The 144,179-nt window shown below is 35.3% G+C and overlaps 1 long non-coding RNA gene across 2 annotated transcripts; it reads left to right on the plus strand.

Annotated features, from left to right (window-relative positions):
* Window positions 1-43,135: 43,135 nt before the first annotated feature.
* LOC122450903 lies at window positions 43,136-110,772 on the plus strand. Of its 2 annotated transcripts, none has more exons than XR_006272271.1 (3): window positions 43,136-43,512; window positions 53,930-54,076; window positions 54,985-63,212. It is a non-coding gene; the product is annotated as an uncharacterized LOC122450903 (long non-coding RNA). The 2 variants fall into 2 exon arrangements; XR_006272270.1 differs by lacking the exon at window positions 54,985-63,212 and adding an exon at window positions 110,121-110,772 and having other exon boundaries at window positions 43,165-43,512.
* The last annotated feature ends 33,407 nt before the right edge of the window (window positions 110,773-144,179 follow it).

A 144,179-nucleotide genomic window follows, 5' to 3' on the forward strand; every position in this document is an offset into this window, starting at 1 on the left:
ATGTAAGTATACTAATATTCAGTGAACTGTATATTCAATATAGGTCAATTTGTGATATGCAAATTATATCTTAATAGAAGGGACATAAGCCCCCTCCGCCCCAAAAAAGTTACACTCTAAAAAAGGCATTAGCACTTCAGCAACTGTGAAGAACTGTTGATCTAGAAAAAGAATTCCAAAAAGACTAGTACTTGAATGTAGTTTGCTCTAACTTAAGCTTTCTCCTTGATTCATGCTTGATCATATTCTCAGCTGGAAATGGTGACATTGAAATTATAGATGAACACCTTGAAGCTATTGAGTAGAGATTGAATCTCAAAGGTTTTAAGGTGAAATTCAATATTTAATATGAAAAGTTAACTACCTGATGTTATTAGAAAGCAAAAATAAACTATTTTTAAGTTATCGCACTTTTTCTCTTTTATGTCAGTGAAAAGAAAACTTTGAAAACTTTTGTTGTCCTCAGCATCAATATTATGGTTGTATTTTCTTATCTGTTGTCTGCAGAGAGCTCAAAATATAAGGATAAATAGATGTGCTGATACCAAATGACACTGTACAAGGATTGCATTCCACTACTTAGTTTGTGAAAACTTATATCCTAGTTTGCCCAGGGAGGTAAGTTAGTATAAACTTAGGGAACTGCTGAATAGATGATGGAATGAACTAGTGGCTAATACAGCAGATGGTGCTGTGAAGGTAGCTGAAATAATGTTTTGAAATACCTTTAATTTCTCAAACCAGGTGTCCCATGAATATAAGGTACTAGATCTGATTGTATAGTAATTTGACTCTATAGTGAGAAAATTGCTCACCAAAATGGGGTGAATTATCTCTTCCCCAAATACGAAGGCTCCAGTTCAATAATGTACTGGAAGTGATTATTTACCAAACGTCATTCTGATCCTTTGAAGTTAATCCAATTCACATGGTTAAAATGTGTATATCTAGTGACTCTTTACATTGGCTAATACCATTTTTTTAATGTTTAACCTTATATTTAAAATATTTGTGTCAGTGGGTTTGTGTAGCTGCTGTTTTACAACCACTGGACATATGCATATTAAAAATTTAAAATGTCAATAATTAGGTAGATTTTTTCTTAATAATTTTGAAATGAAGTCGTGCATGAGACAGTAAAAGTTAGCAATTGCTGAATTGACAGAAATTTTAAAAAAAGCATAGAAAATGAGAAAAAGTCTTCCATAGAAAATATCTGCTTACTTGTTCCTCTATAAAATTTGCTAGTTGCAAGTGTCAATTGTGTTAATGGAGAGAGCAATTTGAAGTTGTAATCAAGATTAAGCCTCCATAAGACTCTTCATTTTTCTTTTCCATTTGATGACAATTTTCTGTAATTAATATCAGTCCTTTTTCACATCACAACTGCCTTCATATTACAAGCAGAACATTGTGCTGTGGCTTTAGGTAAGGGGTAAATTAAGAACAGATGAATTCTTAATAGCAGTCTTCTCTCACAAAATGTTCAAGATTATAAAACAATGTAAGGAAATAATTATTGAGGATGTGACACTGTATAAGAGAAAATTCATCTTAAAAATGTTTGGTGATTTTTCTTAAATTCCATTATCTTTAGTTCATCCGCACCTATGTATTTACATGGGCATGCCAAAGGATCTAGAAAATGCAATATATAGGAATTATGTACGTGTCAATTTACACATGTATATGTATTTATTTAAATATTAGAAATAATATTAAAATAGACAGTGTATATCAATTGAATTTTAATCTCTTAGATAAGGTTATTAGTCATGCACATGTAAAATTACATCTAGTTTGTATAAGTACAATGAACTCAGAAAATTTTGAGTTTTTTGTTTTTGTGCTTATAGAAAATAAAAGGATGAAAACTTATACATTAAATTATTGCTAATGGTCATGTCCCATCAGACTGTAGGGCAAAAAATCATGTTCATGCATATTGATTTTTTTCCTTTTACTCATTAGCAGCTTATTTTTTATTTCTGTATAATATACATATTTCTCTGTTGTTTTTAAAGTAAATAGATACATTTAAAATAAAACTGCTGTGAAAATTCATATGTGGGTAACTTAGCTTTGACAACTTTTAGAGACACAAAAGAATAAATATGTGAATTTTAAATTAGATAATTCTTTTTATTCTTTTTTCTAAAATCAAATAGCTATTTATTCTAAAGGCTTTGAATGGACCTAAAAAGTTCTTCATTCTGGGAACTGTAAGTCTAGCCTTTAATGCATAAATGGAATTAAAGCATTTATAAATCAACTATAACTAAAATAAAAAAGAATGATACAAAGCGATCAAAGGTATAGTGATGCAAATAATTTTTTTAATTAATTCTAATTAGCCAGAGTATGAATATCCTGTCTCAGTTTTCTTTTAGCAAAATGGGGATATTAACCCTTATCACTGACACAGTCAATAACAGATACATTTACAGAAAAGTTAAAACTTGGGGTAATAATGCTGCACTTCAAAAGTACCTCCTGGAACAGAGTAATGAAATACATAATGGAATGATGTTCTTCCTGGAAAATTCAGTATTTCTTATTGTGGTAATACAAAATAAACATGTTTTTCAAGAAAGAAAGAAAGAAAGAAAAACTTAAAAAAGCCTTCCTATTAAAAATAAACTCTCTCCGCTCATACAGACAGTAACTTTCCAGCTCTCACACTTAAAATTTAATAATCCCTAAAATATGATTTTTATTATGTTCATTAAATAAGAATAATCAACATAAGGACAAAGGTATGACTTATTTATTTCATCATAGTTCCCAAATAAATTTTTCCTTGCATAGTAACAAATGTTTAGAAAATTAATATTCGCATGAGCAGAGTAAATCTTTTACTAACTGAAGTTATACAACCCTTTTGGAAGTGACAATGCTGAATCGTTATCTAAAACTATGCTTTTTTTTTTTAATTGTTTTTTGTTGTCATCTGATCTTGAGCAAAACTTGCAAGACTATATTTTAAATTTTTGTCTTACCAACATTATGAAAACCCTGCCAAGCTTTTTGTTTAAAGTATAAAGTGATTCTAAGTTTTGGGTTTTGAGAATTCCTGAGTGGCCACGAGAGGAAAAAAATTCTGAAAGTTTTAGGCTTGTAAAAAGTTGAAAATTATGTGGTACTTATATTTAGAGCAGACTCAGTTGAGCAGTTTCAGGTTACTGAATGAGCTTAGTAAAATAACAAAATATTGCTACTACAGAAATAAGTTACTCTGTCACTAGGGATTGCCAGAAGAATCTACTTACATTTGAAAAAATATCAAAGAAATGAAACTCAGAATTGAAGCAAAAACTGGTCCAAAAAAAAAAAAATTGCTCCATGAAAAAGGTGAGAGGAAATAATTTAACTTTGCTTTGCTTTTTTAGTTATAAGTACATATATAAAATATTTATATAAAGTTTATAAAAGATCTTTTTCAGTTCAAATGAAGCCTGTTTTAGGCGGTGAAAACCATAGTGTGGAATGAGCTAAATATTGGAACTGAATTCCAACGGATTTTTTTCTATTTAAGTGGTATTTACTAAGATTTTTTTAAAGCATCAAGCATACTATTATTATATGCAAAGCTTCATTGAATAAATGTTAAATCTTCTGTGTAAATCAAGTATGAATAAAATGCTTATACATTCAGTTATACATTGTGTGTGTGTGTGTTCAGTCATGTCTGACTCTTTGCGGGTTACTCTTTGTAACCCGCAGGCTCCTCCATCCATAGAAGTTTCCAGGCGAGAATACTGAAGTGGGTTGCCATTGCCTCCTCCGGGGGATTTTCCCAACCCACGAATTGAAGCAGTGTCTTCTGCATTGGTAGGTGGATTCTTAACCACTAGAGCCACCTGGGAAACCCCAGTTATACATTACCTTTTAAACATAATTTCAAAGACCAATATTTAAATTTTAAGCCTTTACATTTAGGGTTCTGATATAGAATCAAAAATCACAAAGGTCACATGCCCAACTTATTAATTTCTCAATTTTTTTTACTCTAAGTGCATTTCCGGTGACCATAAGCTTTATTACAGAGTAAATGCTGTTGAAGCTGTTACAGTTTGTATACTGATATACTCATGTTTCATGAAAGAAATATTTACATGTTTATGTTTACCTACTTATAGACAAAGATTTCTGAGTTAGGAGCAAGCAATTTCAAAGGAAATTGGAGTTGATAAAGGTGACTGATCTATCATTCACATCCATATGTGCATATTTTGTCTTATGTCTCCTTCAAGATAACACATTGATATTTGTACTGCTTTGTAACCATATTTACAATAATCATTTAGAGATTATTTCCATGTTTAACTGGTTTTAATATTCATAATTAGTTATTTTATAAGACAGATTTCCCTTATGAGCTCTTTACATTTCTTGCTATCTCAATTGAGTAAATGTATTAGTTTGTTAGGACTCCTAGAGCAAAGTAACACATGCTGGGTGTTTTAAACAACAGAAATATATTGCCTTCCATTTCTGGAGGCTAGGAGTTTGAGATGAAGATGTTGACAGGGTTGGTTCCTTTTGAGATTGATGAAGGATGTGTTGTACATTTCTCTCCCACCTGGCAATCTAGTGTTCCTGGGTTCCTGCTGCATTATTCCAATCTCTGCCCTCATCTTCACATGATATTCTTCGCATGAGTGTGTATATGTGTGTGTATCCAAATTCCCCTTTTTATAAAGACACCAGTCATATTGTACTAGGGCCTGCATCACTCCAGTGTGACCTCATCTTAATTAACTGCATCAGTAATTGTCACATTACCAAATGAGGTCACATTTGGAGGCACTGTGTTTACGTCTTCAAAACATGAATTTTGAAGGTGACACAAATCATATTCACATAACAGTTAGTATATTTTTAATAAAAAGTACTATTGGTGGAGTAACATGAGTAATATGGTTTCTAGTCCTTTCATAACTGAGAATGTTTTTTAGTTCCTTTTGTACACAAACAATATTTTTGCTAACTATAAAATTTTTTAATCATTTTTTGGACAAAAGAAATTGGAGAATACACCCCAAGACCAGGTTTTGAAACAAGATTGATTGTATTTTCTTTGTGAACAATTTTTATTTTTGACCACCATATATTTGAAGGCATTTTTTTCTTTATCACAGATATTGCAAATGTACTTGCAATACAGTAAACTAATTTAATTTTCAAAATCTGATAGTATTAGTTAAAATGTGGGTTTTGCCACTGAAAAATATGACAATAGTTCACAAGAGCTTGACTCATAAAAATTTATTTCTTATTTAATTCTCTTTCTTTAAAAGATCCTCTATGTTCAAGGCTTTCCTCCGTGAAGTCATCAGGGTCCCAGGTTTGTTCTACCTTGATGTCGCTGCTGTTGCTGCTAAGTCGCTTCAGTCGTGCCCGACTCTGTGAGACCCCATAGACGGCAGCCTACCAGGCTCCACCATCCCTGGGATTTTCCAGGCAAGAATACTGGACTGGGTTGCCATTTCCTTCAGCCACCCTCAATATCTAGCTTTCATCTTCTGTTCTGAAATGCTTATTCCAATTGCCGTTAACTTATCCCCACTCCAACTACAGAAGGAAGAAATACAAAGACACGGTTACTTGTGTTAAGGGCACTGACTAGAAATTGTACACATAGCTTTTGCTCCTATGCTATGGAACAGAAATTAGACACATAACCACACTCAATTTCAGACAATCTGGAGAAATGTAGTATTTCCATGGGGAGCCAAGTGCTCAAATAAAAATTCTATTAATGTAGAAGAAAACAATATATAAAGGGACAGATAGTAGGCACTGCTATAATTTACACTTTCCTTCTCTTAAATATCCATTTGTAAATATCTTTTCATGCATTTGAATATACTTGCCTTTTTTTTTCCCCAGAGAATAACACTCAATATTTCATCCACTCCAGAGTTCCATCCAGTTACTGTGTCCTACTTAAATTCTAGGATCTCTGGAAAATGTGTATTCTTAATTGTTAGGTCTGAATCTGCCTTATCATAGCCCAGCATCTTCTAAACTAAAAGACATGTTATCTATCTCCTTCTAATCACCCCCCATAACCAATATGGAATATAATAAGAACATATCAACAACAGATCTTACAATGACTGTAGCAAAGGGATGTTGGCTACTCCAGGTCACCCAGGGATGCTGCCCCATTGCAAAGGGTGATGGTTTCCATGTTAAGGAAGCAGACATGCATGTTGGTCTTGCAGTCTACCCCCAGCCAGAGCTTCAAGGAGTTGTTAACTGTGATCCCCTCCAACACTTCATCAGGCTCTGTCTGCCACATGCAGATTCTGGCTGATCCATCATGGCATCCTCTGCATTGGAGTGAATAGAATTCTTCTCAGTGTGATGGTTTCTGGAGAGAAGCTCCTCAATCACATTTTGATAGTCTTCCAGTGTTATTCTCTGAGTCATACACATGGAAAAGAAATTTTAGGGTTTTTTTTTTCTTTTTTTTTGGTGCACCTGCACCTGCTCCTCTACTACTCTAGTGTCCGTGGGTTGGAAGTAAGACATAATGATCAGGAAGTCCTCAACATTGACCTCCTGGGCCAGGTCACTGATCCCCTGCACACTTTCATATGATCAAAGAAGTCAGATGGCTATTTGGATCATATTTTGTCAAGCTCCAATTCTGGGACTTTGTTGAAGTTCTCTTTAGGAATGGGTAAACCATCCCTGTTTCTTAAGTTCAGCTTCTTAAACTCAGCTGTTTAAATCTCCATTGGAACTGTTGAGAAGCCTGTCTAGTCCATTAGCTCCTGCACCTTTTTAGGTGGGAGGTGGGTGGAGCCCATGGTGTTGTTGGCAGGGGCTGTGGGTAATGAATTTCTTGCAGGGTGAGAACTGGCATTGACTCTGCAACACCTGGTTAGGCCTTGGATCTAAGGGTGAGGATGCCAGGGATGTGTATGAGCCACAAGTCAAGTAGCTTAGGCAAAGAAAAAATAGGCATCCAAAGAGGAAAGAAAGGAGTAGAACTGTCACTATTTGCAGATGTTATAATATTTCTATTGAAAATCCTAAATATTCCACCAAAAATCTGTTAGAACTAATAAACAAATTAAGTAAAGTTGTAGGATACAAAGTCAATATAAAAAGCTCTTGTGTTTCTAAACAATAACAAGACTGTCAGAAAGAAATTAATAAAAACAATCTCATTTACAACTGCACCCTCAAAAATAAAATATCTAGAAATATATTTATCCAAAGAAGTGAAAGATCTGCACAATGAAAAATTTAAGATATTGATGAAAGAAATTGATGAATTATTATTGTGGAAATAACCATACTACTCAAAGCACAAAAGACCCCAAAAGTCAAAGCAATCTTGAGAAAGAACAAAGCTAGAGGTATCATATTTCCTGATTTTAAACTCTATTACAAAGCTATAGTAAACAAAACAGCATGGTATTAGCATAAAAACAGACACACAAATTGATGGAAAAGAAAAGAGAGCTTAGAAATAAATTCACTCATATATGTTCAAATAATTTATCACAAATAAGATATTAATACACAAAATACATGAAGAACTCATACAACTTAATGAATGGCACAATAATAGAGAATTCACTTGCCAGTGCAGGTGATGCAGGAGATATGGGTTCCATCCCTGAGTTGAGAAAATCCTCTGGCATAGAAATGGCCTGCTCCAGTATTCTTGCCTGGAAAACGCCATGGGCAGAGGAGCTTGGAGGACTACAATCCATGGGGTCAAAAAGAGTTAGACATAACAGCACACACAAACACACACATCCAAGATGCATAAAGGACTCATAAAACTTAATATCAAAACAAAAACAAATACCAAAAGAAAAAATCTAAAACACCAAAAAGCAATCTGATTAAGAAATGGACAGAGGATCTGAATAAACATGTTTCCAAAGGAGAACTACAGATATATGGCCAATGGTACACAAGAATGTGCTGAATATCACTAATTATTAGGGAAATGCAAATCAAAATCACATTGAGATACACCTCACATCTGCTAAGATGGATATTATCAAAAAGACAGAAATAACAAGTATTGGTGAGAATATGGAGAAAAGGAAACCATTGTGCACTATTTGAGAGAATGTAAATTGGTGTAGCCACTAAGGAAAACAGTATAGAAGTTCTTAAAAAAAATTAAATAGAAATATCCTATAATCCAGCAACTTCACTTCTGGTATTTATGTGAAGGAAACAAAAACACTAATTCAGAAAAATATATGCACCCCAGTATACATTGTAGTATTATTCACAATAGCCAAGAATGAATAAAGAAATTGTAGTATACACACACACACACCACACTCACACATATGTAATTCAGTCATAAAAAAAGAGAAGGAAATCTTGCCTTTTGTGACAACAAGGACAGACCTTAAGGGTATTATTCTAAGTAAATTTAGTCAGAGAAAGACAAATAGCATATGACCTCACTTACGAATGAAATCTGAAACAGATAAGCAAACCAAAATAAAAAACAAAACTGAAATCACAGAGAATATATTGGTGGTTACCAGAGGTGGGGTGTGGGGAGTAAATAAAATGGGTGAAGGTGGTCAAAATGTATAAACTTCCAGTTATAAAATCAATAAGTACTGTGGATATAATGTACAGCATAGTGACTATAGTTAATAACACTCTATTATGTATGTGAAAGTTCCTAAAAGAGTTGTTCTCATCACAAGAAAAATATCTGTAAAATGATGGATTTTAACTATACTTACTGTGGTGATCATTTCTCAACATGCACAAATATCAAATTGGTACGTTATACACTTGAAACTAATATAATATTATACATTTTATTTTATCTGGTAAAATATTATTGTCTTTTACTTGGGAAATGAAGCCCAAGGTCATACAGTTGAAAAACAGATCACACTTCTTCAAACATTTCAGCCGTCAAATATCTATGCTTACTCTAAGCCAGGAAGAGCTAGGTAAATATTTCCTGTCCCATAGTAAGGAAGAAAGTGGCAGAGGTGTAGGAGGTGACACTGTAGTGCCTTAGAGTTTTTTTCTGATACAAATCAGCTTCTCCAGAGAGCTGTCCAACTAGATAACTTTGAACTTTCCTCAGAGGATCTCCTATGGGTGCTCTCCAAATATGGCTGTTTGTGTATAGCCCTGGATGTTCTTCTATACCTGACATTCAGGAAAGCTGAAAAAATCAAAAGATAACAGGGATTCCCTGAGGGTACTGATGATGAGAGCCATTTCTAGAAGAGACCACTGTTATTCTTGACAGCAGCCTTCCTGGGAGCAGTAGAAGGCTTCTAGGAGTCAACACCAGTGAGACTTGAGGCCAGAAATAGAACCGCCATGTTGTAAGTGAGAGTACTATGGTTCTCGTGGTGAGAAGCGCAGACTTTATTTCATCAGTCTTCTCTGTTTCCAAACTTTGTAGGAAGGGGTGTGATACTAAATGCTCAGAAGATAACTTTAATAAATTAGTGTGTTCACATTTAAGTGATTTTTCACTCCATGATGGGGTACACTGGGAGAGGGAACTGGATGAGTAGAAAAATGAAAGTGTCAAAAGAAAACTGGAAAATTAGTTTTATTTATTTTTAAAATTTTATTATTATTATTATTATTTTGGGGTGGTTTTTGCCATACATTCACATAAATCAGCCATGGGTATACATGTGTTCCCCATCCTGACCTCCCTCCCACCTCCCTCCTCAATCCCATCCTTCAGGGTCATCCCAGTGCATCAGCCCTGAGCACCCTGCCTCATGCATCAAACCTGGGCTGGCGAAAATCAGTTTTTCAAAAGAAGCATTCATTTATCTTTGGCTGTGGGTCTTAGTTGCAGCGTGCAGGATCTTCACTGTGTCCCTCGGAGTCTTTGTGGAGCACAAACTCGTTAGTTGCGGCATGTGGGCTACACTTTGGTAGTGGTGGTGCTCGGGCTTCGTTGCTCCATGGCGTGTAGGATCTTTCCCAACCAGAGATCAAACCCGAGTTTCCTGCATTTGAAGGTGGATTCTTAACCACTGGACCACCAAGAATGTCCCTGTTTGTTTTTTTTTTTTTTAATTGTTTCACCCCAACGTGAGGACAGACTAACTACTGTGTCTTCTCCTTTGAAATCAATATATGGCATTGAGCTTCACAATGTTATAATATATCAATGCAATTTATGAAAAGATGATAGAATGCCTTCTTATTTAGGCAAGTCATGTCATTTTATTTACTCATTTCATATGACATTCTTCATGTTTTACCTTATGTGAAAGTGAAAGTGAAGTCGCTCAGTCATGTCTGACTCTTTGCCTCCCCATGGACTGTAGCCTACCAGACTCCTCCGTACATGGAATTTTCAAGGCAAGAGTACTGGAGTGGGTTTCCATTTCCTTCCTTCTCCAGAGGATCTTCCCAACTCAGGGATCCAACCCCGGTCTCCCGCATTGTAGGAGACGCTCTTACCGTCTGAGACGCCAGGGAGGCAGTGTAATAACACTACCTTCCACAGAAACGCAACTAAATATGTTTCGAAGAATACTGGATATGAATTGGGAGGTTAGTCATAGCCATCTGAATCTTAAAGGAGTGTAAAATATTTTTACATTTTATTCATTTATTCATAAACCAGATATTTATTGAGAACTTAGTCTGTATCAGTCATTTAGGTAGATGGTGACCTAAGAAAAAATGCTTATGCCCTCAAAGAGCATATAGTTTATTAGAAAAAAAAAATTTTTAAACAGTTTCAGAATAATAAAATCAAAATTAAAATAAAAATACTGTCCTGTACTAAACAGGTACCTCAATGAGAGAAGATTCAATTCTTTCCTGGAGAGGAAGGACTCAGAAAAATTGTATAGGGATAACACACTACAACATATGACTTAAAATGCCAATTAAAAAAAAATAGTTTAAGTAAGTGGGATTGTTCTTTAAAATATGAGAAATATAAATAAAATAGGTCTATAAATTATTTATGATTTAAAATATCCAAAGTTTCTTCTAAATATTTAGAGAATGTCTAAATAATGGTAGAAGTGAAAGTATTAGTCTCTCAGTCATGTCTGACTCTTTGCAACCCCATGAACTGTAGCCCACCACACTGCTCTGTCCATGGAATTCTCCAAGCAAGAATACTGGAGTGGGTAGCCATTCCCTTCTCCAGGGAATCTTCCTGACCCAGGGATCAAAACTGAGTCTCTTGTATTGCAGGCAGATTCTTTACCATCTGAGCCACCAGGGAAGCCTAAATCATGGTACTAAATTTAACTGAATAAGAAAAATGTGTTCAATTTGAAGGGCTAAAGTGTGCAAGTTTATAAGGTTTAAAATTTTTTAGGCATAAGGGAAAGCTGTTTAATAATGGAGGCAAATGGGCAAAAATTTAGTGATGTTATTCCACTGGCTTCTGATATTCCATCAATTTTGTTAACATATTAGCATTTAGTCCTATGTTGACTCATTTAGTTTTTTCCTTTAATTGTTTAAAATTTTTTCTGTTTAAGTTATTTATAAAATTTTGAGTATGTTAAGTATTATTTTCTGTATTTATCCTGTTTTAATTTTATATAGTTTTTTTTTTTTTTTTGCTATGAAGACTAACATCATAAGCAGGTTTCAGAATTATATTTTCTTAGGTGACTTGGAGGCTTCGATAGTGGCTCAGACAGTAAAGACTCTGCCTACAGTGCAGGAGAACCCTGCAGTGTGGCAGACCCAAGTTCAATCCCTGGATCGGGAAGATCTGGAGGAGGAAATGGCAACCCACTCCAGTATTCTTGCCTGGAGAATCCCATAGACAGAGGAGCCTGGTGGGCTACAGTCCATGGGGTCGCAGAAAGTCAGACAAGACTGAGCAACTTACATTAGGGGGCTTCCCAGGTGGACTAGCACCTGCCGGTGCAGGAGACATAAGCAATGCAGTTTCCATCCCTGTGTCGGGAAGATCCCCTGGAGGGAGACATGGCAATCCACTGCAGTATTCTTCTCTGGGAAATCACATGGGCATAGGAGATAGAAAGGCTAAGATCCATGGAATCTCAAGGAGTCCGATGCAACTGAAGCAACTTAGCATGCACTGGTAACTTGGATTGTGTTCAGTAATACTGATGGTATCTCTGCATTCTGCTTTCTATATTTCAATAGTCAGAAGTTTTATTTAATATCAAAAGTTACACTGGAAATTGATGAATAGATTTTAAATTTCTTTATTTATTAATTTATTTTCTGTTTTATATTTTTGATACTGAAACAGGATACCCTGGTGGCGCAGACAGTAAAAAATATTCCTGCAATACAGAAGACCTGGGTTCGATCCCTGTGCTGGGAATACACCTGGAGAAAGAAATGGCAACCCACTCCAGTATTCTTACCTAGAGAATTCCATGTACAGGGAAGCCTGGCGGGCTGCAGTTCATGGGGTTGCAGAGTACATATGATTAAGGGACTAATACTTTTACTTTCAATAGACAAAACATTCTTAGTAAATTTTAGTGTTATCTGGAAGTGTTATATTCTAAAGTACTACCTTATGTATTAAATTAGGAAGGTTAGTAATGTATATTAATGATATTCAATGGGTTTTAAGTAATAACTTGAATAGATATGTCCCATTTACTTTTAAGATTTCTTTTTTCACATTTGCATATATATGTGTTGCATATGTACTTTTGTGGTGACTCAGTGGTAAAGAATCTGCCTGCAGTGCTGGAGTTTCAGGAAACTTAAGTTTGATCCATGGGTTGGGAAGATCCCCTGGAGGAAGAAAAGGCAACCCAACCAGTATTCTTGCCTTGAAAATACCATGGACAGAGGAACTGGTGGGCTACTGTCCATGGGGTTGCAAAGAGTCAGACAGGACTGAGCACAATACACATGAGGCACATAGATATACAGATATAAATATAGAGAGAGACATAGTGTTGATGGAAAATGAGATCTCTGGAAAAACTTCTTCCTTTTTGTTCTCTTAGTGAGAACATTTGACTCATACACCATTGTTCTGATTCAACCAAACACTTTTCCAGAATTTTATCATATGCATTTATTTCAACAGGTCTCTAATTTGAAAAGTATACTGGAAAAAACAGAGTAAAAAATAAAATTTAGAAATCCTTGATTTAAGACAGAATGTATAATTTTGCAGTCCAATTCCCATTCTAATTCCATATGATGATAGTAAAACATAATTAAGTTTAAAATCATATTCTACACCTCCATTTACCACATTTGGGTAACAGTTGCACTAATTAGTCTGTTGTGTTTACTCTACATTGCCCCAGAACTTCAGGAAATTCTCCCTGGAAGGTCATTTAGAACTGACATGGTGCTAACTTAAAAAAAAAAAAACTATTAAAAATTAATTTTTGTGCCTCATTAATTTTTAGATGCTACAGAAAAACATGTCACTTTTCCCACCACAAAGAACTTGCAATGTGATTAGGGAAATAAGACTGAGAATATCAATAAAAAAGTCAAAACGATTAGGTTCTAATCATTTTCCTTGTTTTACTTGTACTTCTATATTGCAAGAACAAAATACTAATATCAAGTCATATACTACAAGTATTAAATATGCCTGTGAAGAAGTTGTGGAATTTACACTTCGGCTTTGCATTTCCACAGACAGGGCGGTAATGTTCATCAGTGCATAGTTGGTGATACTGTGCCCCTCAGAACTTCATCTGTCCTACAGACAAAACATATGAGACACGAACTGTCTGAGATCATGTTCAAACTTGGACAAGTCATAGACCCAGTGATCATAAAAGCCAGTGCAAGAATTACATACCTTGAGGACCAGTCAGTTGAGAAACCACTCACATAACCAAAAATCAGGAAGAACTTGATATGGTTTCATCACAGTGAAAGGAGGATTGGAAGTCAGAGCCAAAGGGAAAGATTTATAAGTTTGGTTTGTGGAAAAGTTTTCTAAATTTCATCACAAACTGTCCAATTTATCTTCTGGTATTTATGCTAAAAGTAAACAAAGTAAAGGAAGGCCTTGTTATAATTTTTCATAAAAAAGACAGTGAAGAATTTTATAACCTTTGATTATGTAGAAATGCTATAAACCATAAAAATGAGATGGGAAAGGGACAGAGAGTGGAAGATACAATAAACGGTACAGTTTTCTCATATTTTATAATAAGCAATCATTTTATAATCAAGAATCACAAAGAAATGTTAAAAGTATTAATGCAAGATATATATTTATATATTTATATTTATATATATATATTTAAGGACATTAAATAGACACTAAATAAAGTAATATAGTTGAAGTCAAGTAGGGGTATTATAAGCATTTACTCATATCTGGCTCACTTCACCTTCTTGGTACATACAAGGAGTACTGACTCCTTCCTAAGACTTGGTTTATGGCCAAAGGGATATCAGCAGAAATAACTGCTGTCACTTCTGGCTGCTCTGCTGACTTCCTGGTCTTCTGTACTCCCGTCCTCTGCAGAGTGCACATGAAGCATTGTATTGAGAAGTAGGGGTCACAAGATCAAAGCAGTCTAGGATTCTGAGCTATTGGGAGAATAGCTGCTCTGGAGGGCGTTTTTTACATTTGGAGAATAACTGCACTGGAGGGTACCCAGACTGTAGGGTACTTTTTTGCAAGAAATAAACTCTGTTGTGATACGTCACTGAAATGTTGTGTTCTTCTTACTGCAGTATAATCTAGTCTTACCTGATTGACCCAAAATAAGTGGTTGGGACATAGTAAAAGAGGAAAGTATAGATTTAGATAACAAATATACTGTCTAAAGATTTAAATAACTAAGGATGCTGCTAAAAGTAATACCGATAAAGAAAACCTCTGAAAAATGTATAAATTTCCCAAATTATAAGGAAAAAGCTCCATAAACATGCATAAAAGGAAACAAACACTGTTTACATAGTGGGAAAAAATAAATTACATTTTAACCAAACATGTAAATCATTTAAATAAATATAAATGGGCTTAAATTAGCCATTTAAAGAAAAAAGTTTTTATTAGAACCAAGGACAAAACCTAGTAATATGCTGTATACAAAAATACAAAAATTACAAAATAACCCAGAAAAGCCAAATATAAAAAATGTGGATGGAAATGGCAACCCACTCCTGTATTCTTGCCTGAAAAATCCCATGGACAGAGAAGCCTGGAGGGCTATAGTCCATGGGGTCACAGAGTTGGACACGACTGAGCAAATAAACACTTGAATGTAGCCAGCCCAAGAAAATGCAAATAAAAAAAAAAGAACTAAAGTGGGATTAGCAATATTGAATCAGAAACAGAAACACATTTTAATTGCAAACTCTTATTTTTTTCCAATTTCAGTTTAATAAAAATTTAAGACAATTAAATATGCTGACTATAAAATATTATTAATATACACATCATTTTTAAGTTCTGTACTCTAATAATAGAAAATAGTCTTTTAAAAATTGCTATGAACGTCCAAATTTGGTCATATGTAGTGTCAAAAAACACTTCAATAAACTTTGAAAAATCAAATTATTGTATACTATACCCTCTGATTTAAGAGAGCACAAATCTGTAAAAAGTACACTCTTGCATTTAAAAACAATATGTATGTGTGTATACACATTTAAGGGCTTCCCAGGTGAGTAAACAATCTACCTGCAATGCAGGAAACACAAGACTTGTGTTTGATCACTGGGTTTGGAAGATCCCCTGGAGGAAGGGCATGGCAACTCACTCCAGTATTCTGGCCTAGAGAATTCCCATGGACAGAGGAGCCTTGAGGGCTACAGTCCATGGGGTCACAAGGAGTCGGACACAATTGACGCAACTTAACACACATACACATATAAACATATTTTTAACTTTATTAAGATGTATTTTAAAGAGCAAAAATATCAAACCATTTCAAGTGTACAATTCAATTTTTTTATTGGCAGTTTCAGTGATCACCGTAAGTCAATTTTGGAGTGTTTTTACATGTCCCCAAAAGATTCCTCATGCCCATGTATATTTCAACCCTGTTCCCACCCCAATTCCCTCCTCTAGTCCCCGGCATCCACTAACCTACTTTCTGTCTGTGTAAAGTTGCTTCTGTTGGATATTTTATGTAACTAGAACCATATAACATGTTGTGTCTCTTATGTCTAGCTTCTCATACTTAGAATGAGGTATTCTGATATTAATCCATGAGACAGCATGGCCAGGAGTTTCTTCCTTTTTATTGCTGTTATTCTATTGTATGGATATTCCACATTTTATTTATTCATTTATCAATTGATGGACATTTAACTTATTTACATTTTTTAGTCATTGTGAATAATGCTGCTGTGAATACTCATGTGCAAGTTTTTGTGTGGACATGTGTTTTTATATAACCTGGTTATAGACTTAAGTGTGTTAGACTCTACAGTAATTTATAAGAAACTTTCTTTTTTTTTTCATTTATTTTTATTAGTTGGAGGCTAATTACTTTACAATATTGTAGTGGTTTTTGCCATACATTGACATGAATCAGCCATGCATTTACATGTGTTCCCCATCCCGATCCCCCCTCCCACCTTCCTCCCCATCCCATCCTTCTGGGTTTTCCCAGTGCACGAGCCCTGAGCACTTGTCTCATGCATCCAACCTGAGCTGACGATCTGTTTCACACTTGATAATATATATGTTTCAATGCTATTCTCTCAGATCATCCCACTCTAGCCTTCTCCCACAGAGTCCAAAAGTCTGTTCTATACATCTGTGTCTCTTTTTCTGTCCTGCATATAGAGTTATTGTCACCATCTTTTTGAATTCCATATATATGCGTTAGTATACTGTATTGGTCTTTATCTTTCGGCTTACTTCACTTGTATAATGGGCTCCAGTATCATCCATCTCATTAGTACTGATTCAAAAGTATTCTTTTTAATGGCTGAGTAATATTCCATTGTGTGTATGTACCATAGTTTTCTTATCCATTCGTCTGCTTTCAAACTGTTTTCCAAAGTAGCTATACTATCTCATTTTCTCCCATAAATTGTATGAGATTACTCCACATTGTCACCACTATTAGTTATTGTTAGTCTTATTTTGTATAGCTGATCTAGTAGATATGAAATATTTCATGTAGTTTTAATTTATATTTATCTAATTATGAACTTGTACTTATGAACTCTGATGTGTTTTTTTCAAGGCCACCAAACAATTAACTTAATCTTGACACTATCTACCTGGAGATAGCATGAGATTGCACAGGTAAAGGGTTAAGTAATACAAGACTGCCCCCCACCCCACTCAAATGCACAAATTTCAGAGACCAAACACAAGCCCAGTTTGTGGCTTGTGCTTCTGACCAAACAGCTATAGATAGGAGAGTCCCATAACTTTCTGCCAGTGATTTGTCATTCAATTGTGTCACCCTCTTTATGACCCTTTGGACTGTAGCCCACCAGACTCCTCTGTCCATGGGATTTTTAAGGCAAGAATACTGGAGTGGGTTGCCATTTCCTTCTCCAGGGGGACTTCCTAACCCAGAGATCGAATGCATATCTCCTGTGCCTCCTGAATTGCATGTAGGCAAATTCTTTACTCACTCAGTCTTGGGCTTTGTTAATATGCTACAGTAGTTCACAGGATTTAGAGAAACATTTTACATATGATTATCTTATAAAAGTATATAGCTTAGGACTCTGTGGGAAGAGTTTCATTGGAAGCTCTCAAAATCCTGTCCTTTTCAGGTTTATGTGATGGCTTCATTATATCAGTATGGTTGATTAGCAAGACATTCTAGAACTAACATCCAATTAAGACGTCCTTTTCATCAGAGGAGACTGTAATGCAAAAGTAGGAGGTCAAGACATACCTGGAGTAACAGGCGAGTTTGGACTTGGAGTAAAGACTAACAGAGCTTTGCCAAGAGAAAACACTGGTCATAGCAAACACCCTCTTCCAATAACACAAGAGATGACTCTACACATGGACATCACCAGATGTTCAATACCAAAATCAGATTGATTATATTCTTTTCAGCTGAAGAAACAGTCAGCAAAAATAAGATGGGGAGCTGACTGTAGCTCAGATCATGAACTCCTTATTGCGAAATTCAGATTGAAACTGAAAAAAAAGTAGAGAAAATCATTAGACCAGTCAGGTATGATCTAAATCAAATCCCTTATGATTACACAGTGGAAGTGACAAAGAGATTCAAGGGATTAGATCTGATAGGGTACCTGATGAACTATGGACTGAGGTTCATAACATTGTACAGGAGGCAGTGATCAAAACCATCCCCAAGAAATGCAAAAAGGCAAAATAGTTATCTGAGGAGGTGTTACAAATAGCTGAGAAATGAGGAGAAGTGAAAGGCAAAGGAGAAAAAGAAAGATATGTCTATCTGAATGCAGAGTTCCAAAGAAAAGCAAGGAGAGATAAGAAAGTCTTCATAAGTAATCATTGCAAAGAAATAGAGGAAAAAATAGAATGAGAAAGGCTAGAGATCTCTTCTAGAAAATGAGAGATACCAGGGGTATATTTCATGAAAAGATGGGCTCAATAAAGGACATAAACAGTATAGACCTAATAGAAGCAGAAGATATTAGGAAGAGATGGCAAGAATACACAGAAGAATTATACAAAAAAGATCTTAATGACCCATTAATGATGGTGTGAACACTCACCTAGAGCCAGATATCCTAGAATATGGAGTCAAGTGGGCCTTAGGAAGCATCACTACAAACAAAGGTACTGTAGGTGATGGAATGCAGCTGAGCTATTTCAAATCCTAAAAGATGAAGCTAAAAGATGAAAAGTGCTGCACTCATTATGCCAGCAAATTTGGAAAACTCAGCAGTGGCCACAGGACTGGAAAAGATCAATTTTCATTCCGATCACAAAAGTAATGCCAAAGAATCTTCAAACTACTGTATAATTGCACTTATCTCATACACATAAAAAGTAATGCTCGAAATTTTCCAAGCTAGGCTTCAACAGTATGTGAACCGAGAACTCTAGATGTTCAAGCTGGATTTAGAAAAGTCAGAGGAACCATAGCTTAAGTTGCCAGCATCTGCTGGATCATAGAAAAAGCAAGAGAGTTGCAGAAAAACATCGACTTCTGCTTCATTGACTATGCTAAAGCCTTTGAGTGTGTGAATCACAAGAAACTGGGGAAAATTCTTCAAAAGATGGGCATACCAGACCATCTTACCTGCCTTCTAAGAAAACTGTATGCAGGTGAAGAAGCAACAGTCAGAACTGGACATGGAACAAAAGACAGGTTCCCAATTGGGAAAGAAGTACGTCAAGGCTGTATATTGCCAGACTGCTTATTTAACTCACATGCAGAGTATACTATGTGAAATGCTGGGCTGGATGAAATTCAAGTTGGAATCAAGATTGACAGCAGAAATATCAATAACCTCAGATACACAGATGCCGTATCTTCCTTTAGTGAAGAGGAACTAAAGAACCTCTTGATGAAAGTGAAAGAGGAGAGTGAAAAGCTGGCTTAAAACTCAACATTCAAAAAATGAAAATCATGGCTTCTGGTCCCATCACTTCATGGCAAATAGATGGGGAAACAATGGAAACAGTGACAGACTTTATTTTCTTGGGCTCCAAAATCACTGCAGATGGTGATTGCAGCCATGAAATTAAAAGCCACTTGCTTCTTGGAAGAAAAGCTATGACCAACATAGACAGCATATTAAAAAGCAGAGACATTACTTTGTTGACAAAGGTCCATCTGGTCAAAGCTATGGTTTTTCTAGTAGTCATTTATGAATGTGAGAGTTGGACCATAAAGAAAGCCGAGCACAGAAGAAATTGATGCTTTTGAACTGTGGTGTTGAAGAAGACTCTTAGAGTGCATTGGACAGCAAGGAGATCCAACCAGCCCATCCTAAAGGAAATCAGTCCTAAATATTTGTTGGAAGCACTGATGCCCAAACTGAAGCTCCAATACTTAGACTACCTGATGCAAAAAGCTGACTCATTGGAAAAGACTCTGATGCTGGGAAAGATTGAAGGTGGGAGGAGAAGGGGACGACAGAGAATGAGATGGTTGTAATGGCATCACTGACTAGATAGACATGAGTTTAAGCAAGGTCCAGGAGTTGGTGATGGACAGGGAGGCCTGGCATTGTTGCAGTCCATGGGGTCGCAAAGAGTCAGACATGACTGTATGACTGAACTGAACTGATTGATGGTTGATTAAGTCATTGCCCTTGGTGAAGGAACTCGATTTCCACCCTTTTCCCTTCCCCAGAAGTGAGGGACTGGTGGGATGGGACTGAAAGACCAACCAACTAAATACCGAATGGTCTCCCCTGGCAACCAGATCTCACCCTCTGTTACCTAGGGGCTTTGCAAAAGTCACCACGCTAATATAACAGAAGAAGCCCTTAATGCGTTCCTTGCTTATGGAATTCCAAAGGTTTTAGAAGCTCTAGGCCAGGAACTGGAGAAAGACCAAATACGTATTTCTTATTATAAACCACTGGACTACATTATTTGGGTTTCCAAGTGGTGCTAGTGGTGAAGAACCCACCTGCCAATGCAAAATGCTTAAGAAATACGAGATCGATCCCTGGGTCAGGAAGATCCCCTGGAGGAGGGCATGGCAAGCCACTCCAGCATTCTTGCCTGGAGAATCCCATGGACAGACAAGCCAGGCAAGCTATGATCCATAGCATCTCAAAGAGTGGGACATGACTGTTGCGACTTAGCATGCATGCACACTGTCCATTTCTACACTTTGGTAAAATGTCTATTAAAATCTTTTGCTCATTTTTAGGTTTATATATATACATTATATAGCCTTGCATATTATATAGTATGAAAGGTAAGGTATTATGACTATATTACATACTATGTTACATATATGTATATATTATGTATAACAATTATATGTAAATAATGCATAGAAAATAATTAAAATTCTTTTTCTGAATTAATGAAATAAAACTAAAGCTTTTGGGGAAGAAAACTGATGACCTAACATATTTAGTTAATGGAAAGCAAAAAAGTGAAAAACAGGTGAGTTTTCAACTCAACAAATATGAAATTACAAAAATTAACATAAGAAAAACTGAAAAGAAACTGTATATATATATATACAGAAATAAAGGAATTATAATAAATATTAATAAACAAATGACCTATCTTGGGGGAAAATTAAGAAAATATATGTCATTTTCCAAATCAAACAAGGCAAATTGACATCACACACATATATGACATGCCCACTAATAATAGAAATAATCACAGATATAGGGGATGTTAAATAAGTTATGAGAGACTAATTTTCTCCATTCTATGCCTACGCATTTACAAACTTAAATTATGTGTGTATATATATTTGTGTGTGTATCTTTTTTTTATTTTTATTTTTTTTTAGGAAAATTTAAAATGCCACCACCAATCACAGAACAGACAGATAATCTTGAACTGAGTAACATGAACTACAAAACAGATTTGCCAAAGAGATATACTAAAAACAAACAAACAAACAAAAAAACGGACTGTTTCCCAGAGCAGTTCATTAAAAACCAGTTAATTCTAGAGCTATTTAAAATCCTTTGAAACACAAAAAGAGCTTCCAACTCTTTTTTACCAAGGTGGAAAAGTATTAACACAAAACAGTGATTAAAAAACGTAGTCTATCTGCTACATAGTCCCCTACACTTTCAAAAAGATAAAGAAAAATAAAGAGAACTCCAAACTAATCTCACCCATGACACCAATTTACAGAAATATTAAATAAAACCTACCAACTACCCAGAAGCATACTAATTAAGACTGAGACTTATTCCATGTACGTACCTACTCCCTGAACTTGACTCCCTGAACTTGACTGCTCTAGCATCAACATCTGCAACATTACAGCATCTAAACAATAGTTGGTAACATTCGATGCTTTTTCACTTGTGCTCACAGAGTGCCTAATGTCCAAGTAACTCTTAGGTGACTTGAATCATTGTTATTCTTTAGTAAATGACTTCATAGGGAATGATTGATTCTCCATTTCTTCTCTCAAGACTCAGAAATGTCCAAGTGTTCTATTTTCCATTGCATTCTATCCTACATTTCATCTCAGCTTTATTTTGTATTTGTGTGAAGAGGCAGAGGTTTCCCTGGACCAGAATTAATTGTTAGGGCTTTCATTTCTACACTATTTACTTTTGTATGCAACTTATTTAACTAATTAGATATATAGCCTTAAATGCAATATATACATTGATAGTTTTGTGTTCAAAATAAACAAAACACCATGTAATATTTAAATGCAACATTTTTCAAATTTTAAGAAAAAGGCCAATTATTAAGCTAGTACACCTAGAATAGTGATTAACAACTTTCTGCATCTCTCTTTATTCCCCCCTCTCTTATATCAGTCTATTATGTTTATCCATCTGTCTTTCTATAAAGCTATTATCTAACCATTTCCTTGAAATTCCTTAAAGTTCTACTCTCACAGAAGTCCTAAAAAGGCTTTTAGGATAAGCTGTACATTCAGATTCTTTTCTGAGGGCAATAGACATCATCTGATTATCTTACTAATGGAGGTAAATGTCTATCTTGATTGGGAGAAAAATACCACAGCCTTGTATCAAAGTATATCATGGCATAATAAGAAATGAGTATAATGCATGGCTTTTATCTGCATTTTCTCTTCTTACTGAAAGAAGGAATGAGACTAGAATAGGTGCTGCAGAAAGCCATTAAAAATAAGGTTGTTTGCTCTGGGTCTTGCCTGGACTGGCATAAAGACACTGGGATAAGATGGGAGCCAAGGTGTTAGGAAAGCATCTCGTTAAAGATAGGCTGCCCAGAGAGAGCAGAAGGAACACTTCAGCTTGAGAGCAGAGCAGTAGCAAGTCCAGACATACAGGGATTCATACACCTGAAGTCTGGAACAGTCAAACCAGCTTGAGGCCATCTATCGCCATAGTGGTTAGCAGCTGCAGGGGCTGTTTGAACCCTAGATTCCTGGAGAGAGTACAATACCAGAGTGACTACTTCACAGAGCTTCTGACCCTGAGATCCAGTAAGTAAATGTTCATAAAGCAAGGATCAAGAGGTTTGGTTCTCCCTGGGCACTTGGCTCTGAGGGTGAACAGGCATTCATTAGAGAGATAAGGCTCAAGTTTGAGAGATAGGTCTTAAGCATTAGCAAGAGCATATCAGAGGCTTCCTAAAGTAAAATAGCAGGCCACCCACCAGAGTGGAGAAGGCTCGGAGAAGGCACAGCTGTGGCTGTCATAGAAGGATTGGACTAAGGAAAATTTTTATTATAAATGAGACTGTCTCTAAGAAAAGCAAAAAATTTACTGGGTGAGATAGTGTTAAACACTCATCCTTCCTATTAAATATACAATGCAGTTTGCTTTTGACTAAAGATTTGAGTAACATTCTGCTTCTGGTATCTCTAAAGAATAAGTATGCAAATTTAAAATTTTATGTTTTAAAAAATTAAAGAAAAAACTTGAGAGCTAGGAAGGATTGTCAAGATAATATATTCTATCACATACCCACAAAATCCATTTCCAAATGAGAAATGTGACACTCAGGGAGGTTCTCTAACTTGCCTAGAGTCACGAGTGGTAATGAAAGAATTAATAATCATATTGCTGATTCCTAGCACAAACTTAACTTCATTATACAATATAGAATGTAGCTAATAGAAAATAAATTTGCTAAATAAAATTTCTACCTTATTCTACTTTTGAAAACATTAACAAAAACAACTAATGGTTTGCCACTTGCAGGAACACAGGTTTGTTTGTTTTTTTTTTAATAAACAAAAATCCTTATAAATATAACTCATAGGTATTGGCACATTCTATATAGGTGCATAAAAATATATAATGTCACTATACATACACTGGATATATAGAGATATACTATCTAAATATATATCTATCCATCCAGATATACAGACAGATATATATATAGCTTTATATATAAACAAATATATGGAGGTATATATGTATATGTACAGTTTTCACTGAAGATGTAATTTCAACTCGTAATTCCTATCAACTGAAGAGTAGAATGTGTGTTTACTTAGTCACTTCAGTGGGTCTGACTGTGATCCTGTGGACTGTATCCCACAGGCTCCTCTCTCCATGGGATTCTGCAGGCAAGAATACTGGAGTGGGTTGCTGTTCCCTTGTCCAGAGGATGTTCCCAAGCCAGGGATCGAACCTGGATGCCCTATACTGCAGGAAGGTTCTTTATTATCTCAGTCACCAGGGAAGCCCTTTTGTTTGTGTTTTGTCACTAAGTTATGTCCGACTCTTTTGTGACCCCATGGAGTGTAGCCCACCAGGCTTCTCTGTCCATGAGATTACCCAGGCAAGAATACTGGAGTGGGTTTCCTTGCCTTCCTAGAGGGGATCTTATGGACTCAGAGGTCAAACCAACCTCGCTTTATGTTTCCCGCGTTGGCAAGCAAGTTCTCTACCACCAGCACCACCTGGGAAAGGAAGAGAGAAAACGCTGCCTCAGAAGGTGCCGTATTGGCATGTGGATTGTTTTGAGTGAGAGGCAATCAAGATAGAGCAGATTTAAGAAACACTTTTTTGCCTTCACCTTAACTGCCTAACATAATTTAAATAAAGGGTCTGTTCCAGGAAGAAACTATCACCAGAGATAACTATGAAGAGTATGGGTTATATGTGGTAAGCTGGGGGAGCTCAGCAGGGTCTGTTCAAACTCCTCTCTTTGTCCCATTGTCTCTGCTTGGCATGGAAAACACTTGTTTGCCAAACATTTGCTCTTTCCATCTTGCTGTGATTTGTCATCATTTGAGGACCTAGACCCCTACCCTCTCCTTAGTTCAGGATGACATACTTGCTTGTGTGCTCCATATAAGTTTCAATTGCCTGAGTGTCTGAGAACCTCTCATGTCTGTGGGAGGTTCTGGTACACATGAACTTAATTTTGTTTTTCTCCTGTGAATCTGTCTTATGTCAATCTAATTATTAGATGAGTTAAAAAACTATGAAAGTAGAAAAAACTTTTCCTTCCTGACACAACTTAAAAGCTTGAACGTAATACAACAAGCAAACATAGGAAGATTCTGACTGATTGGAAAGAAAATGTGGAGCTGACTAAGGACAATGGGATTTGATGAATGAAAATACAGTGAGGTCCCTGGCTGTCATTTTCACCCTTTAAACAGCCAGGATGAGGCACAGGGGCCTGCAACCTGGAACTATCAAAAGAGGTAGACAAAACCCCTAAGAGAACCCCTAGACCTTCTACTTAGCCAAAGAAGAAGGAAAATGGTACCTTAACAGAGTAGTAAAATTTTTGATGATACCCACTGTACTCTACCTAAATACCAGTGGAAAATTTTTCCTCTCTCCTTTTTTGGTGTTAGGGGAGCTGAGCGCTGAGCCAAAGTTCCACACATTCTCCTCTCATCCATACTGACAATCAGTTCAGTTCAGTTCAGTCACTCAGTCATATCTAACTTTTTGCGACCCCATGAATTGCAGCACGCCAGGCCTCCCTGTCCACCCCCAACTCCCAGAGTTTACCCAAACTCCTGCCCATCGAGTCACTGATGCCATCCAGCCACCTCATCCTCTGTCATCCCCTTCTCCTCCTGCCCCCAATCCCTCCCGGCATCAGGGTCTTTTCCAGTGAGTCAACTCTTTGCATGAGGTGGCCAAAGTATTGGAGTTTCAGCATCAGTCCTTCCAATGAACACCCAGGACTAGATGGCAACAAATGGTGCTCTGATTATCACATCAGATTGTTCTTGTTTGAGCTAAGCAAAGAGCCAAATTTTGACCCTACCAGGCAGCAAAAATGTGGAGTAAAGCAGTGCTCATTGGTGTTATCCAGCACCCTGGACATCTGCACCAGTATCAGTGAAGCTCAGTGGACTGATGAACCTCCACCCTCACTGTTCTCCATCCTGCTGTCAGCAGTGAGGAAGTACCAAACGGTGTGAGGCAGCACTCACTGACATTCTGCTTTTGCTGATAGGATAGTATTGGTGGAAATCATAAAGTGTTGAGTTTCTACCCTTGTCCACCAGTAATAAGGTAGTACAATGCCATGCTCTGCCCTTTCAAGGGTAGTGTCATTAGAGCCCAGTGGGCATCTGAACCTCCACCTCCACCCCTACCTCTGCCACCACTAAACAGGGTGACTGTTCACTAAAACAGACTAAATTGTGAATCCAGACTCTCACAACATATCCTAGAAGTCCAAAATACAATCCAAATTCACACACCAATCCAAGAACCAGAATAATCACAACTTGTATGATGAAAGATAATCTATAGATGCCAATACTGAGATAATTCAGCTATTAGAATTATATGACAAGTATTTGAAAAAAATAATCATCTACTTGCTACAGTCCATAGGGCTGCAAAAGTTGGATATGACTTTTGCATCGTCTACTTGTTTCATGAACAATTATGAACTCTTTTAATAAGTGAAAAAGTAGAAAAAGTCCATGTCAAGATGCATTATGATCAAACTTTTGAAAACTAAAGACAAAGAAAAAATCCTAAATACAGCTAAATAGAAATGATCCATTTCCCATACAGGAACAATGGTTTGAATGACAGCATATTTCTGATCTGAATCTATGGCTTCAAAAGGAAATGCAATTTGTTTTTCAAAAAAAGAAATATCAACTTCAGATTCTATATATTGTAAAAATATTCTTGAAAAATAAATGCACTCTCAGATGAAGGAAAACTAAGAGAATTTGTCATCAGCCTTTTACCTTTTAAGAATGGTTATAAGAAGTTCTCCAAAGAGAAAGGAAAATAATAACTGTAAACTTTCATTTGGATGTCATAGCTGAATCACATATGGATTTAGCAGCTTAACACAGTTCCAATGGTAGTTTTTTCAGTGAGATTAATTTTCTTTATGTATGTTAAGTACTCAGTTTGTTAGTTGTTCACATAATAGATACTAGGCAAATGATTGTAAGCCTTTGCCAAGCACTAAGCTAGGCAGAGGGAACACAGCGCATGTTAAAATTGCCCACGTTAGAATTTTATACATGCAGAGAACATAAAATTTCATGGGAGAAAATGGCATTGGACACACAATGAGACAGTTTTAAAATTTTACAATTATTTAAGAGCCTATGAAAATGTATAAGATCAAGGAGATTGTATGTCAGAGGAGCCTTACTTCATCTAGTGGATTGGGTAGGCAGGGTTTTCTGAGAAGTTGTGATTTAAGATATGTAAAAATGAGGGAGATAACAGGATTACTGTTGATAGGAGCAAGGAAGGGTGCAGGAAGAGCATTCAGAATAAAGGGACGCCAGGCAACAGAAGCTGATGTGGAAAGAAAGGAGTTTGGGGACATTCTAAGAACTAAAACAAAACCAGCATAACTGAGATTTTAGTGTGTAGCATGGGGAAATGAAATTTTTGAGACAGATGGAGCCTGAAAGACACACAGTTCATTTTAAATTTTAAACTATGTGTATGATCAACATGAAGCTGCAGTTTTTTGTTGTTGTTACTATTTGTTTGTTTTTAATTGAGGTACAGTTGCTTTATGATGTTGTGTTAGTTTCTGATGTACAAGGAAGTGAATCAGCTATGTGCATGCATATACACTCTCACTCCTGGACCTCCCTGCCCCCTACATCCCACCCATCTAGGTCATCAAAGAGCACCATGCTAATCTTCCTGTGCTATACAGTAGGTTTCCACTAGCTATCTCTTTGACACATGGCACATGAATCAGTCCCATTCTCTCAATCCAACACCCCCCCCCCACCCTGTGTCTACATGTCCATTCTCTGCATCTGTATCTCTATTCCTGCCCTGAAAATAGATTCCTCAGTACCATTTTTCTAGATTTCCACTAGAGTCTGTCATACAGAGTGAAATAAGTCAGGAAGAGAAAAACAAATATCATATATTATGCAGCAGTGTTTTGAATGCAAAAGCATTATGATCAAGCCATTGGTTCCTGTTAGTGCTTTTCAAAGCCTCTTCTTTCTTTCAGGAAGCACAGGTGGATGACAGGGTGATTCTTAGTTCTTAGTGATTCCCAAGGATAGCAGTTATCATCAGTTTCCTCTCTTTGTGACAGGGGTAGCTACTGACAACAAATATTCCAAGTGACTTCTATCTTCCTTATCAATTTATTGCCCATTTTCTGGAGAATATTTCAACCAATCATTACTTTTTCAACACCTTTACTACACTTCTTTTTCCAGTATGCTTCTAATTTTCTTAGTTAAATGAAATCAATAAAATTATACTTAGAATAAACCTTGACACATAACTGCAAGAAAATACATTAATTTAAGGTAGTACCTATTGTTTGGGCTTCCCAGGTGGAGACAGTGGTAAAGAGACTGCCTGCCAATGCAGGAGACCTACGAGACACAGGGTTCGATCTCTGGGTTGGAAAGATCCCCTTTAGGAGGGCATGGCAATCCACTCTAGTATTCTTGCCTGGAAATCCCCATGGACAGAGCAGCCTGGCAGGCTACAGTCTGTAGGATCACAAAGAGTTGGACATGACTGAAGGGACTTAGCATGCATGCACACAACTATGGTTTACACAATTTTTTTTCAAAGTCCACCTAAGATGTCCTAGCGGAGAAGGCAATGGCACCCCACTCCAGTACCCTTGCCTGGAAAATCCCATGGACGGAGGAGACTGGTAGGCTGCAGTCCATGGGGTCATGAAGAGTCGGACACGACTGAGCGACTTCACTTTAACTTATCACTTTCATGCATTGGAGAAGGAAATGACAACCCACTCCAGTGTTCTTGCCTGGAGAATCCCAGGGACGGAGGAGCCTGGTGGGCTGCCGTCTATGGGGTCGCACAGAGTCGGACACGACTGAAGCGACTTAACAGCAGCAGCAAGATGTCCTAGAGACTTCTCTGGTGACTCAGATGGTAAAAGCGTCTGCCTACAATGCAGGAGACCTGGGTTCAATCCCTGGGTTGGGAAGATCCCCTGGAGAAGGAAATGGCAACCCACTCCAGTATTTTTGCCTGGAAAATTCCATGGACAGAGGAGCCTGGTAGGCTACAGTCCATGGGGTGGCAAAGAGTTGGACAGGACTGAGGGACTTCCCTTCACTAAGAAGTCCTAGGGAAGCAAGCTTGAATAACACCATTTACTGGTTGTAGTTATGTTTCCATCAGCTCCATGCCCACAAAGCCCCGTCTGGAGAGTAAGAGCAGAAATGTATTTGCTTTCTGAGCTCAAATTGATTGTTATGTACTCTAATCTTTTCAAGTGGTTGCAATGGAAATTTCTCTAGTACTATGTTAATTTATTTAAATGCTTAAAGTTTATTTTTATGTATATCTCCTGATGCTACTTCTCCTCACTTAGCAGTAAAAGGCTCAAGAATACTTCTGTAAAATGAGATTTATGTGGAAAATTCTTAAAGAGATGGGAATGCTAGACACCTGACCTTCCTCTGAGAAATCTGTATGCAGGTAAAGAAGCAACAGTTAGAACTGGACATGGAACAACAGATTGGTTCTAAATAGGAAAAGGAGTACCTCAAGGCTGTATATTGTCACCCTGCTGACTTAACTTATATGCAGAGTTCAGTTCAGTTCAGTTCAGCGCTCAGTCATGTCTGACTCTTTGCGACCCCATGATTCACAGCAGGCCAGGCCTCCCTGTCCATCACCAACTCCCAGAGTTTACTCAAACTCATGTCCATCGAGTTGGTGATGCCATCCAGCCATCTCATCCTCTGTCGTCCCCTTCTCCTACTGCCCCCAATCCCTCCCAGCATCAGGGTCTTTTCCAAAGAGTCAACTCTTCGCATGAGGTGGCCAAAGTATTAGAGTTTCAACTTCAGCATCAGTCTTTCCAATGAACAGCCAGGACTTATCTCCTTCAGGGTGGACTGGTTGGATCTCCTTGCTGTCCAAGGGACTCTCAAGAGTCTTCTCCAACACCATAGTTCAAAAGAATCCATTTTCGGCGCTCAGCTTTCTTCACAGTCCAACCATCACATCCATACATGACCACTGGAAAAACCATAGCCTTGACCAGATGGACCTTTGTTGGCAAAGTAATTTCTCTGCTTTTAAATATGCTATCTAGGTTGGTCATAACTTTCCTTCCAAGGAGTAAGCGTCTTTTAATTTCATGGCTGCAATCACCATCTGCAGTGATTTTGGAGCCCAAAAAAATAAAGTCTGACACTGTTTCCACTGTCTCCCCGTCTATTTCCAATGAGGTGATGGGACCAGATACCATGATCTTAGTTTTCTGAATGTTAAGCTTTAAGCCAACTTTTTCACTCTCCTCTTTCACTTTCATCAAGAGGCTTTTTAGTTCCTCTTCACTCTCTGCCATAAGGGTGGTGTCATCTGCATATCCGAGGTTATTGATATTTCTCCCAACGATCTTCATTCCAGCTTGTGCTTCTTCCAGCCCAACGTTTCTCATGATGCACTCTGCATATAAGTTAAATAAGCAGGGTGACAATATACATCCTTGACGTACTCCTTTTCCTATTTGGAACCAGTCTGTTGTTCCATGTCCAGTTCTAACTGTTGTTTCCTGATCTGCATACAGGTTTCTCAAGAGGCAGGTCAGGTGGTCTGGTATTCCCATCTCCTTCAGAATTTTCCACAGTTTGTTGTGATCCACACAGTCGAAGGCTTTGGCGTAGTTAATAAAGCAGAAATAGATGTTTTTCTGGAACTCTCTTGCTTTTTCGGTGATCCAGTGGATATTGGCAATTTGATCCCTGGTTTCTCTGCCTTTTCTAAAACCAGCTTGAACATCTGGAAGTTCTCGGTTCACGTATTGCTGAAGCCTGGCTTGGAGAATTTTGAGCATTACCTTACTAGCGTGTGAGATGAGTGCAATTGTGTGGTAGTTTGAGCATTCTTTGGGATTGCCTTTCTTAGGAATTGGAATGAAAACTGACCTTTTCCAGTCCTGTGGCCACTGCTGAGTTTTCCAAATTTGCTGGCATATTGAGTGAAGCACTTTCACAGCATCATCTTTCAGGATGTGAAATAGCTCAACTGGAATTCCATCACATCCACTAGCTTTGTTCATAGTGATGCTTTCTAAGGGCCACTTGACTTCACATTCCAGGATGTCTGGCTCTAGGTGAGTGATCACACCATTGTGATTATCTGGGTCATGAAGATCTTTTTTGTACAGTTCTCCTATGTATTCTTGCCACCTCTTCTTTATATCTTCTGCTTCTGTTAGGTCCATACCATTTCTGTCCTTTATTGAGCCCATTTTTGCATGAAATGTTCCCTTGGTATCTCTGATTTTCTTGAAGAGATCTCTAGTCTTTCCCATTCTGTTGTTTTCGTCTATTTCTTTGCATCGATCGCTGAGGAGGGCTTTCTTATCTCTCCTGGCTATTCTTTGGAACTCTGCATTCAAATGGGAATATATTTCCTTTTTTCCTTTGCTTTTCCCTTCTCTTCATTTTACAGCTATTTGTAATGCCTCCTCAGACAACCATTTTGCCTTTTTGCATTTCGTTTCCATGGGGATGGTCTTGATCCCTGTCTCCTGTATAATGTCACTAACCTCCGTCCATAGTTCATCAGGCTCTCTGTCTATCAGATCTAGTCCCTTAAATCTATTTCTCACTTCCACTGTATAGTCATAAGGGATTTGATTTAGGTCATATCTGAATGGTCTAGTGGTTATCTCTACTTGCTTCAGTTTAAGTCTGAATTTGGCAATAAGGAGTTCATGATGTGAGCCACAGTCAGCTCCTGGTCTTGTTTTTGCTGACTGTATAGAGCTTCTCCATCTTTGGCTGCAAAGAATATAATCAATCTGATTTCGGTGTTGACCATCTGGTGATGTCCATGTGTAGAGCCTTCACTTGTGTTGTTGGAAGAGGGTGTTTGCTATGACCAGTGTGTTCTATTGGCAAAACTTTATTAGCCTTTGCCCTGCTTCATTCCGTACTCCAAGGCCAAATTTGCCTGTTACTCCAGGTGTTACTTGACCTCCTACTTTTGCATTCCAGTCCCCTGTAATGAAAAGGACATCTTTTTTGGGTGTTTGTTCTAAAAGGTCTTGTAGGTTCATAGAACCATTCAACTTCGGCTTCTTCAGTGTTACTGGTTGGGGCATAGGCTTGGATTATATGCAGAGTACATCATGAGAAATGCTGGGCTGGATGAAGCACAAGCTGGAATCAAGTTGCCGAGAGAAATGTCAATAACCTCAGATATGCAGTTGACACCACCCTTATGGCAGAAAGCGAAGAAGAACTAAAAAGCCTTTTGATGAAAGTGAAAGAGGAGAGTGAAAAAGTTGGCTTAAAACTCAACATTCAGAAAACTAAGATCATGCCATCTGGTCCCATTAGTTCAGTTCAGTTCAGTTCCACAGTCATGTCTGACTCTTGCGACCCCATGAAGGGCAGCACGACAGACCTCCCTGTCCATCACCAACTCCTGCACTTTACCTAAACTCATGTCCATTGAGTCAGTGATGCTGTCCTACCATCTCATCCTCTATTGTCTCCTGCTCCTCCTGCCCTCAATCTTTCCCAGTATCAGGGTCTTTTCAAATGAATCAACTCTTTGCATCAGGTGGCCCAAAATATTGGAGTTTCAGCTTCAACATCAATTGGACATGGCTGAGTGACTGAATTGAACTGAACTGAATTGAAAGAAGACTTCTGCGTGTATCCCATAGTTGTACATGGCAGAGAGGAAAACTCAATAGAAACAATCAAAAAAGTTCATGAACCTCTCTGTGAAACAGCAAGATGTTTATTTTTGCTTGGTTGTAAATAATATTAGTTTATCTCAGAATTCTTCATACAGAAAGTAGGGTAGGTGCATCACTCAAATGTCACCTACCAGCCACAGTTAAAAAGGAGAAGCTAGTTGCTGGCTCCTATTCCTTTGTGGATATTCTGCCCATTTCATACTTTAATCTCATTTCATTGACCCAAATTATTTTCGTTTCAGGATCCCATCACAGCTGTGTTCATATACTTGCATAGAATCTTTTTGCCTCTCTTCCAGCCAATATCATGGCCTCTATGTCTTTATATCTGACTTGACAACCAAATTCTGACCTGATGGTTTTATTTGTCTGTACCATCTGTGGTATAAGAGTGGTATAGGAATCTGCCTGCCAGTGATGGAGATGCAGGAGACGAGTGTTCAGTGCTTGGGTTGGGAAGATCCCCTGGAGGAGGAAATGGCCACCCACTCCAGTACCCTTGTCTGGAAAATTCCATGGACAGAGGAGCCTGGCAGGCTGCAGCCCATGGAGTAGCAAAGAGGTGTACATAACTTGGTAACTGAGAACACACACATATATTCCTTAACCTTTTTCCCTCTAGATTAAATCATGTAGGGTTAACGTTTACTTACCAGAGTTATACTGCCAACTCTGAGAAAAAGCGCCAGACTCTTCCATTTGAAAATAAGCAAAAAATAATAATGGTGCATTTTTCTGTTAAAGATAATTATTTTTTATTGAATTATGACTTATTTCTTAACCTAACATCACAGATTGTTTTTAAAAATTCCATACACTTCCCTTGATATATTTATTTTATATTATAAAAATATATCAAGGAGATACTTAAACACATTATGTTGGGAAAATCTTTCAAAAGATACTGATATAAGAAACTAAGGAGAAAGTCACTTTTCAGAAATGAGAGTAAAAAATAGAGTAATTTTTATACATGGTGGCTCTATATTAATTTTTAAACTCTTTAATTCAAATGCACTTTTAATATAAAAGATCACTCTATGATAACATTAACAGACTTGTTATGTGCCTACAGCATCAGAAATGTACCAGATGTATTATTATTTTTCTTTTTTTTTTTATCTTAACAGCATCTCTATGAAATAAATATTATAGCCTCACTTTAAGGTGAGCAAATTGGGATTCAAAGAGGATTAATGGCTTAATTAAGTTTACATGCTAATAAATAGTGACCCTTTGATGGAAACAAGTCTGATTGGAAACCCTTTTCTAGATTCCAGTTCCATATCATGATATGTTGAATTTGGCTACTTTTAAATTACAATTAAAAAAAAATACCGAGACAGAAATTTCAGTGAGAATCAGTATAGTTCTGATAGTCATATCAGTCAGTTCAGTTCAGTCCCTCAGTCGTGTCCGGCTCTTTGCAACCCCGTGCATGCCAGGCCTCCCTGTCCATCACAAATTCCCGGAGTTTACTCAAACTCATGTCCATCGAGTCGGTGATGCCATCCAACCATTTCATCTTCTGTCGTCCCCTTCTCCTCCTGCCCCCAATCCTTCCCAGCATCAGGGTCTTTTCCAAAGAGTCAACTCTTCACATGAAGTGGCCAAAGTATTGGAGTTTCAGCCTCAGCATCAGCCCTTCCAATGAACACTCAGGACTTATCTCCTTCAGGGTGGACTGGTTGGATCTCCTTGCTGTCCAAGGGACTCTCAAGAGTCTTCTCCAACACCATAGTTCAAAAGAATCCATTTTCGGCGCTCAGCTTTCTTCACAGTCCAACCATCACATCCATACATGACCACTGGAAAAACCATAGCCTTGACCAGATGGACCTTTGTTGGCAAAGTAATTTCTCTGCTTTTTAATATGCTATCTAGGTTGGTCATAACTTTCCTTCCAAGGAGTAAGCATCTTTTAATTTCATGGCTGCAATCACCATCTGCAGTGATTTTGGAGCCCCAAAAATAAAGTCTGACACTGTTTCCGCTGTCTCCCCATCTATTTCCAATGAGGTGATGGGACCAGATACCATGATCTTAGTTTTCTGAATGTTAAGCTTTAAGCCAACTTTTTCACTCTCCTCTTTCACTTTCATCAAGAGGCTTTTTAGTTCCTTTCTACTCTCTGCCATAAGGGTGGTGTCATCTGCATATCTGAGGTTATTGATATTTCTCCCAACGATCTTCATTCCAGCTTGTGCTTCTTCCAGCCCAGCGTTTCTCATGATGCACTCTGCATATAAGTTAAATAAGCAGGGTGACAATATACAGCCTTGACGTACTCCTTTTCCTATTTGGAACCAATCTGTTGTTCCATGTCTCTGTATTTAAATAACAAAGGCCATTTTTTGAAAACACATGAAGACTATCACTTTGTATCTCTAAACAAGACTGGCTAAGAGATTTTTTTTTTCCCTCAATTTTGCTTTTAAAAGACATGTGTTCTTTGTGATAAATATGATCTTCATGGTTATTTCTCAGAATTAGACATTTATTTTCACAAATTCATTGTATGCTTATGAGAGAATATTATAGATTATAAGTCTAACTACAATTACTCACTACCTATTCATTTTCCAGATTTTGGAAACTATGAGTTATTTATTGCATAATTTTTATTACATAAAATTCCAAATTAGTGAATTTATCAGTTTATATAATGCTGTCTCTTTGTGGATATTATCCTCCCTACCTAGTGATTGTGTGTATAGTTAACAGGTCACTATCACATTTGTTGTTGCTGTTGAAGACTTCAGTTCACTCCAACATGTCTTTGTGAGCAACTTCTATGTGCCAAACCAAAGCAAGGGCTGCTGAATGCAAAACAACACAGTTCCTACCCTCAGTAAAGGCCTCATTCTAGTACACTGGCTCAGATGGTAAAGAATTTGCATTCATTGCGGAAGACCTGGGTTCTGTCCTGGGGTTGGGAAGATCCCCTGGAGGAGGGCATGCAACCCATTCCAGTATTCTTGCCTGGAGAATCCCCATGGACAGAGGAGCTTGGAGTGGGTTACAGTCCATGGGGTCACAAAGAGTCAAGCATGACTGAGCGGCTCAGCACAGCTCAGCACACTGTATAAAGTAGCAATTACAGAAGTTCATTTTTGAATTTCAAAAATGATTAGTCAAGCTCCTAATAATGGAACTGGCTAGAATTAGAATTTTCAGATTTTATTACACATTAAGCAGCAGCAATTTTCAGTTAGGGCCCTTTGTAAAATGAGATTTAGAGGAAATACTGACTCTGCTCTGTACTTACAGAGCTCTGTACTTACTCTGTACACTGGGTACTCTCTGCCTACAGCCTAATATCTATTGATTTTAACTTAGAATCTTCGATGTCTTGCAGTCTAGTATTCCACCACATGATTTTTTTACTAACTGCCTATAGACTACTTTATCTGATTCTACTCTGTGAAACACAATGCCAAGTGCTGTCAGGGTCATATCCCCAGTTTTTCAGGACTCTGAATTATTCTGTTATTCTTAAGCATGTTTCTATCTTTACTTATCTTCTGACCAACATCCCAGTTACAATATGGTCAAACTAAATATTAGTAGCTAATGGTGTTATCTAGCTTTTGATAATGATTGTATTTCTGGTTTCAAGGAAATCCTCCACCACACAAATGGGAAAAATCTAGCCCCATTAACAAAACAAGAAACAGAGAGATTTATTTTCTATTCCTTAGTGGAGATTATAGTTACCATTCAAAATAAGCGCATGGCAGAGCTCAAACCACAATGCCAAAATTTTAGAGAGGACTCATTTAGATACATGATTGATACTGATTTGTGATGTATGTTGGAACAATGTTATCACTCTCAATGTAATATTGTGATTATTAAAATATAAACAGTTTAATTAAAAATCATTTTATTAATCAATTAATGGGTATCAGGAAACTGATCTCTCAAGAAAAATAATAGATTGGTATAGTAGAAAGACAAAGGGGTTTGAAGTTTAGTTTCTAAAATGGAGTGATAATACTTTACAAATTTACAATAAGGGCAAAATAAGAAAGTCATATGAAGCACTTTTATAAAATGCTATCATAGTTTTAACTCAGATAACTATCTGGTAATTAACTGTAAAAATAGGACATCAAATTGACTAATATTGGAATGATTCTTATGAGAGGAGAAATATCTCAATTATACAATACAAGTGTGTAGAAGTCCTACTTTCAGATAGCTTCTTGACTCCCTAAGATGTCTAAACAGTAGATATGAAACTACTTCAGGGCTGAGATTATTGGTTTCACTTTTATATTCCTCAGTTTCTACATTTACATTAGCTGTACTAACAAAGAGGCAGGCTTGTTTACTTTTTCTAAGTAGACCTATAGTAATGTTTAGAGAATATAATGGACAGAATATATCTTGTAACATGCACATTAATTTCTCATTTTAACCACGATTTTTAAATGCAATGAAACAACGATGTTTAAGAATGTGAGTAGATCACAGAGGAAGAGAAAGCTGAAATGGCTAATATACTTGACCAATATACTTGTATCTGGGGTCACATGTGGGGGAGAAAGCAGTTCTTACCATTGAAAGCTACAAAAGACCTTGCGGTCACTGCATTTGGATGTAATAGGTAACCAACAGAAACACAAAGTGGAACTTGCTCCGTTAGAACAGCAGATAACACAGCTTGAAAGCGACTTTACAGCTGCCAGGAAACTTTGTAGTTAGAAAGATCAGCTACACCCTTGAGATTGTGAGACATGGGAAGAGGATATCTGTTAAAAAATCACATTGCTATTGATAAGGAGAGGGAACTGGAAATATACTACTTTGTTCATTTTTTCTGAATTATTGAGAAGTATCTATTTTGCCATAAATTTTGTGAATCCACCTTTCTCTTGTTTGTCTCTAAATTCAATATATACCGTAAGTGCTGGTAATAGAAATGCCATCAAGTTTCATTTAGATAGAGATTAAAATGAAATAAAAATGCAGTATTTATTAACTTATGCCTGTAGATGGCTGGAAGATAAATCTGCCAAAACTGTAAGTGTAAATCCTTCCCTATTCGCTTTGTATTTCAGAGGCAAAGCAAACGACACGTTTTTCCTAGTGGGAAAAATGACACGTGTCTGACAGGTGAAATTAACACCATCTATCCAATTCAATTGACTAAGCGCTTATTGTATAGAGAGCTAAATATAGGACTCTGGGCTAGATGCTGACAACATACAGATAGGCAAATAAGGCAAAGTCCTGATCTACAGGGAGCTTATTTCCTGACGGGAGTTCATTGAGTGGGCTACTGTGTGATACACAGGCTACTATTATGTTCATTAAAAAGTATGCAAGTTCACTTTACTAAGTATGCAATTTTTATTATTCATTAAGAGTAGGTTTCCTTTTTTAAAAAATTAGCATGAAAATCAATTATCTGAAATCTAATCAACAGTATGTAATCTCTACATTCCAGAATTTTTCAATTTCTAAATTTTAAACATATATTCATAAAGCATGGATAAATAAGTTCTACTCCCTAGTTCTTTTAAAGTTAGTTTTACTACATAACTTTTATAATGCAGTGTTTTGGGGTTTTTGTTTTTTTAATCTGGATATTTGCACAACCTGCTCAGAATAAAGACATGGAAGAAATGGCCACTGAGAGATCTAGGACTTTGAAATTTCCCACAGAAAACAAACAAAACAATATAATTCTTACATTTGTAACAACTGTTGAAGTGTTTCATTATGCTGAATTATTTAAAGACTATTAGCTATATTAATACCAAATCATTCTTGCATTGAACTTACAATTTAACAGTTGGTTAGGGAAAAGCCATGTAGAATTGAATAGACTAACCCACACGTTTTATTAATAATAACAGAAGTAATGGAACAATGAAATACATATCCATAAGAAGATATCACATGCCATTTACTAAGTTTTGTACACCTGAGAAAATGTTAATATAAATAATTGTTATGTTAAAAATATAGCCAAACATGTCTGCAGGTTTTAAGCTGTCTAATGTAATTCTACATTCTCAGTGAATAATGTTTAACATTTGAACCAAAAACAGTTTGGCACGAATAATTAAAGGCTTAAGTTAAATACATAGACAGTCATTTAAATTTAGATCTGCAATAACATTTACTATTATTCTCCAAGGCTTTGACTGCTTGACAGAAACAAAGTACTCTGGGATTAATTTCAAGAAATGGTGCCAACTGTGCCGCAATTTGCTGTAATTAAGACATGAAAGAACACTAAATATTCAGATTAAAAGAAGCATGATGGAGCATGATAGAAAGTCAAGGTGTGGCAGAGAGCCAAAAAAAAAAAAAAAAGACACAGCCAGGAATACCATATTGATGGATATGAAAACAGCACCAGTAAAGGTTGGTGAATTTTCTTTTAAGGAAGCACATCATTTTAGTCTTAGATTACTTTTTATACCTTTCTTCACTCAAATTTAAAGCTGAGACCTGGTGTGTTAGAAAGATAATAAAATTGAAAGAGAAAGTGACAAACATTGTGTCCTTCTACAGCTAATTAGTTTAAGTGATGTGGAGAAGTCATTAGGAGGGTATCATAATTATCTTTATGGTGAAGGAATTTCCCTGTGTGTTACATTAGTGTAGTTTGCTTTAGAGCTAAATGAAAAAGCCACATAGGTGTTAACTACAAGAGATTAAATACACTTTCTGTGTTCATTAAACTCCCCTTTACAATTAAAGGGAAAGAATTCATTTTGATCTAACAAGTCTCCCTTTTAATTCCCTAAGAATCATGAGAAATATTATTCTTTAGCCTTGGAACATTTATGTATTAACACTTCATTTAGAATAATGGTGGGTGAATCTTCTCCCCAACTGACTTTTTACTTTTTTTTTCTTTTCCTTTTTTGGAAGTCCCTTTAAGGTTTTGATCCTAGAAAAGAAGTGGATACTTGACCCAGTTGCTAATGAGGGGTTGAATAATCTCTAGTATCCTATAGCTCGAAATAGCAGGATGGCAGTGTAAAAGGTCCATCATAAAAGGCAATACGTAAAAAAAAAAAAAAAAAGACTTGGTAAGAAAGTCAGAAGCTGGTCTCCTGCAAGCACATGAAGCCATCAAAGTCAAAGTGGGTGATGGGGAGGCACCTGGACAGTGTGGTCAAGAGACTGAAAGAAAATCCAGAATCTACAAGGAGGGAAGCCTTAGCAAGATCAATCTTCCTCGTCAGAGCAGGTCTGCAGCAGCCACATGGGGACATGCAGAGTCTGCAGAGAGCAGGGCTTTGTGAGAGAAACCAATGTACCCCAAATTGTGAACTTCACCAGAATGGAAATCTGTTCAGCCTGACAAAAGAGAATTTCCTGTTCCAGGTATATGATTAAGGCTCGAAATAGAAAATGTGGATCTTTTCAGGCTTTGAAGATGCTGCGAAGAGTCAGCATCTTTCGGAGAACCATAAAAATAAAACTGAGTTGTTTCCCTATATAGAAATCTTTGCAGAAAATGTATGATGTCTTTTGAATACAGACTTTTTATCTTAGCTTTTCCCCTTGATGTTGCAAAAATCTTCATTTGGGAATATAAAGCTTGTAATAAAGGGTTTATTATATAGTGCTCTGAAGCAGTTCAAATTGATATTCTGTCTAGAATCTTACTATTCTAACAAAAAAAAAAGGTAGTTGAAGAGACATCAAAGAATTTCATAGGCACTAGTATTTACATAACTTAGATAAGATAGAAATAAGATAATTCATTTCATAGCAAAAATAAGTCATTGGTATTACTTGTAATCTATGACACATAATATTCACACAACATTGAATCTCTATAGTTAAAAGTCTGTAAGTTTGCTAGGTTTTTTTTTTTTTCCATATAAATGGATAGTATGAAGCTATGAGAATTATTATTGTTATTATTACCTGTGGGCTGTTGTTTGACTAAAGTTTGTGGTGTAATACTTTTATAAACTAGAATATGAATGAAGTCGTTGGGTACATAATAGAGAGTCATCGTCAGCCCCTTAATTTTTCCTTCTACTATTCACAACGTTTCCAAATACATGTTTCAGGATAAAACCCCCTAGAGGTCTCCTGCAAATTCTTTTTCAATACAACCAGATCATTGCAGATAATTGTATTACACAGTGTATCGATCCAAAATCGTTGTGCACCGGAAACATCTGAAAAAACATGATTATAGCTTTCTGTTTATTGTTCGTACATCATATAAGCAGGCTTTTGTGTGAATCACCTGTAAAAAACGCAAGGTGGAAACATCAGAGAAATTACCTCTTTACAAGAATCTATTGATCACTTTAAATCAAAGAAGTATGTTTGACATAAGATTACCTGCCAGTTTGAACATTAGGTACACTATGTTATAGCCTGGGGCAGTTGTAAGTCTGACAAAGGGATTGTAAATAAAGCATGCAGCTGCGAGTGCCTCTGGCTTGGGATCAACTCCAGCTCAAGTCCAAGGCATAGGTAAACTTAAAATAATTTACCCCTTTTTAACCAGCATATAATGAATTAGAATAGACTCTTAGGAGAACCGTGAGGCATAAATCTCTTAGTCATTTTGAAATGGCAAACTTCATAGAAAATTCACAACATGCACAGTTGATAAAAGGTCTTTTTTGCACATATGCCATAAGTTGACTCTAGTAGTCTAGAAGTCAGTCTATTGGTACAAGTAGGTTCTTCAAATAAGAAACTTCCTGAAACAATGTGATATCTACAATCTTTTGTAGATAGCTTGATTGCTCAAAGTCAGGGTCATCAACCTCTCAATTTCAATATCAGAAAATTCTCCTTAAACTTATCTAAAAAGTTTTGGTGCAGTTTTTTTTTTTTTTGGATAAGAAATACATATATTGTGAAAGGTGAAAAAGCTTATAAAATGAAATATCATACTTTATGGAACTACATATACAATGTTAAAAATCTATCACTATAAAAATATTGATTATTTTCACTTGATGACTTGACTATAGTTTTTTATTGGTCAAGATCAAGGAAAGCTAAAGTGCCTTTATATATACTTTAAGCTTGAAGGATTTTTTTTTAAATTTTGAAATCAAGCTTGTAAGTTTTTTATTGGATTTTTTTCCCTGCATGCTTTAACATATATTGAAATTATTAAACATTTAGCTCATTTGTTCAGAGAGATTTCGATGTATTTGAAATTTAATAAAGATGAGCTCTGGGTGATGCATTCTTCCTTGTTAAATATTTAGCTGTTTGTGTTAGCTCTCTGGTTTCCTGAGGCACAAATTTAAACTGTTAATATAGAGCAGGTTTAAGCTATAAAAATAGTAGATGCCATAATTTCTTCTGGGGCAAACTGGTCATTTTGAATATTTGCAAGAAAACAAAGGAAACATGTGTGTATATATTTATTAAAATATAAGCACACAGTTGTTTATATATAATATATAATCTTAAAAAAATCTATAAATGAGAAATGGAGGATCAAATATTCTTAGATCTAATTTATAAAGGAGACATCATTCAACTTCAAAGATGAGTGATAAATGCAGAATATTTATATGAGTCTCTTCTTTATGAGGTTGACTGTAAAAGATACCTCTGATGTAAGACTGTAATACTGTGGTTTCCAACTTTACTGAAGCTTAAAATAAACACCATTTTTGGACATAAAATGAGAATCATTAAAAGGGAAGATGCTCTTTTTATAAAAATCTGATCTTCTCTATTTCTATTTCTATTTTTATTGATTTGGAGATACTAAAAAGCATTTTTTTTTTTCTTCAGTTGGATTGCAAGACTGAAATTACTAATTTTCGTAAAATATCATGATCTTTAATGCAAATGATTATAAATCCAGTTATATTTAAGAATACTTCTAAAAAGATACTTTTAAAATAATGCAAATAAACAAATCCAAACATATGATTAAAAATAAAATTTAAAACCTGATAACATTTGCAATTGATGATATGTATTTGAGCCAGTTGAAAAGAAAAAAAAAACAAAACAGATAAACATTTTTATAAAGGGGGAATAGTCGAATAAAATATACAGATATATATCTCTAAGAATACAGTCAACAAAGAACAAAGGAAAAATGTCTTTGTCTTAAATCACTTATTTTTTGAGAGCTTGAAGCATACCGCCTGTCTGCTTTGGTCTAATGAAAGAGTGCCATCTATTGGATGACCTTGAAAAAGTGTTTAAATTTCATAAATATTATACATGAAAATAAATCAGTGGAGAGTCATCATTTTGGCATAATTTATAATGTGTCAGTCTTTGTCTATGTGAATATATATACATATACCCAAGGCCTATGCTAAAGAAAGAACAAGAGAACTATACATTAATGTTATTTCATAATACACTTATATTGCAGCAAAATTTTTACAAATTATCTTGGGGAATTGTTGTCTGATGAAGACATTTAAGTTTTTCATTCAAATGCTTTATAAATTCGAGTTTACTGACAAGCATCTTGTATTTCTTCATACATACCTTTGTTTACTTGTGCTTTAAATAAAGGAATCTGAAAATGTGAATACACAAATTTGTATTTGGACAAGAAGGATCTGTTTAAATCTTTCTCAAAGTTGCATTGCATAAAATTTAAACCAAAAACAAAAGAAGAAAAAAAAAAACAGATGAGCTTGGTTTTTTAAAAGGCAATGTTCTTGTTTTATCTTTCAGCCCAAGAACTTGCCAGTCAAGATGAAAAACTTCTTCTAATGGAATCCAGCTTTAAGGCTACTCAAGAGCAGCTAACAGCAAATAGCAGAAACAGTTCGCCAAGAACAGAACAGTAGAAAACCCCAGGCAGAGCCGAAGACAGTGACAGCAGGGCTTATTGCTTCTGAAGAAGAAAAAAATGATTACAAGTGAGTTGTTTTTCAGTCTTTCAGAAAGTTTTACTTTACAAACTGAAATCAAGTCAGTCCTTTTGACTTTAGTTGCTAAATGTTTAATTCTCTCTGTCTTGCAAAAGGTTATGTGTAAATATTCTAGCTTGTTCAATATATTGTTCTTTCCAAAATAGATAAACTTTCAGTCTGCAACATTTCTTAACTGAAATGGCACATGTTGAAAACGGTAACTGTCTTATTCCAGATTCTGAATAATGATGTGGCAGTCAACTTTCTTGTTAACTATCAAGAAATGTTCAAGGTAGGATTCAAGGGAAAGAGTACACTGTGTTTCTGTAGCACCTATCTGCCAATGGCATTCTCATCTTTCTCCTTTCAGAGTCCAAAGGTTACATATGGCTCTTGTTGCTTTTCTTTTTTGTTAAAGTAGCAGCTCTAAGCAAGACACTATTAAATTGGGAGACATTGAGAGTGGAAAATTTTTGATCAGACCATTGAGGCATGTAAGAAACTATGAAGAAAAGTAATAAAGACTTAGGTTGTTCTGAAACATTCATGAAAACTGTCCTTAGTGAAGCATCTAGTATTTAATTTCTGTTTTTATTATCTAAATCTTTATGCAGTTACTTTATATCTCTGCAGTGTTTTCAGATTTTATCATTGGCTATTCAAATAAATATTAGTTTCTTTTTTTATTTTAGTATTCTGATAATTAAGTATTCTATCGTCTGTGTCTTTTTTTCTGTATTCATTCTCTTAGTCTGTTTTCAAAAAACAAATAGAAAGTAGCATAGCCCAGATGAATCTCTCTGTCTCTCTCTTTCTGTTTGTAAAGAATTACACTTTACTCGCTGAACTTGCTTGAATCAAGTAATTGAAGTTAGATAAAGCATCCACACCTGAAGTTTTTTCCCCTGTCACTCACACCTTTGAACAAAGTCCTGCAGCCAGAAGTAAATTTGGCCTGTTTTATTTGATCTTAACTGCTCTTTGGAAGTCAAATTCTAAACTTATACTCCTTAATGCATATCTTGATATACCTAACAAGAGGATTTCAAAATAATGCATATAGTAAACATTTCTTTCTTGATTTGTAGTTTATAGGGCACATAAAATATAAAAACAATTTTTTTTTGAAATTTATGTTTTAATTCAATGATTTAATATTACAAGGCACTAAAACAATTATAAAATCTAGGATAATATTTTGTGTGCTTCTAAATAAAATCAAACCCTATAATAAACACCCTTTGCCATTCATGTACCTTTAGTCAGATGCCAGGACACACACAACAACAAAAAAAGACACATTTAACAAATATTAAAAGGTAGAAATTGGTACCAAGGATTAAAAGCATATTGGGCAAAATTTCTTTGGGAACGCATATAGTAATGTACTATTGTTATAAATATTATGGTGTCTTAAAAAAGCAAAATTATTTTAGGGGAATAATATGCCTAAGATATGTTTATAAAATAAGAAATATATAAAAATGATTGTGAACTAATGTAAAACTAATGATAGTATTTGATGTTAGCATATTGCTCTTAAAATAATGCCAACCTTTTTTCTATAGTTAAACAGTACTATAAAGGCACATTATTCAGTATGTCCACAAAAATATAATTTTTGATCTGAAAACTGACATGCAGTGATCTGCTTTCAATCTTGAATTTTATAAGTAAATAGACAAGACAGTGATTCATCTAGTTAAATAATAATGAAAAATCAAACAAGTTCTATATGTTTGATCTATATTTATCTATTTTATTTTCTAATACAGCTTCATCCTGAAATTAAGTATGATATTCTCTCTTAATATAAAACTGCTGTCAAGGTATACAGATATTATCTAAGAGTATTTAAAATTGTAACCGCATGTTTTCAAATCTAACTATTTGAAATTGTTTTTAGCAATTAAATATCTTAAAAGTCATAAAATTAGAAATATTATTAAGACATAAGAAAATGTTATTAAAGTTTAAAAGGATTGATAAATGATCATAATCAAAACAGTGATGATTTCTTAGGAGGAACACATTTATCTTTCTTTTCAAATATAGCCTCAACATAGATTGTCACAGGATATGAGTACATGTTACATATACGTGTCTATATGTTTTCCATAATACATGGAAAAATACACTATTGTTTAAATGTCAAATAAAAATCAAAACCCTTTGACTTAGCAAACAAAATATTCTGTTTATTAGTTTTGATTTTTTTTTTTTTTCCCCCCACTCAATCGACAGGTGGCATGAATTGATCAAATTTACCAATTGGTTTGGTTTGGGGCCCTGCCAGACACCATTGGGTTTGCCAGTCAGAAGAAAGAAAGACCATGTTAGGTGTCATAAGGCATGAAAGTATTATAGTTAGTTCCCTTAACCTGTCATCCCTTTATCTGAAAAACTCTTTGAATTTTGACTAGCAGATAGAGGAACAAAATGTATGGGGGATAAATTTAAGGTTTTGAGTAGCTTCTAGAGTTTATAATCAACATAGAATCTTTCTGCAGAGAGCAGACAATCTCATGTAGAACAAAACATTCTGGGATTTTTATTTAGAAAAACAGCAACTCATTTTTGAAATTATAACTTTTTTATTTTACAAAAAATAGAAAAAATGGAATACCTCAAACATGATTTTTTAAAATGTGTTGGGATGAGTCATAAAAATAATAACTAGAATGTGTATTTTAAGGGATCTGCTACAATTTGAAATATTTGTCAGTCAGGGTCCTATATGTATCTCTCTAACAGTGATAATGTATTCAAGTGACTGTTTGATAAGTTATCCCAAAGGTATTTCTTTCATTCATTTATGTTGGGAAACATTCAAAATTAACCAGGTTGCTATATCACCTACGTCTATTATTAGAGTAAGTCATTTCTTAACTAAATGTGAAACAGTTAAAAAAGAAATGTGCACAAAACTTGGCAATCAAAAGGAAGATGTTTTTAACATTAAAAGGTGACCCGTAAGTTAGTTTCCATAGAGCTGAATTTTTAAAGAACGCATAGGATTTAGATTTTATTTTTCCCCTTCTCTTTTTGAAATAAATGTAGAGAACACACACCATATACTCAGTATAAGACTGTTACACTTGAAAGATTTGTTCTGAATGTCCAGTGGGAACCTGGAAATCGTAATAATTTGTAGTATCGATTGAGTGAAGCTATGCAGCTGGGGCCTCCGGTGAATAGACAGGAATAGACATTTTATTGATTAACTTTTACAGTCATATTTTCAAGACTCCACTGCAACATAATTTTCACTTCCCAGCTTTGTGTTGCTGCATCATGAAACTTGGATTCTTCTCTCTTAACATTTACCCACTTGAGGAAAAAAGTATGAAAGTATGGACTTGTCTTGCCAGGGTTGTGATCTACAGAGATGCAAAACTTTCTGGAAAAATGATTTATCTCAAGTGCCATTCCACTACAAACGGTAGAAAGGAAGTAACTGGTTGTAACAGTTTTTGGAAATATCATGATGGCAACTATTTAGAATTAAAATTCTTATTTTTCTCCTTCTTTTCATATTCAGGAATCTTAAGTTTCCTACCCTAACTCCATACATGTAACTATCAAAATGAAATATCTTGTGATGGCTTTGCTTTCATTCACATGTACTTTACGTCTCATTTAATGTAAGCCACAGGAAAAAAAAATTATTGTAATAATAGGCTAGAATTTAGTCTAAAATGAAAGCTGTTACATACTAAATCATTTTGGCCAATAATTCCAAAGTATGAATATGTGAATATAGACCTATTGGACATATGTGCTATTTCTCTAGTCCTATGAGAGTTTTTAAAATTATTTGAGTAGAAAAAGATTGTATTTGCACAGGTGAAAATCTTGCACATCTTCTCTATATAGTCATATGTTTATTTACCTCAGGTTCTTCTCTGCTTGCATTTTTGGCCTCTGAAACAAATTGCAGATTTTATACTCTCATTTACATACATGGAAATATTTCACTGCAATTTTATGTAAGAGTTGATGACAGAGATATTTAGACATTAGATTGGATTTTAAAACGGGATTAAAAAAGATGACATCGATTTCTTTTTTTAACTCATATCTGCATTTCTTTTATTTATGACTTTGAAAAATCTAATATAAGTATAAATTGATCCAAAGATAAAATTCAGGAGCCTCATGTGACCACCCAGAGTCATGAAATATAACTAAATTAGACCAAAAATTTAGCACAAGCTTTAATAGTTATGCAAGATAATTCATATTCCTTAATGTTTGTGTCTCACATAGTTAATTTTAGGAATTTTATCTTTATTAAAATTCATGAATAATTAGTATGGAGTTTTGGTTATGAAATTCATAATTTGAATTAAGAGGCATTTTAAGGTTCTAATTTACTTCTATCTCAATCTAAAGAAATGAGTAAAACATCCTATCTTAATAGAGTGTGAAACAAAATTTTTTTCTCATACTGAATATTCCTTTTTTTTTGATATTCAGTAAGCTTATAGATTTTTTCCTATTGATTTTCAGAAATACAAATATTGAGAATTTGCTTTGATTTTTCTTCCAGGGAGTATTAATTTATCCTGTTAAAAGTCTTATAAACACTTTTATGTACAAAATATATATATAGATTGTGTTGGTTGAAGTTTCACAGTTATCACAATGAATATAGCACATTAATGTGTGTCTAGATTTTTCAGTTACTCATATATATATACAAAGCTGTGTTTTTTTCTTCTAATCTTCATTTATAATGCAAAGATATTTGAATAAAATATCTATGGTTAATTCTTTCCTACTTCACATTGAAAGAATGGACAGAATAACATATAAAGAATACAAGTTATTTTATAATATGCATGGATCTTGAAAGACTCTTACCTCTGTAATCAACTAGGTGTTTTAAAATTATTTACCAAAATAAGGAATGCAATTAAGACAGATCTAGTAATAAACATAAAATATGAAAAGTCTGAATTGAGATTGATTTCAGCATAATCCTGTAGAGGAATCCCCACTTATTGATCAATTTTAAAGCCCATGCATAGCACTTAGAAAGATAAAGTAAGCAAGGTCAGATAATCAAAGCATTTAAATAGTAAAAACAGCAACTGCCACTGTAGACTGCTAAAATAAATCCATAATACAAATTGCTTTAGCAAAAAGTGGATGAGCAGCTGATCTTCCTATTGAACTCTGATACTGTTCAGTGACCACACTGGGAAAAGGATTGGGAGAAATGCCTTAAAGATCAATATTGAGTGAGATGTAGCAGGGATTCATTTTGAACATGAAAGCATTACAGGTGTGAGAGTATAGACATCTTCAGGAGAGATGCCATCAAGAGGAGATTGTTTAATACAGTTAAAAAATGCCATCTATGCCTGATGTTCCCAAACCACACTCACAGAAATGCTCTCTTAACTGTTTCAAGAGATTGAATGAAGTTTAAAACAGCTCTCAACTTGAAAGTAGAGTACGTTGACTTTATACTAAAATAGTGGTACAACTACTTACCAAAGACAGTTAATATGTAAACTCATGTCACTAATACATATTTGAGATATCAAATAATTATATGATAGTGGTCTCCTGTCTTGTATAAATGTATATAAATTAATCATAGAATAAGGGAAGGAAGAAATATTTTTTGGAATTTTGTGAAAATGTACTATCGTTGTGAGTTCCTTTTTGAAACTTGCCACAATTTGGGCAGTCTTATTTTTCATGAGTATTTGAATTCTATCAGCTAATTATATTCTTGGCTGTAGAGAACAATTGGAATTTCCAGTATATAGATCTATGACCGACAGAATTAAGTTTAACAAACTTAACTATTCTTTTTATACAATTTGAGTTTAACTTCTACACTTAATGAGACATCTTCATGGCTATAATGAAGTTTCATGGGAAACTAAATATGCACTAGCATAAGTACGCACAGTGTTATTGCATTTTGGAATAAAGTGGTTCTTCAATAATGCAGTTGAATTGCTTCTTACCTTTTCTTCAGGTTCCCATAGGTGTCATCCTTATGTCATTATCTGTTTCCATAGCTTCTGAATTCATCTACATGCTCATTTCATGAATGGTACTGTATCTTGATATGTTAAGTACACCAAAAGGGTTTTCTGTACAGATATGTCTGTGGAATACCATCACAGTCTCCTAATCTGACTATAGTATTTAGAGCCTTAAAATATTATTGACTGATGATTTTGCTTCATTTGCAAAAGCATTGCAATATTGAACTTCTCAAATAAATAATATAAAACATTGAATTATTTTAATCTCTTTTCATCTGGAACAGAGAAGAAAGAATCTAAACAATGACTGGTTACAGACAGAATTTCAACATCAAAATGATTAACATTTACACACTACTGAATATAAAATAATCAAGCAGACCCTACTGTATAGCACAGAGAACTCTACTCAATATTCTATAATAACCTATATGGGAAAAAATCTGAGAAATAATGGACATATGTATATGTATAACTGAATCACACTGTTGTACACCTGAAACTAATAGAACATTGTAAATCAACTATACTCCAATATAAAGTAAAAATTAAATAAAAAAACTAAAAATAAATTCTAACATGAGTCACAAGTATAAATAAATACTGTGATCAAATGTGGGAAAAAATAAGAAAAATGAAATATAAAAATCAGGCTGAGGCTTAAAAGTTGCATAACTTAGGCTTAGTTTTCCTCATTCCTTTCTCGCCATAATGAATGGTTATTTACAACTATTGTAATCTCCATGTTTGCTGTATGAATTGCTGATAGCAGCAATTTTAATGGTAAAATTGTGGAACAATATTCATAGTTGTCAGAAAAAGGTCATTCTATTTGCATTCATTAGGAACCTGGAGGACTGCAGTGTGTGTTTCCTTTGGGATGTTGCAACTATTGATTTATATACAGCTGTAGGAAAAATTAATTAGGATTATATTTCACTTATTACTGCAGGCTGTGTAATAAGAAAGAAAACCATTTTTTGGTTAGAAAGTTGAACTGAAAAACCTAACTGGAATCATTGTTTCTTAAATCACAACTACTTTATCATAAAATTTTTCTTTTATAATCTGGTTAAAGGCTGAGTGCATTTATGGAAATTTAATTAGCACATTGAAAAATGAGTGTTTTAGTATATATCCTATGACAATAATTATAATTCAAATTAAGCCAAAGAGACATTTTCTCCTTGTTAATTGAACCTTTCCTTTCTTTAAGCAAAATCCATGTATACTTGTCTACTGTGAGTTTGCAGGCACTGAGACATTATTGACAAAAGAAGTAAATCAAAAACTAAACAGAGACCAAGATCAGGTGAATTCTCAAGGTGAAGAAACAGATTCCAGAGTCGAAAGCTTAGAAGTATAACAAATGAGAAAGAAGTCTTCTTAATTTTTACATTTTCAGTCTAAACCTGCTTATAATTAAGTTCTCCTGTGAATTTAATATATCAAATAAATATGATGTATTTATATTTGAGAATATGTTACATTGATAATACCCTGTTAGTGTGATAATATCAGATTTCAGATTATTTGAAAAATATATTTGTCTCCTTTCTGTGAACACCCTGCATACTCCAAGTGAAAAAAAAATTGAATTCAGTTCTCCACATTGTTTATACATGACACATGTTTGAGATTAATCAAATTGTAGTCACTTCTAATTAACAGCAGAGAATAATTTCGAAATGGGGCAGAACCAGATGACAAAAAATAGTTTGTGTGTGTTTAAGACATACTTTATGAATGGAAACACATGCTCATTGTGATGTTTCTAACTTGAAATTTTTATTAACTCAGCTATCATCTTTTAGATGCATCACATTTTCAGAGAAACCCACTGCCTGGCCTCTGGTGGACACTTAGGCATAGAATCAGCATTTAGGAAAAAGCCAAATCAAAGAGAGGTAACTTGATGCCCCTATAAAAGCTAAAACTAAAGTACAGTATCAAAATCCTTTCATATTATTGGAAGTTCTGGGTTTTACAAAAGGGACAGAGGTCAAAAGCAAAACAGTACAAATACAGGCTTCTTCTCTATATTGTACAGATTAGATGTTGTTTAAAATTAATGACTAGGATTGAAAATACACTACTTCCCTCTCTAAAACTTTTTTTTTTTTTTCCAGTGGGTTTTGTCATACATTGATATGAATCAGCCATGGATTTACATGTATTCCCAATCCCGATCCCCCCTCCCACCTCCCTCTCCACCCGATTCCTCTGGGTCTTCCCAGTGCACCAGGCCGGAGCACTTGTCTCATGCATCCCACCTGGGCTGGTGATCTGTTTCACCATAGATAGTATACATGCTGTTCTTTTGAAATATCCCACCCTCACATTCTCCCACAAAGTTCAAAAGTCTGTTCTGTATTTCTGTGTCTCTTTTTCTGTTTTGCATATAGGGTTATCGTTATCACCTTTCTAAATTCCATATATATGTGTTAGTATGCTGTAATGTTCTTTATCTTTCTGGCTTACTTCACTCTGTATATGGGCTCCAGCTTCATCCATCTCATTAGGACTGGTTCAAATGAATTCTTTTTAATGGCTGAGTAATATTCCATGGTGTATATGTACCACAGCTTCCTTATCCATTCGTCTGCTGATGGGCATCTAGGTTGCTTCCATGTCCTGGCTATTATAAACAGTGCTGCGATGAACATTGGGGTGCACGTGTCTCTTTCAGATCTGGTTTCCTCAGTGTGTATGCCCAGACTCTACTAAAACCACCAGTCATCAATCAGTATGGTACTGGCACAAAGACAGAATATAGATCAATGGAACAGAATAGAAAGCCCAGAGATAAATCCACGAACCTATGGACACCTTATCTTTGACAAAGGAGGCAAGGATATACAATGGAAAAAAGACAACCTCTTTAACAAGTGGTGCTGGGAAAACTGGTCAACCACTTGTAAAAGAATGAAACTAGAACACTTTCTAACACCATACACAAAAATAAACTCAAAATGGATTAAAGATCTAAATGTAAGACCAGAAACTATAAAACTCCTAGAGGAGAACATAGGCAAAACACTCTCCGACATAAATCACAGCAAGATCCTCTATGACCCACCTCCCAGAATATTGGAAATAAAAGCAAAACTAAACAAATGGGACCTAATGAAACTTAAAAGCTTTTGCACTACAAAGGAAACTATAAGTAAGGTGAAAAGACAGCCCTCAGATTGGGAGAAAATAATAGCAAATGAAGAAACAGACAAAGGATTAATCTCAAAAATATACAAGCAACTCCTGCAGCTCAATTCCAGAAAAATAAATGACCCAATCAAAAAATGGGCCAAAGAACTAAACAGACATTTCTCCAAAGAAGACATACAGATGGCTAACAAACACATGAAAAGATGCTCAACATCACTCATTATTAGAGAAATGCAAATCAAAACCACAATGAGGTACCATTACACGCCAGTCAGGATGGCTGCTATCCCTCTCTAAAACTTTTAACATAGTTTTTCTTAGCTGTGATCATAACGATCTGCTCCTTAATTCCTTAATGTACCTACTAGAATGTAAATTGGTAAACATTTTGTGCTTTACTTCTTCACTCCAAATATTTGGGGCCCCTTTGAGAGAAAGTATTTATCTTGAGTAATATGGAACTTTGTTTTTCCCGGGTAATAAGCAATATTTTCCACCATGACACATTTTGTATTCTGTTGCAAAAATTATATGAGGTAATTATACCGAGATTCATTGCAGGTCCTTGGCTTTTGTAGTGAATCTAACATTTCCAGTTTGTTTTCAAGCTAATGCTGTGTTGGACTAATAATGGGGTAACTAACTAAGAATTTTATAAAATCACAGAAGTCTAGGGCAAAAAATTTGAATTTTTTCTTAGCTAAAACAAAATGACCAGAACTGTATTTCTTAGGAAAATTTATTGATCAAACTATATACTGGTCCACAGTTGATTGAAAAGCTAATGTTTTAAAGGCACTGTTTCTTTGGGTTGTGAGGAACACAAAAAACAGCTAAGGTAGGATTTTTTACCCTGAAGGGGTGGGCTGCAGTCCATGGGTCTCAAAGAGTTGAACACGACTGAGTGAAGAACACACACACACACACTCATAAGCTAAAAAGGGGAAGATACATGATAACGAACATTCACAAACCTAGGTAATGTGTGATTTGTCCTTTAAATTGAAAAGAAAATTATCACGGTATAGAAATAATTGCCTCACAAGGGGTGATTAATTAAAGAGGCAATAGTTGGCAACTATCTTTTCAAATTGTGTAAATATTTGAAGGGATGTTTTGATGTTGTTGTTTAGTCATTCAATCATGTCCAACTCTTTGCGACTCCATGGACTGTAGCCCACCAGACTCCTCTCTCCATGAGATTTCTCAACCAAGAATACTGGAGTAGGTCGCCTTTCCTTCTCCAGGGGATCATCCTGACCCAGGGATTCAACCTGTGTCTCCTGCACTGGCAGGTGAATTCTTTAACGATGAGCTGGATGAGATGTTTACATGGACAAAAAGATTGAGAAGCAAAAACACAACAAGAAAGTGTATTTTTGGCCTAGAAAATGGTAAGTGATTTTATTTTATAGAGAATAGTTGGATGTATAGAAAGGCAGATTGAAACCACATTGTAGATAGTCTCTATGCCACTTCTGGGAATTTATAATTTGCTTAGAAGTAATGGGGAGATTTTCAAGAGTTGTAATAGTCAAGAGCATATAATCGCACTAATTAGAGAAGCAATGGGCTGAATCTCTCACCATTTTCTCTTAATATTTCAACTAGCTAATTCCTATTCATCCTTAAATATTGGTATCTAGGTCACCACTTCCCTGTGACTGCCTCTTCATTCAATCCAAACTGAATTATGTTAAATATTTCACATTCTCTATGAGACCTAATGCATACACTACTATAGTAAGCATCTCACCTTATTTTACCTATTTTTGTAATGGTAAGACCCATTTACCCCAATGGATAGCTCTGTGTTCATTACTATTTTCCTGGACCATGATAGGCACTGCACTCTTTTAACTAATTTTTGGTAAACTAGTAGTTAATGAAAGTAATGAACTTAGCTATGTGCCTGGTTCAATATATCATCCATCACCTAGTGAAACAATCATAATTGCTGGTCTGACTTCTAGCATGCATTGCAAATATCAAAAGAAGACTTGATATTTATCTAAGGGTAGTAACAATATTAACCCTTGGCCGAGATATGGTCAGACAATTTATTCAAGTTTGAGAGAAATGGATTTGGAAAATGGAAGCTTTATTGTCATAGATGAGAGTTGGTAAATTGCAACAAATTGACACAGAAATGTATAGTAAGCAAGAGGTACCTGCATTATTGCTTTAAATATTTGGTGATGCTATGGTCTCTATGTGTGTGTTCCCTCAAATTCTCATATTTAAATACTAATCCAAAGAGTGGTGGTATTAATAAGTGAGGTCTTGGGTGATTATATTATAGGTATACAGCCTTCATGAATGGAATTAGTTTTCTTATAAAAGAGCCCTGAGAAAGCTCCCTTGCCCCTTCTATCCTGTGAAGACATAAGAAAAAGGCAGTTGTGTATGAAGCAAGAAGCAGGCTTTCACAAAGCATGAAATCTGCCAGTGACTCCATCTCTGATTTCCTAGCCTCTAGAACTCTGAGAAATAAATTTCTGCCCTTTATAATCCATTGAGTTTATGGTGTTTTGTTATAATAGCCGAAAGTCACTAAGACAGGTGGAGAGAAAGAAAAGAAAAGAGAGAAAAAGTAGAATAGCTGATTAAAAGGAGTGAGGAAGGACTAAGTCCTCATGCAATATCGACTTGAATTTGACGATAGAAGAAAGATAAAGAGGACGTGGACAAGGAAGATACAAGACTGAAAGTGGGTCATTGATGGGGCAAGCATTCAGAACATAGAGCAGACATTTATGAAGTATAAAGATAGACACTTACAAAGGTATCTTTTACATCTGAGAAGATATGAGTGAATGATGGGTACAGATGTCAGGAAAATGAGAATAGCTTTTGAAATAAAGTAATCTGACAGAATGAATATAGCAGGGGTTTAGAAGACTGTAAACAGGACTGTAAAAAATGACTCAAACCATTGAGAATTGAGTGGAAAATGAGAAGACAGCATATACTAATGTGTATGTGCTTAAGGAAAATTAGACTCATAAGATATTGAGGGGCAAGGATTACTGAGCTAAAGTGAATTTGAAAATACCAAATTAGCTTATTCAACAATTATTTCCTTAGATCCGGCTTTGCAGCTAACACTGATCCTATGTTTAAACGACAACAAAATAACTAAATCCTTGCCCTCAAAAAGGTTACATTCTAGCAGGGAGTCAGATAACAAAAGAAGAAAAAAATTGTTCAACAAAATTATACAATGAAGCCTGTATCTTTCTTGGGTTTTATAATATATATATATATTTATTTATTTTATAAATAAATATGTGTATATATACACTTTTTAAGATTATTTTCCACATAGGTTATTACATAGTATTGAATATAGTTCCCTGTGCTATACAGTAGGTCCTTATGTATAAATTTTCTTTGTTATATTAAAAAAGACTTTGTTATTAGAGATGAGAAAGTGCTTGAATGGCTTAACATCCTCCAGTTCTGGGAGTATTTTTTCCTCAGAAATTCATCTCTTTGGGTTTTATGATTTGCATTCCTTCTGAAGACTAGAAAAGAGAATATTTTAATATTTCTTTATAATAAAAGCCATGAAAACTTTATGACAATGATTGACATAGCAATACAATACATACTCAAATCACATTTTCACTTTTATTTGGAAACATCTTATATTTTTTTATTCTCTTTTAATTTTGATGCAACTCTAAAATCTAAATTTCTCTTCTTTTCACCATCCTCTTTACTGTCGATCTCATGGATTCACTTACAGAGATGAATCTAAACTGTGAGAACCTCTGGACTATAGCACAGAAGTATTAAGGATTCTCTCTCCCCCGTGCTTCTTCTGCTCCCCATGAAGTTAATGTAATTTTCATGTTAGAATTATTCTATTTTTATCATTGTTGGCACTGAATCTCTTTACTCTCCTGGAAGCCTGAGCTGTCTTCTCCACAGTCCGTTCATAAAACACTTGATCAAAGATGGATTCAAACTAGTGGTGACTGCTCTTTGTCTGGATTATTCTTGATTTGGATTAAGACAACAGATAAACCAAGGCTAACTAGATATTTCAAGAGAGCACGGAAGAATCTACTCATTAAGCAATTAATTTAATATCAAATAATTTAATGTCAAAGAATGACAAATGATAAATATAGAACTTAGAAAGGGTTTAGACTTTCCTGTCACAGTCAACAGCAAATGCTTCTATGACATTGTTCCTAACCTATTCACCTAATTGAGTCGTGCTTTCAGTTGCCAATATATCTATTGCTTGTGCTTTGTATGTGGCTCAGTGGTAAAGAATCTGCCTAATGCAGGAGACTCTGGAGATGCAAGTTCAATCCCTGAGTCAGAAGGTCCCCTGGCATTTCATAGGAAATGGCAACTCACTCTAGTATTCTTGCCTAGGCAATCCCATGAACAGAGAAGCCTGGTGGGTTACAGTCTATGGGGTCACAAAGAGTCAGACACAACTGAGTGACTAACACCCTGGAAATGGAGTTCCATGTATACTTGGTAGACATTTAACAGAGCTAAGACTCTATGATACTTTGAGGAAAATTCTGAATATTCACTCTCTAGTGAATTTTAAATTTCTTAAGGTCTAAAATGATGTTCACAAATATATTCTCAAAATATAAAATATATATTGATGCATTTGTTTATGAAGTCCAAGAAAAGATTTGGAAAGATGAAATTAAAGCTCATTTTTTTTTCTCCAATCAAAATAAATGACAAACGACACAATAAAAAAACAAAGCACAAAGATTGTAGGAAGTGTCTAGCTATGAAAATCACTACATTTGTGCATCTGACTTCAATAAACTAATACTTGGCCTAAAATCCAGTATGTCTGATGCTGCAGTTTTACTTGAGATAAGACACCTGGGGCAAACTTGAAATATTGCAATGGGAAGAAAAACATAAGGGAGATTCACCCTGTCCCACTATGCTAAAAAAACCTGACACATTTGAGGTTGCAATGGGAACACAGACTGTTTGCGGAAAGGATTGTGACTCCACTGGCAAAATGGACCAAAGGTGAATTTTAAAGCCACCTCCCCCCGCCAAATGCTGTCAAATCATCAACCATTGGTATATTTTAGAAAACAAGTAGGCAGGGCTTTATTTTTTTTGAAGTCCAGATAGCGCTGTGCTGTCATTATGACTTAACAAGGCTGAGTTTGTTTGCTTGTGTAAAAGACTTTTCAGGAAAATTTGCTCATATTTTCAAGTTACGCACTTGAATAAATATACATTGCTTTGCCTAGATTTATTTTCCTCCTAACAAATTAGTCAGGCTTTCTGGTCTAATGTCTTATTGTAAACAACATTTTTTTTTTTTCTTTTAAACAAAGAGGAATTTGTGAAACCTTGCCCCTGCCTCCATAGGAATGAATTGATTATGAGGACCCCTCCTCTGCTCTCTCATCTTCAAGATGCTTTGTGCTGAGGGAGCATTGAAGTTAGCTTCTGTCACAAGTGAAGATACTTTAGGAGAGTACTACTTTCTATGGAATAGCTTTTATTTTTTTTTCCTGATGAATCTGGAAGTCTCACTCTAATAAAAATTATTTACTTATTTATGGCCGAACTGGGTCTAATTGCTGCAGGCGGGCTTTCCCTTCCGTGGTAAGCAGGCGCTGCTCTTCCTTGTCACGCACAGGTTCTCATTGCGGGGGCTTCTCTCCTTGCGGAGCAGGGCTCTAGAGTGCGGGCTCAGTAGTTGTGGCACACACATTTCGTTGCTCCGCATCATGTGGGATCTTCCCGGATGACGGATCAAATCTGCTTTGGCAGGGGGATTCTTAACCAGTGTACCACCAGAGAAGTCCTCTTCCCCGCTTTAAACATTTTCGTGGAAGTATAGTTGATTTACAATGCTGTGTTCTTTTCGGGTGCATAGCAAAGTGAATCAGTTATATACATACGTATATCGACTCGTTTTTAGATTCTTAGGATTATAATGCAGAGTTGCCTGTAACGCTACTTTTAAATTCAGCTGTGTGCTTAGACAAGCAAAGGTACCACAGTGCCATGCCTGTAGTTAAAGAGAACTTATACTAGCATTTAGGAAATATATAGGCACACACACACACACAAAAGAACACGATTGAAAAAAATAAAGATGTCAACTTGAACTCGCAGTGTATTTTAGCCTTATCTATATATTGGAATTTTAATTCATATTATCTCAGTAAAAAATTAATACATATATCAAGCATGGAGGTTTGCAGGATATTCCATCCCATTTTTTTAAAAATTATAGAGAAATAGCAAAGAGAACTAGGGAAGGAAATGGCAACCTACTCCAGTAATCTTGTCTGAAAAATTCTGTGGACAAAAGGAGCCTGGTGGGCAGTCCGTGGGCCTGCAAAGAATCGGACATGACTGAGAGACTGAATACACATACAAAAGTATAGACAGTTTGTGAGCTTCTCCCTGTCTTGTGGTGGATCTGAGACCACAGCACTGATCTTCTGACAAACCTCAATAATCTTCTAATTAGGAGTTCCATTAAATGAAATCTGACCATTATAAAAATGTCTTTACCAAAGGACTCTATCTCCTTCTCATATGGCTTAGACTGAGTCTGAGAGTTGAAGTGTAGTAGACCAGCAGTAAGAATGTGAATTACAAAATAATTCCTAGCCTCAGGTGAATATTTCAATTATGATATTCTGCACTTGAGGTTAAAGTAAATTTTTGCTTATGCGAGAAATAAATTCCACTTAGGTAAAATGTAGTGTATTATTTTTCTTCTTATAATTAATAAATGACCTTGAGGAATCAAAATCACCCAGTAGTATGGAAGCACTTATTAATGACGATACATTTATCCAAAGAAATATGTTTTTTTCTGAAATGAAACCTCTTCAAGTAAGTTGTGACACATAGTCAATCTGCGTCTCCTTCCCCACCTTTAAAAATAATAGATCATTAAAGTTACACAGTAATACTCAAAGCTGAACCTGACTGGGCTAAAGAGAAATGTTGCTTGACACTAGAGAAAGTTTGAGATGTCTTGCCTCAAATGTTTTTAGCTGAATTTGACTGTTGCAGATAAAGGAACAGAGCCCTCAATTGCTCATAGAGGAAGTTGACATAGGTGAACAAATACATTCATTTCAATAGTAATACAAGAGTGATTCTTCAAGATTTTTACTGGAAATAATTGTAAGCAATGTGTATGGTTAATGCCACGCAAAATTCACTTTGGTTTATAAAAAATATTTCACAGAAATAAAACCAACATTGTAAAGTAATTATCCTTCAATTAAAAATAAATTTTATAAAAACTAAAAAAATATTTTAAATTAATGTATTGAATGAATTGTTTTTTTTCTTTAAATACAATAGAGTGAGACCTCCAAGACTCTGCTCCAAGCAGCATCTCATAATGGATAATAGAGTTCAGATACACCTGAATTCGAATCCTTTTAAGCTATAACCAGTAATTTGAGCCAATTACTTTATTTACTTATTTATTACTTATTTATTTTGGCCATGTCCCACAGCACATCTGGGATCTTAGTTTTCCAACTGAAACTGCATCCCATGCAGTGGAAGCTCAGAATCTTAACCACTGGACCACTAGGGAAGTTCCTCAATTACCTTACTTTTAAGACAGTATTTTCAGCTTTAACTTAGAGATAATAATATTTTCCTCATAGGGATGTTACAAGAAAATAGACAATTATATAGAGGGCATGCACAGTGCCTGACATAGTCATGATTCTCTATTACTGGTAGACATTATCAAACTAGAAATAAAGGTTCTTTTTCATAAGATACAACATGTTATACATTTTCTAACAGCAAAACTCCACCATTAACCTCTGCATGGAGCCATGATGGATACAAGATTAAACAGATTAATGTATTTAGAGGATATTGCCCTTACTTAAATGGATATAAAATAGCCTTTGGCAACCCCTAAATAAGGGTTTTTTGGTTATTGACTAGTATCAGCTCTCAAGAAAACGAAGGCTTTTCCTCCACAACTCAGCAGCATCATATTTGCAATATTATTAACCTCATTAGAGAAAAGAAAAATCTGGTTCTCTTAGAATTGTCTAGAACTATTCTCTTTAAACTTGCAGTCTCTTAAATTTAGTATTTTGCTAACTATTTTAGATATGGTTTTAACATAGCCCCTGTAAAGAAGAAAGAGATTGATTAATTTGCTGCTGACAAGAGTTCACATTCTTTTTGTTTTTCTCAGAGAATGCATCTGCTTCCTATTCGGAACATGGTTCCACTTTTACAACCTAATTGCGCTAGTCTACACCACTGTGCTATTTTCTGAGTCTGAGCCTATGTTTTAGGCCAATCATCACAGAGTCCGGGAAGTGTAGACTTGGAAATTGAAGGTTGCACAGATACATAGTACTGGATGTTTATGCATATATATACAGATACATAGCACTGGCAGCATAGCTGCTTCATATTGTGTAAGCATGGGGTTATGCATTTTAGACTTGTCCTCACAATTTCCTGAGATAGGTCAGGATTATTGTCTCCATATGATGTGTGATATTTGTCATCTAATAATAAGCGGTTGAATGATTTAAGCACTTTCTTTGGCTTTAAACTTAATTTGCTCTTTTCACTGGATCTTGGGCTAAATAGTTAGAATATTTTGTCCAGATGTATAAACAGAGATTTTTAACTATTCAGGCTTCAACTTAAGGCTCTATTAAGTTTAACTACTAAAATATCATGATGAGTAGTAATTAAATTAACATCCATGAAACACTATAGTCAATGAGATACAAGTTAAAGCAAACTTTTCAGATGCAGAAGCTAAATTCAAAGTAATATCCCCTTTTCTCCAGGTTAAAATCATGAATTAAAGTTTTGTTGCAATATCATTTCATTCTGTAGAAAATCATCACAGTGGTATCAAATTGAACAATGTTGTTTAGTCACTAAGTTATGTCAGACTATAATCCTCCAGGCTCCTCTGTCCATGGGATTTCCCAGGCAAGAACACTGAAGTGGATTGCCATTTCCTTCTCCAGGGGATCTTCCTGACCCAAGAATTGAATCCATATCTCCTGCATTGGCAGGTGGTTTTTTTTTTACCGCTGAGCCACCAGGGAAGCCCAATTTAACAATACCCCATCATATATTGGAACTAGGAGGTTTTGAGAGATTAAACTTTTGAAAGAATCTGTATATTTGAGCTTGGTACACATGGTTGAAATTTTGAGCTTCTGTTTCTTCTCTCTAGACACCAAATCTTTAATTAGCAACTTGCCTGATTGCTTCTTCTGCTTAGCATAGGAAAACCTTTATGCAACATTTAGTAGGATAGACAAATCCTCCTTCCCAACCAAATCATCAACCTAAAGATTACAGAAAGCAAAACTGTTCAAGCTTATCTTGTCAAGTTCTCTCTTGTGAAATTTGATCTAATTTATTATAATTCTAGATTCATTGATAATATACTAAATATGCAAGCACTAAACATTTATTAAAATAAGTTCCTAACATGTTCTACCAGAATGGAAACTTTCATACATCGGAAATACAGTCTCAATGTGATTATTTTACAAGTGAACAGAAGCATTCTGAGATATGATTTAACTCTGTTGAGGTCACTTAACTGATAAGCTGCAGGTTAGAATTTTAAATCTAGGGTCTCTAATGTCAAGGCCAGCATTTATTTGGTTATACTATACTTGACTCATAAACTATAAGATTTAATAGGATTTTGGAAAAAATGTATTTTCTTCATTAGTCTTGGTCTTCTCCCTGTTCAGCGGTTGAAAACAATGATCCAATTATTAGTAAGCTCATCTAAGGGCAGGGACCAGGTCTTCTGCCCCTCTGTATATTTTCAGCATCTAACACAGTGTTCTGCATGAGTGGAAATCCAATAAGTGTTGACTCAGATAGACAGAAATCATTCCTTAAACCAAATGTATGCCAAACCTCAGATTGTTGTCCCCACAGAACATGTCTAAGTTTCCCAGAAATAGAAATACTCATTCAATCTATTGCAAGGTTTCCTGATTCTGTCTTATTTCAATGTGTTAAGTTTCTTTTTTCATTTTTCACTATTGCACGAGGAAATTTTTTGGCAAATATGTTGGATTTCCTCTAAGAAAAACCAACATTAGCCATGAAAATATTCCTATGATCATGATACAATATCATATTTCTTTCTTTATATTTGGAGATTAAGACAATATTAATAAAGCTACAGTAAAACTTGTTACAGCATGATAATCAAACGTGTTTGTTCTTTGTACTATACTATTCTATATAGTGTGGTTTTCTGTGTACTGTAGTATACAAAATGGAAAACTAGAATACTAAAATTCACAATAACTTTTACAAAGAAAAATCTTGGGCAATAATTGACAAGGTAATCTTTACTTTTACAAAACATACTCATGATATGAATCCTCTACAATATTATTTTCAGTTCAGTTCAGTTCAGTCACTCAGTTGTATCCTACTCTTTGTGACCCCATGGACTGCAGCACGCCAGGCCTCCCTGTCCATCACCAACTCCTGGAGCCTACTCAAACTCATGTCCATCGAGTCGGTGATGCCATCCAGCCATCTCATCCTCTGTCATCCCCTTCTGCTCCTGCCCCCAATCCCTCCCACCATCAGGGTCTTTTCCAATGAGTCAGCTCTTCTCATGAGGTGGCCAAAGTATTGGAGTTTCAGCTTCAACATCAGTCCTTCCAATGAACACCAGGACTGATCTCCTTTACGATGGACTGGCTGGATCTCTTTGCAGTCCAAGGGACTCTCAAGAGTCTTCTCCAACACCACAGTTCAAAAGCATCAATTCTTTGGCGCTCAGCTTTCTTCACAGCCCAACTCTCACATCCATACATGACCACTGGAAAAACAGCCTTGACTAGACGGACCTTTGTTGGCCAAGTAATGTCTCTGCTTTTTAATATGCTGTCCAGGTTGGTCATACCTTTTCTTCCAAGGAGAAAGTGTCTTGATTCCATGGCTGCAGTCACGATCTGCAGTGATTTTGGAGCCCCCAAAAATAAAATCTCCCCACCTATTTGCCATGAAGTGATGGGACCAGATGGCATGATCTTAGTTTCTGAGTGTTGAGTTTTAAGCCAAATTTTTCACTCTCCTCTTTCACTTTCATCAAGAGTCTCTTTAGTTCTTTAGACTACAAATAATACATCACTAAGCAATTTTTAACACAGGTTACTCTAATATTTGCTTGAAGTTATCATAGCTCCTGATAATCAGAAATGTTTAGTTCATGTATGAACTGCTAGGTGCAAATGAATTCCAAGTTTTTGAGCAACAGTGAAAAATCTTACTGGTGGTGTGTGGAGACTGATTTTTTTCCTGTAAATTCAGAGAAATCATATATATTCTTAAAAGCAGCTCAATCACAATATTTTCCTCTCATAGATGTTACTGATATAAGAACTGTTGTGTCTGTTTATTTGCATATATATATATATATATATACATGCATACATATATATGTATATGCAGTATTGATGACATCCATCAAAGAAACTATAATACACTATTCAAATGAAGAACAAAAATATATACATGAGCAACAGATAGGCTCTTTAGATAGTATTCTTCATGGTAATGTAGGGTGTTTTGTTTATGTTTCCTTATATGAATAGTGTACTCTACTTTTAAGAAACCAGACAGAGTAGTTACCATTCACTTAGAACCACAAATATTTCTGAATCTTTTACTTTCCTCATAGGTCTCTTTTCATTCATACTATGGTTTTAGACTGTAATTTTCAAATACATATATTTATATTTATGTGGTATATCAAAATAAATTATTATATGTGTAATATTCCTTTATTCATTCACTCATTTTGTTACTGAGTAAGTATCTATTGATATGTGCCAGGTACCTTTTAAAATCCTTGAGAATTATGACAGGAAATCAAGCAGACAAAACAATTCCTTTTCTGATGGGTAAGTGTGAAAGTCACTCAGTCGTATCCAATTCTTTGTGATCCCAAGGACTGTAGCCTGCTAGCCTCTTCCGTCCGAAGAATTCTCCAGGCAGAAATATACTGGAGTGGGTTTCCTTTCCATTCTCCAGGGGATCTTCCCAACCCAGTGATCGAACCCAGGTCTCTTGCATTGCAGGCAGATTCTTTTCCATCTGAGCCTCCAGGGAAGCCTATATCAAATGGAAGAGACAGACACAAAAGAAAATGATCAGTTTTCACTTGTGGTTTGTTTTGCAAAGGAAAAACACATTTGCGATACAAGCATATATAAAAATAATTTAAATCTTAACCATAGAGTCTTTTGAAATTAAAAGAAAAGTTAATAATGGTTTGGTTTGCAAGCCAAGAATTGTGTAACTTTCAGTAGTATTTTGTGCACTGCTAAAGCACACATTTCTTTTGTGTGCCGTTCGAGATTTTTTTGTCTCACATCCTGACAAAATTTTAGATATTAAAAAATAAACTGCATAATATCACAGCTTAGAAATTACAAAAATGACTTTTCAATCCTTCCCTTTCTTTCCATAGAAAAGGAGAGGTGAGCCTTTCGATTCATCTGTTTTTTGATAGGGTGAGCAAATTCATAAAAAAAAAAAAAATCAAAATAACGATGTAAATACTTAAAGAGATCAATTCTACAATAAATTAAATTAGAAAAACTTCAGAATTCTGAATTTTAACTTATTGTTAATGTCATTAATTAAATGTAAACACACCCTGTGGAAGTTCTACTGGAGAATATTTCTGTGTCCCCATATTTTATATGCATGGAAAGTAATGGGAGCTTTGTGGTATATTTATAATCAGTATGTAAACAAGAAAAAAAGTCAGTGAAAAAATTGTGTTGCTTATTGAACATTGAAAAGTGTTAATAAATTTTAAATATCACAATAATTATAATTGGCCAACTGCAACATACCTGACCTTACAATGAGACTTTACATAATAGGGTTAATAGATATTTGCCAATATTTTCTTTTATAATATTTGCCTATAAATTATAGAGTTCATGATATTTAATTCATCTGTGTTTTTTAAACATCCATCTCCTGCTCTGACTGTAATTTATGTGAATAAAAATTCATGTCTGTTGTCCACCCAGTGTGCAGCACTTGGAAGTTGGTATACATTCAATTCCTATCTAGTGAATAAATAAATGAGCAGATAAATGAATAAAATGAAATGTGGGCTAACAGAGTAATAATGACTATCTTTTATCAGTGAATTTCAAAATCAGGTACCATTTATTGCATAATTATTATACTCCAGGTTTTGAACTTAGCTTGACATGATCATGTATATGCCATTGAAAGTATACAAATTTAAAATTTTGATCTCTTCATGGAGGATTATAAATCATTATGAAATATCCTTTTTTTAATCTGTATTCTGCCTTTTTTTTAAGTTTTCTTTTTCTGAAATGACTCTAAATGTTCTGTTTACTAGTGTTTGATGTTTTTTTCCACCTTGTCACTCACTTAATTTGTACCTTTATAATTAACATGTCTTTTATAAGCATTGCATTCTTGGGTTTTATTTTATCTATTATGACAATGTTTGTCTTTATTTGGAGCATTTAATCCATTTACCAATGATCAGTAACATTTACATCAGTCATTCTACTATTTGTTTTATGTTTTTTCCATCTATTTTACTCTATTTCTTATCTGGCTCCTTGCCTTCATTTGTGTAACACAAGATAATATAACATTTTTGCTTTTTCTCTACTAACATGTTCATTACCTACTTCTTTATTATTACTTTAATGTTTGTCCTAAATATTAAAACATGCATTTGAAACTCATGGAGCTCTTGAAATATCATTTTTATAGCTTTGCCAAAAATTCTTTAACTTTGCTAACTTCCATTTTATGTTTTGCATTACTGAGAACAGGGTTCTTTGTTTGGTTTTGTTTTTTGTTTTCTCATTTATTTGAAACTCTAGAAGGTAGTATGATTATTGTTTTGTACAGTTAATGTTTATGATGCCTCACAGACTGTAGTGTTGTCTTTAGGGAACATTGTTGTTTGGCCCACAGAATTTCTTTTGCTATTTCTTTTAAAAAAGAACTGCTGGTAATTTCTGTGATTTGTCTGAACACTTTATATTGCCCTAATTTTTAAACTATTTTCTCTGGATATATAATGCTATATTGGTGGTTGTTGGATTCAATACTTTAAAATAGATCCTTTTTTTTTTTTTTTTTCCAAGCTTCCATTGTTTTTGGTTAGAGGTCAACTCTGTCTTATTATTTCTCATTTTTCTTTGACTTTATTTCTTATTTTGTCTTTATGTTTCCTAATTTGACTATGGTAGATATGATGTTCTTTGTATTTATCTTGCTTATCTATGGGTATATACCTTTTCTCAGTATTCAAAAATCTTAGATCAGCTTTTCAAATGATCAGCTTTGTCAATGTATGACAAAACCCACTGCAATGTTGTGAAGTAATTAGCCTCCAACTAATAAAAATAATTGAAAAAAAATCAAATACTGATTTTGTCTCATTCTCCTTCCTCACTTTCTGAGACATTATCAACATGCAAGCTAGAATAATTGACTGAACCATTTATAGGTATTATGTTCCCATCTGTACTTTTAATTTTTTCTCTGTTTTCAGTTTGCATATTTTTATTGATCCGTCTTCAAATCTAACAATTAATCCTGACTTTTGCTTTACTCTAATTGCTCTTAAACACATATATTGAGGTTTCAAATTTTTTAGTCTGACTTTAAATTTCACAATTATTTTATAGATTCCTCTAATTTGGTGAAATTTTCCATTGAAACTTTTTTTTTCTGTCTCATTACATCTATTTTTGAATATATGAATCATTATTTTAAAATACTTTCAGATAACCCCAATAACTTCATCTCTAATTATTTCTTTTAGTCTCTGGTCATTTGGTCTCATCTTTTTTGTCATTTGTATTGAATGATAAGACTTGCAAATGACTGGCAATTTTCACTCAATGGCATATATTTTATTTATTTATTTATTTTTAAACAGTGTAGTTCCAAATAATGTTAACTTCCTCCAGAGGGAACACATCTTTTCCTCTAATAGGCAAATACATGTGGGAGCTATCAGCTTAATCAAATCCGAGATTGCCTTGATTCAAAACTGGACCATGCTCTGGGTTCTGTTTACCTTTTGTTTGCCTCATTTTTGAGGCATAAATCTCCAGGGAATTCAGATGAAAGCCTATTGTTTTCACCGAAGCCCCTCTACCAGTGTGACTTGAACTTTAAAGCTCCATTCTCAGCATTTTGAGAATGTTACAAAATCTGCTCTGCTTTTCAAGGATTTTTGGCTTAGACTTTAACCTACCATTCCCCACAGGTTCAGAATTTGGGCAACTGTTTTGATGGTAAATCAAACTATTAACTTTAAACTCTTCAGGCATTGAGGGTTGTTTTTTTTTTTTTTTTTTTTTAATTCTAAAAATGCCAAAAGCTTTGCTGTTTTCTCTATCTCCACCCCTTAGAAGCAATCAACTTGGGTTCTTGCTTCCCTGCCTACAGAGAAAATGACTGCTGTTTCAAATGTTAGTCAACTAACCTTTCCACAATTCAGTCCAAAAACAAAACAAACAAACAAAAAAAAAATGGATAAAGGTAGCAGTTTGTGAGTTTATGAGTTGATTTCTATGTCTTTGCAATTTCAAAATTTGTAACAGTAAATACTAACATGTTTCAGGATATTGAAATTCAGATCAGGGTCTCTTCTAAACAGTCATTAATAAAAGATGAAAGGATGCTGATGGAAAAATATAGCTCTTATTAAGCTGCATAATATAAATATAAATATCAGAAACTATTAATTCAATTTATTTCTTGGATTTTATTGTCATTGAATAGATGAGGTGACAAACTTTCAAATATTCATGAAAACGTAAGTGTAAAAAAATTGAAATTGTTTTTAATAAGGCATTTTATCAGGCTTACAGTGCCGTATCTTACATGATTTGAACAATATTGGTTTATCACTATTTATATTTAGGAAGTAAGTAACAAATCTTTTTATGTACAAATTATCATTTACAGTTTTATTTTTAATAGTGAGGAATTTTAATGAAGAATAAAAACTCTATCAACAGAATAATTTCTTTATAGCTTGCTTTATGATTTTTTTTAAATTACAGAAAAATTTAAAAAAATATTTGTAAGCCACATTATGGACATAATTTAGAAAACATGAAAGTCACTCAGTCATGTCCAGTTCTTTGAGACCCCATGGACTGTAGCCCCACCAGGCTCCTCTGGGCATGGAACTCTCCAGGCAAGAATACTGGAGTGGGTTGCCATTCCTTTCTCCAGGGGATCTCCCCAACCCAAGGACTGAACCCAGGCCTCCCATAATTTAGGAAGTCATGTGCTAATGCTGTGATTGAAGAGTATATGAAGATTATGGAAACACAAAATTATGTCAATATCTTTCTTTAATATAGGTGAATAGAGCATTATATGACATTGGTTTCTATTTATTTTATTTTGTTTGTAATTGCTACAAAAGTGTAAACTATACCAGCAGTGAATTTAAAGTACTTCAAGGTAAAACTAATGGCTTTTTCTTAATTTAAAAATATAGGTGCAATGATTAGTATGCCAAGATTATTTAGTAGAAAACATGGGAATTAAACTAAATATCTCATGCTTTTATTTTTAATTAATTTATTTTTTATTGAAGGATAATTGCCTTACAGAATTTTGTTGTTTTCTGTCAAACCTCAACATGAATCAGCCATAGCTATACATATATCCCCTCCCCTTTGAACCTCCCTCCCGTCTCCCTCCCCATCCCACCCCTCTAGGTTGATACAGAGCCCCTGTTTGAGTTTCCTGAGCCAGACAGCAAATCCCCGTTGGCTATCTATTTTACACATGGTAATGTAAGTTTCCATGTTATTCTTTCCGTACATCTCACCCTCTCCTCCCCTCTCCCCATACACATACGTCTATTCTCTATGTCCGTTTCTCCATTGCTGCCCTGCAAATAAATGTTTCAGTATCATTTCTCTAGATTCCATATATATGTGTTAGAATACAGTATCTATCTTTCTTTTTCTGATTCACTTCACTCTGTATAATAGGTTCTAGGTTCATCCACCTCATTAGAACTGACTCAAATGCATTCCTTTTAATGACTGAGTAATATTTCATTGTGTATGTATATCACAACTTCTTTATCCATTCATCTGTCAATGGACATTTAGGTTGCTTCCATGTACTAACTATTGTAACCAGTGCTGCAACAAACAATGGGATACAAGTGTCTCTTTCAATTTTGGTTTCCTCGGGGTATATGCCTAGGAGTGGGATTGCTGGGTCATATGGTGGTTTTATCCTTAGTTTTTTAAGGAATCTCCATACTGTCTTCCATAGTGTCTGTATCAATTTACATTCCCAGCAACAGTGCAAGAGTGTTCCCTTTTCTCCACACCCTTTCCGGCATTTATTGTTTGTAGATTTTTTGATGAGAGCCATTCTGACTGGTATGAGGTGATATGTTGTTGTAGTTTTGATTTGCATTTCTCTAATAATGAACGATGTTGAGCATCTTTTCATCTGTATGTCTTCTTTGAAGAAATGTCTGTTTAGGTCTTTTTCCCGCTTTCTGATTGGGTTTTTATTTTTCTGTCTTTGAGTTGTATGAGCTGCTTATATATTTTGGAAATCAATCCTTTGTCGGTTGTTTCATTTGCTATTATTTTCTCCCATTCTGAGGGTTGTCTTTTCACATTGCTTAAAGCTTCCTTTGTTGTGCAAAAGCTTTTAAGTTTAATCACGTCCCACTTGTTTACATTTGTTTTTATTTCTGTAACTCTAGGAGGTGTGTCATAGAGGCTCTTGCTTTGATTTACGTTATTGAGTGTTCTGCCTATGTTTTCCTTTAAGAGTTTTATAGTATCTGGTCTTACATTTAGGTCTTTAATTCACTTTGAGTTTATCTTTGTGTATAGTGCTAGGAAGTGTCCTAATTTCATTCTTTTACACGTAGCTGTCCAGTTTTCCCAGCACCATTTACTGAAGAGGCTGTCTTTGCCCCATTGTATATTCTTGATTCCTTTGTCAAAAATAAGGTACCCATAGATTCATGGGTTTACTTCTGGGCTTTCTATCTTGTTCCATTGTCTATATTTCTGTTTTTGTGCCAGTACCATACTGTCTTAACGACTGTAACTTTGCAGCATAACCTGAAGTCAGGAAGCTTGATTCCTCCAGCTTCATTCTTCTTTCTCAAGACTGATTTGGCTATGCCAGGTCTTTTGTGTTTCCATATGAATTGTGAAATTTTTTGTTATAGTTCTGTCAAGAATGCCATTGGTAATTTGATAGGGATGGCATTAAATCTGTAGATTGCATTTGATAGCATAGTCATTTTCACAATGTTGATTCTTTCTACCCAGGAACATGGAGTAGCTCTCCACCTGTTTATGACATCTTTGATTTCTTTCATTAGTGTCGTATAGTTTTCTGTGTAGAGTTCTTTCTTCTCCTTAGGTAAGTTTATTCCTAGATATTCAATTCTTTTTGTTGCAGTGGTGAATGGGATTGATTCTTCAATTGTTCTTTATATTTTTCATTGTTAGTATATAGAAATGCAAGTGATTTCTGTGTATTGATTTTATATCCTGCAACTTTGCTAAATTCACTGATTAGCTCTAGTAATTTTCTGATACTATCTTTAGGGTATTCTACGAACAGTATCATGTCATCTGCAAACAGTGAGAGCTTTACTTCTTTCCAATCTGGATTCCTTTTCTTTCCTTTTCTTCTCTGATGGCTGTAGCTAGGACTTCCAGAACTATGTTGAATAATAGTGGTGAAAGTGGACACCCTTGTCTTATTCCTGATCTCATGGGGGAATGCTTTCAGTTTTTTAACACTGAAATAAAGTTTGTGTCAGTCTTATCATACATGGCCTTTACTATGTTGAGGTAGGTTCCTTCTATGCCTATTTTTTGAAGAGTTTTAATCATAAATAGGTGCTGAATGTCATCAAAGGCTTTTACTGCATCTATTGAGATGATATGGTTTTTATATTTCAATTTGTTAATATGGTGTATCACATTGATTGATTTCCATGTATATAAAAGAATCCCTGCATCCCTGGAATAAACCCAACTTGATCATGTTGTATGAGCTTTTTGATATGTTGCTGAATTCTGTTTGCTAAAATTTTGTTGAGGATTTTTGCATCTATATTCATCAGTGATATTGGTCTATAGTTTTCTTTTTGTGTGTTGTCTTTGTCTGGTGTTCGTATCAGGGTGATGGTGGTCTCGTAGAATGAATTTGAAAGTGTTCCTTCCTCTGCAGTTTTTTGAAAGTTTTAGAAGGATAAGCATTAGCTCTTGTCTAAATGTTTGATAGAATTCTCCTGTGAAGCCATCGGGTCCTGGGCTTTTGTTTTTAGGGACATTTATGATCACAGCTTCAATTTCAGTGCTTGTAATTGGGTTGCTCATAATTTCTATTTGTTCCTGGTTCAGTCTTGGAAGAGTGAACTTTTCTAAGAATCTGTCCATTTCTTCCAGGTTATCTATTTTATTGCCATAAGTTGTTCATAATAGCCTCTTACAAGCCTTTGTATTTCTTCATTGTCTGTTGCAACCTCTCCTTTTTCATTTCTAATTTTGTTGATTTGATTCTTCTCTCTTTTTTTCTTGATGAGTCTGGCTAAAGGTTTGTCAATTTTGTTTATCTTCTCAAAGAAACAGCTTTTAGTTTTATTCATCTTTACTCTTATTTCTTTCATTTCTTTTTCATTTACTTATGCTCAGATATTTATGATTTCTTTCTTTCTACTAATTTGGGTTTTTTACTTCCTCTTTTTCCAGTTGCTTTAGCTGTAATGTTAGGTTGTCTATTCGATGTTTTTCTGTTTCTGGAGATAGGATTGTATTGCTCTAAACTTCCCAGACTGCTTTCGCTGCATCCCATAGGTTTAGAGTTGTTATGTTTTCATTTCTAGAAATTTCATTTCTAGAAATTTTTTGATTTCCCTTTCAATGCCTTCAGTAACCTGTTGGTTATTTAGAACCGTGTTGTTTAATCTTCATGTGTTTGTGTTTTTACAGTTTTTTTTTTCCTTGTAATTGATATCTAGTCTCATAGCATTGTGGTCAGAGAAGATGGTTAATACAATTTAAATTTTCTTAAATTTACTGAGGTTTGATTTGTGACTCAAGAAGTGGTCTATCCTGGAGAATGTTCCATGTGCACTTGAAAATAAGGTGTATACTTTTGAATTTGGATGGAATGTCCTGAAGATATCAATGAGATTCATCTCATCTAATGTATCATTTAAGATGTGTTTCCTTTCTAATTTTATGTTTTTATGATCTGTCCACTGGTGTGAGTGGGGTGTTAAAGTCTCCTACTATTATTGTGTTACTGTCAATTTCTCCTTTTATGTCTGTTAGTGTTTGTATTATGTATTGCGATGCTCCTATGTTGGGTGCATAGATATTTACAATTGTTACGTCTTCCTCTTGGATTGATCCCTTGATCATTATGTAGTATCCTTCCTTATGCCTTGTAATCTTCTTTATTTCAAAGTCTATTTTGTCTGACCTGAAGATTGCTACTCCAATTATTTTTTACTTCCCATTTGCATGGAATATATTTTTCGATTCTCTCACTTTCAGTCAATATATATCTTGAGGTCTGAAGTGGGTTTCTTGTTCAGTTCAGTTTTGTTTGGTCATTCTTTGCGTCCAACTCTTTGCGACCCCATGTACTGCAGCACACCAGGCCACCCTGTCCATCACCATCTCCCGGAGTTTACTAAAACTCATGTCCATTGAGTCAGTGATGCCATCCAATCAATTCATGCTCTGTTGTCCCCTTCTCCTCCCGCCTTCAATCTTTCCCAGCACCAGGGTCTTTTCAAATGAGTCATTTCTTCACATCAAGTGACCAAAGTATTGGAGTTTCAGCTTCATCATCAGTCCTTCCAATGAATATTCAGGACTGATATACTTTAGGATGGACTGGTTGGATCTCCTTGCAGTCCAAGGGACTCTCAAGAGTCTTCTCCAACACCACAGTTCAAAAGCATCAATTCTTCGGTGCTCAGCTTTCTTTATAGTCCAAGTCTCACATCCATACATGACCACTGGAAAAACCATAGGCTTGACTAGATGGACCTTTGTTGGCAAAGTAATGTCTCTGCTTTTTAATATGCTGTCTAGGTTGGTCATAACTTTTCTTCCAAGAAGTAAGCGTCTTTTAATTTCATGACTGCAATCACCTTCTGCAGTGATTTTGAAGCCCACTATAATAAAGTCTGTCACTGTTTCCACTGTTTCCCCATCATTTCCCATGAAGTGATGGGACCAGATGCCATGATCTTAATTTTCGGAATGTTGAGTTTTATGTGAACTTTTTCACTCTCCTCTTTCACTTTCATCAAGAGAATTTTAGTTCTTCACTTTCTGCCATAAGGGTGGTGTCATCTGCATATCTGAGGTTATTGATATTTCTCCCAGCAATCTTGATTCCAGCTTGTGCTTCATCCAGCCCAGCATTTCTCATGATGTACTCCACATATAAGTTAAATAAGCAGGGTGACGATATACAGCCTTGACACACTCCTTTCCCTATTTGGAACCAGTCTGTTGTTCCATGTCCAGTTCTAACTTTTGTTTCTTGACCTGCACACAGATTTTTCAAGAGGCAGGTCAGGTGTTCTGGTAGTGCCATCTCTTTAAGAATTTTCCACAGTTTGTTGTGATCCACACAGTCAAAGGCTTTGGCATAGTCAATAAAGCAGAAATAGATGTTTTTCTGGAACTCTCTTGCTTTTTTGATGATCCAAAGGATGTTGGCAATTTGGTCTCTGATTCCTCTGCCTTTTCTAAATCCAGCTTGAACATCTGGAAATTCACATCTCACGTACTGTAGAAGCCTGGCTTGGAGAATTTTGAGCAATACTTCACTAGCATGTGAGATGAGTGCAACTGTGTGATAGTTTGAGCATTCTTTGGTATTGCCTTTCTTTGGGATTGGAAGGAAAACTGACCTTTTCCAGTCCCGTCGCCACTGCTGAGTTTTCCAAATTCCCTGGCATATTGAGTGCAGCACTTTCACAGCATCATCTTTCAGGATGTGAAATAGCTCAACTGGAATTCCATCACCTGCACTAGCTTTGTTGATAGTGATGCTTCCTAAGGCCCACTTGACTTCTCATTCCATGATGTCTGGCTCTAGGTGAGTGATCACACCATCATGATTATCTGGGTCATGAGGATATTTTTTGTATAGTTCTTCTGTGTGTTCTTCTTAATATCTTCTGCTTCTGTTAGGTCCATACCATTTCTGTCCTTCATTGAGCCTATCTTTGCATGAAATGTTCCTTTGGTATCTCTAATTTTCTTTACGAGATCTCTAATCTTTCCCCATTCTATGTTTTTCTCTGTTTCTTTGCACTGATCACTGAGGAAGTCTTTCTTATCTTTCCTTGCTGTTCTTTGGAACTCTGCATTCAAATGGGTGTATCTTTCCTTTTCTCCTTTGCTTTTCACTTCTCTTCTTTTCACAGATATTTGCAAGGCTTCTTCAGACAACCATTTTGATTTTTTGCATTTCTTTTTCTTGGGGATGATCTTGCGCCTTGTCTCCTGTACAATGTCATGAACCTCTGTCCATGGTTCATTCGGCACTGTGTCTTTCAGATCTAATCCCTTGAATTTCTTGTAGACAGCATATATATGGGTCTCATTTTTTTTTTTTTTTAAATACATTCAGCTAGTCTGTGTCTTTTGGTTGGAGCACTTAATCCATTTACATTGAAAGTAATTATTGGTATTTATGTTCCTATTGCTATTTTCTAATTATTTGGAGTTCATTTTGTAGATCTTTTTTCTTATGTTGTATTTCTTGACTATATAATTCCCTTTAACATTTGTTTCAAAGCTGGTTTGCTGGTGCTGAATTCTCTTGACTTTTGCCCTTTTGAAGTTTTTTATTTTTCCATCAATTTTGAATGAGATCCTTGCTGGGAGAGTAATCTTGGTTGTAGATTTTTCCCTTTCAGTACTTTAATTATATCCTGCCATTGCCTTCTGGCCTGCAGAGTTTCTGCTGAAAGATTAGCTGTAAAGAACATGAGGTTTCCCTTGTATGTTATTTGTTGCTTCTCCCTTGCTGCTTTTAATATTCTTTCATTGTGTTTCAGTTTAGTTCAGTTCAGTCGCTCAGTCGTGTCCCACTCTTTGCGACCCCATGAATTGCAGCATGCCAGGCCTCCCTGTCCATTACCAACTCCCAGAATTTACTCAAACTCATGTCCATTGAGCTGGTGATGCCATCCAGCCATCTCATCCTCTGTCTTCCCCTTCTCCTCCTGCCCCTAATCCCTCCCAGCATCAGGGTCTTTTCCAATGAGTCAACTCTTCGCATGAGGTGGCCAAAGCATTGGAGTTTCAGTTTCAGCATCAGTCCTTCCAATGTGTTGAGTCTTTGTTAATTTGATTGATATGTTTCTTGGCATGTTTCTCCTTGGGTTTATCCTGTATGGGACTCTTTGTGCCTCTTGGACTTGATTGGCTATTTCGTTTCCATGTTGGGGAAATTCTCAACTATAATCTCTTCAGAAATTTTCTCATACCCTTTCTTTTTCTCTTCTTCTTCATCTAAGACCCTTATAATTCGAATGTTGGTGCATTTGATATTGTCCCAGTGGTCTCTGATACTCTCCTCAGCTCTTTTCATTCTTTTCACTTATTCTGTTCTTCAGAAGTTATTACACCATTTTATCTTCCACCTTATTGATTTGTTCTTCTGCTTCAGATATTCTGCTACTGATTCCATCTAGAGTATTTTTAACTTCAGTAAGTGTGCTGTTTATTCTGTATGCTTATGCTTTTATTCTTCTAGGTCTCTATTAACTGACACTGTGTTTTCTCCATTTTGTTTTCAAGGTTTCTGATCATTTTTACTATCCATTCTGAATACTTTTTCAGTTAATTTTCCTATTTCCTCTTCATTTATTTGAACTTCTGTGTTTCTAGTTTGTTCCTTCATTTGTGCAATATTTCTCTGCTTTTTCACTTTTAAAAAGTGATTGTGTTTGTATCCTTTCCCCAGGCTTCAAGTAAAGTTGAATTCTTTCCCTGAAGAAAGTTCAATTCTTTCTTCCTTTTGGTTTCTGCCCTCCTAAGGTGGGTCCAGTGGTTTTTGTGAGCTTCCTATAGGTTCAGCTTTGTGCTGAGCTTTTGTGTGTTTTTTAGTTTTTCCTCTGATGGGCAAGGCTGAGTGAGGTTGTATTCCTGTCTGCTGATGATTGGGTTTATATTTTTGCTTTGTTTGTTGTTTATTATTATTTTTTAATTTATTTTTATTAGTTGGAGGCTAATCACTTTACAATACCGCAGTGGGTCTTGTCATACATTGACATGAATCAGCCATGAATTTACATATATTCCCCATCCTGATCCCCCCTCCCACCTCCCTCTCTACCCAATCCCTCTGGGTCTATCTCAGTGCACCAGGCCCGAGCACTTGTCTCATGCATCCAACCTGGGCGGGTGATCTGTTTCACTATAGATAATATACATGTTTTGATGCTGTTCTCTTGAAACATGCCACCCTCGCCTTCTCCCACAGAGTCCAAAATTCTTTGCACAGGGTGCTACTGGTGGTTGAATGATTCTGGGTCTTGTATTCAAGTGGTTTCCTTTGTGTGAGTTCTCACTATTTGATAACCCCTTGGGTAAGTTCTCTGGTAGTCTAGGATGTTGGAGTCAGTACTCCCACTCCAAAGGCTCAGGGTTTGATCTCTGGTCAGGAGCGAAGCTTCCACAAGTGGTTTGTTATGGCATTCAGTCAGTCAGTCAGTTCAGTTGTGTCCGACTTTTTGTGACCCCATGAACCACAGCACTCCAGGCCTCCCTGTCCATCACCAGCTCTTGGAGTCCACCCAAACCCATGTACATCAAGTCAGTGATGCCATCCAACCATCTCATCCTCTGTCATCCTGTTCTCCTCCTGCCCTCAATCTTTCCCAGCATCAGGGTCTTTTCAAATGAGTCAGCTCTTCGCATGAGGTGGCCAAAGTATTGGAGTTTCAGCTTCAACATCAGTCCTTCCAGTAAACACCCAGGACTGATCTCCTTTAGGAGGGACTGGTTGGATCTCCTTGCAGTCCAAGGGACTCTCAAGAGTCTTCTCCAACACCACAGTTCAAAAGCATCAATTCTTCAGTGCTCAGCTTTCTTTATAGTCCAAGTCTCACATCCATACATGACCACTGGAAAAACCATAGCCTTGACTAGACAGACCTTTATTGGCAAAGTAATGTCTCTGCTTTTTAATATGCTGTCTAGGTTGGTCATAACTTTCCTTCCAAGGAGTAAGCATCTTTTAATTTCATTGCTGCAATCACCATCTGCAGTGATTTTGGAACTCAGAAAAATAAAGTCAGCCACTGTTTCCACTGTTTCCCCATCTATTTGCCATGAAGTGATGGGACCAGATGCCATGATCTTAGTTTTCTGAATGTTGAGTTTTACGCGAACTTTTTCACTCTCCTCTTTCGCTTTCATCAAGAGGCTCTTTAGTTCTTCTTCACTTTCTGCCATAAGGGTGGTGTCATCTGTATATCTGAGGTTATTGATATTTCTCCCAGCAATCTTGATTCCAGCTTGTGCTTCCTCCAGCCCAGCGTTTCTCATGATGTACTCTGCATATAAGTTAAATAAGCAGGGTGACAATATACAGCCTTGACGTACTCCTTTTCCTATTTGGAAACCAGTCTGTTGTTCCATGACCAGTTCTAACTGTTGCTTCCTGACCTGCATACAGGTTTCTCAAGAGGCAGGCCAGGTGGTCTGGTATGCCTATCTCCTTCAGAATTTTCCACAGTTTATTGTGATCCACAGAGTCAAAGGCTTTGGTATAGTCAATAAAGCAGAAATAGATTTTTTCTGGAACTCTCTTGCTTTTTTGATGATCCAGCATTAAGGGAGAGTAAAACAAATATCCAAAAATGAGGAACCAAAGATGAACCCCAGAGAAATTGCGGTTGCAAAATCAGGCAACTAATAATTAAAATAATGAAATATACACATATACATATACAACCACGAGCAAAGTGAAAATAGTCCAACAAAAATAAAGTACAGTAGATTGATTGGGCGAGCAAAGGAAATAAAAAAATATATTTACCAGTTATGGACAAAACTAATTTAAGCACAAACGGGAAAACAAAAATAAAACAAGGTGACAAGTGTCACATAAAGCAGTGAAAACAAAACTAAGAAATATTTTGAGAGGAAAGGAGAGAAAGAAAAGAAAGAAAGTATAGACATGAAAGTTAAATAGAGGTAGATAAAGAAGATTTATATACATTAAAGATTAACTGCAAGGGGAAAAGAACAGTAAGAAAGACAAATGAAGGAACAAATGTAGAAAAAATATAATAGGTTTAACAAAATTAAAAATTCAAATTATAAAAAAGAGCAAAGAGAAAAAAACAAAAGAAGAAAGAAAAAAGGGGGAAAAAAGGAAAACTCCACAGAACTGCCAAAGCCCAATGCAAAGGCAGAGGTTGCTAACAACACTAGAAAGTGTGATTGAATATACACACTTACATACAACTGGAAAACAAAACTAAAGCAAGGTGCCAACTGAGGAATAAAGCAATGAAAATAAAACTAACAAATACGTTTAGAGGGAAGGAGAGAAAGAAAAGAAAGAAAGAATAGATATGCAAAGTTAAATAGAGGTAGATCAAGAAGATTTATATACACTAAAGATTAACTGCAAGAGGAAAAGAACAGTAGGAAAAGCAAACAAAGGAACAAATGTAGAAAAAATAGTAATAGATTAAAAAATTTAAAATTTTGAAAGAGATAAAAAAAAAAAAAGATGAAAACACAGATCTGCAATAGCCCAATGTAGAGGCAGAGGTTTGTGACAGCAATAAAAAATGTGACTGAGGAAAAAGGAAAAGAAAAGAAAACAACCTCAGAAACTTAACTGGATTTCTTAGTACCAATAAAATCGACAATTACAACGGGGGGGCCGGGGGTGGGGGGCGGGTGGGCGGAGAAAAATAAATCCGAACGAATCTACAGCAAGTCAAAAAATAAGAATAATAAATGTTTTCTTGAGTCACTGCTGTCAGAGTCCTTTCCCACACTGGGAATCATAGTCCGCCTCACCTCCCTAGGATGCCCTCCAACACTGTACTGATCTCTGGACCTGCCGTGGGAGCAGCTCAGATTCTAATCTGGTCCTACTCCTCTGTGCTCTTGCCTCCAACGTCCACAGCTATCAGGGCTAGTGCGTTTTCCTTTGTGGGATCTCTCAGTGGCCTTTTATATATTCCATAGACACAGAGTCTGCCTAGTTGATTGGGTGGATTTAATCTGCAGCGTGTACAGCTGGTGGGAAAGTTTTGGGTCTTTTTGCTTAACCACACTGTCCCTGGGTTTCCATTGTGGTTTTATTTCCGCCTCTACATTTGGGCCGTCCAGGGGGCTTAGCTCCTGAGGCTGCCCTGGAGGGCTTGGATTTGCCCCTGTGAGGGCCAGGTGTGGAAGTGATGCAGCCGCTTGGGTCACAAGGGTTCTGGCAGCATCAGCTACTCAGGCGCATTGGCAGCTAGGGCAGCAGGAAATCTAGTGCTCTAGAAGGGGATGGCAACCAGTACTGGCCAATCCGCACCAGTATTCTTGCCTGGAGAACCCCCCTGACAGAGAAGCCTGGCAGCCACCATCTACAAGGCTGCAGAGTCAGAAAGGACCGAAGTGACCCTGCACACATAAACACAAGGCTTTTTTTTTTTTTTCGTCTGTGACAGCTCTGCCCCAGTGACAGTTGACCATGAAGATAGTGCAGCTGCTTGGCTTGCGGGGACCCTGGTGTTGCCAAGTGTTCAGGGACACAGACTGCCTCCGTGGCAGGAGTTATGGCCCTGTCAGAGTCTTTTCAAGCCTCTTGTAGCTGGCAATCAGAGGTCTCTCTGGCCAGTCTTTCTCCGTAGCTCGGCGGTTCAAGCACTTAGAGGGATCCCTTGCCTGGGGCCCTTCTCTATTGCTCAGCATGTCAGGCACACAGAGGGGTCCCTTTGACTGGGGTCCTACTCTGTAGATCAGCGCATCAGGCACTTAAAGGGGCACCCTGGGTTGGGTCCTACTCTATCCTTCCTCATATCAATCAATGAAGAGATGCCCTGGGCGGGGTCCTCCTCTGTAGTTCAGTGCCTCAGGCAGTCAAGCATTTGATGGGCCAGCCTCTCTATTGTTCAGCTGCCATGCTGCCTTTTGGGGAGAGAGAGGCTTGGTGATGGCTCCACCCTCTACACGTGTCTCAGCAGTATCACCTTGCTTTATGGTTTGCAGTATGGCTGCCTGGCTTTCCTCCACAGGCATTTCCCATCACGATCTCCTCCCTCACATCCCCTCCATCCCTCTCTCTACAGTCAACAGCAGCCCTCGCAGTGGGTTTGCTCCACGATCCCTAAACTTCAGCTCCCAGCTGCTGCCCCTTCCAGGAGACCCACATTCCTGCCCGGCGTATGTATGGCTGTGGCAAGGACTGTCTGATTCTCATTCCATTTAGGCTGCCACAGATCAACTGTTTCACTCTCAGCCTTAAATGTTTCTCCTCTGACTCAGACAATTGCCCCCATGTGGGGATCTGACCACTGCTTCAGTTCCCCCACCCACTGAGGGCAGGTCCAGTCCTACTCCTGTTTTCCCCCCTAGTTCCTTCATCCTACCAAGTTTTGCCTGGTTCTGTATATTCTTTTCTGCTGGTCAGGTCCTCCTGTCTGCTCTCAGCTGGTGTTCTGCATGCACTTCTGTGTCTAAAGGTGCATTCCTGATGTATCCGTGAAGAGAGATATACTCCACATCCATCCACCTACTCCTCTGCCATCTTGTTCTCTGGCCTAAATATGTCACATTTTAATGTAAAAAAAGAATTTCAATTAAATCAAGAAATATTCTGAGAAAAATAGATTATTCATCTTTAGTTAGTGCATATTTTGACCACGTTAAAAGAATAAAATATAATACTTATTATCAACAATCACAAAATAAATAGTCCAGTAAATTCCTGTTCCAGAAGACAGCTTTTACTCACTACTTTTCCTTATGTTATGTTGGAACTCTGCTTAAGTATGTCACACAGCAACCCAGGCTTAAAAATTAACCACTATCTGTATGATTCTTCAACAGGTTACAAACTTCTCTACATCTTATGCTTTATTTATGAAATAAAATTATATAACATAATTTCTAATCATTTTTTCTCTAAGATACTATGGAGCTCTATGTCCTTAAGGTAAGGTTTTCATATGATAATTGCAGGTACTCACATTTCCTTGTTACTCTTTATCCACTAGAAAATTGACTCAGCATTATGAATCCCAACACCAAATCTCATTTCGTAATGACACAGTGTCTGTGCACGCATATGTGTATTTTTCGGCCAAAACACAAAATTATCTAAATGTTCATTCTGAGTGATCAAATGAGATGGAAATGAATTTCATCCTTTGAAAATTTCCAATTCATAATCCATATTTTCTCTTTTTCACATCTACTTTGAACAACAATATCTAGGGAAGGTTAAATAGACTTAATGTATTAATTATTAATCTCTAACTGTGCTTTACCCTCCTGGCAGTGACAACAATAATAATGGTCACTCCATCCCCATGAGAACTCATTCATTCCTTCATTAAAATAAGACATTGCAGGGCATTATGAGAGTCACTGGGGTGTTATCCATACAACTGGACATATTGAAATGCCATAGAAATAACCAGGAAAGTGTGACTGTTGTTTTGGGAGATAACAGGGAAGATTTCTCAGAGTAGATTACATAATGGAAAGACAGTCCCTAAACTTTGAATAAAGACTTTTTTTTTTTTGGTGAAAATAATGTTCATAAAAAGGAAACCATTTTCCTTTTCAATGAACTCACACTTTCATCTGTCCTTTCCCCTTCTTTCTCATGGGAAGACAGATATATTCTGTTCTAAACCCAGCTGGTCCCTTGTTGCAGCTTTTACTTCCCCCAAGGTCTTATATCATTGATTATCACTTGCTTCTTGAATACTTACTTCTCTCATTGTCCACTGACTCTGTGTGCTTCCAACTACAACTATGTTCTATGATTTCCATGCATTAACAACAACAACAAAAAAACTGTCTTCCAACCTCCCCTTTAATTTAGCCACTCCTCTTTTGTACTCATAGGAAAACTTCTTGACCAATAAGCTTGCTCAAGCTTCTACTGAAATACCTTCTCTACATCAATAGAGATTCCTCAATGCTAAATCCAACAACTTCTCTATCTAGAGCCTACTTGAACACTTAATATCTGTACAATATTTGACTTCGAGGAACAGTCCTCCTGGAAAAAAGCAACTTTTCCTTTGGCTTCAAGTGTAGTATTCTCTTTTGTTGTTTTTCAGTCGCAAAGTAGTGTCCAACTCATTTTTGTCCCCATAGACTATAGCCTGACAGACTTATCTGTCTGTGGAATTCTCCAGACAAAAATACTGGACTGAGTTGCCATTTCCTTATTCAGATGATCTTCCCGACCCAGGGTTCAAACCCACATCTCCTGCATTGGTAGGTGGGTTTTATACCACTGATCCACCAGGAAAACCCAATATTCTCTTTCAGCTATTTATTTAAATTGATCATGTAGGCTGTTCTTTCTAAATTCTTTTCTTAACAGTGTGTGTTACCTTATGTCTCTCTCACATTCTCCACATATAATGATTTGTGTGTTGAGTTCAAAGAGTTGCAGTGAAGATCAAATAATATAGTTCATGCAAAGTTATTGACACATGCCAAGTCCACTCCAGTATTCTTGCCTGGAGAATTACTAGAGGGCAGAGGAGCCTGCTGGGTTACAGTCCATGAGGTTGCAAACAGTAGAACATGATTGAACTGATGAGCACACAAAAGCTTTAATTAATAAATGGGAAATATTATTATAATCATTAGTGCTCCTAGTGATATAGTCTAATCTAACATAGTGATGACTGCTGAATCCAAGCTCTTTGAGCACTGTAGAGCCCAGAATTATTCAATACACTTTTCTGCTATGATGAAAATGTACAATTCTGGCATTCAATATGGCAGCCATTATCCACATGTAACTTTCAAAATATCTGCAATGTGGCTATTGTGAAAGAGGAACTGAAAATTTTAATATTCCTTAGTTTTAATTAATGTAAATTTAAATAACCACATGTGACCAGGGACTACTGTACAGTATTAGCACAGCTCTAGGCTTGTTTTTAACTTATATTCAGTTTGCAAAATTAAAATGTATCTAACAATCAGATTCCCCCCTTCTGTGTTTTATAGAACAAGCTACTTTTCTGAATTCCCTGTTTCAATTAATGGCATCACCATTTGCCAAGGCAACAATGTTCAAATGCTATGTGATGAATTAGGATTCATTTTGAAATGAAAAGAGCACGACCTTTGAATCAAACACACCTGGCTTCAAATAGGGCATCTCCATTTCCTTGCCATTTGACCTTGGGCAAATTAAATAACCTGCAAGAGAATCATTTTTTTTCCATTTGTAAAATAGAAATAAATGTGCGTATCACACAAGGCTATTATCAGGATGAAAAGTCACAGCTTATGTAAAACACCTGGCATAATGGTTGGGCATATAAAGCATATATATTTCATAAATATACATTACCTCTTTTCTTGCCTCCCATAGCAAATGGATTAACAGATTCTATTGATCTCCTGTTGAAATATTTTATGTCTTTCCTCTTTTTCCATTCCCATTGAATATGTTTTATTAATCTCTTTCTCATCAACTTTTTCCAGTGGAATAGCTCTTAATCAATACCTCTTCCCCAGTTATCTTTTGGTGATATCTCTTAAAGCCATACTCTAAATTTCTACAAAATAGCTTTTCCAAAATGTTGATCTGATCTCATCACTATTTATTGCTTTATAATTTTGCTATATGAGTATGTAATTGTGTATTGCATGGTTCTAATTTTTATATAGTAGGTGGTACCACAAGTGTATCATAGTACAAGTATTCTTCTACAACCCTTTCATGCTTGCATCCTTGGGGTCCATAATTTATAATTTTCATTATGCATAACTCTAAAGTCTTTATTTTTATATTTATGGCACATATAAAAAGGTGACGATTTAGTTATTTTTCTGTTGATAAATATTTAAGGCTACTTTGAACATTCTAGTATACTTTTCTTAATGAACACATACAAAATTTTTCTAGGATATGTACCTGTTATATTGAATAAAGTGAACAAATGCTAAGAGTACAGCTCATTTAAAGTGTATACGCTTCATTAACCACCACCCAAATCAAGACACGTAATGGTTCCAATATCAGAAGGCTGTTATTACCTACCATCCCTAGGATTACAGTTCTGAGTTCCATTATTCTACATTCATGTTCTGTAATTTCATGTATATCAATATATCTTTTTCATGTCTAGCCTCTTTTAAATATTATGTTTATAAGAATCATGATTGTCCTGCATGTAGCTTCAATTCTTCCTCCCCACCCCATTGCTCTTAAATATCTATTATATGAATACTCCATTACTTATTTATCCATTGTACACCTCAAGTGTATTTGAATTATTTCTAGTCTTTTGTTATTATTTCCATAGAATGAACACATGCACTTATTTCTGTTCAGGCTATTCCTAAGAATGAAATTACTAGATTACAAGGTAATACATTTTTAGCTACAGTAGATACTCTCCACACCATTTTCCAATGTGGATTACCAACTTACTTTCTTACTAGAAATTTCTGAGGATTTCAATTGCCCCACATCCTCCATAATATTTGAAATCCTGGTTGCAATTCTCATAGGATTGTCAGGATATCACCTTGTGGCTGTGCTTCTATTTCCTTGATAACTAATATTTTAAACAACTATTCATGTGATTATTACCATTTGTATATCTTTTGTAAAGTGCACTTTAGTGACATTTTCGACATTTTGTTCTTTTTTATACTTTTAGTTTTGGTTTGTTTAGACCTATTACATAATCTGGAATGAATCATTAGTTGAATATATGTATTGCAAATATCTTTACTAACTCTGCGACTTGACTTTCCCCTCTTATTGTGTATTTGATGAAAATAAGTTCTATATTTTCATGAAGCACATTTTTTAAAAAAACTTTTTGTTGTTAGTGATGTTATACTGTTTAATATTAACTCTAAGTTCATGAAAATTTCCTCCTATGTTTTCTTTTAAAGCTTTATTTTTTAGATTTTGCATTTATTTCTATGATACATCTGGAATTAATTTTTTGTATGGTTTGTATAGGGTCAAGGTCCATTTTTTTCCCCATATGGATATTCAATTGACCCACCACCATTTATTGAAAAGACAATCGTTTCCCCCACTGAATTGTGGAGGTGGCTTTGTCATAAATCAGGTTACTATATACATGTGGGTCTGTTTCTGGAATCTGTAATTCCCTGCCATTGAAATATTTATCTTCGTACAAACACCATACTGTATAAATTGCTGCAGTTTCAAAATAAATTTTATGGCTAACAAATCCTCTAGCTTTGTTCTTTTGAAGATTTCCTTTCCTACTCTAAATTCTAGGTATTTTGCCTTTCCATGTACATTTTGGAGTTTGTTTGCCAGTATCTATAAAAATCTGAAGTGTTTTCTAGCATATGAACATTTCTAGTATACAAATATTTCCTTATAAGGACTGCTTTTTGTATTTTTGACATGACATACCTTCATTACTGGGCTTCCTTGGTGGCTCAGTGGTAAAGAATCCACTCACAATGCCGGAGACACAGGGGATGTGTGTTTGATCCCTGTGTTGGGAAGATCCCCTGGGGGGAGAACATGGTAACCCACTCCAGGATTCTTCCCTGGAGAATTCCCTGGACAGAAGAGCCTGATGGTCTGCGGTCCATAGGATCGCAAAGAGACATGACTGGAGCGACTTAGCACACACACATATGCATCTTCATTACTATTCATTTCAGGTAATGTCTAATAATCTTGAAGAGTATTATGTTTTAAATTTCTAAATTCTTGGAATTTTTAATCTCTGTTATCGATTTCTAATTTGACTTTTTATGGTCGGGTAGTCTATACATTTTCAGTCTATTGAAATGTGAAGTGATATGTTTGACAAGACAGATTTTGATCAGTTTTGGTAAATACAGAGCATGAACTATATGTGGTGGTGTTTCTCTCTTCAGGAGAGTGATATGTGTGCTTCCTGTGACAGGTTGCCATTTTTCAAAATTAGCCACACAATACCCCCCCATCCTACATGATCATTTACAATGTGACCATCACGTTTTTTGTTTGTTTTTTTTTTTTTCAGTAAGAAGCAGGGTCTATGTTTCTTCCCTTGAATATGGTGGACTTGTTATTTCCTTATAACCAAAACAATGTTGTGGAAACACTATATAACTTACAAAGTTAAGGCAGAAAGTGCATGCATTTCTGCCCTGTTCACTGGAACACTTAGTTTTGGAGGGCCAGGTCACCACCTAAGAAGTCTAATTAATTATCTTGAAGTCACTATGTTGTCAGAAAGTAAGACCACATAGAAAGGCCATTGCAGGTGCTCTGGTCAGCAATTATTGTTTTTAGTTTGTTTTTTAATTGGAGGAAAATTGTTTTACAATGTTGTGTTGATTTCTGCCATGCACCAATGCAGATCAGCCATGATTATACATATATCACCTCCCTCTTGAGCCTCCCTCCCCTCCCCCATCTCACCTCTCTAAATCATCACAGAGCATCAGGCTGGACTCCCTGAGCTATATATGGCCAGCAATTCTACTCTGTCTTCCCCACCAAGGCACCAGACTCAGGCGTGAATCAACCTTCACAGGATTCTAGTTCCAAGATATCAATCACGCGTAGTCTTCTAGTCTACCAAAACTAAAACTGATCTTCATAAAGCAGAGTGAAGCTTTCCCCTCCCATCAGCCTCCTTACCCTTTCCCAAGATTCTGTCCCTCTGCAATTGTATAATAAGATAGTGTTATTTTATGTCTCTGAATTGAAAGAGAAACAATTATTCTATACCTGGACATGAAGGGCTGCTATAACATAAACCTGAAACATATGGTATTGGCTTTGACCTTGGGTGATGAACTGAAACTGAAAAGGCACAAAGACATCAAGATGACTGGAAGAACAGCAGACAGAAAAGACTTTCGGTATTTGATTATGGACAGTGTAGCAAAAGTTACCTGTAGCAATATAACACATATAAAGTGTACCAAATGAACCAGTGAGCTAAGAGAATTTACCAGCTATACAATTGATTTTCAAACTATAGCAATGTATACCATATGATGTTTGTCATGTAAGAAATTGGACTATTCTGTGGTCATAATGCTGTGTAAAGATTAAGAACATAAAGATACCACATGTACTCTTATTGGCAATCCTAGTCTTTAATCCTTCTCAGTTTATAAAGGGAGACATGAAGGTTAGACAAACCTTCAAATGAGTTTATCCATCAGTCTTTCTGTCATAATATTTTGAATTTGTCAATTTAAGTTATTTGATGTGTTTCAATCTGTGTAATTAACATCTTTTTTGAAGTTCATTGGCTTCTCTCTCTTCATAGGTGGATTCATTGTGAACTGATTCTAGTAGTAATTTCTTTCTTCCTCTTTTATATAACAAGATGTTATACTCTCAGAACTGTTAATACCTAAAATCAGATATTTTCCCAAGGAACTCTGTTTTTGTATGTGATTGTGTGAACAATAGTATTTTAAAAAGAAAACTCTAGGTACCAAAAATGATCATTACTTCTCAGTTGCCTAATGTCTCTAGATGGAGTGACTATATATACATATATATATATAAAACAATTATACTTAGAAATAATATTTAGATATAAAAGATGTTACATTATATATATAAATATATGTGTATATAATCATCATGGGTTCATACAGATACTTCCTGTTCAAGACTAAAAAGATTATATAACATCTTTTGTGTTATAACAATATCGTCTTCCTTTCACACTTGGTTTTATAGATAGAGAGGAGAGTAGCATTAGGGCATTCTATTATTAGCTGTTTTACCCAGGCAATAGTCTAACAATATTATACTGCCACAAATACAATTACTGTACTTATTATTTTCATGCGCTGTCCACTTTTTCCTATGTGTTTATAGGTGCACTATATCTATGTTGTCAGAGCATGTAAATATTATATATAATATTCTCATCTTTAACCTTGATTTAGTCTTAATTATACAATTAATTATATATTTATCACACAGTTTGTATTTAGTTTCATGTCTCTTTAGCAATTTTGAATGCTTGAAGTTTATCCTCTAGTGGATGAATCTTCAAGAAAAACTTATATCGAGAGTATTTCTTACATTGTTGTTTGTTGATGTCTATTTTTTTTCATATTTGAAAGTTTGCTTGTTTAGAAATAGTCTAGTTCACATTTTAAATCCTTGTATGTCTTAAATATGTTTTATCTTTTTCTGACTTGAGATGTCAAAATTACTGATGCTAATCAATTTCTTGTCTTACAAAACATTTGCTATTTTTAATAAATGTCAAAAGAATATTTGATTTTTCTCCACATTATAGTGATTTTGCTACAAGATTTTGGTGTTGGTCTCTGTGGATCACTTTTTTTTAGTGATATAATTTATTAAATCAATTAGTGTTTATTTCTGTCTGTTAGAATACTTTTCATGAAATATAATTTTATTATTTGCTCTCTTCCCTTGCTTTGATTTTCTTCTTTAAGAAATTCTGTTATCTGTTGTTGGATCTTCTTTGTTTATCTTCAGTATTAGTCAATTTCCCTCAAACACTTTATCTTTTTCTCCATTTCTCATAAATTTTAAAATCTTCTTTTTCATTTTTAATTAATTTTAAAGAGCTATCAGTGATGCTTATTTACTCTTGGTTTCTTTTAGTTTAGTCTTCATTGCTGGTACTATTTTTTCCCCTCTAATACGTAATTATTTTCTAAGTCCTCACATCTTATTTTGAATTTTTCTAATTCTGATTTTTGTTATCAAATTGTTTGATTCAAACCATTTAATTCAAATGGTTTTTATCTTTTTCTTGGAAAACAAGGTTTACAGTTTTTAAAAATCTGTTTGTAAGTCATTTTCTGGTAGTATGCTTTTGTTGTCTAACAGTCCTTTTTATCTTCTATCCTTTCTTCTCCTCGAAACCACATTAAAAAGTATATACTATAGTCTTTTGAAAAGAAGAAATCTATAATTTTGGTGAAGTCTAGTATATTTTATTTTCTTTAATGCATTATGCTTTTGGTGTCACATCTAAAATATCTTTGCCAAAACTAGGGATATAACAAAATTTCTCATATATTTTCCTTTAGAAATTTTATAATTTTAGATTTACTTTTTAACCTACTATATATTTTAATCAATTTTTGACATGACAATTTGTTTTTATTTTTGTTTCCTAATGAAGCAACTCCAGTGTTCTTGCCTGGTGAATCCCATGGACAGAGGAGCCTGGCGGGCTACAGTCCATGGGGTCGCAGAGTCGGACATGACTGACGCGACTTAAGACATGCACACACAATGAAGAGCCACTTGTTCTAGCACTGTGTTTTGGCAAAGATGATCCTTTTTTCACTGAATTGTCTTTGTAGCCTTGTCAAACATTTTATTGTGTGTGTGTTTTGCTTAGTCTATTAATATGTCTTTATGCCAGTATCACAAAGTCTTGATTACAGAGGTTTTATAATAATTCTTGACATAGGATACTTTTGGCACTTTGTCTTTATTCTTTTTTTTAAATTGTTTTAACTATTTTAAATTCTTTGGAGTCCCCTATATATTTTATATATTTTAGAAACAACTTGTTAGTGTCAACCAAAAAGTTCTTCATAAATTTTATCGAATTGCGTTGAAACTTAATCAGATTTATTTCTAAGTATCTAAGTATTTAATATTTTAAAAAATCTCAATTTTGATTTTTGCTAATATAAAAAAGTACACTAGATTTTATAAATATTGGCTGGTATACTTGATATATTTTCTTATACATTATAGAAAGGTTTTTTGTGGGTTTTTTTGTACTTGAATTGCATTTACATAGATGACCATATTGTTATTAAATAGTTTTGCTTCTTTCCTTTTAAATTTTATTGACTTTAAAAATAATACAGTCAATTATTTTACCAACAAAAACGGAATTTATTCAGGAATAGCAGAGGAATGGCAATTCAGGACAAGCAAGCTATAGCAAAAGTCATAGGCAAGTCAAACAAACCCTGGAGAAAAAACATTAATTTATAAAGAAGAGAAGGTTAGAATGGACTGTTTTGAACAAAAGTCCATCAGAGGAAAGTGACGGTTCAGATGATGACAGTTTTTCGTTGGTTGAGTTACTGGAGTATTAGATTTCTTGTAGAATATGCAAAGTACATATTCTCTTGTTGGGGCCTATAATTGATGAATTTTTTTTTTCCCTGTTGATAGTTCTTCTGTTAGGGTCTATAATTGACAATTTGTACTATAATTGACACTGAGTGGCACTTCATGAGAGTTCCTGCTTCAGTCCATTTTAGTGAAATTTCTCTTTGTTAATTTTCACAACGTTGAATACAGCCTTTTTCATGCATATTATACTCTCAAAGACCTTTAGTGCAATGTTGAAGACAAATGGTGAGAATAGATGTCCTAGACTTTTTCCTAAATTTGGAAAAGCATTCTTATGCTATTAAATATGAAGTGAGCTATATGTTTTTAGATGACTTTACCTGAGGACACCTATTTCAATTCCTACTTCACTGTTTCCAGAAGAAATGGATGTTAACTTTTGTTAACTCATTTCTTTTTGTATCTTATAAGATGTTCATTAGCTTTATATTTTTAAGCTGGTTAATACAATGGATTATGTCAATTTATTTTTAAATGTTAAACTAAGTTGGTATTCCTATAATAAAATCTCCTTTGCATTGAAATACAATAATTTAAAACATTCATTTTGCCAAAATTTTAAGAATATTTGCATCAGTGTTCATGGAGGTTAGCTGTCTGTAGTTTTTGCTATTTGTGATGTCTTTAGCGTTGGAATAAGAGTGATGCTGGACTCATAAAATAAATTAGGAAGCATTTCCTTCTCTTCAAGAAGAAATTTGTAATTATTTCATTTTTTGATTTTTAAGTGCATTTCATGAGGAAAATTGCATGGACCTGAAGTTATTTGGGATTGATTGCTTAACAGATGTTTTAACAAATAATTTAAAACACATAAGGCTACACAAGTGCCTTTCAGCAAATTTTCCCTTTCATCTAAGGTCTAAGCTTTTGACATAATAAAGTTTTTTTAATGACAGTTATTTATTTTTCTTTTAACATCCATGTATCTGTAGAGATACAACTTTTGTCATTAATGATATTGGTAATTTGCATCTTGTCTCTTTTTGTTTTCTTGGTCTAACCAGAGGTTTATCAATTGTATTAGTCTCAAAAAGCTGTATTTTGGTTTTATTGATTTTTCTCTTATTCAGTTCAGTTCAGTCACTCAGTCATGTCTGACTCTTTGCGACCCCATATACTGTAGCACGCTAGGCCTCCCTGCCCATCACCAACTCCCAGAGCTTGCTCAAACTCATGTCCATTGAGTCAGTGATGCCGTCCAACCATCTCATCCTCTGTTGCCCCCTTCTCCTTTTGCCTTCAATCTCTCCCAGCATCAGAGTCTTTTTTTTTTTCCCATTTATTTTTATTAGTTGGAGGCTAATTACTTTACAATAGAGTAGTGTCTTTTTCAATAAGTTGGCTCTTGGCATCAGGTGACTAAAGTACTGGTGCTTCAGCTTCAGCCTCAGTCCTTCCAATGAACATTCAGGACTGATCTCCTTTAGGATGAACTGGTTGGATCTCCTTGCAGTCCAAGGGACTCAAGAGTCTTCTCTAACACCACAGTTCAAAAGTATCAATTCTTTGGCACTCTCTCTTATTAGACTTTCTAAATATTTCATCAATATCATTTATCATTTATATTCATCCTATTTCTGATTACTCACAGTTACATCTGATCTTTTTTTTTTTTTAGTTTCTTAAAGTGAAAGCTGAGATATTAATAGATGATTAAATATTAGTATTTAGTGTATTTATTGAAATAGTGATTTTATTCATCTCAGACACTCCAGTTGTCATTTCTAGAGTCTTGATTTAATTTTTAATTTTTTTAACATTGTATGTGTCTCTACTTAACCTTTTGATCGTGGGGGACATGGTAATAACTTTTAATGTCCTTGTCTGCAAAGTCTAGTATCTGTGTTAGTTCTGATTTATGTATTGATCTGTCTCTTCATCACAACTTTTATTCTTCTGCTTTTTTTAATTCTTTGATATCAAATGTTGAGCTCACCTTTCTGTGGTTTTCTTCTCTCTTGAAACTTAGTTCCTCAAATCTTTGCTATCTCTGTAGATCTCCAATAACGTCACACGTACTTTTTATTTTTTAATCTAAGCTTTCTAATTGTTTTTATTAGATGGTTGGTACAAGAGAAGCAAACCTAACATTACTGGTAGTGGGATTCATCAATTATTTCATTTTGATTAGAAAAGAAAAAATAACAGTTTAGAGAAGAAAGTTGCAAACAAGCTGCAAGCAAGTTGCTTGACAGCAAATGATCCTTAATAGGAAGAGAGCTGATAAAAGTTTCCCTTTTGACTTTTGGAATGCTGGAACTCTCTCCTAGCTCTTGATTCCATAGAGGCTAAATAATAAATTCATGCCATAGCAAGACTACAGTTGCAAAATTTTAACCAAAAACTTGTCGACTCTTGGATGGCAAAGACAGTCATCTTTAATTCCTACTGCACCTAGTCCAGCAACTTGAACTTTATTTTTAAAATAAAGTAAGGGTTTCAGTTTAATAGATTATTTTGGAGAACAATATTTAAAACATTCAAAAAGCATTTAGAATGTGCTATTCATTGTGTTAAATGATTTAATTATAAAATCTTGTTAACTCTGCCCAGCAATATTATAGTGTATGTTTGGGGGGAAAAAAAAAAAAGTGAAACTTAGTCACTCACTAGTGTTTTTGCTGTTGTGTCCAACTGTTTGTGACCTCTGTCTATAGACTTCTCCAGGCAAGTGTATGTTTAAGGCAGGGTAAATTCAAATCTTTCACCCAAAGATTGTCTTATACTCTCTTCCCCAAAGAGAACATATCTTTTTTTTTTTTTTTTGCTTTATATATTTGAAATGTCACAAATTACATAGTTAGTTATTTTTATATCCTTAGCATTACATCAGAAAATCAGATGAGTGAATTTCTGAAAATTTTATTTTCATTTGCCATTGCACAGTGAATATATTTTATTTTTTAATTAATTATTTTTTTAAATTGAAGGATAATTATTTTACAGAATTTTGTTGTTTTCTGTCAAACATCAACAGCAATCAGCCATCAGTGTACATATTAGAGTTAAAGGTTGATTTCAGCTCCATCAATGGTCCTGGCTATACTATTATACTTCCTATTCTCTTCCCAGTAGCAGCAAATAGTGCATTGGATCCTGTTATTATTCACCGATCCCTTGTGTCAGCTGAATATTTCCTTGGCTTAGAGTGTGCACCTCCTCTCTTCTACCATCCTCTACGCCCAGTTCCTTCTCTGTGTTCTGTCTCCTGGCTCTGACAATCCAGCTGTCAAATCTCACTGCCCACTACTTGCCTCCACAAGGAGTTCCTTTACGACTTAACATAGAGCTTTGTCTGCCATGACTTCCTCAAAAAATTACACTGATTTCTTCCTCAAAGGAGCAAATCTAGCCCTAAATTCTGTCACCACCACTCTCCCTGATGTGAAGATAAGGCTAGAATTTTACAATTCCTTAAGTGCAGACCAAACACTGTAACTCAAAAGGGAAAAGAGGTCTACTAGGTTAGGTCACTCATCCAGACAGAATTGGAGTGCATATCTCTCGGCTATACTTGATTATAAAATAATAAATCATAAAATATACTGTACACACCAGAAAAGATAGTCTATCTACCTATGCAAATCCACAGCATTATATACAAGGACTTTCTAAAAAGAAGAGGCCCAAGTAGACATATAAAGATGTGCAACATTCCCACAATTCAAAGATGAATGTTTTTCAACATTTTAATGTTTTTGAACCTTACTCTTGTTAATATATGTCAAATAGCAGCGCTTTTCACTTGTTTTTCTTGAACAAATTTTTTAGATAACCCCATGTCTTAGAATCCAGGACACTAGTGTTTATCAATTTGTCTCCAGATGTTTATCTTAGTGTTTATTTCATAGACTTCAGAGTCATCCAATTTTGCTGTTAGTATGTGATTAAACCATTTTATATTGACGGGCTTTGGTCACAGCAAAGCACAAACAAGTTTAGGAAAATTTAGAAAAATTATTTTTCCCTTCAGACTATAAATGTCTTTGTCTTTAAGAATACATTTATAGTAGTACTATATAATATTATCTTTGTTAATATTTTTCTACTTTAGTCATAATAACCATAGTAAGATTAAAATAAGTAATATGTCTAATTGAAATCATTCAAAGAATTTTTATGGATTTATATTTTCTTGGGCAAAGTGCTTATGATCTTTTCATCCATTTAGACTATTGAAAGAAAGATGAAACTGGTTTAAAATGGGTATAAATTATTCATAGTATTTTTATTCAATTTTCCTTTAAAGAAAAGAAATCGAATGTATTTTTCTTCAGCCTTTAAAATGGAGATTTAGACTCTTATGCTTACCAGATCAGTAACATGATGTCACCAGAATTTGACTTATAACACCTTGGTTTTCATACAGAGGCCCTTGTCTCAGACCTTTTCCACTTTCACAGGAAGAATTCTTACAGAAACTATTAAAATCATACCTCATCTTAATTTTGCAACAGTATAAACCCAACCTACAGTGGTAGGCACTAAATTATGGGTTCTTAAGTTTGGTTTCATGTGATTTTATTTGCTTTGTTTTCAGTATCTGGTATGAAAATGGCAATAGAGCATGAATTATTATGCACTTATGGTGTCTTTTCTGTGTGCTAGTATTCTGCTGATATTAGAAGAAACTTAGCCTAATAAACTGAAAGTAAAAAAGTATATCTCTAGTTAAATTGTTCAAGAGTTACACTTTGTATTCCTCTAACAGCAAAAATAGAAACTTCACATGCTGAAATACTGTCATACAATAAGGAGTGTAAATTTATAATTTCTCCATCAAGAGAGCTAGAAAGTCAACATATGTAAACACTATAGTTTGAACATCTATTTCAAAATTATAATGAATGATGTGTTAGTAAATGCACTATATGTCTTGTATAATCTGTCTTCAAATTCAAGATTGCCAGAATTTAGGAAGTTTTAAAATTAAAGTTGTAGGGTGTTCCACATTGCTTATTTTTAAAAACCTAGTATGCCAAACCAAAACAGCACTGTTGCACATGCTGATGTAATGTTACATACTGACTCTTTCACACAACTTTAGTTATTATGTTCATGGCTTTTTGTGTACATGATATCCTGAACAATGATTACTCTCTTAAATTGTCTCATGCTAGATCTTGGGAACAAAATTTGTTTTGTTGCATAGAAAACTTCATTCATGAGACTTTTAACTAAGACTTTTAGGTGCAATGTGACTTTTCTGGTAGCTCAGCTGGTAAAGAATCCACCTGCAATGCAGGCAGCCCCAGTTTGATTCCTGGGTCTGGAAAACCCCCTGGAGAAGGGATAGGCTACCCACTCCAGTATTCATGGGCTTCCTTGGTGGCTTAGATGGTAAAGACTCTGCCTGCAATGTGGGAGATCGGGGTTTGATCCCTGGGTTGGGAAAATCCCCTGGAGGAGGGCATGGCCACCCACTCCAGTATTCTTACCTGAAGAATCCCCATCGGCAGAGGAGCCTGGTGGGGTTACAGTCCATGGGGTCACAGAGTCAGACAGAACTGAGTGACTAAGCATAGCACAGCCCTTAGGTTCAATGCCAAACACAAGCAGTGGTAAAAAAAAAACAAAAACAAAAACAAAAAAACCTTGTATATGAGAGGGTTCTTATTTTTACCTAATACTATTAATAGTGATAATATAGTCCAGATGTTAAAAATACAGTTCCAAGGCCTTTAAATTGCAGACTGTGATAAGAATATAAATTAGTGTCCATAATATTGTCTAATAAAATGCCTAATAAAGATTCAACATCTATTATTCAATAGATGTGCTTTAGCAAAATCAATTTGTTTGCTTAGCCTATAGATATAGATTTTGTGATCATGTCTCCAACATGCTAAGTTATTTACTTAAAACCTATTGAATACTATTATATTCATTATGAAACATATACAAAAAGAAGAATGGAAAAAGTGAAGTAAAATTGACTATCAATAGAACTAGGTTTCTCTTCAAACTTAGCTCTGGAGACCACTATACTAGATTACTGAAACTGGCTAATTCTATGTATAAAAGTGTTACTCAAGTCTCTGGCTTTCCTGATGGCTCAGACAGTAAAGAATCTGCCTGAAATGTAGAAGACCTGGCTTTGATCCCTGGAGCAGGAAGATCCCTGGAAAAGGGAGTGGTAATCCACTCTGGTATTCTTGCCTGGAGAATTCCATGGACTGGGGAACCTGGCAAGGCTACTGTCCATGGGGTCACAAAGAGTAGGACAAGACTGAGCAACTCACACACACACACACTTAGTCTGCTGAAAGACTTTTTACAAACTGTAAATAAATGCAACCCTCCCTTTTCAAGAGCTACTCATTCTAGTCTAATATATCATTCATACTTACTTTAATTTGATATTTCTGAGCATTTTATGACTCCTCCTATTTTCTTGAAACTTACAATATATGACTTTCTAGCAACTTTCCAGGCTTCTCTAAATATTGGCACAATTATCCTACAAAAAGATTCTTATAATTAAGAAATTATGTAATTTTAGGTCCAAACCAAGTTAATAATTATTAAATTCACTAAGATAACAAACATAAGTAGCACTGTCCTGTGAAATTACTGGCCTATATTTATCTGGCCAATAATGGCTATTATGAAGTATAAGTAAAATAACTATTCTTCCACTATATCTCACCATTGTTTGTGTGAAATTATGTATATATAATTGTTTAAATTTCTAACTAATTAACCTACAATTGTCTTTCAGGTCGCTCTGAGTTTGTCAGTAAAAAAGCTTGGTGTTTGACACTTTATGACTATTTTGTTCCTTCTGAACTTTTAAAATCTTTCATATAATAACTGTTTTTAAAAATTGAATAAAAGAGGCTGTTATGGATTTTTTCCCCTTTTCTTTCAGACAGTGGTGAGACAAAATGTATATAGAGAGGAAAATGAAGGTGAAGGTGAAGTCGCTCAGTCGTGTCCCACTCTTTGCCACCCCATGGACTGTAGCCCACCAGGCTCCTCTATCCATGGGATTTTCCAGGCAAGAATACTGGAATGGGTTGCCATTTCCTTCTCCAAGAGAGGGAAATAACAGACAAAAAGTGAGTGTGTGTAACATAAAGGAAAAAGCATAGACCCAATATGTTCTTTGTGGAATATATTGTGATAAACTTGCTGTCGGGGCCAGTTTGGGCTTCCCAGGTGGCTCAGTGGTAGAGAATCTCCATTTTAAAGGCCAATGCAGGAAACATAGGAGGCACAGTTTCGATCCCTGGGTTGAGAAGATCCCCTGGAGAAGGGAATGGCAACCCACTCCAGTGTTCTTGCCTGGAACATCTCATGGTCAGAGAAGACTGGTGGGCTAGTTTATAGGATCACAGTCAGACAAGACTGAGCAACAGAGCATGCTATGGGGGACCAGTTTAGTGACTACTTGAAGTAAAAACAATTTTCAGTTTTGGAGAAAGTAGAAACATTTTTCTGTATGTCCATTTAATGACCACTTTAGAAAAGAAAAGAACGACTTTGTGTTTTTCACTTTTGTTCTTGCTTGAGTCATAACAACACTACCTATAACTTTATTAGACCAAGTTAATGGTACCTGGCATGTTCTAGGGCAGAACCCTTGTCTTTGGTCATGCTAACTGCATAATTGTCATGGGTGAGAGGTGCACGGAGTCAGAAGACACGATTTGGCTGCATTGAACCAGTCAAACTGAAATTAATAGGTTTTGATCTATCAGATTTTAGAATATACTTTCATTTAATTAATTTAAGTTTAAATTGAGTTCATTCCTCAGAAAAATTCTTAGAAGCACAGTTAATTAGCTATGGTCCAAATTTGCCATCTGATTTTAATTTGATGAGGGATTTCTACTGGGCTCTTAATTGCTATATTTGCCTTTTCAAAATCACAAAACCAAAGTCCAAGAAAAAGCTGCTAGCCAATTGTATTAATGCATTATAGAAAAAGCATATATTAGCAAGAAACATTATTGGAACTGGGTGCATTATTTTGAAAAATGAAAATTAATATGTGTGATAACGTAACTGTAATTATGTTTTTCAGATATCACTGGAAGTTCAGTATGAAAAGCTCATTATTTATTGAAAAAATAATGTATTCCACTTAATAAAAATGTTACAAAACAGTGAACATAATGCTTTTTGAGGCTGGTAAATTTAAAACAAATTTTTTTCATTTTACTTAAAAAAATCAACTACCATCAAAAGTATTTTGGCTATGTAAATGTTCCTTCTGAAAGACACATGACAGAAAGTCATTTTAAGCAGTCCATTTTCATCCTCACTGCTTATTAAGTATTAATTTACAAAATAAAGTAGTGTATCTGTTTCAATGTATTGCCTTAATGATCATTTTAAGACTAGAAGCTTTCAGAATTTTTTTATAGAAAGCAATATGATCCTACATACTTACACTGAGTCAGAAATTCTGCTTATAGTTCTATGGGGAAATTTTGAAAAAAAAAAGAACAATGTTTTTATTGAAAAATTTGAGGTGAACTACCGTGAACCTATTTATGACAAGCAATATCTCAAGAAAATAAATCTTAAGATTAGATAGTGACTATGTCTATACAGGCTTCCTTGGTAGCTCAGCTGGTAAAGAATCCACCTGCAATGCAGGAGACCCCGGTTCATACGTATATTTAGAGTTAAATTTTATTTATTCACTTATCTTTAAACATTTATTAAAGTATAGTTGATTTACAATGTTGTGTTAGTTTCAGGTGTATAGCAAAATGATTCAGTTACACATGTCTTTACATTTTTTTCAAGTTCTTTTCCCATATAGTTACTACAGAAGATTGAGTAGAATTCCCTGTGCTATAGAGAAGGTCCTTGCTAGTTATGTATCTTATATATAAAAGTTTGTTTATGTTAATCCCAAGCTCCTTATTTATCCTTCCCCCACCCTTACTTCCCCTTTGCTAATCATAATTTTTTTTTCAAATCTGTGAGTCTGTTTCTTTTTTATAAATAAATTCATTGATATTATTTTTTAAAGTTGGATTCCAGTATGAGTGATATCATATGATACTTGTCTTCCTCTGTGTGATTTACTTCACTTAGTATGATAGTCTCTAGGTCTATCCATGTTCCTGCAAATGGTATTATTTTTTCTTTTTTATGGCTGAATAATATTCCATTGCACATAAGCATATCTTCATTATTCCTTTGTCAATGGACATTTAGGTTGCTTCATGACTTGGCTACAGCAAAGAGTGCTGCAATGAATATTGGGGTGCATGTATGTATCCAGAGAAAACCATAATTAGGTGTATTTTTATTATGAGGTTATAATGATGGAAACTGTTGCCTAAAGGCATCTAAATTATTAACAATTTGAAAATTTGTAATTGTTGTTCAAGGGTTTTCCCAGTATCTCAGTGGTAAAGAATCTTGCTGCCAGTGCAGGAGATGTAGGCTCAATCCCTGGGTTGGGAAGATCTCTGTAAATGGCAATCCATTCCAATATTCTTGCCTGGGAAATCTCATGGACAGAGGAGCCGGACAGAGGCCGGCTACAGTTCACAGGATTGTGAAGAACTGGGCACGACTTAGTGACTAAACAACAGCAGCAATAATTGTTCAACTGTATTGAGATTTCATGAATATTTAGGTTCAGAGTTCAGTCAATGGTTTTGTGCTTAAATAGTATTATTTTACTTGTAGACACTTTCAAGACCTTTTATTTTATATATTTAAATATACATATGGATATTAGACTTCCCTGGTGGCTCAGACGGTAAAGTGTCTGTTTACAATGTGGGAGACCTGGGTTCAATCCCTGGGTCGGGAAGATCTCCTGGAGAAGGAAGTGGCAACCCACTCCAGTATTCTTGCCTGGAAAATCCCATGGGTGGAAGAACCTGGTAAGCTACAGTCCATGGGGTCGCAAAGAGTCGGACACGATTGAGCGACTTCACTTTCTATGTATGTTAGCATCTACTGTCCAGAAGACACAATTTAGAATGAGTCAAGTCTGTGAGTCACGCCTCAGAAGAAAGGGCCTCAGAAGAAATGTCTATCCAACGACATATACACTGGAATTTACTAGTGACAAATAGACTTTATTATGTTAAACACTGAGATTTTGAAGTTGTTTGTTACAACAGTCAATTTGTTGTGACTAATACACTCTCCAAATAGATAATATTTACTCTGTGTCCTAGAGAATGAAATTAAGTTAATTATGGAATGGTGATAAAAATTACTTCTATGGAAGCTGAACATCTAGTTTAAAGTAGAAGAAATAAGTGCAAAGGACAAGAGAAGGGAGAGAGAATGAAGTAGGGTGAATGGGGTTAGGTAAGTCTAGAGGAAATTTTTTCCATAATCTATGAGATAGCTGAAGATAGTATTAATTAACAAAGCATGAGTGAGGGTGCAAATAAAATCATTGAACTTAAAGATGTTTTGAATATAAATTGAATGAATAAAGCAGTACAATAATAGAGTATAATGGAGAAACACCCAAGTGTATTTTTGGCCACTTAGAAGCTGTGGGACTTTGGTTAAATGGTTTAACTTTTCTTAGGGGTCAATTTTCTCAGCTTAAAAAATATGTTTTCTTTAGCAGTTTTCAAATCTTTATGTCAGCCATAAATAAATGAATAAAATAATCTGCCATGAAATCTCTTTGATTTAGAGAGTGAGGCTCCAAAGCCTCAAAGTCACCAACTCTTCACATATTGCCTTTTTTTTCAAAATTAATTTATTTATTTTAATTGGAGGCTAATTACTTTACAATATTGTGGTGGTTTTTGCCATACATTGATGTGAATCAGCCACAGGTGTACATGTGTCCCCCATCCCGAAGCCCCCTCCCACCTACCTCCCCATCCCATCCCTCTGGATTGTCCCAATGTACCAGCTTTGAGTGCTGTTTCATGCATCAAACTTGGACTGGTCATTCTCTCAAATCTCCCCACCTTCCCCACCTTCTCCCACAGAGTCCAAAGTCTGTTCTTTATATCTATGACTCTTTTGCTGTCTCACATATAGGGTCATCATTCCATCTTTCTAAATTCCATATATATGCGTTAATATACTGTACTGGTGTTTTTCTTTCTGACTTACCTCATGCTGTAAAATAGGCTGCAATTTAAAGGAAATCATGTTGCCTTTCTTGTAACCCACATTGATTCCTAAGGAACACTTGGGATCTAAGGAGCCAATGGGAAAAAAAAAGCAAAAAAACAGTTGATCTCCTGGACCTTTATCTTTGGTGTTATAGCTACATCCCTAGTTAAAGTCATAATCATATTTCAAATCTATTTTTCCATACATTGTCTCTTTATTCCTCAGACTATATATGTTCTCTGGGAGTTATCCTATCCATTCTCCATTCTTTCTTTTCCTTTGCAATTATCTACTAATTACTCTCAAATCTATTATCTCCTTCCCATGTATTTCATATAAGGTCTAGTTAACAGCGTCAAAATGACCTACTGGCCCATCATACTTGATAAATTAAACTGAATGCATAAACTCCATTTGCACACCTTCTTCTAATCTTGTTTTTTCTCATTAGAATGAATTCCCTTAAACTGTATTGAGTTGTTCATGCAAACAGCTTAGGTAAGTCTTAGAATCCTTTATCTCCTTTTTCTCTCTCTTTCTCTTTTGTTTAAATGTCAATGGTTAAGACCTCATCTTCAATTCCAGGAGAAATATCTAGAGAGATATTATAGTGATTCAGCTCATCAATTAAATAATTATTGAAACCATGGAAAGTGATTAAATTAATCATGCAATGATGTATAATGAATGAGAAGACACTGGCCTGGGGAAGTATCTTATAAAATTCATTTTAAAGACCAGAAAAAGAACAACAAGGAAAAAACTGAATGAATAAATAAGCAAACAAATATGTAAGTGTGGGAAAAGGAAACTGAAGGTAAGAGGAAACCCATTTGAGTGTTAAACTACAATAACCTAGGAGAGAAAGAGGTCAAAATTGTGAAATACTGTAGACAATAAAGCAGACAGGGAAATTTAGTAATAAAGAGAGGGTAGAAGTTCTTAATGAAGTCCCTTGCTGATGATGTTCCAAGAACCCACAAGAACCTGGACACTTCCCTCTGGAATGGGCTGAATTCCTAGAACCGTGATGAGCCTTACTTCAAACTGTTGGAGACTAAAAGACACAAACTTAACCAAAAAGAATAAACAAACTAGGCCATGTGGCCCCTGTCCAGCAGGAAGAAGTTTCAGAAGAGACCTTCGGCCCCTTAACCCTAAAGAGTAAGAATGCAGGGTCTCTTAGAGAGGAATGAGACAGTCTGGGACCTGGGGCCAGTGCTGCAGGGTTTGCATCTGGACACACTTCTCCTGGGCAATAAAATACAAAGAAACTGCATGAAACTAAAAATAACCACATGCATGTGCAGTTAAAGCAAATTCTGGACAAAGACACAAAGAGACCAAAAAAACCCAACTGCCAGTTTTGAAGAACCAGAAGCCAAAATAGAGGGTGGAGAAGCAAAAGCAGGACGTTGCACACAACACTACCTAGGGGGTGGGCAAACTACCTAAGCGACCCCTCTGTCTAACTCCTGGACACATCCCTGCCCTCCCTTCATATAAGGAACAAGCTTGCCTCCCCTCAGGTGACAAGCAAGGGAATCTGTTTTTGTTCTTGCTCCCTCCCTACTGCAGCAGAGGCCACAATTAGACCTTGACTGGAAAAATAAAAAAGTTCTATGAAAGAAGTTAGTGGCATTCTGACCATGGCATTCATGTTTTATTGTGTTGAAAGGGGCACAGGGGATGAGGAAGGATTGGTGCAAGAGTCTTGGCCGGGAAAGAGAGGATAGCAAGTCACAGCATTTCTAAGCCTCTGTTTTCTCTTCTGCTCAATTATTATTGTGTGTTAAAAATGATTGTGGAAGCCAATTTAGATGATATAAATACACTTAATTTAACACTTCATAAAACAGACAGTTTCATGAAAGGACAGTCTCCTTTCAGCTAAAAGGAAGAAGAGGAAGCTTTAAAAGATAAAGAATGAGGAAGAGAAAAGTAGAAAATATCAGTGACTGGGGCCATATTGTTAACTTTATTTAGGGTCAGAAGGCAACTGGCATCTGGAGATTGGCCATCTGGATAAATTGTGCTTCTGATTATGAGGAGCATTTACAGTAAAACAAAAGTTCTTGAAATTTAGAATTATTAATTATTAATTATTAATCCTGGTAGGAGCGACTTTCTCTTGGGTCTACAAAGCTAATTCAACCTGTGATACAAATTTGGTCTTCCTTACAGATTTTATGGGTAAGAATGAATTTATGGATGACTCTAGAAACTTTTTGAATCATTTTTAAATTCCTGAAATATGTACCTCTTCTTAGTGCAGAAACAAGCCTCACAAAAGTTAGCACATTTTATTAAAATTATCTAATTTTGAAGACTTTGACCTTTCTGAAGACAGGCAATGTCTTATTCATTTTTGTATCTTCAGACTCAAGCATGGCATTTATCATATATTAAGAGCAAAATCAATGTCGACTGTGTTCCCCAAACTAAAGTTTGGTATGCAACTAAAATTCTATGAAAGTAAGTTATGGGTTAATATCTTTGTTTCCAGTCAAGATCCAAGAAACAGATAAAAATAAAAGGCAGAAAGGTGGATGCCACTCAAAAATTTTATCCAGCATATCCTTCTTTTTCTCTTCCTCCTGGAGATAGGAATAGGCCGAGTAGTTCACTAAACCCAAAGTTGGCTGCCATACTTCCAGTTTTCAGTTGTGAGCATTTATTTTGGAAAAAGATGTCTATCAGAAGACACATAAGAGGCAGTTTCTCTCCTCTATCAACAAAGCTAGGTTTCTATATTTAATGAACAAAAAGCAGTTACAGTGTGTTTTAGTAACATTCTATACAATTCCAGAATGATACTGTACTTGGTTTTTGCACAATGGAATTAAGAACTTCAAAACAACCTCCTTCCATATAGCAGCTCTAATTTGATGTAGAAAGTTCCCAAGTTTGGAACTTTTGCAAAATCCTTAGAGTTCCCTGGTCTCAGCTGTTATAGTAATTTCCAACTGATATTAATTAGAAATTAAGTTTGAAATATGAGGAATCTTTAAATTGTCCTTTACCTTACTTAATCTTTTAGCTGTGTTGAGAAAGTTTCCTTTGTGATATATGGCACAGAATGGTATGGCCTAGGAAGGTATTATTTTATCCATCAGAAATATTCCATTAAACCAACTCAAGTCATGGCATTCCCTGGGAGAAGGAGTCAAATTTAAAGAACCTTTGTGGATTGCTTCGATTAAGAGAATCATAAGGGCCATGGTACAGCAGAGTTCTTCAAAGCTCTGAACGATGGTTGAAATCATATAAAAGTTAGTGTTACTTTCAGCTCCTGGCGTTGCTCTAAGATCACCTCTTCAAGAGGCACCACTGTCAATGTCACACGTGCTACAGTTGTCCTTCAAACCAGATGTGTGTTTACTGTGTGTTGTATACCAGTTATACTTCTGGTTCCTTTAGCGAACATGCCCAGTCCAACTTATTTTCTCCAATCAATCACATCCCGGGATCCAATGTATAAATCCAATATCATATATCTTGTACATAACTGTTCTAAAGAATCTTATTTTATATACTATATGTGTTAGAATAGTGAACATTGTCATGTAAGTAAAAAACTTTGCATAAAATAATGCAGTAAACCATCCAAGTGTCATATCAACTAAAACACCAAATGAACCTTAAAGAGCAAAAAAAAAAAAAACAAAACAGAAACAAAACCTCTTGTTTTGTTCAGTTATATCAAAATTGATATAATTCTTCACTCTAAAGAGGACTGATAGGGTTGAAAACTGGAATTTTAGGGCCACCAAATTTTCTCCAAACTTGTTCCTGTCTTATTTTTCCCCTTTATTTTCTCTCATTGTTTTGTTAGTTGCTAAGTCATGTCTGACTCTTTACGCTACTGTATGGACTGTAGTCCAACACCACGGACTGTAGGCTGCCAGGCTCTTCTGTCCATGGAATTTCCCAGACAAGAACACTGGAGTGGGTTATCCTTTCCCTCTCCTCTCTTTTTCTTAGGATCCCTCAGATGTGTAACTAGCTTTTTTTCTTTTTCTTTCTTTTTTTAAATCATGATTATAACTTTGAAACCAAAAAAAAAGGTTAATTTGTGGATAACAGCCTTTGAGAATGTCATGTTAAAATACTGCTTAAATGTTTATAAAGTAGAATAGAAAATCAGAATGTTTCCTCCAAAAGAGAGGAAAAGACATTTTAAGAGATAAGATGATGGGATATATTTTAAAGGAAGTTTAGCAGAGCTTATGTGATTTGCTTTTCACCAACACAGTAACATCTCAGTTCACATCTTTTAAAAAATGAGTCCAAAAATACTCTGTTTATATACAATGACAGCTACTGATGCTGCTATGGCTCAAAAACCTTTCGCCATTTCTCTGCCCCATTTCCTTGGCCTTGGGTGTCTTTGCTCCCAACAGCCCACACTCACTATGCTTTTTTAGAGAATTTCCCTCCTTCTACTGGAGTCACTTTCTATATGAATGCAGAGAGACCTGGAAGTGAGGGTCTGAGTTTACAAAACTCCACGCAAACTACCTTCCCTCAAGACAAACAATACTGAGGTATAATTTGCACTTCAGAGATCCTTTGCAAGATCAGACTGAAGCTAAGCTCTATGGAAAAGACAATCTGAAATCACTTCCTTGCTTATTTCCCCCATTCCCCCTGTCTTTATTCTGTTCCTCTCAGTTCCTTACTAGTTTCTCCTGGGAACACTTCTTAATTAATCACTTGCATACAGATCCTTTTCTTAAGTCTATGTCTGGGAAATCCAATCCAAGGGCAATATTATGCAAAAATACTCCTGTGCAATAATTTTCTTATTTTAGGATTATCCAATGAATGATCTCTTTGTGAGAGAAAATGCATTATTCAATGAATTCATTAAATGTCTATTTATTGAGAAACTACTAAGTGTAAAGCACTGTAGTAAGAACTTTGGACATAGACAAGAACAAGACCTCTTCCTGCTTAAATTCTACTGACAGACAGACACAAGCATTAAATGAACGATATACTTAAGATATGTAATTGTATCTATGAAGGAAAAGTACAAGGATCTATGAAAACAAACATGGGAGAGGGGTAAAACAGCCTGGACTATCAGAGGAAATTTCCTTAAAGAAGTAATATTGAAATTGAAACCTGAAAATGACTAGGAGAAATTCAGATGGGTAGGATGGGGGGTTTCTCCAAAGTGGGAAACAAAGAGAAAGTCTTAGGAGCAGGACAGAAGGCCAGTATGGCCCTGGTAACGTGAACATTGGTGTGATGTAAGGCAAGGCAAATGGGTAGGTGCCAAATCATACATTTCCTCTGGCATATTAATCATTTATGTTTTATCCTAAAAGCAATGGGAAACCCTGAAGAGTTTTAGGATATGTGCATGTGCTTAGTTACCCAGATGTGTCTGACTGTTTGCAACTCCAAGGACCATGGGCAGCCAGGATTCTCTATCCATGGAGATTCTCCAGGGAAGATTATTGGCGTGGTTTGCCATGCCCTCCTCCAGGGGATCTTCTCAACCCAGAGACTGAACCCAGGTCTCCCACACTGCATGCGGATTCTTTACTATCTAAGCCCCCAGGGAAGCCCAGGAAGAGAAGGGATATGGTCAAAAGATTGCTTTGTTTAGAGGTCCTGGTTTAGTCTAAAGTGAAACAAGAGCATAACATCTTTTGGGGACACCTAGGTGCAATCTTCCCTCGTAGCTTAGTCAGTATCTGCCTGCAATTCAGGAGACCTGGGTTTGATTCCTGGGTTGGGAAGATCCCCTGGAGAAGGAAATGGCAACCCACTCCAGTATTCTTGCCTGAAGAATCCCATGGACAGAGGGGCAGAGGAACCTGTCTGGCTACAGTCCATGGGGTTGCAAGAGTCAGACACAAGTTGGTGACTAAACTACTGCTACTAGATACAATCTATGGGCTCTGATGGTGGCTTTGGCTGATGTTGCCAGAGGACATAGAGAAGTAAATGGTTGGATTCAAAGGACATTTTAACAGTAGTACTGAGTGAAGAGTTAATTATGGACAGGAGAAGGGAAAAGTGTCAAAAATCATAGTCCCATTTCTGTCATGAACATGTGGGTACATGTTCATGTTATCTAAGAGAATGTCAACCACGGGAAGAAAGCTGCTTTGAAGGCCCTAACAGACGCTAAAGGTATTGATTATGTATTCCAATTATATCCAATATATAAAACACATATTAGAAGTGAGAAACACCTTTAACTGGTGCATATAAATAGAAACACATATGGGTATTGTTTTAGTTTTTGATGAAATATTTAACTTGACTATGACTTAATTACATCTGTGCTCATTCAAAATATATTTCTATATTCTGAATATAGTTAGCCACCTAGAAAATGAAAAGTATATGAAGCTTTTCTGAAAAATATTGTAGGAGGAAAAAGGAAGAGAAGGAAAGGTGGGGAGATTTGCAAAGGAAAATTAGGGAAAACAGAGAGGAATTAATGGAAAAAAAGAATAAAGAAAAAAATGGGAAGTGGGAAGGATGGAAGGAAAGAAGAAAAGAAGGAAGGAAGAAGACAGGATTTTTGTTTCCCTATTAATTGTCACTATCATATTTGACCTTCTACCAAGGTCATTCACCCTCCCGTAATGAAGACAAATGTAATGTACCGGATTCTGCCTAGATGATGAAACAAATCCATTTTTTCATTTGACAGTTCAGACTTTTAATTTGGTGTTTCATCTTCAAAAAAAAAAAGGTTGAATAGGGTTTGGTATGCTTGTAAATTTGGATTAAGGTTAGTCTGATCTATTCTATAAGCAAAACAGCTTATTACTCTTGCAAATTTTAAGATGAGATCAAAGCAATACATTCTATTAACTAGACATTTTCCACTAAAGGTAAGTCATTTCTTGCTCCCAAGAGAATGCCTAAGAATAATTTAAAAAGAAAATTCTCCATGTTTCTCTGTATGAACGAGGAAAATCATACACATAGTGTAAGTACAATAGGAAACCTCTTCCACGTTTCTTGGTCCTGCAGTGTGGATTTTGTAGGGTGATATGTAGAACTCTCCACATGGCACTATAATTGAAACATTGTCGTATGTTACAAGATTCCGTCTTTTCATCTGCCTTCCATAATAGTCACTCTTTAATCTTTTTTTTTCCCCCTCTGTTGCCTCATTTTGCCTTCTCAGAGTATTACGCATGCTGAATACCATTATTACTTTTGGTTATTAACTAGGGATGGATTTGGAAAAAGTAATTTTGTGCCAGTTTGATGTAGCAGAATAAGCTGTCAAACATCATAGCAGGTGACAGTGCGCTGTCCTTCTGTGAAGCTACAGTGCAGCGTGTGTTATAGCTGGAAGGTTATAGGTAATCAGAGAGGATTACTGAAGGCAGCTTTATTAAATATCTGCGGAGGTCTACTGTGGCTGCGACCAGATAATATGAGCTTCCAATATGAAAACAGGAAATTATTAATAAACTGGATTGGCTGTTCTGAATGCCCTTGCAAAAGTTTATCTAATTTTACTTTCCAGGGAGATGAATGTCAAGTATTAGATTTATTATTACTTAAGGTGTAGGCCTTTTATACTTTGAAGTGATTCTCTTTTAATTTGTTATATTTCCCTGGATGTTTGATGATATTAACATTGTTTAAACCAGGATGTTTCCATTCTCATTTTCTAGTAAGTAAATTTTGACAGTTCAGAATAGAGCAGGCTTCATGTATTCTTTCTGATGGTGTATGATAAAATATGGCTTACCAGGAGACTTAAATATATAAGTTGGCAAGATGTTTTTCCATATTGGAATAAAGCATTTTATAAGCTTGTATCCAATACAGTTCTTTAATTTTTTTTTCATGGAAATTTTCAAAAGCGAAAAAAAAGTCAGTTTGTTCTTTCTTTTAAAGGATGCTTTCATTTATGGCAGAAGAAACTGTTGATTTATTTTTGTTTAATTGCAGCACAAAATAATAAGGCATAGCATTTGAAGAACTCCTACAACTGCTTTGATGCACCTTCATCTATTCAGGAAAGTGAGAAAGGCAGCACCTTACGTTTAACACTGTGAAGTTTGACAAGCATTGAAACAAAAAAAGGAAGTGTAAATTTTACTAATCAAAACATCTGTACGGTGCAGCCATTTACATTTTCCTATCAAGACATGAGAGAAATGTTAATTTTAGACGACTCTTTTTATGACCTATAATTACTGTCATTAAGAAAGCTCTGGAGACTTACAGGGGGGCTTTGACTGAAATACAGTTTGACATGTTCTATAATTAATGCTGAATTAACGTGCTACATGAAGTGCCTTTGGAAAAAAAAAAAGGTTTCTTTTTCTCAAAGAGAAGTCAAAGAAATTATATTACATGCATGCCCACCAGCACAGCAGTATTTCAACATATATTTTTAAGCCTGTGAAAAGCTGACTTCTCAGGTACTTAAAAATGAGTATTAAAACTTTCTTTCAGTTTAGGTAGGATATGTATACAAAAGAAAATTTATTTGTTTCCAAGTTCTTTCTTTCATATTCTAGATGAAAAATTAATACATTAAAGATGCTTGCTCCTTGGAAGAAAAGATATGACCAACCTAGACAGCATATTAAAGACCAAAGACATTACTTTGCTGACAGAAGGCCATCTAGTCAAAGCTATGGTTTTTCCATTTGTCATGTATGGATGTAAGAGTTGGACCATAAGGAAAGCTGAGCACTGAAGAATTGATGCTTTCAAACTGTGGTATTGGAGAAGACTCTTTAGAGTCCCTTGGACTGCAAGGAGATCAAATCAGTCAATCCTGAAAGAAATCAGTCCTGAATATTCATTGGAATGACTGATGCTTAAGCTGAAGCTTCAATACTTTGGCCACCTGATGCAAAGAACTGACTCATTGGAAAAGGCTCTGATGCTGGGAACGACTGAAAACAGTAGGAGAAGGGGATGACAGAGGATGAGATGGTTGGATGGCATCACTGACTCAATGGACATGACTTTGAGCAAGCTCTGGGAGTGGGTGATGGACAGGGAAGCTTGGCGTACTGCAGTCCATGGGGTCACAAAGAGTCAGACACAACTGAGTGACTGAACTGAACTGAAGTTTAGTTGCTTTTGGTATACTAAGAACATTGAGAACACTGAAAAGAGCGGAAATTTTATCATAAAATGCACAATTAGTGCTTCTAATATAGTAATTCTAATGCTTTCTTACAAGAATGTTACTGTAATATTTTCCTGGAATATAAGATCCATGAGGGCAGGTGATATTGTCTTTAAAACCTTTACAACTAAAATTTACATGAGATCTACTGGGTGCTTAATAAATTTGGTAAATGAACTAAAAGAATAAGGAATATAATACCACTATTTCAATATTTTGAAAGATCTTCTCTATACTACTGTCATATTCAAAATGTTTTTGAAGTCCCTGACAAGAAATGTGATATAACATCTTCTGCAGGTAGGGTTTTGTGTTTGTGTGATATAAAAAAAGACAAATGATTTTTCAGAATAAATTTTTAAATGAAAACTTCTCAAATTAATTAAGAAGGAAAATCTCATTTTTGGGTAAAAGCATATTTTGTGGTAGTTCTAATAATTTCACATTAGCCATACTCAGAAAGAGTGAAACTATAAAATATCCTTGAGGACATTTCTAGAGAGTATCTTAAAAAATTTCGTTCCTAATAATATTTTAAATAAAGATAATTATCAAAATTCCTTGGCATCAAAACTCAACATTATTTTCCTTATGATTTTAATTACAATACTATTAAGATTTTTGTTTAATGTTTATTATATTACAAAGCTGATGTTCTGAAGAAGATTGGAAATAATGTGTCTTCCACCAGAATCCACTTCTAAGTTTACTACACAGAGTCATCCTCAGGGGACAGTTAATATACAAAGCATTAAAATACTTCTAGGTCAAGTTCCTAATATTGACTTTGCTATTGTTTTCCTTGGTGGCTCAGATGGTGAAGAATCTGCCTACAATGCAGAACTGGGTTTGATTCCTGGGTCAGAAAGATCCCCTGGAGAAGGGAATGGCAATGCACGCTGGTATTCCTGCCTAGAGAATTTCATGTACAGAGAAGCCTGCCTGGCTATAGTCCATGGGGTCATAAAGAATCAGCCATGACTGATTCACATTTTCACTTCCCTGGTGACTCAGTGGTAAATAATCTGCCTGCTAATGTAGGAGACATGGGTTTGATCCCTGGGTTGCAAAGATCCCCTAAAATAGGGAATGGCGATCCACTCCAGTATTCCTGCGGGGGAAATCCCATGGACGGGTGAGCCTGGCAGGTTATAGTCCATGGGGTTGCAAAAGAGTCAGTCATGACTTAGCTCATAAACAACAATTTTTGGTTTGAAAAATTAGATGTCTCAGATTATTTTGTTCAAAAATTTCCCAGAGTATCTCAGCACTTGAACTGATTCCTCCTTGCAATAGAAGCAGGACCGGACTAATCTGCTGTCAGTTAAAAAAAACAAAAAAAAAATGCATGAAACAAAACAAATAAGGCAAACCAAAACAACAACAAGAACAGCAACAAAAAATGCCAAACTAAAGGATATCCAAATAGCCTCAGTAAAGGCAAAAGAGACTCTGACATATTTTAAACCAAAAAAAAAAAATCTATGATAAACCCACAGAGGAATCTCTTCTTCAACTCCTGCTTCTGTGTAGCAAATGTTTGTTTTTATTAAAAGTGGTTTTGAAAAAAATGTCATAATAAATATGTGTAACCATATTGGACAGAAAGCTATCACTCTCAATCTGGAAAGCACACTCTCATGAGTTTCTAAAATAATCTGCACTCAAATGAGATGTGTACATGAAAATACAAGGAAATAGCTTGCATGTATGCAAAATTAGAAAAGAAAACCAAGATTTACAAAGTATAGGCAATCAAAGTTAAGGAGCATGTAACAATGCTTTTAGATTTAAATTTTACTTATCACTGGCTGCTAAAATTGTTCAAGCTTGTGAAGAAAGTTTTCCATAAAAGTTTCAATTATTCTTCCTTTGATTGCTGTTGTAGCTAAACTCTATATTGTTTGAGGCTAAGGAATATCTAATTTTTCATGTTGGAATATTAATAGGGACTTATAAGATATATTTGAAATGCCCTAATTTATTATTTCCTTCCTCATCTTTTGTCAGGAATTAAGCTCAATTTTTTTTTTTTCTTTTTGATCAATCCAGGTAAGAGAGAAGGAAAAATATCACTCCAATCAGAATGAGCACAGTGAACTGAAGTTAACTACAGTGTGTTTTATTTTGGTAGGCAGCTTTTGCTACTTCCTTTTGGGAAATAAGAAAATGAAAATAAATAAATAAATAAATGATGGATCCAGTCCTTTCCTGAGCCTCCTGTTTGTATTTCACGAACGTCTCTTATTTGCTTGTTAGCTTCTGGAGGATGAGGGTCATGTTCTGTTCCTTTGAGAATTCTAAATGTAACCTTGATGTTGATACAGTCCCATCCCAAGTTGTAGGTGAATGCCATTGACACAGACACTAAGTCTTGAAACAAAGTTTCCTTCATATAAGAAATGAGGAGACAGCTGGTCTTTGCACAACTTTGATGTCTTCTCTGAAGAAAATAAACAGAAGTAAAAAGTGCAACTGTGGAAAGAATAAAAATACATAATGTTTTCTTCAAAAGGTGAATGATGTTATCAATGAGTACGTGTGTGTTTATGTGTGTGTGTGTGTGTGTGTGTGTGACTGAAGCAACCACTGAATAAATGGTATATTAAATACACTGCTTGCGGGCTATGATTAAAATAAAAAGTTTCTCTGAAACTGCTGCTACCTCAACAATAAAAATCCTAAAATGTTTTTAAGTTCCAAAGTAGAATCTCTACTCAGCGATAAGAATATATCCGGTCCAATACATTCATCAACATTTTATTTTTAGTCAAATTTAAAGCTTATTCCCTCTTTAAACCATGATAAGGTCTGTAACTGGGGTGTCTTTCTAGAAGAAGCGTGTTCAATGACATCGACTCTGTCCATTCATTCCCTCCCTTTCCCGTGGCAGCAATGAGGTGGGAGAAGGCAGGAGAGGCCGGGGATAGAACTGAAGTTTTTATTTTCTAGATGACTTCACCCTTCCAGACCTTGAAGTTGATTAAGATGACCTTTCCCCTTTTTGAGGGCATCTGTGGAAAATTCAGAGTCCATCACCGGTGGATACATTTGAAATCCTCTTGACTCCAACCCAGAGTCATTCCCAAATGACTTTGCAGTCCCTCTGTGGCCCAGGCTCTCTCCTTATGTAGGACACAATGATGGTGTGAAGGTCTACTAATGCTGCCATTTCTGGCCTACTGCTTTCCGAAGGGTGAGTCAGGCACTATCCTTTCTCCCTGGCCCCACCTAAGTTTAGTGGGCCCAGAGCAGATTCTTTCCAGGGGCCTGTGAATGCCCTTTCACAAAACATAAGGTAAAGGATGTGGACCCTTCAGCCCTCCCTACTTTGGAGAAGGTAATGGCTTCACTTGTCAATTTCTCTCCAAAGATGTGGCTTTTCAACTCTCTCTCAACTACTGTGGTGTGGAGGTAGTCACTAAGTCATGTCCAACTCTTTGCACCCCCATGACAGTAGCCTGCCAGGCTCCTCTGTCCATGAGATTTCTCAGGCAAGAATACTGGAGGGAGTTGCCATTTCTCCAGGGGATCTTCCCAACCAGGGATGAAATCCTAGTCTCTTATGCCTCCTGAATTGACAGGTGGGTTCTTAAGCCCTAGTGCCACCAGGAAAGCCCTCTTTCAACTATAATCCTTCCTTATTTCCCTGATATGACCCACGGTCCCACAGTTGCAAAACTTATCATTTGTCCCTATAGTAAATTGTGCATTTCAAATCATCTACATTTTTTGTTTTCTCTACAATGCCTCCCATTTTCTTATGTTACAACTTCATTGAAAGAGACGTGCATGTGTGCTAAGTCACTTCAGTCATGTCTGACTTTTTGTGACTCTATGGACTGTATTTGGCCAGGCTTTTCTGCCCACAGGATTCTCCAAGCTAGAATACTGGAATAGGTTGCAAGAGAGGTTAGAGGAAGAAAATTAAGTTGGTAAGTATTTGGAAGCCAGAATGAAATATTTGGCTATGTTTCTAAACAATAAAATTATTTCATCAAATAAAACCTGACTTTTGTTCGAAAAAGAAAAGAATTGCATTCATTGAGGTAACATTGGAAAGCTTGATAGGTGAATCTCCTTCCTTCTCTCCAATTCTCTGCCCTTGAAACAACTCCTTCCACTGGAAGGAGTTTCTCATATCCAGAAACCACAGGATATGAGAGTATATATGGAAAGACCTCTCTCTCCTAGAGGCCATATATGATTCAGGACAAACACAAGGTTAATTATAAGGAAGACTAAACATCAGATCTGGAGAAGGCAATGGCAACCTACTCCAGTACTCTTGCCTGGAAAATCCCATGGATGGAGGAGCCTGGTAGGCTGCAGTCCATGGGGTCTCAAAGAGTCCGACAGGACTGAGCAACTTCACTTTCCCTTTTCGCTTGCATGCATTGGAGAAGGAAATGGCAACCCACTCCAGTGTCCTTGCCTAGAGAATCCCAGGGACGGGGGAGCCTGGTGGGCTGCCGTCTATGGGGTCGCACAGAGTCGGACACGACTGAAGTGACTTAGCAGCAGCAGCAGCAAACATCAGATCAATGTTGAGGAGAGAATAAAGGGTATGAAAAACAATTAGGAAACAATAAAGTGACTGCAGTAAAGGCAGAAAGAAAGTATATAAAGGGGCATTAACAGTGATTTAGTTAGCTTGTTAGGTAGGTAGTTGTTAGAAGAGCGAAATAACACAATCTTTTCCTTGTATTTCTTTTGCTTCTCTTGAGGAGTAGCAGCATGTTTACTGTCTATATCTTTGTAGCTTCAAAGACATGTCTTTTTCTTCTTCCTACTTTCTCTCCATGGAGATGTTTACTTTCATTGTAATTCTATTAACACATTACATGTTAGCAGAGAATTTAAAGCAGATTTTGAGAAGTGATAGATTCATGATGGGATCCAGTTACTAAAATTTGACCACATCATCTCTGTCTTCAAACATGCTGCCAATTTTCATTCTTTCCCTTTTTAATGAAAAATAATTACTAAAGAATATCATTATTTCTTCTATAAGAATGAGGCTTGGAAGATTATAGGGACTTTTCAAATATCAACATCTCTTGGGCTCTGACTTTATTTCCATATCTCATAAATCTAAATGCACCATTTTTGTTAGCTATTTTTTTTCCTTTTTTAACAAAAGTATATATGTGAACTCAATATTTTAAATATGATTCAAAAATTTTTTGTGTATTTCACATCAACTGAATTTTTTTTCCCCTTTTATCTTTTGACCCACTTCACCCATTTCCCCATCCCTCCACCTCCTCCCTGAGGCTACCATCTCTTTTTTCTGTATATTAGTTTATTTTTTATTTTCCCTTCTGTCTTTTAGTTTTCTTTGTAAATAAGATTCCATGTACAAGAGAGTTCATATGATTATTTGTCTTTCTCTGTCTGACTAACTTCATTTAGCATAATGCCCCACCCCCCGCCCCCCAACTGTTGTCCACACGTCTGTTTCCTATGTCTGGATCTCTGTTCCTACAGTTTTCAATATCTGAGTCTATGACTTAGTACTGTTTGGGTTCAAAGCTGAAATGTCCATATACCAGAAAAATGACCATTCAACTACTAAGTATCCATATGTCTGATCCAATGCTTTTTGATTGTCTTGACACCCCTGAGCACCAACCTCCACAAAACAAGTAAGTGGATAAATAAACCTGCAAACATACCAAGAAGTCATCATTTTCTAGTGCTGTATTTCATTTGTCATCAGATGACACTGCAGTTTACCCAGTGCTATTAGCAGGTAGCATGAGACTTATCTCTGACTACTTCCTTCCTCTATCTAAATGAGTACATTTTCTGAATAGTTCAGAGTGCCTACCGGTGCCTAACGTTTGTCAGTGTCTTCATTTTTAGATAAAGTTTAAGATCCTCAGCATGCCAAACAGATCCTTCATGATCCAATCTTGGTTAACTCATGCAGTATCATCTTTTGTCATTTTTTTCTATATTATAATTTATTTTCTAGTAGTGATGAACAACTTTTAATTCCCCAGACTTATGCTAACAGTGCCAGAATTTGTGTCTTGAGTGCCTTGATTCCTTTTCTGTCTAGAAACTATTGACTTTACTTTTACTTATTTTTTTAAAATTAATTATTTATTTATTTTACTTTACAATATTGTATTGGTTTTGCCATACATTGACCTGAATCCTCCATGGGTGTACATGTGTTCCCCATCCTGAGCCCCCCTCCCACCTCCCTCCCCATCCCATCCGTCTGGGTCATCCCAGTGCACCATCCCCGAGCACCCTGTATCATGCATCAAACCTGAACTGGAGATTCATTTCATATATGATAATTTACATGTTTCAATGCCATTCTCCCATATCATCCCACCCTCGCCCTCTCCCACAGAGTCCAAAAGACTGTTCAATACATCTGTGTCTCTTTTGCTCTCTCTCATACAGGGTTATCATTACCATCTTTCTAAATTCCATATATATACATTAGTATACTGTATTGATGTTTTTCTTTCTGGCTTACTTCACTCTGTATAATAGGCTCCAGTTTCATCCACCTCATTAGAACTGATTCAAATGTATTCTTTTTAATGGCTGAGTAATATTCCATTGTGTATATTGACTTTACTTTTAAAACATGATTGAGTTTTAAAAAATTTTCTTTAAAGACTCTTTATCCTGGTTCCAATAGCTAACAAATCCCTAAAATTGCTTACTAACGTAGGTAGGTATCTGTTTAAATACAGATATTATTACATCTAAAGTAACATTTTAGAAATATAGAGAATTCTAATGTGATCCACATGTGTAATTTTAAAATTTCTAGAACTTATGTTAAGAAAAAGGGAAAAATAAAACAGGTGAACTTAATTTTAATAATACGTTTAATCATATCAAAAACTTATTATTTCAAAATAAAATCAATGTAAAATTATTTTTGAAAAGTTATACTAAGTCTTTAAAATCTGGTGTATATTTTACACTTACAGTATATATCAGTTTGAGTTACTTAAATTTAAGTGCTTGGGCTTCCTCAAAATGTCTCAGTGGTAAAGAATCTGCCTGTAATGCAGGAGATGAGATACTGGTTCCATCACTGGGTTGGGAAGATCCCCTGGAGGAGGGCATGACAACCCTCTCGTATTCTTGCCTGGAGAATCCCATGGACAGAGGGACCTGGCAGGCTACACTCCATAGGGTTGCAAAGAGTTGGACATGACTGAGGCTACTGAGCACTCACCAAGCAAACTTTAGTGCTTAGTAGCTATGTATGGCTTGTGTCTTGGTTAATTGGCTAAGTCCATCCAATGAGTTAGGCTGTATTTTTACATTTAAATTGATGAAAATAATAATAAGATTAATAATATTTATTGACACTTGATATGAAATTTAAATTTCTGTATTCTTAATAGAGATTCATTGGACTATAACAATGCTTATGCATTTATAGATTCTCTGTAGTAAATTCCATGCTAAAAAATGACAGAGTGAATTAGTTTTGAGAAACTATGTGGCCCCCAAAAGTTTAAGATATTTACTACCTGGACCTTTGCAGAAAAAGTGTACTGCTCTATTTTTTAGTGGTCCTTTCTGCTAGGGCCATGTATTAATTATTTTAGTCTGCACTCAACACAGAGCTGACACACAAAATAGACTCAATGTTTTCAAAATAGCATATATTTTATGCATTCGATTTACAAGCCCTTATTGAACAACCATAATCCTAAAACTCAATCTGTTTAACTAGAAATTGTATCTTAGAATTTTTCTAGCCCAGAACATTGTGTCACTAGAATAATAATTCCTACTCTTTGAGACACTTTCCAGCTCTTTGTCACCCCATGGACTATACAGTCCATGGAAATCTCTAGGCCAGAGTTGGTAGTCTTTCCTTTCTCCAGGAATCTTCCCAACCCAGGGATCGAACCCAGGTCTCCTGCATTGTGGGCAGATTCTTTACCAGCTGAGCTATTAGGGAAGCCCAGAATAATAATAAAACATTGTCAAAAAAAGAATTCTCAATTCAGATAGATCTGCATCCAAGCTCCAAGTCTTCCCCCTCCATCATCTTGAGCAATTTACTTACTTTCTGTAATTCTTCATTTTAATGTCTTTAAAATGGGTCAAAATAATGCTAACTCATAGGGCTGTACAATGATTAAATGAAATGATGCATATATAAGAGTATAGTGAGTGAAATCTGGTAAGTAGTCAATAAATATTAGATATTTTTAGTACATATATCTAAAGTTTCCTAACCTAAAAGTGTATTCCTTTCAGTAGCTTTTAGTCTCTGCTTTTCAATGAAATGATATTTTAGTTAATGGAGTTCAGAAAACTGTAAATATTTGTCCATTTCTTCAAATATTAGCATAACTATGTAGATAAATTATAAGTAATTTGAACACTGAAACATATTACTAAAATACTATAATTAAACAAGTCTTTCAAATGTATATAAATGGAAATGAAGAATAATTTCAAAGGAGAAAGTGGGATTAATCCATAAGAAACTAGAAAGTAGTATTACTTAGAAAGTTTTAAGGATTTTTAGAATGAGGAACATATATTTTAGTAATATATTATGAAGCTCTACACTAGGTCCATAAAATATTTTTTAAATAATAATTTAAAATGTAATAAGCAATGTGTAAAAGTTATAAATTATTATTTTTCATATTATAAAATTATTCAAATCAAATGGCTCCATTTATTTCCCTTGTTGACCTGTTAACATAGCTGAAAATAATTATTTGGACAGTTATGTTTAATTTAGGTTTTATGACTCCTTGGAGTGAAAGGAGGAAGAGTGTTGTAATTTTCTGGACATGGAGAGTCATTTGCTGTGGTAAACTGGATAAATGCTTGTGGTGCCTCACGGGAGTGGGATAGAAAAGAGTAGCCACTTCTCTTCTGCTGAGACACCAAGGTCTCCATATTCTTTCAAAATCAGTGGCCTTAGAGGGATCGTGAATTGCTGAGGTAGAACAATCCTTACTCTTCTTTATCTCTCATCTACTGCCTTGAAATCAGCTAGAGCTGCGTATTTGGAAGCAGCACAAAGGGTACGACTGGAAATAAAAATATGGCCTAGGATTTGTGATGCTCAAGTGATTCAGACTCATTTCTCCAATAGCAGCAGTACTGAAATATGCTAGACTTATCACTGATATATTGCAGTTCATAGTGTTCTAATTCATTTCACAGAAGTAATCCTGCCCAGCCCTACCATTACTCTTTTAAATAGAACTTACACTTGGTTCCATTTGAAATAATTCATCATTAAGCTCAGAATACCTGAGTCCATCAAATTATGCAGATACAGAAAGTGTCCAGACCTTCTTTGTGGACAAAATCACAGTGGTTAAAAACTCCTCTGATATGTAATGCTCAGTTGTGATATAAAGTGCACTTCCAGCATGCCAAAGCTTTTTCTTCCTTCAAGTAGTTTCTGAAATTCTGCATATTTCTTTCCCAATGACTAAAAATGGGCATAAGCAAGTCCCTTTGTTTCTGTATTCAACATGCAACAAAATGGGTTTATTTTTTCTTATGTGTAAGACTGACATTTTAACAATAGTCTCTTAACATCTTTATTATACGAATCCACTGCATAGGTTAGTATTGTGTACTTTAGAGACAACATGCTTGTGCTTATTAATTTGTATTACATTAATGCATATTAATTTTGTTGTGTATTGTTGGCTCTTCATCATCAATTATGTGGATTTTATTTTACCATTTCACCAAAGAAAGAAATACTTATATAAGTATCTAGAAAATAATTATCACTATGTAGTATTTCACAGTGCAATGTTACGGATTATTACTGAAATCACTATATTGACTTTGCTTTTTTTTTTTCCTTTTAATTTGTAACTCTGTTGTCCACTTTACTGGGTTTATTTTATGGATCACAAATAGACCTAATGTCTTAAACATTTATCGCTGTGAATGACCACTTAACAACAATAACAAAAAAATTATATTGTCTTTAGATTTGTAGGATTTAGGGATTTTCTTCTAAAAAAAATAATCAGATAGATTTAAATAAAAGAAGCCAACCATTTAAGAAGAGAAATAACATAAAGTGTCCAAACTTTAACTTCCTGTTACTTATAAATACATAATGTCTTATGTTTGTAAATAAGTTCAGATAAAAAATACTCTAGTGTTTTTTTCAAAAGCTATCACATCATGGAACTAGTATTTTATTTAAGTGTATAATTATTAATCAGTTTCAATTCAAAACATGGCAATCCTTTGGTTTCTGCACACTCTAGTTTCACATTGAGTAGTCTCTTATTTTAAGTCAAACTCCTATCACTAATCATGGAGGAACAAAGATGTGTCCAAATTTTGAAGGAACATGGGTGTCCCAAAGCTCAGATAATGAATTTTAGCTCTCTCTGGAGAAAAGTCTTTCCTGTATGTAGTCTGGCAATATTCCAAGATTTCTTTTTAAAAGTAACTCCATATGTGTACTGAAAATAAGCTAGTGATGTTTTAAATCAACTGGAAAGAGAGGCTGTTCTTTTCAATATTTTTTTCCTAAGCATAACTTTGAAGTGCAGCATTTGGGGATTATGAAGGTTTGGGTTACCTGCTGAATGAAGGCATGGAAAATTATTTGAAAGTACCTTCTTTTTTTTGAAACAGTCCTTTAAACTTATGAAATATCACCTGTGGTTAAGAAAAGGTATGCAATTCAAAGCATTTTTTTCAACCTAAAGACAAAGAGTTAATTTTAAATTGTGATTATATTTTCCAAGTTCTCTATGGCTGCAAGATCATAATCAAAAGTTCGTGGTTCACTTATTTTAGAGGCAGGAGATGATGGGGACAAGTCAATGTTATTAAATTAGAGAAAATATGGGTAAATTTATAATGAGTTAGGTACTGTGAGCAAAACTGAAGCAAAGACCACAGCTTACTACACTCTAATGATTGTCTCACAGCAGGATTTTAAGTGATTTCATTCTCAAATAAATTCAACTTGCATCTATTTCTCAGTAATGTGTTCTAAATTTATGTAAGGCATTCAAATATTTGAAATATATATATATATATATGCATATATATATATTCCATTTTGTAATACTTTTGGCTAGTAAAAAATTGGGACATTGCCAGATTTGTATATCATATATATATATGGGAAATGTATTTGAATAAGAATTCTTCAGAAAGCAAAGGAATTGTAATAATATATGTCTTATTTATATCATGAAAGATATCCTTTGCCTAATGTGTCACAGAACACTTGATGGAGTTGGATATCATCTAACAGCATTTTGAAATGATATGAATGGTTCTGTAGTTAAATACTTATTTTAATACATAAAATTTGTTTTTCACTATATCCAAATGGAAAATGGCTGCATCTTTTTTTTTTAGTAGCTATATAAATTGATAAAAAAGCAACCAAAAAAGCAACCTGATACTTGTTAAATGGCAACTGTGTTAAAAATCATGTTTCAGAAATACTGTAAAGCTATCTCTTCAGAAACTCATCTTCAAAGTATTTCAACATTTATAGTTGGCAAATAATTTTTAATTTATATATTTAAACAATGTGATATAGTGCATAACTTATGTTAAAACTAACATTCACTAGATATATCTTTCATGAAATTAAGAAATACTGAATGTATCTTTCATGTAATTGGTGCTGTGCTAAGAGCTAAGGAACCAATCAAATATGTTGTTGCTATTGTTCAGTCGCTAAGTTATGTCTGACTCTTTGAAACCCATGAACTGCAACATATTAGTTACCATGCGTATTATCTATTGATAAGTGTTAAGGAGAAAAAGACATTGTAGAAAAGGGAAATATAATATTCTGGGTATGTTGCATGGAAAGGTTATTGAAATTTTTGATAAAAAGGCTGAAAATCACCTCTGAAATAGCTTTTGAATAAAGACCTAAGCTGAACTTGGAAGTAGACATTGTATATGTCTGGAAGAAGTGTACTAGCTCAAGGTACACATAGGGGAAGTTTCTTGTATTTTACAAATAGAGAAGATGGCAATATGGCTGTAGAAAGGCAGAGAAATATGTAGCAGAAGAAGTCTGAAAAGTAATAGAGTCAAGATCAGATAGGATCTTGAATGCCATGCAAAGACTGGATTTTAATTAGGGTAGTTGGAGGATTCTGAGAGCATGAACAACATAATGTGAATTATGTGTTAGTAGACCATAGCAATTTTGAGAATAGACTGTAAGCAGGCAAAGATGGAGGCAACAAGATAATTTAGAAGCCCATCGCAACAACCAGGGAAGAGATGTTTTCCCTAGTAGTGGATTGTGACAGTGGTGATGGTGAAGATAATAAAATGTGGTTGAATAATAAATCTATGGTATTTTGAAAATAGAGACAGCAGGACTTGATCAATTTCACGTAGGATACAAGAAAATAAGAAGGGTTAATACCAGCAAAGGCCAAGGTTGGAAGGTTGGGGTTCTCACTGACTGTGATGAAGAAGTCTGTTGAAAGGAGTGGGTTTGGGGAGAAAAAATCTGATATTTGGATGCTTGTAGATGTTCAGGTTGAGAGTACAACAGTTTATTATTGATATAAGTCTGGAGTTCATGTGGAAGCCTAGAGTTGAGATATAAATTTAGGGGTCTTTAGCACGTTGTTGTTGTTGTTTGGCTGCTACATAGTGTCTCTTTGAGACCCCATGGACTGCAGCCTACCAGACTCCTCTGTCCATAGGGTTTCCTGGGCAAGAATACCAGAGTGGGCAGCCATCTTCTTCTCCAGGGCATCTTCCCGACCCCGGGGACCCAACCTGGGTCTCTTCATTGGCAGGCGGATTCTTTTACCTCTGAGCCACCAGGGAAGCCCAAATTCAAAGCTCATTAGATTGTATTAAAACAACTACCCTGGATGAGTACACCCAGTGTGTATAGATAAAGGTAAATATCCAATTCCTTATTACAAAGTTAAATATAGTCTTTATTACTTTTTTATTTTTATATTTTTCAGACTCATCTATATAAAAAAGCTTAATATAAAAAACTGGAAAATGAAATATCAAGGAAAAAAATAACAAGATACTGACAAATAAAAAGGAGAGCTGGCAGAATCACCACAACTACCCTGCAGAATGTTGTATTATTACGTATTGTTTTTGAAAATGTATATGCCTTAGGATATAAAATTCACATTTATTGTGTATAGTGGGGAAATGTTATAAAGAATATTTATTATACATGCCCTAAAGACATACAACTATTTTATTGCAATATTTCAAATCGACATCTATCAGAAGAGAAATGGGAGACTGACTGAGGAATGAAATATTACATAGTTGTCAAAAATAGGTACACCAGAACTATTTTTATATACATGTCTATATATATGTATACATATATATATCAACTTTTATTGGACTCATAGACTGAATACTGAGTAAACAAAACAAAATGCAAAACACTTTATACAGTTATGAAATAATTGTATTTCAGTCAAAAATCATAAATATTGTACATACATAGACCTCTGCTGTGATAATGTTTGTACTAAATATAGAAACATGAATAGCCTTAACTTTAATCATAATTATTACTTCTAGGGTAGGAAAAGGGGAACATGGATAATTATAATATTATCTGTAGTTGATGTACTATCAAACACATAAAATAATCAGATACAACTATAACAAAATGTTTTCATTTCTTAGTTGTGTTGTGTTATCCTATTTTTTCTACATATTTTTATATCTTTTTAAAGAGAAGATCTGATGGTTTTGTGCATGTGTGAGAATTGTATTAGGAACACTCCCAGAAATTGAGTCACCATGCTATAGAGTTGGATTGCTGCTAGAACTATTAAATAAATTGGAAAATACTTGGCTCTTAGTAAAGAATTTTGCTAAACTCTATTATTAACTTCTCTCAATGTAGATATCAGCATTTTCCTTCCACTAGTTTCTAGTAGTCAAATATAAATTCATAGCATCACACAGTCCAAAATGAAAAGGGAGCAAAGAGTCTACATCTTAAAAGAAAAATCCCAGCCCTGACACAACTCAGTTTAAAAATTGAAATAGACATCATGGGGAGAAAATTCACAAACAGCAGATGTTGTGGTTCTCTTTTCAATTGTTGATATTAAACAAGAACACCTCTGAGATTTCACATCCTGTGTTTATATATTGTAGTTAAAATGGTAAAGTGGTATATTCTGGTACTTTTAAATATTTTATGATATAAGGCATTTATGATGAAGAATCATTTTGCTCACAAAATGTTAGATTTCCTCTAATATTCTGTTTTAACTTGGAAGGAAACTATACCTATAACCTATATTGCATGGATAGGAAACAATGAACAGATAGTGCTATAAAGTGATTTTGTACAAAGTAAATGTTTTCATTTTCAGAGAGGTAAATGTTTGACACAACATGGAATATGATCATTTTTTAATATTGTATCTAGTAGGATTATCTAAACATAAAAAATAATGAAATTGATAAATAAATATGTAAAATCATTCAATTTAGTAGTTTGAAATAAATATAAGAAAATATTCTATATTACAAACATAGATCATTACTAATACTGATATAAAGTGTTCTCTTTTTAAATTGATAAGGCAGCAGAAAGTAAAGCTTGCCAAGTTACAAGTTGATCCTCTATTAGATCTAATTAGGTTTATATTCTAGATGTTTTAAAGGTTACATGAAGAAAAACTGTGTTCTATAGCTTCTATTTTTAATTCTTTATAACCATTTTGCACATCCCTACTATTAATTACAAAGGCATGAGGAAATAAAGCTATCTTTTGGAATGAGTTTTCTTTGACTTGAAAAGAAAAAAAAAAACAACAAAAAAACATAATGACCCTGCCAAGCACATGAGATCTGGAAGTAGATTGCCTAGATTTGAATTCTTTAATCGCACTCATCTTTCTCACCTTTAAAGTGAGGCTTATCATTTTGTGAAGATTCAATGGGATGAGACAAAAAGGTACCTAATGTTTGGCACCTGAGAAGCACCCAGCTATCATCTATTACAGCATTATTAGTACTGTTTTTGTTGTTGTTGGAAAGTAACTAATTTTAAAAATAGCCTCTGGTCTTACAGCATCTTCTTTACACTCCCTTTAACTCATTCTCTTTTAAGGATTATTTAAAAAATCACATCTGGTTAAATTCTTTTCCCAATTAAAATCATTAACAATTTTCATTTACTTTTAGGGCAAAGACCAAATATTAGGGTCTTACACAATATCATCCTTGCCTTCCTCAACAGCTTCATCATTAACAACTTTATCCACTGCTTTTGCCCCCCAGAAACACTTTGTTCTCCCAAAGACACCAACTTCCTTCCTCCTATGGACAAACCTATACATATGCAGCCCTTCTACCCAGTCAATCCCTGTTTACCCTTTCGATCTCTATCCTAAGTTCAGCTTCTCTGAATCTTCCTGGACACTCTGAACCCTCCAGCTCTGCTCAATCTGTTCTACAATACATGTTTCTTAAAATTTTGTGATTAGTTTTGCAGTGGTGTGCTATTTTATTATATCCAAAAAGAGAGTTTTTCCACCCAGAAAGTATATATTAAGTTAAAGGAATAGTCACTGAATCCCCTTCAATTGCCCATGGCTACATAAAGTTCTTCCCAACCAGAGAAAGGGAGAAGAAGAATCAGAGAGGGAATAAGAGAGCTTATACCTTTTTGGGTCCCAGAGTCAGGGTAGGTAGAGTAATGAAAATAAAAATAAGAATAAACAAATGGTATCTAATTAAATTTAAAAGTTTTTGCACAGCAAAGGAAAAGACAACCCTCAGAATGGGAGAAAATATTCACAAATGAAACAATATACAAGGGATTAATTTCCAAAATGCACAAGCATCTCATGCAGACTCAATAAAATAAATAAATAATTGAATTAAAAAAATGGGCAGAATATCTAAATATCTAAATGTCTATCTAAATAGACATTTCTCCAAAGAAGACATACAGATGGCTAAAAAGCACATGAAAAGATGGTCAACACCACAAACATAAATCAAAACTACTGTGAAATATCACCTCACACTAATCAGAATGGCCATCAGTTAAAAAAAAATTACAAATAATAAATGCTGAAGAGAGTGTGGAGAGAAAGGGAACATTCCTACACAGTTTGTGGAAATGTAAATTGGTACAGCCACTATAGACAACAGTTTGGAGGTTCCTTATAAAACTGAAAATAGAACTACCATATGACCCAGCACTCTCACTCTTAAGCCCATACCTGGAGAAAGCTATAATGTGAAGATACATGCATACAAATGTTCATTGCAACACTATGTACAATATCCATGACATGCAAACAACTTAAATGTACATCAACAGAGTAATGGGTAAAGAAAATGTGGTACATATACTGTTGTTGTTCAGTCACCCAGCCATCACCAACTCTTTGCAACCCCATGGACTGCAGCACGCCAGGTCTCCCTGTCCCTCACCATCTCCTGAAGGCTTGCCCAAGTTCATGTCTATTGCATCAGTGATGCCATCCAGCCATCTCATCCTCTGACACCCTCTTCTCCTGCCCTCAATCTTTCCCAGCATCAGTCTTTTCCAATGAATCAGGTTCTCACATCACATGACCAAACTACTAGAGCTTCAGCTTTACCATCAGTCCTTCCAATGAATATTTAGGGTTGACTTCCCTTAAGATTGACTGTTTTGGTCTCCTTGCAGTCCAAAGGACACTCAAGAGTCTTCTCAAGCACCACAGTTTGAAAGCATCAATTCTTTGGCACTCTGCCAGATTCTTTACAGTTCAGTTCTCACAACTGTATGTGACCACTGAGGGCTTGACTATACTGAACCTTGTAGGCAGAGTAATGTCTCTGGTTTTCAAACATACTGTCTAGGTTTCTCATAGCTTTCCTGCCGAGAAGCAATCATCTTCTGATTTCATGGCTGCAGTCACCATCTGCAGTAATTTTAGAGCCCAAGAAGAGGAAATCTGTCACTACTTCCACTTTTTCCTCTTGTATTTGCCATGAAGTAGTACATGAAGAGGTATATATATATATATGTATATATATACACACACACCACACACACACAATGGAATGTTATTCAACCATACAAAGACCAAAATAATGCCATTTGCAGCAATATGGATGGACCTAGGGATTGTCATGCTAAGTGAAGTAAGTCAGACACAGAAAGACAAATATCACTAATATGTGACATCTAAAAATAAGGTGCAGATATACTTATTTACAAAACCGAAGTAGAGTCACAGATGTAGAAAAGAGACATATGGTTACTAGGGCACTGGGGTGGGAAGAAGGGATAAAACGGGAACTTGAGATTGATATATGCATACTGCTACATATGAAATAGATAACTAATAAGAACCTACCATTTAACACAAGGAACCCTACGCCATACTCTGTAATGCCCTGTAAGGGAAAAGAATCTTGAAAAAAGAGTGGATATATGTATAGGTATAACTGATTCACTAATAAAAATTAAAAAAAAAAAAAGGAATTGGTCAAATCCTAAATTCCCTTACCCTTACGTGATGCTGAGAAGGCAGGAAAAAAATCTTAATGCTGTTTCTAGGCATTTGACCCTAAAAGAGCTCCAGATCTCCATTACGGTCCTAGAATTCTGCAGACAGGTAATAGCAGCATAGATGTTCCTTTGAGAGCTATTGTAACTTGAAACAGGTAAGAATAAAATATAGTGGAGATACACAAATAGAGCCAGGAGGAAAATTACTGAGGATGTGGCAGTCATGAGGGTTTATGAAAACCCTCTCTTCTCATCACCTCAACCACCGCATTGATGCCATTGACTATCATGTCTAGGCTGGTGCACCAAGCATTCTCCAGAATCTGAACTAATCCTCAGAGAAAATGATTCCACCAATAAATTAGAAACCTGATATATAATTTAAGTTTAACTATAGGAAGATAATACAGTGAATTGGTTGCAGTATATGCTTACTAAATATTTTACTTGATTCTCTAAGATTATGTAACGTGATGCTAAATTGTAAATTCTATAAAGACAGGGATCTTTTCTATCTTATTCACTTCTCTATCCTCACAAGCACAGTCTTGGGCACAAGTAAGTGAATACCTACTTTGTGCTTGGATAGAGAGCTGTGATGAATGAATGATACGTATATGGTCTACTGGCTATGAACTGGAGGCATTACTTCATGGAAACATATATTTGAGTTAAAATTTAAATATTATAAAAAGATTCCTTAACCTAAAGGCAAAGATGTTGCCACACAACTTGGAACACTTGGTATATCTGGTCTCCAGTTCTCACATCTGTAAATTTGAGATGATGTAATATCTCAGTCACTAAGTGCAGAGAAGGATTAAAAAGAAATACTGTATGTAAACTGTATATAAGGTTATTTAAGCTGTCCATTACTTTTCTTCTGAGTAATTTTTTCTAAGCAAGTATGACAACCAGAAAACATTACTTTTTGACTCTATTTTTAAGAAATAAAACAATGTCTATACTTTGGCCTAGTGACATATATATATAATCATGTGACTATAAGTAAAAGTTCTTTATAATTGAAAGCAGTTTTTTTAATAGATGAATCTTAAGAAATTCTAGTTGTTTTATTGTACATAGTGTGTGTGCTCAATTGCATCTGACTCTTCATAACCCCATGAACTGTAGCCTGCCAGGCTCCTTTGTCCATGGAATTTTGTAGGCAAGAACACTGGAGTGGATTGCCATTTCCTAAGTGGTCAGGCAATATTCCTGACCCAGGGATCAAATCCACATCTTCTGTGTGTTTTTGCACTGGAAATGAATTTTCTAACATTGAGCCAGCCACCTGGCAAGCCCATTGATGCATAGAATGTGAGTTAAATATTAGAGCAAATCCTAACTGTTTTAAGTTATTCTCTGAAAATGCTTTTAAAAATATCGCATCTGTTTAGTTCTAAATGTTAATATTCATGGAGTTATTCTTTCCCAAGTCAAGGGATTTTTAAATGGATTTTTTTAGAGGTTAAAATATGTGTGGCAATCAGAGCATCTGACTAAATTACTGTTGTGAACCAAATTGTGTCTCCTTCTCAATAGTCATATGCAGAAGCCTTAACCCCTAATACTTTAGAATGTGTCTGTATTTGTAAACAGAGCCTTTAAAGAAGTAATTAGGTTACAATGAGGCCATTAGGGTGGGTCCCATTTCAATATGACTGATCTCCATATAATAGGAGGAGATTAGAGAGATATCACCTATATGCAGATGAAGAAAAGGCCATGTGAAGACAGCAAGAAGGGTGCCAAGCCAGGAAGAGAGGCTTGGAAAGAAACCCAACCTACCAACGCTTTGATCTAGGACCTCCAGCTTCTAAAACAGTGAGAAAATTTCTTTCACTCAAGCTGCCTCAATCAGGTATTTTGTTATGGGAGCCCTAGGAAACTAATACAACATCATCAGCATTAGTTTTTCTGTAACACTCTACAGTGTAAAAATATAAAAACAAATTTTAAGTTCAAAAATAATACTATTTAACACCTCCTGGAGCTAAACATGTTGCAAGATTTCACTTAAGATATATGCCCATTAGAAGGTCTTCCCAAGTAGTGCTATTGATAAAGAACCTGCCTGCCAATGCAGGAGACATAAGAGATACCAGTTTGATCCTTGGGTGTGGAAGATCCCCTGGAAGAGGGCACGACAACCCACTCCTGTGTTCTTGCCTGAAGAATCCCACGGGCAGAGGAGCCTGGCAGGCTACAGTCCACTGGGTCACAAAGAGTCAGACATGACTGAAGCAGCATGTACACACTCCCATTAGAAATGTATGCCCAACAGAAATGTATGCCAACATTCATTATAAAGATATTCATAGCAATTTAATTCTTAATAGCCTCAAACTAGAAGCAACCTAAATGTGCAACAGCATGAAACAGATTAAACATATTATGGTGCAATGTAACTCAAATAATGAAAACAAAACAAAACAAAACAAATGCTGATACATGCAACAGCAAAGGAGAATTCAAAATATAATTTTGATGAAAGAAGCCAGACACAATATACATGGTGTATGATTATATTTAAATGGACTTCATAAACAGCAAAAGTTAATTTAGGATGATAGAAGTCAGACTAATGATTACACTTGGTATATAGGTAGTAAACAGGAAAAGGAGTAAGAGGGAAAGAAATGCTGAAAATTTACATCCATAAACTAGTTGGTGGTAATATTAGTGATTATATAGGTTAAAAAAGTCATGAAACAACACAATATTAGCATGGTTTGTATAAGTTATACTTCAATTAAAAAGTTTAAAAATACCACCCATTTTACATTATTTTTAAATGTATATTTCATGACAAATAAGTCACCATGCTTATAATGAATTTCTGGCATATATTTAATTTAGATTTATACATTGGACAGGAACCAGGGGGTTATATATTTTGCTTAGGTAACTCTTCCTCAAAAACAATGTCATTTTGAAAAATATAAATTTTTTCTTAAACACTTGATCTTTCACATCGTTTCTTTACACATGGTGTTCCCCATTTGCCCTGGACACTTTCTCATCCTCTCCTCTAGTATGAAAATTACTTTTTCTTCCAGAGACTGTCCAAAAGGCACCGCTGCTTCCTCTCTGAGTCCCCTTTCTAGTGTATCAGGCAGAATTCATTAGTTGTCTATGTTCTTGAACTTATCATACCACATTGCAGTATGCTTTTATATGTGTGTGTCCTGCACATAAAAGTTATCCAAATTGTTTCTTAAATGAATAAATTAATGGAATAAATTATGTAAAAGTTAACCGTGGTATGTGCCCAGGTGGCCTGCCCGGCTTCTCCAGGCGAGTGACTGCAACCTCTTCTGTCCCGTTTTAGGATAAAGGAGGAGTGGAACTTCATGGTCGAGTGCAGAAGGAAAGACATTCCCCAGGCCAAGTACTGCAAGAATGGCTTTGTAAACACCAGCATGAGGCTGCTGGGGCAGATCCAAAGGAGCTCTCTTGCTAGGCAGAGGGTGCTCTCCAAGGAGAGAGACAAATGGAGGAGTGAGTTTGTGTTTGAAATTTCCAGGCGTCACTGGAAGGAGCTTCCCAGATTCTTTGAAGGAGCAGACGCACATGAAAAAATGGCACATCAGTAGTACTCTGATTCAAATCATTCCTAAGTATATTGAACTGTTTCAAGTCATGAGGAGTCTAGATCTGCCAAAAAACAGATCTCCCATCTTCCAGCTGAAATCAAGATCAAGCCCTTAGCCTTTGGAATGTCTGCAAGACTGACTGCAAGACCCTAGATTACCAGAGAAATAGCCCTAGGGAGTATCAAATAGTGAGAACTTGAATACAAGACCAGGCATCATCCAACCACCGATAGCACCCCTACAGGATGCCTCATTCTAAACAACAAACAAAACAAAAATATAAACCGAATCATCAGCAGAAAAGATTACCACCTCACTCAGCCTTGCCCATTAGAGGAAAAACAAACAAACAAAAACTCAGCACAAATATCACCCTATACAAAGCTTACACAAACCACTGGACCAACCTTAGGAGGGCAGAAATCAAAAGGAAGAAAGAATTCAACCTTGAACCCTGGGAAAAGAAGACCTCAAACACAATAAGTTAAAAAATAATAATAATAATGAAAAGGCAGAGAAATACTACACAAATGAAGGAACAAACTAGAAATACAGAAGTCCAAATAAATGAAGAGGAAATAGGCAAACTACATGAAAAAGAATTCAGAATAATGATAGTAAAGATGATCAAAAACCTTGAAAACAAAATGGAGAAAATGCAAGAATCAATTAACAAAGACCTAGAAGAATTAAATAATAAACATACAGAGACAAACAAAACAATTACTGAAATTAAAAATACTCTAGAAGGAAGCAAAAGCAGAATATCTGTAGCAGAAGAATGCATCAGTGAGCTGGAAGATAAAATGGTGGAAATAACTTCTGAAGAGCAGAATGAAGTAAAAAGAATGAAAAGAGTTGAGGATAGTCTAAGACACATCTGGGACAATATCAAACATTTGAATTTTAGGGGTCTCAGAAGAAGAAGAGAAAAAGAAAGAGTATGAGAAAATTTTTGAAGATTTTATAGTTGAAAATTTCCCCAACATGGAAAAGGAAACAGTCAATCAAGCCCAAGAGGCACAGAGTCCTATACAGGATAAACCCAAGGAGAAACATGCCAAGACACACATTACTCAAACTAACAAAGACTAAACACAATGAAAGAATATTAAAAGCAGGAAGGGAAAAGCAACAAGTAATATACAAGGGAAACCACATACACTTAACAGCTGATCTTAAGCAGAAACTCTGAAGGCCAGACAGGAATGGCAGGATATAATTAAATTACTGAAAGGGAAAAATCTACAAAGATTACTCTACCCAGCAAGAATCTCACTTAAAATTGATGGTGAAATAAAATACTTTTCAGACAAGCAAAAGTTAAGAGAATTTAGTACCAACAAACAAGCTTTACAACAAATGTTAAAGGGACTTATATAGTCAAGAAATAGAAGAAAAAATATCTACAAAATCAATCCCAAACAATTAAGAAAATGGCAATAAGAACATACATATCAATAATTACTTTCAAAGTAAATGGATTAAATGCTCCAACCAAAAGACACAGACTGGCTGAATGGATACAAAAACAAGACCCATATATATGCTGTCTACAAGAAACCCACTCAGACCTCAAGACACATATAGACTGAAAATGAGAGAATGGAAAAACATATTCTATACAAATGGGAAGCAAAACAAAGCTGGAGTAGCAATCCTCATATCAGACAAAATAGACCTTAAAATAAAGATTACAAGAGACAAGGAAGGACACTACATAATGATCAAGGGATCAAGCCAAGAGGAAGAAATAACAATTGTAAATATCTATGTACCCAACACAGGAGCACCCCAATACATAAGACAAACACTAACAGACATAAAGGGAGAAATTGACAGTAACACAATAAGAGTAGAAGACTTTAACATCCCACTCACATCAATGGACAGATCATCAAAACAGAAGATTAAAAAGGAAACACAAGTCTTAAATGATATATTAGATGAGATGGATCTCATTGATATCTTCAGAACATTCTACCCAGATGGAGAAGAATACAACTTCTCAAGTGTACATGGAATATTTTCCTGGATATTCCATAACTTGGGTCACAAATCAAACCTGAGTAAATTTAAGAAAATTGAAATCATATCAAGCATCTTCTCCAACCACATGCTATGAGACTAGATATCAATTACAAGAAAAAAACCTGTAAGAAAGAGAAACACAAGGAGATTAAATAACACATTTCTAAATAACCAACAGGTTACTGAAAAAATCAATGGGAAATAAAAAAAAATTTTCGAGAAACAAATGACAATGAAAACACGACATATCAAAACCTATAGGATGCAGTGAAAGCAGCTCTAAGAGGGATGTTTATAGCAATGCAATTCTACCTCAAGAAACAAGAAAGACATCAAATAGACAACCTATCTTTTCAAATAAAACAACTTGAAAAAGAAGAATAAAAAAACCTAAAATTGGTAGGAGGAAGAAATCATAAAGATCCAAGCAGAAATAAATGAAAGAGAAATGAAAGAAATAATAGTAAAGATAAATAAAACTCAAAGCTGGTTCATTGAGAAGATTAACAGACTTGACAAACCTTTAGCCAGAGTCATCAAGAAAAGAGAGAGAAGAATCAAATCAACAAATTTAGAAATGAAAAAGGAGAGGTTACAACAGACAATGCAGAAATAAAAAGGATTATAAGAGACTATTATGAACAACTGTATGGTAACAAAATGGATAACCTGAAAGAATTGGACGGATTCTTAGAAAAGCTCAATCTTTCAAGACTGAACCAGGAAGAAATAGAAATATGAACAACCCAATTACAAAAGCACTGAAATTGAAGCTGTGATAAAAAAATCTCCCAAAAAATAAAGCCCAGGACCAGATGGCAACCTGGGAGAATTCTATCAAACATTTAGAGAAGAGCTAATGCTTATCCTTCTAAAACTCTTTCAAAAAATTACAGAGGAAAGAACACTTCCAAACTCATTCTATGAGGCCATCACCACCGTGATAACAAAACCAGACAAAGACAACACACAAAAAAGAAAACTACAGGCCGATATCACAGATTAACATAAATAAAAAAATCCTCAACAAAATTTTAGCAAACAGAATTCAGCAACACATCAAAAAGCTCATACATCATGATCAAGTTGGGTTTATTCCAGGAATGCAAGGATTCTTCAATATATGCAAATCAATCAATGTGATACACCATATTAACAAATTGAAAGATAAAAACCATATGATCACCTCAATAGATGCAAAAAAAAAATCTTTGATGAAATTCAGCATCTTTTTATGATTAAAACTCTTCAAAAAACGGCATAGAAGGAACCTACCTCAACATAGAAAAGGCCATGTATGATAAGCCTGAGGGAAACATTACTTCAATGTTGAAAAACTGAAAGCATTCCCCCCTAAGATCAGGAACAAGACAAGTGTGTCCACTTTCACCACTATTATTCAACATAGTTCTGGAAGTCCTAGCTACAGCAATCAGAGAAGAAAAAGAAAGAAAGGAATCCAGATTGGAAAAGAAGAAGTAAAGCTCTCATTGTTTGCAGATGACATGATACTGTACATAGAATGCCCTAAAGATAGTATCAGAAAATTACTAGAGCTAATTAGTGAATTTAGCAAAGTTGCAGGATACAAAATCAATACACAAAAATCACTTGCGTTTCTATATACTAGCAATGAAAAATCAGAAAGAGAAATTAAGGAATCAATCCCATTCACCATTGCAACCAAAAAAATTAAATATTTAGGAATAAACTTACCTAAGGAGACAAAAGAACTGTACACAGAAAATTATAAGACACTGATGAAAGAAATCAAAGATGACGTATACAGATGGAGAAATATTCCATGTTCCTGGGTAGGAAGAATCATTATTGTGAAAATGATATACTACCAAATGCAATCTACAGATTCAATGTGATCTCTATCAAATTACCAATGGCATTCTTGACAGAACTAGAATAAAAAAATTCACAGTTCATATGTAAACACAAAAGACCCCGAAGAGCCAAAGCAGTCTTGAGAAAGAAGAATGGAGCTGGAGGAGTCAACCTTCCTGACTTCAGATTACACTACAAAGCTACAGTCATCAAGACAGTATGGTACTTGCACAAAAACAAAAATATAGACCAGTGGAAAAAGATAGAAAGCCCAGAAATAAACGCATGATTCTATATGTACATTATTTTTGACAAAGGAGGCAAGAATATACAATGGGGTAAAGACAGCTTCCTCAATAAATGGTGCTGGGAAAACTAGGTATCTACATGTCAAAGAATGAAATTAGAAAACTTCCTAACACCATACACAAAGATAAACTCAAAATGGATTAAAGATGTAAGTGTAAGACCAGACACTATAAAACTCTTAGAGGAAAACATAAGCAGAACACTAGATGACATAAATCAAAGAAAGATCCTCTATGACCCACCTCCCAAAGTAATGGAAATAAAAACAAAAGTAAACAAATACGACCTGATTAAACTTAAGAGCTTTTTCACGGCAAAGGAAACTATAAGCAAAGTGAAAAGACAACCCTCAGAATAGGAGAAAATAATAGCAAATGAAACAACTGATAAAGGATTGATTTCCAAAGTATACAAGCAGCTCATACAGCTCAATGCCAGGAAAACAAACAACCCAATCAAAAAGTGGGAGAAAAACCTAAACAGACATTTCTCCAAAGAAGACATACAGATGGCTAACACATGAAAAGATGCTCATCATCACTCATTATTACAGAAATGCAAATCAAAACTACAATGATATATTACTTCTCACCAGTCAGAATGGTCATCATCAAAAAGTCCACAAAAATAATTGCTAGGGAGGGTGTGGAGAAAAGGGAACACTTGTGCACTGTTGGTGGGACTGTAAATTGATACAGACACTATGGAAGACAGTATGGAGATTCTTTAAAAATCTAGGGATAAAACCACTATATGACCCAGCAATCCCACTCCTAGCCTATACCCTGAGGAAACCAAAATTGAAAGAGATACCTGTATCCCATTGTTCATTGCAGCACTGTTCACAATAGCTAGAACATGGAAGCAACCTATATGTCCACTGACATGAATGGATAAAGAAGTTGTGGTACATATACACAATGGACTATTACTCAGCCATAAAAAAGAATGCATTTAAGTCATTTCTAATGAGGTGGGTGAACCTAGAATCTATTATACCTAGTGAAGTAAGTCAGAAAGAGAAAGATAAATATAGTATTCTAACACACATATATGGAATCTAGTAAAATGGTACAGAAGAGTTTATTTACAGAGCAGCAGTGGAATAACAGACATAGAGAATAGACTTATGAGCATGGGGAGAGGGGAGGGGAGGGTGAGATGTATGGAAAGAGTAACATGGAAACTTACGTCACCATATGTAAAATAGATAGCCAGTGGGAATTTGTTGTGTGACTCAGGAAACTCAAACAGTGGTTCTGTATCAACCTAGATGGGTGGGATGGGGAGGGAGATGGGAGAGAGGTTCAAAAGGGAGGGGATATATGTATACCTATGGCTTATTCATGTTGACATTTGACAAAAAAATAAAATTTGGAAAGCAATTATCCTTCAATAAAAAAATAAATTAAAAAGAAAAGTTAATGATGGGATAGGAGTGAGGTTGGCTCTGATTTCTGTAAGACAACATTGTTCCTTTAATCATAAAAAAAGCTACCTTTATTTCTTACATGGTAATTCATACATTTCTTCTGATATCTTGAATCAAAATATAATTTATATGTCAATCAGTCTTGTATGCTATAAAATGCCACAAGTACAGTATTGTACTTTGTTTATTCTTATTTTCCCATTACTGCACATAGTTCCATTGCAGACATAGTTGGCACTTCACAAAAGCTTTGTATATGATTATGAATCAATAAACTTAGGAGCAGTCATTTAAACAATGAATGCAAAAATCATCATATTTTTCCATTCATGAGATTTGTCATACTATTAATTAACATTTTCTAAGCTGAGTTCAAAAATTTTGAAGATCTTGACTAGGGGTACAATTTACATCAGAAAATTTGAGAAGTCAATCATGGTAACAAACATTTCCCACTAAATGATTAAATCAAAAGAACTTACCATGAACATATCTTGATAAACAAAATGAAAATTATGAAAATAATTTCATTAATAATGAATTATGTTCAGTGGAGTCATTAAGGTCAATAGTTAAGGATATTGCTCAAATTTTTATTTTTATAATGCACATATCCATTTTAGTATGTAAACAATCCAGAAGTCTCCCAGTGAAAAACTGCTGTGCTTAGTCACTCAGTTGCCCTTCGTGACCTCATGGACTAGCCGGCAAGGCTCCTCTGTCCATGGGAATTCTCCAGGCAAGTGGAGTGGGTTGCCATGCCCTCCTCCCATGAAGTACTAACACCTCATAAAACACAGTTTATAAAATGTTTTTTATAAGAGGCACTTTTTTTGTCCTTAAATTATTTTATTCTTCATCTTTTGTCAGATACTTACCATTTGGAATAAATGTGGATGTTCATTTCCTAAACATATTTACTTAAAAGAAGTAGACAATTCCTTATATAATGCATTATTCTTCAGCATGATTTACCCCTAAAACATATTTTCAATGGCAGGGTTTATGCAAATTAAATTAAAACACACGTTATGATCAAGGAAATCAATATAGTTTCAATCTAGTTTCAAAATGTGTACCCTGAATATGAAAGTTACATCATATTTTTCTAATTTAGGGCAAAATGCAACAACAAGAATTTTTCTTAAGTGTAATAAAGTAAAATTTGTGTGCCTAACTTAGAATGGTTAAACAGCAAAAATAAGATTGTGATATAAATATTCACACTTTTACAAGATCCTGTCTCTTACAGCCACTCTAAAGTCTTAAGTGCCAAACATAACCCCAAGACAGATGCTATGCAATTTATGCTCCATAAATTAAAAACAAAACACATTTTATAATCTAAAAAGGAAATACATTCATCCACTGTCTTTTCCTACAATAGGAAAAGTGTCCTGAAATATTTGTAGGGATTTTTTAATATAACAATCAAAATTAGGACAAGACAGAAAGAAGCAGTTAAATGTTTCATCAACGCTTAGTATCTTAACAATTTCAGTCAACTTTGTTCTAACTCTGTAGAAAGTGAAGCGAGCTTGCTGTATATCTAATTTTCAGAGATCAGACAGAAATTTCGATAAAACAAAGCAATTCAATATTTGTAGGAAAGCACCTTGGTAGTGTCAGTCTCTGTTGTTCTGCCTCTTCTCCGCAGCACCAGGACGTGGTATAAAGTCCTATAACAGCATAGCATTGCTGGGGAACTGATAGGTTGATGTAAGTGGAAATTCAATATAAGCGGGTTTGACAAATGTGGGGAAATTTAACATGGAGCCCGTGGGACTTTTGGCCAGACTTTTAAGTTTGATTGATAGATTTAAGAATTTTATATATATGGATTCAATACAAGTGGGTATCATGGTATCATAAAAACAATATTATCAACTAAAGAAGTTGCAAAACTCTATCTCCTGGGCATTGGATGTGTAATGTCTTTTTAGCTAGTAAAGTTAACAGTTGCAATTCACTTGTTTTTACCTCCTCTGATGTGGTTTTGCAATTTACTATTTCTTCTTGAGTTTTTTGCATGTTGTCTTTTAATCAAATGAACATTTGATAAAATGCTAAGCACAATCTTTTTATTTTTTTCCTTTTTCAGTTTTTCTTTGATTACAGTTTTTTTTTCTAATGCTATTTTGATATTCAGTTAAAAATGTATTTAATTTACTTTCTGAAAGGAACTTCCTTCAAATATTGTATATACTGTTCCAGATATCCTTTTCTTTGATCTAACGAAAAGCAAAAAAAAAAAAAAAAGTAACCAAATCAATCCTAAAGGAAATCAACTCTGAATGTTCATTGGAAGAACTGATGCTGAACCTGAAGCTCTAATACTTTGGCCACCTAATGTGAAGAGCTGACTCATTGGAAAAGACCCTGATGCTGGGAAAGATTGAGGGCAGGAGGAGAAGGTGGCAACAGAGGATGAGATGGTTGGATGACATCACTGACTCAGTGGACATGAGTTTGAGCAAACTCCAGGAGATAGTGAAAGACAGGGAAGCATGGCATGCTGCAGTTCATGGAGTCACAAAGAATCAGACATGACTTAGTGACTGAACAACAATAATTACCTCTGCTATACTTTGTATAGATGGTTGGATGGCATCATCGACTAGATGGACATGGGTTTGGATGGACACCTGGAGTTGGTGATGGACAGGGAAGCCTGGCATGCTGCGGTTCATGGGGTCACAAAGAGTCAGACATGGCTGAGCGACTGAACTGAACTAATACTTTGTAAAGCCATAATAAAGATAGACTTGCATTCCTTACAGATGCTTTGCTCACTTCTTTAACTCCAGTCCTTATGTCATCTCTGGCATATAGACACTGTTCTCATAGGTCTTCAGTGAGGAGGGCTATCATCTTGAACCCACTTAATGTTGCTCTAAATATTTCCTGCAGTTTGTCAGATTTTCATTTTGATTTTCCATGTGATCTGATTGACAAGCATTTCTAACAATCTTTCCTCTCCGCAGTGTAATGGTATAGACTAAAACTAAATAGATAGGCACTTTAAAACACAGTTCTATGGTAATGACATTTACTTTGTTCTTTTTAAAAATTAAAGATAAAATTTTATAGATTTTAGTGATCTATCTTAAAACTTAAAGCTACTTTGTGTGCTTAGTGGCTCAGTCACGTCCAACTCTTTGCAATCCCATGGATTGTAGCCCGCCAGGCTCCTCTGTCCATGGGGATTCTCAATGCAAGAATACAGGAATGGGTTGCCATGACCTCCTTCAGGAGATCTTCCCAACCCAGGGATTAAACCCAGGTCTCCCACAATGCAGGTGGATTCTTTACCATCTGAACCATTAAAAGTGGCTTATTTAGTCTATTTTTATGATTTTTCTTTTTAGCTTCTGTGAATGCTTGCTTTTAAAATAATTACCTATTTATGAAATTTTCCAGGATATAAATTAAAAATAGATTTTCTTGTTTAAAAGAGCAAGAAAATTTAATTAGCAGTCATGAAGAAGTTAACAATGATAATTTTTGAACACATTCTCTTGTGTTGTGTTTTATTACTTTTGAACTGTATAATATGACATTATGTCTTGGTTACACACTTCTGTTATCTTTTCCTAGGTTTTTTGGTCTTTCTTGCTTCCATCCTGATATTCTGAACCTCAGTTTTGCTTCATGACTTTGGAAGGTGCCCTTAATTTGAACCTCAGAGGTCTATTCTTGGTTGAGAAGAAAACTCTTCACTAAAGTCCTTTGAGAATGGGATCCAAATTGGTTTCGGTCTCTCACTGAATTTCCCAGGTAGCAATCAATTCCTTGGGGGAAAACAAGGTAGTTTAGGTAAAAATAATCAAATATTCCATTGGATATTTTTAATGTGTCAATGCAATTGCTATTTTAACTACTGTTTTATTAATAAGATCCGCCCAAATGATGCTTGTATTAGAAACATTAAAATAATTCACTTCAGTGGTGAGTGAAATACATTATGTATGAAAGAGACTAAAATATCTAGGATATATGAATATTAATTAAATATCAAAGACTGTTGTCATTATTTCTAAAACATTTTAAAAATATAAAATAGGATTTGTGGCAGGCAAATTTCCACCCCCCTCTCCTCACTCTGCCAAAAAAAAAAAAAAATCTACACCCTCATGGTTAGAACTTGTGAAAATGTTACTTTGTGTGGAAAAATAACTTGGAGGTAGAATTAAATTTATTTAACATGGAAAACAGGGAGATTTCTATTTAATATAGGTATGTCTAATGTGAATAAGTTGTGGAAATGAATTCTTGCCCAGAGCATTGTGTGAGGATCTTGTTCTTGCCTATACCTTGAATTCTGCCCTGTGAGACCCTAGGGAGAAGAATCAGTGGAGTCCACCTTCATTTCTAACCTGTAGAAATGATGAGATAATAAACATGTGTTAATGCTAAGTTTGTCATAATTTGTTATAACAGAAATAAAAAAAAAACTAATACAGAAGTCTTCTGAAATAAATAAAATGTTACTTACATATGTTAAGGGATTCCCAGATGACTTCTTGGTAAAGAATCTGCCTACTGATGCAGGAGATGTGGGTTAAACCCCTGGGTACGAAAATTCCTCTGGAGGAGGAAATGGCAACCCACTCCAGTATTCTTGCTGGGAAAATCCCAAGGTTAGAGGAGCCCAGCCAGCTACAGTCTCTGGGGTCATAAAGAGTTGGACTTGACTGAGCAACTGGAACACACATGCACACACATATGTTAAATCTCCAAATATTTGTGTCCATTTTGTCATTCCTAAAAGAACTAATATACATGTTAAGCACAAATGTGTTAGACAAATAAACACCATTTGTTTATCTTATTATATGTTTTCTAGTCAAAATACAAGTGAATAGAATTTTAACATAAGCTAAGTCTTCAAGGGCCTGGCGTGCTGCGATTCATGGGGTAGCAGAGTCGGACACGACTGAGCAACGGAACTGAACTGAACTGAAGTCTTCAAGATCAAATATCCAATTCAATCTTCTTATGATAAAAACCAAAATTGCAGAAGAAATACTCTGGAGGAAATAAAGATTGTAAAATGTCACCTGAGACAGTTATTACTTTTGAAGAGCCAAATTTGAGTAAATGTAAAAAACTGTGGAAAGCCTAGAATCTAATTTGTTTACTTGAAGAATAATATTCAAATGGAGGCTTTGAATGAGGAACTGATTGTTATGTATTACATCACGATTTATCAACCTCAGCACTATTGATATTTTGGACTAGATAATTCTTTGTTGATAGGGGCCAGAGGCATAGAGGAAGTTATCCTGTGCATTGTAAGATGTTTATTGGCATGCTTGGCCCTACTCAACAGACCCGCGAGCAACCAAACAAGTTTTAATAATCAAAAAGTTCTCCTGATATTGCCAATACTTCCTTCAAAGAACAGAGAAGCAAATAAACCCTAGTTGAGAAGCATGACAATACACAAAAATTCATTTGATTTTGATCTGTACCCAACATCAATTATTTGATTCAAATGAAAATGTTTATTTTGCTTTTGTCTTAGCTCATCAAATTCAATTAGTGATTGTTATTATTTATTATTGTTATCACTTTAGTTCTCCAACTGTGATTTTATGCATGGCTTCCACTGAGCTGTGACAGTTTTACTCCAGGTAGTATCTGAATGAGCAGGTTTGCTTCTTACTAATAATTTTGAAACCAATTTTCCCTCAAGTTATGATTTTTGCTTTATGCTTACAATCTCAAGTGAAAGAAATGTAAGCAAAAGAACTGTGTTTTTACATTCATGATCAAAACAGAAAAAGTATACTCTTCCTTTAGCTATCTATATCCTGATCTATATTTAACTCATTCATTCATTCACTCATCCATTAAACAACTACTGGTGACTCACGTATGCATGGTTCTGAGTATACTATGACAAACAAAATCTAATCTTTTCCGTTAAAACTTTAATAGATGAAGAAGATTGACATTTAAGAGTAAATATCTACTAGCAGGAAATGCTAATAAATGATGAGAAGTAGGTGATAAGGGAATGGCAAGAGGTATAACTAATCCAACTTCTTTATGACCTGAAGGGTAAGATCTTGGCTTACACCTGGAGTTTATCACTGGGAAACTTCTAGGTAAATCACTAAATTAGAATAGCAAGTCT

The sequence above is a fragment of the Cervus canadensis genome, chromosome 12 (assembly GCF_019320065.1).
Source record: "Cervus canadensis isolate Bull #8, Minnesota chromosome 12, ASM1932006v1, whole genome shotgun sequence".
Taxonomy (NCBI): Eukaryota; Metazoa; Chordata; class Mammalia; order Artiodactyla; family Cervidae; genus Cervus; species Cervus canadensis.